This window comes from Trachypithecus francoisi, unplaced genomic scaffold (genome assembly GCF_009764315.1).
Source record: "Trachypithecus francoisi isolate TF-2019V2 unplaced genomic scaffold, Tfra_2.0 Lachesis_group2, whole genome shotgun sequence".
Taxonomy (NCBI): domain Eukaryota; kingdom Metazoa; phylum Chordata; class Mammalia; order Primates; family Cercopithecidae; genus Trachypithecus; species Trachypithecus francoisi.
This window is the reverse complement of record NW_022681465.1, coordinates 46654001-46798179: the sequence shown is the minus strand read 5'-3', so window position 1 is coordinate 46798179 and position 144179 is coordinate 46654001.

Below are 144179 nucleotides of genomic sequence, written 5' to 3'. Positions count from 1 at the left end.
TGCTATAAAGACACATGTACACGTATGTTTATTGCGGCACTATTCACAATAGCAAAGACTTGAAATCAACCCAAATGTCCATCTGTGACAGACTGGATTAAGAAAATGTGGCACATATACACCATGGAATATCATGCAGCCATAAAAAAGGATGAGTTTGTGTCCTTTGTAGGGACATGGATGCAGCTGGAAACCATCATTCTTAGCAAACTATCACAAGAAGAGAAAACCAAACACCGCATGTTCTCACTCATAGGTGGGAACTGAACAATGAGATCACTTGGACTCGGGAAGGGGAACATCACACATTGGGGCCTATCATGGGGAGGGGGGAGGGGGGAGGGATTGCATTGGGAGTTATACCTGATATAAATGATGAATTGATGGGTGCTGATGAGTTGATGGGTGCAGCACACTAACATGGCACAAGTATACATATGTAACAAACCTACATGTTATGCACATGTACCCTAGAACTTAAAGTATAATAAAAAAAAATTAAAATAAAAAAAAAAGAAATAAGCTGGGCATGATGGCACTCACCTGTAGTTCCAGCTACTCGGGAGGCTGAGATGAGGATCACTTCAGCCCAGGCATTTAAGGCTGCCGTGAGCTGTGATCGCCACTGCACTCCAGCCTGGGCAACAGAGCAAGACCCTGTCTCTAAATAAATATGTAATAAATAATAAAATATGTTTATATATCAAACAAGATCAGAAGAGATTCTAGGGTAGTATTTCAGTTAAAATTATTTTCTGTAAAGTTAAGTGTACAATAAAAAGTCAAAGATTAACAACAACAACAAAAAAAAGTGTTTAGCACCTTCCTCTTCTTTCTCTTTCTCCTGCTCCTGCCATGTAGAATGAGCCTGCTTCCCCTTTGCCTTCACCATGATAGTAAGTTTCCTGAGGCCTCTCCAGGACCTCTCCTCACACCTGTGAGCCAATTAAACCTCTTTTCTTTCTAAATTACCCAGTCTCAGGTATTTCTTTATAGCAGTGTGAGAATGGACTAATATGACTATGGTCCCATCCTTTTATTGTAAAATACAAAAATACAAATAAAGACATAAAAAACATAATGCACAACTTAATGGATTACAATAAAGCAAACATCCATGTAATTCACAAAATGGAATTTTGCCAACAGCTCTACCCAATTTTAACACCTTTTCTCCCACTCTGAGATACTATTGTTCGGACATTTACAGTAATATTTTCCTTGCTTTTCATTATAGTATTATTATGTGAAAGTGTATCATTAAATTACATAATTTAGTTTTACTTGTTTTGAACTTTATTTGAATGTAATAATATAGTATATATTTCTTTTGTGTGACTTCTTCCATTCAATGTTAGGTTTTTAAGATTTGTCCATGTTGCTAGAGATAACTGTAGTTCCTTCATTTTAATTACTGGTGAGTAATCCCCTGTATAAATACACCTTAATTTACTTTTTCATTCTATTGCTGATAAATATTGGATTGCTCACAGCTTTTGGCTATTATGAATAAGGATGCTATCACATTTGGGCATATGTATTCTAGTGTACCAAAACATGCCTTTTTGTAACATATACAATTAAAAGTGAATTTCTGGTCTGAGAGTGTGTGTGTGTGTGTGTGTGTGTGTGTGTATGCATATATATATAATATATACATATATATGCAAATAACTTTACTAGAATCAAAAACAATAAAAATAGAAGAGAATTTTGAAAATTGGTTATATCAGTTTAATTGGTTTTATTTAAGAAAGAGTATCTTAAATTCTACAGCTAAATTCCAACTAGTATTTCATATTTTACAAGAAAACAAGTGAATAGTCTGAATCAATTTTCAAAATAAAATACAAATAAAGTATGATGTCTAAAAGAGATTAGCAAATACAAGTGCCTTTTTCCTAATTAAAAATGTGTATTTTCTCACAAAATTGGCAGGAATGCATCAATCACATTTATCTAAATTCTTAATCAAGCAATAGTGCAAGAAGAAACAGGTAGAGCCTGTGAAGATTCAGAAGTAGAATATAATGATTAGATTTTCATTTTATGGAATCCACATTTCTCTTATAATTTCACAAAGTTTGGAAGCCTTGCCCAACATACAATTAAACAAATATCATATGGGCTTATTAAAGAACTGATTCTTAAAATATAACTTCTACTTTTTTTTCTATTTATAAAAGTTCGAGCATGGGAAGCTCTGCACTGAAACCAGTATATCAAATCAGTGCTCTTGGACCTGGGAACTAGCAGCTAGTTCTCTTGAAATGGAAAAAATAAAAAAGTCCCCATGCTTTGATTTACCATGAAACAAAATCCCTTTTCTTAAATTACTTCAGAATTTTTGGAACCAGTGTAGGGGAGATTTTTAAAAAAATGATTGTGAGTGTATAAGTATGAGATGTTTATAAGCATGAACTTTTCCTGTGAATAAAAAAAAAGGGAGGAGGCAAGTAACAACAACAACAAGAAATTCATTCTGGAAGTTTCCTCAGGGCCTGGGACTTCAGAAAGTATGTGACCTGGGACAAAAGATGTCACCGAGGAAAGGCTGATTGGTCTTTGCTCTCACACATCTTACAGTCTACAGGGAGATGAAAAGAAGGAAAAAAACAGAGGTACTGTATCACAGTGAAAAGCCCATAAAAAGGGCACTTGATTAAGTAGGACTCGAATGATGAGAAAGTTACGATAGAGAAAGAAGGGCGTGATTTGTTCTAGGAAGAGAACAAAAGCCCAGAAATGAGAAAGGGGGAACAGTAGGATCAGACATTAATAGAAGGATCTTTGAAGTTGGGCAGCCATGGGATAAAATCCCAAGTATACCAAGTAATAACTATGTGACTTTGGTTAAAGTCACTTACCCTCTCCCTATAGAGTGGAGATAATAATACTTAACAAATAAGATTTTTGCAAGGATCAACTAATAGAATGTTTATAAAGCATGCATAAAAATTCTTCCACAAAGGTAGGTAACTGCACTTATAGCAGAATCAGACATTTTGGGTGTGGGTGGGGGTTCACATGAGTCAAGAACATGCAGAGAGAAGCAGTTTATGTCACCCAGAGCATTTGGGCTATATAAAATAATTCAGTCCTTATGCTAAAAATAAGGGAGAGAGCCGCCAACAGATCCATGTTTCAGAAAGGGTGCTTGGGCTGTAGTAGGAATGGTTGGAAGAAGAATAGAGGCAGGAAAACTAGTGAGGATCTGAATGTGGGTAATGTCAGCGAAGAGGATTGGAATTTGGTGTATTTAAAAGATTATTTGAATGCAAGGCACCCATTTCTGGCCGTTTGACTGGCAAGAGGAATAAAACTCTTCCCCAACATACCTAAGTAATTGTGTATGTGGGTATGTATGCATATACCTATATGTTTATGTCAGTATTTGAAAACAAGTTAATTTTTAAGTAAGGAAGGGAAATGTAAATAGGGCCAGAAATAAATCATTGTATGAATTGAGGGGAGTTAGTAAGCTCTGAGGCTAATTGTTGTCATGAGTATATCTACTGCTCTTGGGTAGCCTAGAGCTTAGGTTTCAATGACAGGCAAATGTGGAGTACAAGAAACAAAGCCTTGTCCCCACAACCCCAGCACTCCACATGGATTTTGCACTTACAGAGAGTTAATCTCAAAGAAAAGGTGACCTAGAAAACAATTCTGTGCAGTATTAATATCAGATAAATAGTTCTAAAGGCAAAAATATTGTCATTGGAAATGAAGAAGGTAATAATATAATGGTAAATCTTTTAATATATCAGGAAAGTGTAGTAATTCTAAACTTGCAAGCACCAAATAATATAGCTTCAAAATATAGAAAGTGATAGTTGACATTAAAATGAGATATTTCAACATGGTGCTCTCACTATTAGAAGAGGAAGATGAATCAATAAGTAAAAATATGAAAGATTTGAACGACACAATTAACCAATTAGTTATTATTTAATAAATAAAATATACGTTTAAAGCACATATAAAAAACTGTATACCCAACTTTTGTGGTGTATGTATTCTTTTGAAACACATATTGAACTTATTGTTTCATAAAGTCTCAAAAAATTCCAAACAACCAATAACACACATACCAAAATTGCTTAGTATTAAATTACTGAACACATAAATTGCTAACATTTAGATGCACTTAGAAATCAACCAAACCAAAAATATGTTAAAATTGTTTACATTGTATGTGTAAACCATTAACGGGACAAAGCAGATTTCAAAATGGAACTTAGAAAATATTCAGACTTGACTAATAATAAACAACATTTCAAATTATGTAAGATGCAAAAACAAAAAAGAATTACTCAAAAGGAAATCTATAGTTTTTAATATCTATCTCAGAATAAAAGAAAGGTTAAAAATTATTTATCCAACTTAAGAAGTCAGCAAAAAGCATAAAACGCCTTAAAAGTACATAAAGGAAGTAAAACTAAGAAAACAATACAGTTAACATTAGAAATTGATGAAATAGAAAATAAAGCTACTGTATTAACAAAGCCAAAAATTCAGTTATTGGGGGCAACTGAGAGATGACAGAATTCTAGTAAGTTTTCACTACTTCGATTTATCTTATGCTAGATGTCTTGGACCTCTCTGTTAAACAAAAATAAATAAGCATTGGAAAGAAAGAAACCAAACTATCATTATTAGCAGATGACGTAATTATCTACATGAAAAACCTCAAAAAACTGATATTAAAATTAATAAGAAAGTTTAGGAAGTTGCATATATAAATAAAGTACATCATGATCAAGGATAGGCAGATTTGATACTGTAAAGTTTTCAACTTTGTGCAAATTGATTTATACCTTCAATACAAATTTAATCACAACCTCAACAGAATTTTTTTGTAGATTTTTTTGTAAGTGTTTTTAAAATTTATTTTTTAAAGAAAAATGAAAAATACTGTCAGGGAATTCTTAAAGAAAACCAAAGTAGGAGGAATTGCTCTACTGCATGTTCAAACTTATGATAAAGCTATAGCATTTATTGGGAAAAGAATATAAAATATACCAACAAAAGAAAGTTAAGAGGTAGACCCACCTAGATATAGAAACATGATATGAAATGGGAAAGTGACACATTGTACAATCAATGGTAACAGAATGGTTTGCAGTTTTAACAAATAATTTGTTCCTTACATCACATAATACACAAAAATCAATTCCAGATGGGTTAAAATCTTAAGTGCTGAAGATAAATTTTTATAGGAAATTGTGGGATATTTTTATGACTTCAGGGGAGTGAAATTTTTCTTAAGTCAAAACACCAAGTAAAAATATTGTTTATGTAGTTTACATTAAAATTTAGAAGTCCTATTGATCAAAAGAAAGAAACAACTTTTTTTGTTGGTTACAAATAAACACAAAATAGCCATCAACTGGCAGCAAGAAATTTGCACATGCAAAACTGAAAATTGTTATCAAGCTACATATATAAAGAACTTCTAAAATTCACTAAGAAAAGGCAAACTACCTAATGAAAAATCAACAAAAATATAAACCCATATATTTCACAGAAGAGAAAACAGATGACCAGCAACAAATAAAAATATATCTACCTACATTAAATTTCAGAGAAATTAAAACTAAACCACAACAAGATACTATTTATACCCACCATATTGACAAAAATAAACGTCTTAAAAAATCAAGTGTTGGCCAGTATACAGAGTAATGGGAACTCTTAAACACTGCAAGAAAAAGTTTAAATTTTTGTTTATATACTTGGAAATAACTTGGCATTAATAGTAAAGTTGAAAATATGCATGTATAAAAACCCAGAATCTTTACTTTTGGGTATAAACTTTAATACGACTCCTGGTCATGTGGATTGAGCACATGAACAATAATTTCATAGAAAATAGTGTAATAGTAAAAATATTCTATTTAAACAAGTGACCATTGTTAGGAAAATTTACAAATAAATTGCTATATATTCAGAAAATATTTTTCTATACAAATTTCAAGTATACTCCACCTACAAACAACATTATAAATATTAAACCATAGTGTTGAGTGAAAAAAATCAAGTTGTTGAAAGCATAGATACATTAGAATACCATTTTTACAGATTTTAAAACCAGATAAAGCTAAACATTATATTGTTTGGGAACGCATATAAAGATCAACAAGACAATGACTAACACAAAATTTAGAATATTAATTAAGTCTGGAGGAGTGAGGAGGTACTGGAATGCTTTTAGATAAGCACAAAGTGAAATTAACAGAAAGTAATAGTGAGTTTTATTTCTTAATTAGAATACTGGGTTAATGAATATTAATTTTATTATTTTGCTACAAATATACACTGTTAATAACTCAAATTTTAAATGTTGTGAAGTTGAATGCTAGTATTTGATTATTGTAAATGGTAGGGAAGAGGAAAGAATGAAAAATCAGCTCCACATAGGTATTTCTATTTAATGAGAGAACGAAGATGATCTGGTAAAAATGGTTATGGGCAGATGAGAGGGCAGATGGTAAAGAATACAGTTTCCAACTGTTCAGATTCAGATAACTGAGGTACATCTTAGTAAAATGTTGGGGAATCAATTTAATGTAGGACTGAATATGGCACAAAGGCTCTGGGCCTTAAGTTCTGGGAATCACTGACATTGTCTGAAGCCTGAGGAATGAATGAAATTGCCCGGTAATGGGGACAGAGATTGAATAGTAAAGATAAGAGAAACAGTTAGTATACACCTTTATTAATGTTACAAGTTGGATGTTCCAGTGAGCTCTCATCTCAGGAGGTTAAAGATCAATAAATGTAGGTTCTTGAACTGAAATTTATGTTCAGTAATTATGCAGGTCCTTCTTTGAGCTCCAGAATACAAGTGATGAAGAGAGATTTACTACAAGGACAGGAATCAGCAATTCCTGGTTTCAGACTGGCTGCAAGAAAACCTTTGATGGGAAAGGTTATCTTTCAGTAAATTTCTTAAAACCAGAGCCCAGAGTCTTCTGAAATGTTCCACTTTCACTCCTTTGCTGGCCTTAATGAAGCAGTCATGTTGTGAACCACCTATGGAGAGGCCCATGTGTCAAAACACTGCAGGTAGCCTGTATGAACTCTGGGCCTCAGCCATATAGCTACAGGGAAATGAATTCTGCCAAGATGTGAATGAGTTTGGAAGCCAGTTCATCTCATCTTCCAGATGAGACTCTAGACCTGTTGGCATCTTGATTGAAATTTTTGAGATCTCAAGAAGAGCAAGCTAAGCCTGGCCCCAACTCTTGTTCCATAGAAACTCTGTGATGATAAATGTGTGTTGTTTTAAGGTTCTAAACTTGTGTTTTAAGGTTCTAAATATGAAGCAATAGACAACACGTATAATATTGTGTAGGTGATATATGTATGTTGGATATATTCATCAGGATGTATCTGGTCAATGAGGAGAACAGAGGAAAATAATGGCAATTGGAGGCCCTCGTCCAGGTAAATGATTGAGTCAGAAACATCAGTTTCTTGATGGACAAAGGAAGAGTGCAGAACTTTGCTTGCATATTGATTATTCTTTGAGCTTTCAATTTGATCATTTTGGGTTTCTGCCCTTAACTTACATGTACCTCTCTTCTAAGATATGCATTCATAGGTTGTATTAACTATCGCTAAGGGCAGCACACTTCTGGTTGAAGTGTTATTTACAATGAGTAACATTTTCCTCCAGTTAAATGCTAGAAAATCCAAAGATGGACAGTTAGATAAACATAATTAGCTCACTTTTTCTGTGCATCTGGCATTATTCATTGGTTGTTTTTACAAAGTGGTTCAAATTTGCAACTTAATAAAACTCTGGAAGGCTTGGGGAAGTACATAGGGAAACAATATTATTTGGTAGTATTGTGAATTCTTTAACATTAAATTGTATTTAATAATTATTACAAAAACTATTTATATCAGGTGCAAAAGAATATAAACCTACACCTCACAAATTCTTAGTAAGATAAATTCTCTGAATGAAGTATTGGGTCTCTTAAATTCCTCTCTTTTTCATGTGTTTCATTGATACTACAAAGATCTCACTGAAGGTCATTCATTCTTTTTGAGGTCTCTATAGTAGCAGTGATCCTAGCCACATCTTTGATTTAGAACATCAAAATGTCATAATTGATATCAAACTCATGAACACCAGATCAGAGCATTGGAGCAATATTTGATGCCACATCAAATATACTTGTTTTTTCTTTGTGTGTTCTTCTTGTTCTTGGCTCTCTTTGTCTCTTTAACCACTTTCCTCATAAGGGATCAAACTTGGAAATCTTCACATATTGACAATGGAGAATGTCTCTATAGGCTGAAATATACTAGACAGAGAGAAGCAGCTGATGTTACTAAAAATGAAACCTCTACTGCTGATCTTTACAAGGTAATAGCAGCTCATTGGTTGATCCATTAGGTGAGAATAATATAAAAATTAGGAAAGCATAATGCAATGCTGAAAAGAAAACTTAAGTGGAGAGGTTAAGTTAGAGGAGTAACAGAAAGATAAGAGAATGAGAATATTTACTGAGAAAACAAGAAAGAACAACTCAGAGAAATAAATGTAGAAGGGTTATATTAGCAAATGAAGTTGGGAACTGCCCATAGCAAAGGCTGGTAAGGTCAGGAGACAGCCTCAGCTTCAACACAGCTGCTCTCTGGCATTATTAATGGCATAAGAGTGGATCTGGGAATTGGTAAAATAATAACAGCTAAAACAACAGTTTAAAAAATAGGAGTAAATCTCCAAGTCATTAAACCTATCAATGAATTATACACAAAAGGTACCTTCTTGCTAGAAATAAAGAGTGTGCAAAAACCTTTAGCTCACCTCAATCTAAAAAACTCAGTCTTTAGTTAACGTTTTAAACATTTAAAATAATATTTCCAGCTTTGTTGAGTTACAATTGATAAATAAAAATTGCGTGTATTTATGGTGTATTTTGTGATTTTTTTACGCATATGTACATTATGAAATTATTACCACAATCAAGCTAATTAGCATATCCATCACCTCACATAGTTATTTTGTTTCATTTTTTTTGTTGCAAGAACATTAAAAATCTACTCTCTTGGTAAATGTCAAGTACACAATATAGTATTATTAACTACAGTTCCCATACTGTATGTTAGAGCTCCAGAACATTTACTTAAACCCAGAGTAATCTGAATATCAAGCTTATTGTTTAGAACCACTTTGGGATTCAGCTCAATTTCCCCTAAGCCTTGTTTTCCACCTGCATAAGGGGACTCTGGAAAGATGAGAAAAGTTGTACTATGAAGCATTCAGTTGACCAAGTACTAAAAAATTCTCTCTCTTCCCAGTTATCTGTTACTTACAGTTATACCATATGAATATTTTGCCCTAAGGAAAAAAGAAGTGAGAAGAGTATGCTGCCTATTGAATGCTAAAGCTCAATCCACCATAAAACTCCTTGCATCTTTCAAAAAAGACAGGAATGGGCTACCGCAGTGCTAGGAAAATTATTCCAGAGACCAGTGCACCTAAAACCCTAGTGTGCTCAACAATCATCTTTGTTAGAACAAAGACCTGGCCCCTGTGCCCAGAGAATCTAACAAGTTCTCAGGTCGTGCTCACACCAGTTCATGGAGCACTTGCTGAGAAGCAGTGTGACAGACAATTGCTCCCCTTCAGTGGAATTCTTTCCTAGGCGAGCTGTCTGCACTTAGCTATGTATTGTCTTCTCCCAACCTTCAGTCTATACAATAATGACTTTTACTAACACAGTGGGTTGAGGAGCCACCAGTGCCATCTCCACAGGGGTTCTCTCCTATACCACTATCTCTCAAGGCTGTTACTACCTTTTTATTCAGGAAAACAACAACATCCACACAGAACTTTGAATATTCCTCTCTCCAAAAAGGACAGCAGGCACTGAGGCATTACGCTCACTTAGGTGATCTGATGGTCCCCAGCAACATTCAAGTTATTTTGCCACCACTTCAATACTTCCTCACTTGGCAGACATCCCCAGTGTTGGTTTTTTTCATAACTGTCCCACACTGTGAGGTTTCACAGTGAAACCCTCACTGTGAGACTTGGCTAGAGTTAACTCAACTGGGCTAGTGGGTGATTTTTTTTTCTCTCACTCTTTCTAAACACAACTCAGTAGACACATGGCTTCATGTTACCTTCCTAGCTGGAGATTTTTTTTTTTTTTTTTTTTTTGAGACAGAGTCTCGCTCTGTCGCCCAGGCTGGAGTGCAGTGGTACGATCTCCGCTCATTGCAACCTCCGCCCCTCCAGGTTTAAACAATTCTCTGCCTCAGCCTCCGGAGTAGCTGGGATTACAGGCGCGTGCCACCACGCCCGGCTAATTGTTTTGTATTTTTAGTAGAGACGGGGTTTCACCATCTTGGCCAGGCTGGTCTGGAACTCCTGACCTCGTGATCCACCCGCCTCGGCCTCCCAAAGTGCTGGGATTACAGGCATGAGCCACAGCGCCCAACCTCCTAGCTGGAGATTCTAAGCTGGTTTCTTTCAAAATTTCCCTACATTTCTGAGGGAATAAAAAAGGGTGCTGATACTGACAGATGCCAGGCATTGTACTACTCCCTTATTTAAGTTATCTTATTTAATTCTCACAATAGCCCTTATGAAATAGGTATTGTCATTCTCATTTTATAAATGCTGTAACTAAGATACAGAGAGATTAAGTCACTTCATGAAATTGCATGGCTCAAAAGCAAATAAACTGAGATTTGAATCTCATTTCACACTGTTTTGCTACATAATTTGTCCCATTTCCTGAATTGCCTTAACTTGCAAAGTACCCCAGGGTCATTATGGTTATATTTACAACATTTTTTCAATATTAAAAGGTAAGACATCTCCCAATTTATGTTAGATAATCATTTTATCCTATCTTAAACCCAGAGCCTGAAGAAGCCAATATTGCCTTTCTTGTTCATTATCTCTTATTGCTCAGTGGCAATCTAGAGAAATTACAGATGAAAAATGTCTGTTTCCCACAAAAGTGGGTCAACAGTTCATTTCTTCCATGCTAGAAAGAGTCATCACCATATTCTTTAATTTATTTAAAATGCTTCCTAAAAATACATAGTAAGAACTTTCTAAGACACCTTTTCATATGTTAAAGCCAAATTTATTCTATTTAGAAAAAAAATCTTCTAAAATGCTTCATAAAAATCTAGCATCTTTAGACCATAATGTAATTATAAGGGAACTATGCGTTTCCCCTCTTTTTTGTGTAAAGATTAGGATTTTTCAACCCCATTACAAATTAACGCAACCTTGCAAGAAGATTGAGACTGGCACTTTTCATATTCTCAGCAGTCTCCAGTTTCTTAATCTATTAATAAAGTCAGCAGAACTTTATTGAACTCCTACTGTGTGTTAAGCATAAAGGACACATCGGTGAACAAAACTGACCAGACATTATCTCCGCTTTTATGAAATCTGAAGGCATATGACTATCACCAAGTCTTCTTAAGTTTTTTGTATTAACTGTAATAATAAAAAAGCTAAAGCAATCTTATGAAAGATTTTAATTTAAACAGAAATGTTAATAAGGCCAATGCACTGATCCATAACAATATTGCCTTTTTAGCATCATAAATTTATATGTTAATTTTGCAATTCAATCACAAAACTAAGTTTTTCATGGCATTTTCCTTTTCTCTGAGGTAGAGTTTCAAGTGCCTCATAATAGTAATAATATTAAATCCAGTAATATTAGTAGGAAGAATGAACTGTTAAACATTTTATATACTACAATGTCGACTTTTGACTTACTAATTAGAGCAAATCTTCAGAAATCAAGGTAAATATTATCATATTGCTTATCTTTAGGTATCTTTAAATATACGGATTGTTTATAAGGAAAATTTTTGATCATTACTTCAAAGTTAACTGTCTTCCTACCCAAACTGTTTTGGTAGATTTGTTTCTGGGTTTCAAGTAGCATCCTACTTGCCTTCTTAACACACCTCCATCTTTCACCCTTGTGCAGACAGAAAAACAATCAGTGTGTCAACTTTGTTTCATGAAGACCTTATAAAGAGGCATTTAAGGTTGTAGTGACTTTCTAAACAGAGTAATCAAGGAAGAGAAGGTACAAACAGAACATCGTACAAGTCCAACAAATATCATAGGCATATGAAAAATAAAAATTGGTAAAGTAAATATGTTCATTAAAATACTTATTGAGATTATAGAGTTTAATAAGAACTATAAAGAAACACATAAAGATACTTTTGGTTCTCTTAGACAAGATAAGAATCACTCATTTCTTTAAGTCAGAAATTTATTTCTTTAGAGCAATGAAAAGAAAGAAACAAATTGAACATCTTTATAGCTATAGAATTAACCTGATTCTCCTTAAAATTTCACTGATTTCTGTCATCGGGCTTATTACAGGGATTTTGTATATGCTGGAAGTGACGGATGTGTCATCACCTATGAAGCAGGGAGGCAGGATGACATTGCCCATGTTTTAGTGGAGGAAAGTTAATTTCTGCTTCACTTCCCCAGGAAGAAAAAGTGTAAGAGGACTACCTTCTGTTTCTCTACTTGCTGTCTTCTCCCCTCTCAGTTGGAAGTGGGGTGACTTACCTGAGTGATAAGTTTGAAAGAAAAAGCTCAGTGTGCTTGACATAGGCCCTGGTGGCCTTTTTCAGGGTCAATCTGCCTGCGAGATGCATGTGTTCTTTCTTGCTCTCCACATTATGGTTAAGCCCGTGGGAGCAGCCTGTATTCCAATGCAGGCATTCGTTGCTAACTATTCAAATCTGATTAATTTAGGAGATTAATAGGTCGATCATTTGGTCACACATAAAAAGCCATTGTCTCCAATATAGTTTGTCAGAAACAAAGTCAAAATTTTGAGCTCCACTTGTCAGTTCTCAATCAGTTACAAACTCAGAAGTAAGGGGACAAAAATGGGTGCCATTTAGTGGACCCCTAAATCACTTACATTACTTAAATATTCAATTTGTTGGCACTAGAAAAGTCAATTTTTAAAAGAATTATAAGTAGATTTTAGGCAACCTAAAGCATAAAATTCAATAAATGGTCTAGGCTTAGGAAAAGGATGTAAAAATAACTATACTTATATAGATATAAGTTTAGTGTAAATATGATTAATATATAAGTGCCACTGATACAAATATAGAGAACAGAAAATGACAGTTTTTTCAATGTCCTTTTCAATGCTATTATCAAATTTTTCAAGAATGGACACATTAAACATGCAAAATTAATTAAATTTTTGAAAACTCATATTATTGCTGGAGAAACACACCAAATTTTAAGTTGTTTTACCATAATACATTTTAGTTTTTGATTATTGTTGTTTAAGTGTTTCGCTATAATCATTAGGCTCTTATAAATTATTTACCTTCCACCAGCTAAAAAATTGTGTGTGCATGTGTGTATATGTGTATAAAATGTGTGTGTATACACACATACACATGAAAGCACATATATAAATGTGAATATGAAGCATAATTTGCAATAAAATTATGTAAGGGTTATTTGCTGGTGAGAGCTTTCTCTGGACAAGCACGCTCTCTAACCTCTATATTAGTTAAATAGGGATTCCCTGGGTGGCTTTTAAGTTTAACTTCACACTGACTGGAAGCAGAACTATAAGCAAAGTAATCACCCCCACATAACAAACACTTCCTTCCTCATCCCCCTAAAACTAGTGTTCCTCTTAGCTCTTAAGAACAAAATTTTAGTGTTTCCTGATATGCATTTATTCAAAAAATTTTTACCTATCCAAACACCCATATGTATACAATATGTATAGTATGTTTTGTTGTCGTTGCACTCTCTGGCTTGCATGTGCACACACACATATACACTCAGGGTTATATTGCTCCTCTTTCCTTGGTAAGTGCATTTAAAAGCACAAACAACTATAAGAGATGTAATCCATTAAGTGCCAATCATTTGCATATAAGGCTTTTTTTTTTTTTACAAATGAGGTTTTATGTATAAAAGTAAAAAATAATCCTTAGTCTATGGCTCCTTGTTTAACTAAAGTTTTGAATTTCAAATAGGTTAAAATTAAAGTATGTTGTCTGGGTCTCCTCTCTATCTTTTCCCTGGGTAATCGACCACCTCACCAACTATGTACACACTGAGCTCTTTCATATACGTATCTTCAAAACTGCATATCTTTCTGCCTGCTGGATGTCTTCAACATGTCTAAAGTTGAATAACCAAAATCACCATGCCCTGAAGTGAATACCAGAGTTTTTCTGTTGTACACACTCACTTTCTTATGCTCTCTATCTCAGAAAGAACACCTTCACCCAAACCACAAATCTTGCTTTCATCCCAGTTACCTTCCTCTCTCTACTTCATTCCTTCCCTCACATCCTATTAGTCATCAGACTTTAATCCCCCTAAACATATTCTTTCTCCTTATAGACCATCAGTTCTCACTAGATTTTGACAGTGGTTTCCTGATTTATCTCATCTGCTCTTCCCATAGACCCTACCAATCCACCCTCCACAGAGTGTGAAAAGCATCTTTTTAACATGCAAATCTGATCATATTAACTCTCAAAGGGCTATGGGGACCATCCCTTTACTGATGTCACTGCAACATGTAGAGATTAGATAATTTAGTGACTTAAGGATGTGAAGCCTCTCACCTTCCTATCTAGTACTGTAGGTTATACCAAATGTGAAGTTCTAAAACAAAACAGGAGTGAAATGATCAGTATAGAAGGCATTCCTACAATGTGTGTTTTGGTTTTTGGATGAAAACTAGATGCCGCTTTTTCTATTTAGTGGAAGGAAACAGTTAAGGCCTCCCTGAGTCAGCAGTTGTGCAATATTATCCCGATAATTTTAGGCCCTGTTTCTACAACTTGATATAAAGCTGTAGTTTGCAAATCATCACTTCACCAATAGACTGCCAATTTATTTAGCTTCACATTGCCTAGTCACTTCAACATAATTCCTGGAGGAAGGAGGCCCAGGACCTCTTTTACCTAACATGCTGTTTTCATTGAAGAGCTGAGCATGTAAAAGGTAAATGTGCTGAGGGACAGTCCTACAAAACCTGCTTTTCTAACGCGAAGCTGTTATCAGCAACAGCACCAAGCAGAGGAAGCAAGTTTACAAGATCACAGCAACATCCCAGTCCCCAGTCAGGCCTCTGTGGTTTCAAAAAACTGCAAATTCTGCCAACAGCAAAGTCTGCATATCCTGTTCCTGTTTTACCATGGCCTTCTGGTTTATTTCCCAACTCCAGTATCCATCAATGTTTTATACCAGTGACTATCAAAAGTGAAAGTCAAATGTTCTTTACTTTCCTCTCTGGTATGTGAATTTCGATCCAACTACTTCTAATTCCTTAGACACACTTCAGTCTTGACTGCTCCTTTACTCTCACCCTTTCCCTGATCTTGCGAATTCATTTTTCTATGCCATCAAACACTTTTCAATTAATATGCCTTTATAGGAACTTCGCTCTGTGTTTTGATTTAATCATTTTCTTCATAGCTCTTCACCAAACTTATAGGCAAAGAGGACTAGACAGTACACTTTTTTCTTCTTATTGACAATTCCATACTCTTGCCTCCATTTCTGAGTCTCTTATGTTCCTCATTTGCCTTATAGTTTCACTTGCCACCTATGCCCCTGAAACCCAATAGCCAGACATGCATAATGTTAGGAATCACCTGCTAGATTCCCATGAATGACATACTTCCTGATTTGAATCTGTAAACACATTGATGCCTATATATGCTCTATATTTCTAAAGTAAATTAAGTGTAGAATATAAACATGATTGTTTTTATAAAAATTGACCTATGTAACCTTTATCTCCTTTGTTATTATTTTACCTGATCTCCAGGTATGATCTTGTTGCTGACATTCACCTCTAACCTCTAATCCCACAGTTTGCTCTGTACCTAACATTTACATTCTCCTTGGAGTAAGACTGAAATTTTAGCTAGTGGTCATTTGGGAGTGGGATAAGGCAAATGCGATGAATGGGACAGAGCCTAAGAATTGAATCTCAGAGATGGGGTGGAGATCAAAGACATAATGGGTGTCAGAATTAGTTCGAGGCTTGAGAGGTTGTTGGAGGTTAACGATGGAGTTAACTTCAAGGAGAAACTGAGGCTCAGTGATAAGGTAAATATCTGAAATGTTGAACATATTACTCAATACAAGAACTATGAAAGTTTATTTATTTTTTTATTTTTTCTAACTATGAAATGCTTATAACCTGAACATGGTCTCTTTAGTCCTTTCTACCTTAAGTACCCCACCATTATATTTCTGTAATGTCACTATTTCGATCTCCCTGGTCTTTTATTATTTTTTTAAAGTCTAATTGATATACAAAGGAATGGCATATGCTTAATGCATGTTTGATGAGTTGGGACATATTTATGTACCTGTGATACTATCACTGCAATCAAGGTAATAAACATATTCAACACTTCTAAGTTTCCTTATGCATCCCACTCCTTTTGTTGTAAGCACACTTAATATGAGATCCACCCTTTTAACAAATTTTTAAGTGCACCATATCCTGTTGTTAACTATAGGCACTATGTCATACAGCAGACCTATAGAACATATTTGTCTTGCATAACTGAAATTTTATAACAATTGACCAACAACTCCCCATTTCTGCTCCTCCAAGTCCCTTAGAAACCACCATTCTATTCTCTGCTCCCGTGTGTTGGACTATTTCAGATACCTCATATAAGTAGAATAGTACAGTATTTGTGTTTATGACACTGACTTATTTTAATTAGCTTAGTATCTTCCAGGTTTATCCTGTTGTTGCAAATGGTAAGATTTCATTTTGTTTTTGTAAAGCCAGACAATATTCCATTGAATATATATTCCACATTTACTTTATGTATTCATTTGTTACAGACATTAGGGTTGTTTCCGTATCTTGGCTATTACGAATAATGCTGCACTAAACATGGAATTACAGTATCTCTTTGAGATCCTGATTTCATCTTTTTTGGATATATATGCAGAAGTAGGATTGTTGGATTATATGGTCTCTCTATTTTTAATTTTTTGAAGAATTTCCATGCTATTTTCCATAATGGTTTTACCACTTTACATTTTCACCAAGAATCCAACATAAATATGTTGAGGTCATGAACGTGTGTGTGTATATGAATGCATGAATAAATGAATATCTTTTCTGCCCCTTGATTACTGTTTCTTTGCGGACCAGAGATATTTTGTAAATGCCACAAAAACTTGTCCTATTCCCAATTAGTTGATGCCCTTGCATTGGAACTTCGAGTTCCAGTATTACAATTGCAGAGTATGGGAGTCTGTCAGCACTATGGTGGTGGTTTTTTGGTTCTAGCCCCACCATTTACTTCTTGGTCATGTTTCTGAGCTAGACACTGGGGTCAAACTTCAACTGTAGATAGTGAGGGCTGACTTGGGAAGGATGTTGTCTCTAATTCAGAAGTTTGAGGGTTATGGATTTATCTGAAGCCTACACAGTGGCCAGGATAAAAAATGTGCAGTTTCTAGGATGAAGTTTTATCACAAGCTTTTTTGTAATTCTCAAGGCTGTTGGGACTGGAGTTGGTAAATTTCTTTTATTTTCCTTTTAATCAATCTATTATTTAAATACATGTGGCTATATTAACTATATTAATTGAAATTTTTCTCAAAAGTTGGCTGAAAAATTCTAATTCTTAATATTTTTGCTTAAGTAGGAATACATACATAGATTTTAAGAAAAAAGGATATAGAAAAATCAAGAAAACCAAAACTTGACATATTTTATATGTATATAACATCTATCCTATAGTTTAAATCTTTTCAAGAATAGGCACTGTGTTTTATATGTATTTAATTTAAACACTCATAAAATTCTGAAATTAGCTATGATACTGATTTATATTCTAACACTGGAAATAAAACAAGATTATTTTTCTTTCTTTCACAAAGAGCAAAGGGTTTCAGAATCAAGTTTGTCTTCAAGCAGCAGCAAAGGCTTGCTGACAAGATATTTTGGAACAACTTGCTATTAGGAAGGAAGTATGAGTGGGAGGATGAGAAATAGCTCATGCCCATATGACACATACAAGTTGTGAATGTGTTAGAAGTCCATGATGTAGAACATAAAAGGGTGTAACAATTTATCTCAGTGACAGAAAGGACCTTATTCTAATGTTTTGTTTTTGCAGCTCTATCCTGAATTAGATTTTTTTTTTCTCTCTCTACTTTCCTCTCATTTATTTCAATCAGGTCATAAGATGATGCTTATAAACATTACAAATCATAACATCATGAGGAAATATAGAATCTGTCAAAATATCTTAAACAAACTGCATGGACTTTCATGTTGAAGCCATTTGCCCTTGTTACTCCACGCAAACATGGCAAAATCATTGCTACATGAGAAATGTTAGTGCATATTATTCTCTTTTTTTCACCTAATAGTAATTCATGCTTTTCGAGTTACTTTATCTAAAACTGTCACAGTGGCTTTATATGTAAGCTTCTCTGCATCCCACAGAAATTTGTAGTAAAAAAGACACTGTCAAATTATTATCCTAGAACAAAAGATAATCAAGTGATTCTTTTCCAACAATATAATACACAGAAATTGGAAATCCATCCAATAATTTGTTCAACAAATAATTATTGAGCTGCTATAATTTTCAAAACTCTTTGATGGGTACTTGAGGAACTCAGACATGAAGATCACTGTATTCCTGTTCTTGAGAATTTTGAAATCCACTTTGGACTCAAAACCAATATAATCCTAGTTTCATCTTAGCCATATCTCCTACATACACTATTTGTTATAATTTGTAACAAATAAACTCTCTCCTTTGAACCCTTGTAATACTCTGAATTTTCCTTATGGAATATAATTTTGTCAATCATATATAACAATAGCATATTTATTTATACAAGTCATCAGAGTAGTTTGTAAGACTTTGAGTTATTTGAGGACACAACTAATACCTTATATATTTTTGAATCTTCTGCAGTACATTGCACTGATCATTACAATGTAATATGAAATCACTAGTACCTATTAACCAAGCAGTTTATGGGGAATGCCAGATGAATGGTACATTAAATTAAGAGTTATGGGAAGAAAGAGGAAGGGAAGGCAACTTCCAGCTCGAAGCCACAAAGAAATGCTTATTGGATGATGGCATTTGAATTCTAGATGAATTACCACCCTTTGATTCAGAACATTACGGTGTTTACTCCTCTAAGTTTTAAATTTTAAATTGCCAAACTAGCAAATGGAAAAAAGGGACATTCTCAATCTATTTTTTAAAATTTCTTTATAAAATTCGTACATATTTTTTAAAATTACAGACTGCATATTGTTTCAGTTATGTGTTGATTCCATCCGAAACTTGGTGGAATAAAGCAACAACCATTTTATTTTATTACTGATTTGTTGGGTCATAAATTCAGACAGGGTACTGCAAAGATGGGACATCCCTTCCACATGATGCCGGCACCTCACCTGGGGTGATGCAAACAGCTGGAGCTGACTGGGATGAGGGTTTGCAGGAGTCTTCGGTTGTCCCTGTCAGTTGAATTCCTTGGTTGTTCTCCATATTGGTGCAGCAGACACTGGCACGTGGGCTGGGATCCCGGCACAGCTGGGTTTTGGTCATCACCTCTGTCTTTCCACTCAGCCTGTCCATGTAGACATTGGACTTCCTTGCAGCAAAATGGTCTTGGGGTAGGTGTGGTATCAGGATAACTACAGTGAACATTTCGATTTAAAAAGGAGGAATGAAGAATGAGTAGTGCTTACTCACAGCAGTTCACAGCAGTTCTGATCCAGCCAGTGCAACAATTCCAGTTCTTTGATTAGGGTCCAGCTGTGCTCCCTGGGAGTGGTTCCCTGTGGTTCTTAACTCCTCTCTCCAGCCAGGTGGCTCTGCCCTCTGAGTCTTCCTTCCTTTCTTATAGGGAATGGCCCATGTTTGTAGGTGATTAACTTTCTCAGCCTGCTTTCTTCCCATAGAAATTTGAGAAAGCCTATGATGTTTTTGCTTTGAACTGATCCTCTCTTATTTAATACAATTTGTTAGTGCTTCCAAGGCAAATATCTTTAAAACATTGTGGATTTCTCAGAATATTATTGATGGTTACACGATTAGGCAAAAGCATAAACACAAATGTCTTTACAACAGTTCATTCTCTATCTCGACCTGAGGCTTAGGGTGCTGTGGTATAACACCCTTAAAATCCTGAGACACCCTCTAGCAGAGAAGGTCTAAAGGGCAAGTTAACAAGCTTTGTTTTTCTATCTACAAGGGATGTCATCAAGTCTATCTGTAGTCCCAATGCAGAATTAAAACTGCATTTGACTCCATTTTTAAACTGAGATGATATTTTACTAGAAGGTTCCTGAATTTGATCATTACTCTGAGGCCATTTCTTAATTTGAGAGCCTAAATCTCAGTGGAACAACTGTCCTTGACCCTTTATAACCTAAGATCTGCCAAACAGTTAAACACTTCCTTCATAGTTTATCTCTCTTTTCTCATATTTCATCACATACGGTTCGAATAAACCAATTAGTGCTTTCAATATACTATTTAGCGAGCCAGATCAATGAGTTTTCTTGCGTACACTTTCTATTTTCCACATTACCACAGATAAAGCTGATATTTCTGCCAATACTTAACTTGAACCTTCTTTCCTGCAGCTTTTTATTGCAGAAGCAATTGAGTTCTGGTTCCAATAACTATATCAGTTGGGATTCAATCAGAAATACAGAAACACTGTGCATGGTAGGAAAAAGATATTTATTATAAGAATTTGAACTTACACAGTTGTGAGAGAAGCTAGGAATGTAAATGTCCAAAAAAAGGGAGTAGTGATACTAGAGAAAAGTTAACTAGCCAGTCCTAACACAGATGGATGAGTCAGTTCTTACATGGAAATTTGGAAGCTATACACATACAGCTGCAGAACAGGAGCAACAAAGGGAAACAGGTATAGAAATACATGGAAGATTATTGGCTTTTCATGGCTGGTGTCTCTGTGACTTTGCAGCAAAGCGAACTACAGCCTAACTGTTTGAAATCACCTGCAGAGCTGCATCTGTCTCCCATAGCCTGACTGATGATGACCATTAGAGGGTAATGGTTGTGCTTTGCTTCCATCTTCTAGAACATTTGCAATATAACTTTTGGTCAGCTGGAACCTATACACACACACGGAAGTTGCTTTTAGGAAACAGTTCCCAGCTTAATCAAGTTGATGATAGAACAATTCTTAACCACATTCACTAAGGAAAATGTGGCAATTACAAACAAACATAGAATGTAGCAGAATAAAAATTACCCATGAGTTTATTACCAAGATGTAAATGGCATTAACATCTTAGCAGATTCTCACCTTTTATTCTCTGAAAACTTTTCTATTTTGTTATAGAAGATTTAGTATTAGCCATTTGCTTATGAAGTACTGCAGCATAGTGATTAAAAGCCCACATTTTGGATTGCTTAGCTATATTTAAATAACAGATTTGTCACTAAGTATATGTATGACCTTGGACAAAATAATAAACACTGCTTCTCTCTTTTTATTTCATGTAAAATGAGGATAAAACTAGTACCTACCTGTAATCGCTAGAATATGGTCTTCCAAAGATGTCCATATCTTAATTCCCAGAATATGTTAGGCTTTATGATAAAGGATAATTCAGATTGAAGGTATAATTAAGGTTGCTGATCAATTTACCTTGAGAAAGGGATTTTATCCTGGATTATTCTGGTGGTCCCAAAGTAATTTAAAGGGTTTTTAAAAGTGGAAGAGGCAGGAGAGAGAACAAGAGATATGGCAGTGTGAGAACTCAACATAACCTTAATAGCTTTGAAGATGGAGAAATGGGGTCACAGGCTGAAGAATGCCAGTTAGAAAGAAGCTGAAAAAGGGAAGAAAATAGATTATTTCCTAGAACCTCCAGAAGGAACACAGCCCTGCCAACACCTTGAGTTTAGCCTAGTGAGACCCATTTTGGATTTTTGACCCCCAAAACTGGTAAGAGAAGAAACTTTTGTTTTATTAAACCACTAAGGGTAACTAATTTGTTACAACAGAAATAAGAAGTTAATACACTACCTCATGGGATTGTTGTGAGAATTAAATGGGATAATACATATTACTATGATTAAAATAGGTACTGGCACATAGTAGTTGCTCAATACATGTGATAGTTTGCTATTTCACTATGTATATATGTATCAAAATACCATATTGGACACCTTAATTTATACAATAAAGTTATAATCATTTAATTATATGAGATACACTGTATATGTATATGTAAATATACATATTCCCTGCTATTGGATAGTTAATCTATGTTTAATTTCTTCTTATGAAAAAATGCTTAAGTGGGCAAAATCTATGGGGAATTTATCTGTCTCCACGCCTGTTGTAGACTTAGTGGCTAATAAAATATCAGCCACATAGTAAGGGCTCTATAAATAAATATTCATTAAGGAGATGAATAAATGGTCAGACTATTTGTGCCTATATATTTTTTATTCACATTTGTCTTTTGTCTGTAGGCTAGATTCCCAGAAAAGGAATTACTAGATCAAAATGAGCTGAACATTTTCATGCTCTTTATACCTACTGCCAAATGGATTTTCATAAAGGTTATGCCAATTTACACTCCCACAGCATTGTATGAATGTGACTTCGTCATCCTACCCATGCTAACATTGAGTATCCTGCGTTTTTAACATCTCTGATAGCTTTTTGCCAATTTTTATCCTTCATTTTATTACATTTTCGATTACTTTAGTGTGATAAACTTCTTAATGGTTATTTTACTTATTATTGGTCATTTTTATATTTCTTTTGTAAATTCTTTGAGGATTATTTTCAAATTACAAATTATTTTAAATGTGGGGAACATAAGAAAAGCACAGAAAATAAGTCCTTCTGAACTTATCAGAAAAATTTGACAAATAATAACAATTTCACAATATTAACTTCATTTATTGACTGCTTTGCTTTTGGAATACAATGTTATAGCTATCTTTAAAATGCCTTGTATTCTCCTTTCTCTTTCTCCCCAGAGAGCAATTCTGTTCTGCATATTCTTCTTGTTTTTTTTTTATATTCACACAAAACCCACGTGTATGCACAATTAGTACTTGCGATACTCTTTTTCAAGTTACCTCTTTGCTTTACCAAGGTGTTCGTATTTTTGATATTAATCTATGAGTTCTTCATGTTACAAGCATTTTAACTCTTTGCTTGTCATATTTGGTGTATTTCTCCAGTTAGTCATTTTAATTATATTTGTTAAACTGATTTTCAACTAACTGTATTTACTTGAAAATCAGCTAGTTCCACTGATTTTTTTTTGTTTTGTACAGACTTAAGACTAAAGTTACAAGATTTTTATTCACATATTTGAGTTAATAGTAAAACACAATAGTCATAATCATTAAATCTTTCTGATTTACAATGTCTAATCCTTTCTTACAATGAACTGTGATAAATAGAGACTGATAGCAGCTATTAAAAATCTGTTATCTGATTATCTTAAGGTGGAATTTGTAAAACTTAAGATCTCTAAAGGTCCTGTATCTTAATTAATTCTCTCTTTTACAATATTAGATTATAGTGGAGGCTGAAATGATAGTATTTTTGTTAATTAAAGCTTATCAAAAGGAAAAAAATCATAGGTAATCTAATATTCATCAAATTTCAAGGAATACTGAGAGAATACATTTCTGTGAGCTGTTAAAATGAAAAGAGTCTAACATGTGCCTTTCAGTGGTAGGTTTTTCTGATCTTCATGGAAAAATGTTAGAATTCACTCAATGTGGTTTAAGGGTGTAATATTTTCATGAAAAATAAAAAATTATTTAATCAAATAGATGTAATTTATAATAAAATGGCATCCGTGTATATACAGACAAGAGATTATGAGAAGAAAATGGATTCAGAACTTCTCATTTAAAAATCAAAGACCACAAATCAGATGAAAATATTAAATAATACATAAGTACTATCACAAAACCTGTAACATCCAATCAATGGATAAAAATCTAGGAACTGCTTTCTTTTGAATTTTCCTTACATACAAACTACCACAAAAGAGAACCAGAAATGAGCCAGTATTTGCCGTGGATGTGTGTGGAGAAAGAGATTATTTTCCTCTCACAATATCTTAAAATTATGACCATTTGTTGGCCTAAGAGAATAAGTTATAATTAAAAAAATCTGTCATAAAAATGTGGCCAATTTGGAGTAGCTATGCTTATGTATGTTTAGAGATCAACAGATAAAGCTACAAGGGATATATTTCAATATTTGAAAATGGCAATTACTTAATACAAAAGTATTTAAAATTTTTTGAACACATGCACATAAACAAAAGAAAAAATCTGATGCATCTATTGTTATCTTTTTGACCATAGATAGACATAATAAAAGCAAAATAACAATTAAAGGATTTATAGCTAAAAAGTAAGTTTAGTGGATATCACCAAGTGGAAGTGTTTTTATTTAAATATATATAAACTTAAAATATATATCAGCAAGGCAAACAACCAGTACAATTAAGTCTACAGTGTTAAGTATATAATAAAGATAAAAAATTAAAATGTGTTTTTGGTAAACTCTCCATTAAGAAAGTACAATCTCTTATCCTGTCCACCCTGATTTTAAATTAGTCCCCTTCAGCTTTCTCTCAGCTAGCTCTGCTGGAAACAAGCAAAAAGCACAAATGAAAAGTCGAATTAAATTCTATTGCTTTTCTTCAAAAACAACTCATCAATTTAAAGTACTTGGGCAAATAAAACTGACAAGTGGCTTTCTTCATTGAAGATGCCTAAGAGATGTGAAATTATAATTTGGCTTTTACTCTTCTAGACATGTAAATAAGAAAGGCCACAGTTTTAAAAGAGATAGAGTACTATTTTGGGAAATTGTTTCAGGAATGAAAACATTAGAAGATAGATTATTTATAAGCTATGGCTTTCCATACTCCAATGTACATATGTATTGGCATTGGGGTAGCCAGACTTGAATTTGAAAACCTTATACTGTTACTCAGAAAGCATTCTGCTATTTCATTACAATGTTTTTGGTCTTTTTTCCCCTGTCAGAATTAAAGTATATGGAAAGCTATCTTTAGTAAGCTGACCTAATGGTCTCTTTCATCCACTTCTTCCCAAAAGCCCACCCTAATGGAAGGAACCTTTTTAAGTGCCCTGGGAAGAAATCTCCTTGGGAAATTCTTCAGAAGGCTATTTAGAGAACACATGGTGACTGAAATAGTTTCTGAGGAGATGCATTGGCTTTTCTGAGGGAGGGACTGTCTGGGCCTCCCTTGCCAGATTCTTCCGTGGATAGTTCTTTGCTCTCTCTGGTTTTCAGCCTGTTGGAACTTATCTAAGTTGTTTACAGAAAGAAGTTTCATATTAAATGCTTATTTACGATATGACATTCAAAAGAAGATGTAAAAGGAAAAAACTGAAAAGAAAGGCCGGAGTCTCTGATTAGAATTCAAAAACTGTAGAAAATATAGGAAGTATAGATCTCAGGTGCTGCCAAACAGACACAAGATAGACACCAGACAAGGTTTCTAAGCCACCTTCAGTTAGCAGCTCTTGATTCTAGAAAAGTAAAGAAATATTTTAATTTTAACAAATAAATATTTGAGGGTGTATGCAGCCTGTCTGACTGAGATTTGCACAAGGAAATCTGAGTTTTTAATTTCCTTAGGCTTACATCATTTTATTTCTAAATATATACATTTTTGGTCTCTAGCTCATTAGCAAATAAATGCCCCTAAAAACAGAACAGTTCTAAAGATATGGGCTTACATTCCAAAAATGAGATATTTTCATTTTATTCTTTTTGCATGGCCACAGGTGGCATCCCTAACTATGGCTAGTCATTTGTGCTGCTACAGCCATGATATTTTAAAAATACACTTATTACATTTTAAAAAGAAACTTCAAAATTGCCACTCTCCTAAAGCTTTCCACAGGCATTCAGTTGCCTAGGTCTCGCAACTAATCATGAAAATAACATGTAGAAAATGAATAAAACACAGAGGATAATCTGGAAACTTCTATTACCTGTCCCATGTTAGCCTCAATTCCAGAACTGATGATGGAAAGTATCTTGTTGATTGAGACTGACAATATCTAATTCAGGTAGTTCCATCAGAGAGACAAAGACCCTCCAAGTCAAATATTATCTACATAAAGGAAAGGAGGAGAGGCTCAAACGACAAGCTCAGCTCCTGACTAATTGCCACAATAATACAATGTGCAGCTTTGCTGCTGGAGAGCTAAATTGGCACACTGTACCTTCTTGTTGGAATTAAAAGATGGCTGGGGGAAATACAAGAATACTCTTATAAAAAAAAAGTTATGAGGTAATCTCGTTATAAGTTTTCCAAACTTCCCTACTGAATGTTTGTTCCAAACTTTATTTAAATAGCATGTTACTGCGATACCTCATTTACATGGTGTGTCAAAGTGTTATAATTTCCACATTTCTAGACTCCCAGGTCCAAGACAGCATTGCATAATGAAGGGAAAGGATACAAGATTTCTAGGAATGAATTTTACTGTAAATAATAATCAGTTATTCTATCAACATTCCAAGGACAATGAGGAATCTATGATGTATTGTTTATTAGATATTGAATGTTTTTACCCTCTATGGATTGAGGCACTTTCTGTAAATATGGAAGGGGGATTCATTATACTGTGGAATATTTTCTGAAAATTCTGTTACTTTTTTTTTTAAATGCGTTCTATCACAAAATTCATCTAAGCATAGAAGTGGTTGTTTCTCATTGGGGAGTTTATCTGCCAAAATGTTATTGCTATAGGAAATGTATGTCACATTGGATTATCACTTGGCACTGTTCAAGCCAGAACAGTGTGAGCTTTAAACTTGGTTTAAAAAAATCTAATTAGTATCAACTGAAAAAGAAGATCCCTCAAAAAAAAAAAATTCTTTCTTACTTTTCCTATTATGAAAGGTGATTTGTGATAAAAAAAAATTTTTAATCTGTAATCATTTTTGCTATGCTAAATCAAATTTGACACTTTTAGAATATATTATTCTTAGTAATAGGCAAATTTCCTTAAAGCATGCTTAAAAATGGGAAAAATTAAATGAATAGAAAATATTATTCCTAGTGAAAGGCACCTGTGTGGGCAATAATGAATGAAAATATAAGAATGTGGCCGGGCGCGGTGGCTCAAGCCTGTAATCCCAGCACTTTGGGAGGCCGAGGCGGGCGGATCACGAGGTCAGGAGATCGAGACCATCCTGGCTAACACGGTGAAACCCCGTCTCTACTAAAAAAAATATATATATATATACAAAAAAACTAGCCGGGCGACGTGGCGGGCGCCTGTAGTCCCAGCTACTCGGGAGGCTGAGGCAGGAGAATGGCCTAAACCCAGGAGGCGGAGCTTGCAGTGAACTGAGATCCGGCCACTGCACTCCAGCCTGGGCGGCAGAGCGAGACTCCGTCTCAAAAAAAAAAAAAAAAAAAAAAAAAAAAAGAATGTAAGAGTTTATTACTCTATTCAGACAGTTCTCTAGGTAAATTGAGAGACGTTTTTGATATTCAATCAATAATAATTTATCGAGTAACTATTATCTCGCAGTTACTGTGTTAAATAATAAAAATGAGAAGACTATGAAGATTGGGTAAAGACTATGAATAAGACTCTATCATTTCACTTAACTGCTTTATGATCCAATCTGCAGGCAGGTATAAAAAGACTGGCTGTAATCTTCAACAAAAAGCAGTAGGAATACACACACAAACACATCCATCTCTACATATTTGCACATATATACACATTCATACATACATATGTATGTATATGTATTTGCACACACAAATTTCATGCATGTATATTTGCATACAATCATGTGGAAAAGGAGGAGATGAAAACACACACACACACACACACACACACACACACACACGAAGAGCAAGCTACTTTTTGGAATCTGACCGACCTGGATGTCACTTGAACTGTGTTGACCCTTGATTTCCTTATCAAATGGGTTGACAATATTTCCTTAGAGGGTTTCTGAGAATATTGAAGGAGATAATAGATGAAAAACATTTAGCTCAGTGCCAACCATGTAAAAGCAATAAGAAAGATATAATTATTATTATATTTCATTTTATTTTGAAAGACTTCTTGGAGGAGGGAGCATATAAACAGACATTGAGGTATGAGGATATAAAGAAGTATTATTAGGAAAAGGAAGTAACAGGAGACTAGTATACCATAAGTAGAGAAGGAGAAAGTGATTCCAGAACAGGTATGTACTTCTATTGTCATTAAATAGTATATGGCCATTTACTATTATTCCATTTGATGAAAAAGAAAATTCTAAGAGCAAAAAGAGTGTGTGTGTGTGTGTGTATAAAATTTTTTACATTGAAATAAAGATCTCAGCTTGGATCTACTTAAAAGACATTAGAGAAATAAAAAATATAATTAGTGAAAAAATATTCAGGAAAATTTACTGAAGATGATGAAACAATAGGAATTTAAGACATTAGTCATAATTTTAAATATTAAAATATATTAAAAATATATTTTTGTGATTAAAAATATTGAAAGTATTTTGATTTGAATACATCACAAAGGCAATTACGCTAATTACACACATTTTCTCTTTTTCTCTCTGTTTTACTAAAATGTTACATTTCTCCTCATTTATCTTTCTTTTTTTAATTTTTTTTCATAACACAAATCTTATCCTAATGAGAATTTAAAATTGGGAGTCTATGTGACATAGAATTTCACCTATACATTATCTTAAAGACATGGATTTGGGTGGGATCATTCTTAAAAATTTCTACGATAGTATTTCACACAGTGAGGTTTGAAGGTTTATAGATTCTGTGGTCATGTCATCAGGGCAATATTTTGAGAACAGCAAACACTGTGTGTGTGTGTGTTGTGTGTGTGTGTGTGTGTGTAATATCTACTTCGTCACTGATGAAATTAGGTAGCGGCTATTTTATAGATATATCATAATTGAAAAATAGGAATAGATAAATAAATAATAGGTGATAGAGTAGAGATAGAGATAGAATTGAAAATCCATCTTGCACAAGCTGCTTGTAGAAAAGCCCTGACTACTTGGGGTCTCTGAGTGCTTGGATAACTGAATATCACCAGTCTCTTATAGATCTTTTACCTTCTTGAGTCAAAGTAAGCTAATGGCTTTATACAGTTGTATTATAGGTAATTTTGTGAGAGTAGACTTGCATTGCCTTTCATCCTTGAATGAAGTCCCCCTTCATAGCTCTTCATGTTGAATTCTTGCCCTAACATTACCATCTCGGATGCCAGCCCTACCATGAAGTCTTTGCTGATGCTTCAGACATTTAAGACACCTGTGTATTTCCACAGCATTGTATTTGTATTTTTGAGTGATTTGTCATGTCTTTTTTCCAAAAAAAAATTTGGATGTGTTTCTTTTCTATTCCTTCCCTCCCTAGAAACATTTTGAGGGAAAAATTGCACATTAACAGACTCTTGATAAAATATTTGTTGAGTTGCATTGCATTGACTTCAATTTGTAGACAATTTTTTAAGTAGAATGGTTTAACAGAACCTTTCTAAAAGCCCATCCATCTGTTCTATTGATAGTTGTTATGTATTATTAGAAAGATTTCTAATTCTAGGTATGTGTATGCAATTATAAATGAACTAATTTTTCATGTATTAGAATTACTAACGTTTCATTAATTTTTTTAATGTCATTTATCAAACACGTTGTGGTAAAATTTTCATAATAGCAAGTGGTTAGCAGTATTCAGTTGCACTCTTTGCAACTGCCGTATTTTAAATAGTTTAATAACAGGAAGGGACAAATCTTACAAGTATTGTTTATCAGTATTCTTATTTGCTTTGAGGTGGAAACACTAAATAATATAAAAATCAATGTATAGGCAATACAAATGTTACCATCATCATTGTGACTGACCAAAGTGTATAATACTTTAAACATGATAGCAATATGCTGAAGAATTAAAACAATTTTATTGATTTTTATTTCTAGCTTTTAATGCATCACTGGTCTTCTTCCTTTCGTGAGTCAATTTCCTTTACTGCTCTTGCTCATTGAGAAGAAATGTTTACTATCCAAGTTCTGTTACCATCACTAATAATTAAAATATATGTGAGTATCCTAATGCTTAGCCGTAATGATACCACTACAGTCAATGCTCATGGAACTACCATTTATGGGAAACTGCCTTATACTTTGCTTTCCAAAAGTCATTTTTGGTACTGTCCTCTGATTGAGAGTCCATGCTTCACTCAAACAGAAGTCTATCTTGAAATTCTGGTCCATTACATAATTTTCAGGAGCTGGGAGAAAGGCATTTGCATCATTTCTGTTCCCAGATCTGTTCAATATATACTTCCAGTCTGTCATGCCTGAAATTAATTTTTTTTTACAATCTGGATCTTTACTATATGCTAAAAATTCAGTACAAAAAAGGACCTCCTTCTGCAGAGAATATGTAAGCCAGAACATCGTGTTCCATCTTTATAATGAAACACATAGTTCCAATCAAAAGGCAAATTTGTTTCAAAATGTTTGAAGAGAATAATGCTTTAAAGAATTTCAAATGGTTAGTTTGTAAAAGTGAAGATTTCTATCTTGCTATATATTTTGACCTGGATCATGTAATTTGTATGTAAACTGTACAACTTTTTATTTATTTTAAGCTATTTACCCCTTTGTGTTTCATGCTTGTGAGACTGGAAAACAAATGTGAATACTATTAGAAATAGTTTCTCTCAAAACACTCACATTCAATTGTATAACCATTAAAAATGTAAATTGTAAGTATTTATCAACAAATTCTAAGCAAATGATAATATACAATTTAGACTCTTCAGTCAAGAAGCTTATCATTACCACAATTTAAAATTTTGTTTGTCCAAAACTAGGAAATTACTCCTCTTTATTTTACAAACTTTTCAAAGTAGAATAACCCTAAAAAATAAATTTCAAATATTAGAAAAATAAAATATGATAACATTAAAAACAAAACAAAGAAAAACCCTTTGTTAGATCTTGGGAATATTACTCACTTCTGAAATTATGTTCATTCCTCTGTAAACTGGGGATAGGCACATTTGAAGACTAAATGAAGTAAAGCAAATAATGGCCATAATACAGAACCTGAATTAGATTTCTCTTCTCCTCATATGTGTCCTTTTCCTCCCCTGCGGCTTCACCTTCCCTCCACCTTCCCTTCTCCTCTATCTCTTTTTTTTCATTTTCTTAGGTTGGGGCAAAAGTAATCCCTTTCTCCTATTTCTTCTTCCTCTTTAATTCCAAAATGAAGCTTTTTAATAGCATTTTACTTAGATCCAAGGTTCAAACTGGGACCTCTATCACATAAAAACCATACTTTCCTTTAACTTTTCAATTTCCTCTGGAAGTTCTATTGATTTTTGTATAGTGAACCTATCACAGACTCATAATGAGATTAAACACATTTTCAACTTCTGACAAATACTACGTTTCTAAAAATGTTTGCCTTATGCTTTTGGATACTATATTGTTTGGTACACGGATATTTGTTAATGTTTGGCTTTTATCATTTCTAAAAACTAGGAAAAATGAACTAGTTTATGTAGTGATTAATTTCTAATTTGTTTGATATTAATAATACTCATATGATGACTTTATACAAAGTTTATTAATAATTTTTTGTCATTCTCTTTTTAACTTTCTGCATTCCCTTTGCTCTAGGTTCATGTCTTACATGTAGTTAGCATTTTTTTTCACTTCAATCAGATTTTTAACTCATTGTTTACATAGAATTTCCATCTATTTTAATATAAAGACTTCTCATTCTCATCTAATGAACACTTTTGTTAGTTAGACTTAACTGATAGTTCCATTTTTACCATAGCTTTGATGTTTACATTGTGTTGAATAATTTAAAAGGCATTGCACAAATATTCTTATACCATGCTTGTATATATTGGTCTAAACTGTCATAGAGTGTAGAAAGTAATCTGCTTTTGCCCACACCTTCTCCATTCTTTTCTAATGTTTTACTAACTTTGTCTGCATCTTCAACATTAATTTTTTTTTTCCTTTTTGTATTTTGATTACTGTTGTTGTTCCCGTTTGTTGTTGAAGGTAAGTCTGCTTGAATTGCTTAATCAATCAAAATCTACTTATCTGATATAGATAGGCATCACAAACTAATCACAAATAAAAAAACTTAAATCACTTGGCTGCCTATGACTGAAAATTAAATTCATAGTGATTTAGTTAAACAAAAAGTTTATTTTTATCACATCACAAAATTTTGCAGGTGAGAAGTCCAGGGCTTTTACAGTAGCTTTTAAAATAATATTTAAGACTTATTCTCCTTAACCTCTTCACTCAGCTGATTTTAACATGAACACTTGCCACTGCACTTGCCATTCCATGCTTGTAAGATGGTTAGCCACCAACAGCTTTGTATCTGAGTTCTGGGGAAGAAGAATACAAAAGCCAAAGACAAAGGGCATGTACCTTTGATGTCTTCCCTTTAAAAAGCTTTCTCCAAAGCCCCATCTGGAAAATCCTAGTTATGCTTCATTGTACCAGAACCTTGTCAAATGACTATTTTTATCCACAAGAAAGGATGAGGAATATTATATTTCAACTGGAAGCATTGTTACCTCATACAAAATTAGGATTCCATTATAACCACAAAGTTGTAGAGAATAGACATTGCATAGGCAAGTAGCAAAGTCTTCCAAGAAAGTTAACTCTCATGTTAGTGTTATATGATTCTAATCCCCAACCTACCCCACCTTTGGTTACTAATGATTGATTGTGTGGTGGACCCTTAACTTTGGGTCAAACAGATTTCTGTGGGTCAATCAGGAATGGTGACTCAAAGATGAAATCCGTATTGCATGTTGAAATTCAGAATGAACACGGGGAACTCAGTGTCTACCATATGCATACTGAAATAGGGATAGCCTGGGAGAGAAAAGGAAAAAGAAAGTACAATTGTGCTACAGAAGTATTAGTATTAAAATACCATGTAGCCTAAGATAGATAAAGAACAAATTCCCTTCTTGTTTCTTCAACACATTACCCTTTTGGCCCAGCTAGTTTGATAATGATTCTCTTTCTCAATTTAGGCATACAGGATAACATAGCATCTTTCTCTCTCGGTGGTTTTTGTTTAGTTTTGTTTTGTTACTTCTGTTTAGACATGATTCAAACTCTGTGGAAGCAGGTACACATATTTCTGTTCAACATTGTATTTGCTCTGCCTAGCAGATCATCTAATAGATAAGTATTTGTTTAATAAATGAGGCTCTACATAACTAAGGATCTCTAATTTTTTTTTTTTCTTATCTTTGATTTTGTCATTGGTTTCACTGGGAATTCCAGTTTTCTTTCTACAGAAGCATTCCATTTTAAGAGTTACTTTTGTTGAATGATTTCTGGACAATGCCATTAATCATCCTGTAGGAACAGTTTATCTTGGTGTGCAAATTTTCAGAAAGTAAACTCAAATGAAAAAAATCTTTCTTTTGTGTTCATATAGGTTAGGGTATGAGGAGACCAATAATTAGTATCTCTCTTCACCAGTTGAGAAATAACATGTGGAAAAAGACAGAGAAGGCAACCAAAATACCATTTTGATAGAAAACCTTTATGGAAGAATTGGCTTATATCTTATATGTGTTATAGTGTGCTTCCTAAATGTTGAATTTCAGAATTAGGCATGCTTACCCACCCAGTGGCTCTGGAACAAGAATGAAAGAGTGAATTATGTTATATTGCCCTTAGGAGTTGAAGTTCAAAGAAATTAAAGTAAGCACACTCAGTCAGAAGGACTCTCCCAATAAAAGGTTAATTTTGGCCCTATGCATTCAGCATGTGGCAGGGACTAAAATCTATTTATTCAAATTGTCTCATCTTGCAAAAAATTCAATTTGAGCCATCATTAGATTCTTCCATACATTTCTAAATTTGCCTTTATGGCATCTCCATTGTGAAGTCTTTTGTAAAGTTCTTCCTTTTCTTCATAGTCTATTCCAAACACCTGAACTCCCATTTTCTCGTTGGTTTTGTGTTTCTGCATTGTAGAATTGAATTGAGTGACTTTTGAGTTACAAAGCCCACACTCTTTTCATGATCAAGCATTTCCATGTTTCTGGCACTATGACTGTTTTCACTGACTCTTGTTACAGAATTGTTTGGGTCTAAGAAATATACCTATGAAGGAAGTTTTCCTCTTCATACATAATTAACCAATCTGGAACCAATGTGTAATTGTGTAATAGAAGACAATTCTTAAGTCTTATTCAAAAACGATATTAATTTGAGATTACTCCCCTTATTTTCTCATTCCTGGTGCTGAATGCAATATGGATTTTGAGTTAGCTGATTTAGCACTGTCTGTACAGGTATAAAGCTTATAATTTTATTAGAATCTCACTAGGGTACATGAAACTCATTTGTTTTTTTTCAGTTTAAAAGCAGTGGTATTGTTCTTAATCATTGCCATAAAGACTCTTCCAGCTCACCCTCCATGATCCTCTTTCTGTTCCCAGGAAATATTTGCTTCAGCTGCTTCTGCTTGGATGTGAGCTGGGGAATGGAGTGTTAGGCAAATAGAACTCAGCCCTGTAGAACAGAAAATAAGCTCTTCCTTACCCTCCCTCCATATATATGAATGACAATTTGACTTTGCATGACATTTGTGTACTACTGTTTTGCTTTAAGCATTCTGAGACTGGCTCCTCATCATATTCTGGCATTGATTTTATCATAACTTTAGGTTTGCTTCAGATATAAATTTAGTTGCTATGTCTCTCAAGTCTTTTAAAATCTACTCTCTACTCTACTTTTTTCCCTCACCAATTGACCTGTTGAAGAAACTGAATTACTTCTCTTGCAGAATTTCTCACAATCAGGTTTTTCTTACTGCATTCTTATGGCATATGTTCCTCTGTACCCAGCACACTAGAAATTAGATAACACAAGCCTGATATAGTTTGGCTGTGTCCCCACCCAAATCTCATCTTGAATACCCATGTGTCATGGGAGGGATCCAGTGGGAAGGACCCAGTGGGAGGCAACTGAATCATGGGGGTAGGTTTTCCCCAAGTGTTCTCAGGAGAGTGAATAAGTGTCACAAGATCTCATGGTTTTATAAATGGCGAAATTCCCCTACACTTCTTCCTGCCATCATATGAAAAAGACGTGTTTTCTTCCCCTTCCACCATGATTATAAGTTTCCCAAGACCTCCTCAGCCATACTGAACTGTGAATAAAACCTCTTTACTTTATAAATTACTCAGTCTTCTTTATCAGCAATGTGAGAAGACTAATACAGTACATTGGTATGGTGTAGTGGAGTGCTGCTGTAAAGATAGCCAATAATGTCGAAGTTACTTAGGAAGTGGGTAACAGGCAGAGTCTGGAACAGTTTGGAGGACTCAGAAGAAGATAGGAAAATGTAGGAAGGTTTGGAACTTCCTAGAGATTTGTTGAATGGCTTTGACCAAAATGCTGATAGTGATATGGATAGTAAAGTCCAGGCTGAGGTGGTCTCAGATAGAGATGAGGAACTTGCTGAGAACTGGAGTAAAAGGTCACTTTTGCTGTGCAAAGAGACTGGAACCTTTTTTCCTTGCCCTAGAGATCTGTCACACTTTGAACTTGAGAGAGATGATTTAGGGTATCTCAGGGAAGAAATTTCTAAGTGGCAAAGCATTCAAGAGGAAACAGAGCATAAAAGTTTGAAAATTTTGCAACTTCACAATGCAGTAGAAAAGAAAAAAACATTTTCTGGGGGTGGGGGGTGGGAGGCAATTTAGGGCCAGAGACCTTCACAGCAGCCCCTGCCATCACAGACCCAGAGCCCTAGGAGGAAAAAATGGTCTACTGGGCCAGGTCAAGGGCTCCCCTGCTGTGTGCAGCCTTGGGACTTGGTGACCTGTATCCCAGCCACCCGAGCCATGGCTAAAAGGGGCCAATGTACAGCTCAGGCTGTTGCTTCAGAGGGTGAAAGCCCCAAGCCTTGGCAGCTTCCACATGGTGTTGGTACTGCAGGTGCTTTGGAAGACAAGAATTAAGGTTTGGGAACCTTTGCCTAGATTTCAGAGGATGCATGGAAACACCTGGTTGTCCAGACAGAGGTATGCTACAGGGTCAGAGCCCTAGAGGAGAACCTCTGATAGGGTAGTGTAGCAGAGAAATGTGAGGTTGGAGTCCCTACAGAGAGTCCTCACTGGGGCCCTGCCTAGTAGAGCTGTGAGAAGAGGACCACTGTCCTCTGGACCCCGGAATGGTAGATCCACCGACAGCTTGTACCGTGTACCTGGAAAAGCTGCAGGCACTCAACACCAGCAGCCAGGACAGGAAACTATACCCTTTAAAGCCACAGGGTGGAGCTGTCCAAGGCCCTGGGAACTCACCTCTTGCATCAACTTGATTTGGATGTGAGACATGCAGTCAAAGGATTTCATTTTGGAACTTTAAAGTTTAATGACTGCCCTATTGGATTTTCGACTTGCATGGGACCTGTAGCCCCTTTGTTTTGACCAATTTTTCCCATTTGGAACTGGTGTACTTACCCAATGCCTGGTCCCCATTGTATCTAGGAAGTATCTAACTTTTAAAAAAATGTTTTATCGGCCGGGCGCGGTGGCTCAAGCCTGTAATCCCAGCACTTTGGGAGGCCGAGACGGGCGGATCACGAGGTCAGGAGATCGAGACCATCCTGGCTAACACAGTGAAACCCCGTCTCTACTAAAAATACAAAAAACTAGCCGGGCGAGATGGCGGGCGCCTGTAGTCCCAGCTACTTGGGAGGCTGAGGCAGGAGAATGGCGTGAACCCGGGAGGCGGAGCTTGCAGTGAGCTGAGATCCGGTCACTGCACTCCAGCCCGGGCGACAGAGCGAGACTCCGCCTCAAAAAAAAAAAAAAAAAAAAAAAAAAAAATGTTTTATCTTACAGGTTCATAAGTGGAAGGGACTTGCTTTGTACCAGATAAGACTTTGGACTGTGGACTTTTGAGTAAATGCCGAAATGAGTTAAGACTTTGAGAGATTGCTGGGAAGGCATAATAGGTTTTGAAATGTGAGGACATGAGATATGGGAGGAGCCAGTGAATCAATAATAGGGTTTGACTGTGTTCCTACCCAAATCTCATCTTGAAATGTAGTTCCCATAATCCCCAAGTGTTGTAGAAGGGACCCAGTGGGAGGTAATTGATTCATGGGGGTGGTTTTTTCCCATGGTCTTCTTGTGATAGCGAATACATTTCACAAGATCTGATGGTTTTCTAAAGGACAGTTCCCCTTCACTTCTCCTTCCTGTTGTCATGTGAAGGACATGTTTGCTTCCGCTTCCACCATGATTGTAAGTTTCCTAAGGCCTCCCCAGTCATGCTGAACTGTGAGTCAGTTAAACTCTTTTGTTTATAAATTACCCAGTCTCAGGTATGCCTTTATTAGCAGCATGAGAACAGACTAATAGGTTCAATCAGATTGAAGTTTGTTTTCGACAAGAATTCTCCATAGCTGATATTGTGTACTTCCCTCATGAGGCATACAATTTCTGGGTATCTCAATGTGTGATGTTAATTAGTACTGGTAATCATTGCCCAGTTATGTAACTTCATTAGGCATTTAAAAAATGGTGATATTCTTCCATGTCTACCATTTTTCCCTCTTTTTTTAAAACTTAGAAAATTAATGATCTCCTCTCCATTTTGAATGTTTCTTAATTTTATTTCCTGTTTCATTGAGCTATTGTTCGAGTCACTGATTTTCACTACTTAGTTATTTTCATTGATGACTTAGATTGTTCTTTAACAAGATTTAATTGGTTCAGTTTTTGTTTTGTAGCTACCATGCTTTCTTTTCTTCTATACAAAAGAATAGCAGTTGTTTTCAAAATCTACTTTTCTGTGGTTGTTCTGTATCAGGAATAGCACAGGCATATTTTTTCTCCCATTTTTTTCTGGTTCTTTAAAATTTTACTAAGTCAAGCTATTATTATTGTTTTTCCTCTCTTCTTGTGATTCTTTGGCTAATCTCTAGAGATCTAGTCTAACGGTAGACAGATTTGAGATTTTGTGACAAGTGCTCAGTTTATGGCTCAGTTTGGTGTTGGGGAAAATTCCACTGGTCCCATTCATTGTGAGAGGAAAATTTTCAAGATTCAGCTACAAACTCAAGGAATGGCTTAGTGATGTGACAAAGGAAACTGTTGTACTTCTGTGATGCTGAAACTTTCATTCTTATATGAGAGCTTTATACCAATAGCAAGATTTTCAACATGAAGTATCGCATGGAGATGGAATTAAGGAGCACGCTATCTTGGAGAGATACTTTCATTCCTCTTCTCATAATCTGTATAGTAAAGAATGCTCTATTTAATAGCAGAGTAGATCTTCTGCATTTGAAAACAATGAGTAGATCAGCTGGATATGAGCATTTCACTCCTGCCTTCTTTTTAAATCCTTTAAATTGGGTTTAGGGTTCAGGCTGATTTTTGCATCTGTTTTCTTTTTCTAGTCCTGAAATTATTAGAGATATTAGGGGCTGGAATGTTGAAGCTATCCTCAACATAACATTTCCTATACTGAACATATTAAATTGATTTTACTGAGTCAATTTCTCTGAATTCAAGTTGTAGCTGAAGTAGTACCTTTCATTCCTCCCCTTATTAGAACAACAACTTCTGGCAGCATGCCTCTCCAGAAAGACTGCCTAGGGCCGCTTGACAGAAGACACCATTCCTAGGTTTTAACATATTAGGTGACAGATTGTAGAAATTCTTGTAAGAATTGAGAATTTATTTGGTTCTGTCATTGTTTTAAGCAATAGTTGAGAATTATTTTTCTTTTTAGGGTATCTTTTCATGGATATATTACAGAGAAACAAGAAAAGATAAATTTAGTTATATTTGTATCTTCTAAAAAGACCATTATATTTATAAAAATGCATTCATTTCTTAATACACATCCATTATAACTACTTTACTTTAACATAAGTATGCAGAATGCCTAGTAGTACAATATTACCTTTTGTATTCTCCATCTTAGTTTGGTAACTTGACCCCTTTTTAGTCAATCATACAAGAAAATGACTTTGTCCTGAACCAAAGCAGGCTGCTGCTTTGAGAAGTCCTAAAGAATAGCAAGGGTTTTATAACATCAAGTTAGTTCTTTCTGTGATAAATTTTACCTCTTTTGTTCAGGGCATGCATCAGAATTATCAACAAATAGTTAATTGGAAACAGTGCCTAGAATATAATTTTGAATATCATCCTTATATTGTATAGAATATAGTTCTGTCATTTCCCACCCAGTTGAACTTGAGATTTTCATTTTGATGTTGAGAAAAAGAAAATTGCAAGTAATGAAGTGATCAAAAGGCCATCTTCAGTGTAAGATGATTAATGCTGAGAGTAGTATATTTACCACCTAATTGTATAAGTAGAAGGTTTTTTATCTTTCTTTTCCTTTCTTCCTTTTTTGTAAGAAAGGAGTTTTAACTCTACATTTTGTGTTCACTTCTCACTTAAAGTAAAATTGGGTTAGAAAAAAGAAATGTGTGAAAGCTGTATTCGGAGTTGCTTTGTGTAATTAATGAGTCATCATCTCCCTCAAGCAGAGAATCAGGAAGTTAACCTTTGCTGACTGTGATTATTAGTCTGAGAACCTCTACATTCTGACTTGCTATTTTCTTATCCTTAAGATTGCAGTCTTTACTAGTGTTCTCATCATAAATGCTGAACCCAAAGGATTTGGCCCTAACCTAAAGGATTTCAACACCAATCTCTTCCAGAACTGAAGGTCTCTAAAGAGAAATTAGAACATTCTTTTCCAAATGCTACTAACCTCTGCTGGCTGAGTTACTGGACTAACTTATTAATGTTTAACCTCTCAGTCATAAAATGTTGGTAATAACAATTTTATTTAGTCAAAGTGCCACATTGAATTTTATGGGAATGAACTTATTTTTCAGTGCCAATAAAGAAGAAGTCAAATTAGGTAAATTTCTTTATGAGTGAAGAACACGTTATATGTGATTCCTTTTTTCTTTTTTTCATAGGTTGTAGTGCAGTGGTGGGATCTCACCTCACTGCAACCTCCACCTGCTGGGTTCAAGTGATTCTCATGCCTCATCCTCCCAAGTATCTGGGATTACAGGTATGTGCTAGTATGCCTGGATAATTTTTGCATTTTTAGTAGAGATGGAGTTTCGCCATGTTGGCCAGGCTGGTCTAGAACTCTTGGCATCAAGTGATCTATATCTACCTGCCTAAGCCTCCCAAAGTGGTGATTCCTAATTTTTTTTTTTTTGAAATGGAGTCTCGCTCTTTTGCCCAGGCTGAAGTGCAGTGGCGCAATCTCTGCTCACTGTAACCTCCACCTCCTGGGTTCAAGCAATTCTCCTGCCTCAGCCTCCCAAGCCACTGGGACTATAGGTGCATGCCACCATGCCCAGCTGAGTTTTGTATTTTTAGTAGAGGCGGGGTTTCACCATGTTGGCCAGGATGGTCTTGATCTCTTGATCTTGTGATTCACCCACTTTCGTCTCCCAAAGTGCTGGGATTACAGGTGTGAGCCACCATGCCTGACTAATTTCTAATTTTTAAAACAATAATATCTCCTTGAGTATCACATCATGTATGTTGTTTACTAGTTCGAGTAACTTTTTGGTTGCCTTCTCTTTTGTGTTTTGTACTTTTTCTCAACGATTAGAATTCTCTTCTCTCACTGTTTACTTCACACATACTAATAAATGATTGATGAATACAATAATCTAATCTACAGAGTATCTCTCAAATTACTTTGTCATTTGTTTCATTGTCAAATGTGCAACATATTTAATTAGCAAAAATACTACTTCTTTACTGATATGGATGCCCTTATTTCTTTCTCTCATCTGATTGCTCTGACTAGGACTTCCAGTGGTATGCTGAATAGTAGGTGAAAGTAGGTATCCTTGTCTTGTTCCAGATCTCAGTGGGAATGCATCAACATTTCCCCATTCAGTATAATGTTGGCTTTGTGTCTGTCATAGACAGCTTTTATTACCATGAGGTATGTCCCTTCTATGCCGATCTTGCTGAGGGTTTTAATCATAAAGCGATACTGAATTTTGTCAAATGCTTTTCCTGCATCTATTGAGATAAACGTATGACTTTTGTTTTTAATCCTGTTTATGTGATGTATCACACTTATTGACTTGTATCTATTAAACCATCCCTGCATCCCTGGTATGAAACCCCCTTGATCATGGTGTACTATCTTTTTGATATGCTGTTGGATTCAGTTAGCTAGTATTTAGTTGAGAATTTTTGCATCTATGTTCATCAGAAATTGCCGATGATACAACTGTATACCTAGAAAACCATAAAGACTCATATAAAAAGCTCCTAGATTTGATAAATTAATTCAGTAAAGTTTCAAGATACAAAATCAATGCACACAAATCAGTAGCACTGCTATACACCAACAATAACTAAGCTGAGAATCAACAATAGCTGCAAAAAAATAAAATGAAATGGTTAGCAGTATACCTAACCAAGGAAATGAATGATCTCTACAAGGAAAACTATAAAACACTGCTGAAAGAAATCACAGATGACACAAATGAAAACACCATCTCATGTTCATGAAGGAGTATAATCAATATTGTGAAAGTGACCATACTGCCAAAAACAATCTACAAATTCAATGCAATTCCAATAAAAATACCATCATCATTCTTCACAGAACTAGGAAAAACAATCCTAAAATTCACGTAAACCCAAAAAAGAGCCCACATAGACCCAAAAAGAGCCCACATAGCAAAAGCAAGACTCAGTGTAAAGAAGAAATCTGGAGGCATCACATTTCAAAACTTCAAACTATACTACAAGCTCACAGTTACCAAAACAGCATGGTGCTAATACAAGAAATAAACACATAGACCAATGGAACAGAATGGAAAACCCAGAAATATAGCCAAATATTTAAGCAAACAAAAATATAAAATGAGAAAAAAATACCCTATTCAACAAATGATACTGGGATAATTGGCAAGCCACAGGTAGAAAAATGAAGCTGGAGCCTCACCTCTATATTTCACCTTGTATAAGAATCAACTCAAGATGGATCAAAGACTTATGTCTAAGACCTGAAACCATAAAAATTTTAGGTAATAACATTAGAAAAACTCTTGTAGACATTGGCTTAGACAAAGACTTCACAAGCAACAACCCAAAAGCAAATGCAAGAAAGACAAAGATAAATAAATGGGATCTAATTAAATGGAAAAGCTTCTGCACAGCAAAAGAAATAATCAGCAGAGTAATCAGACAATCCACAGAGTGGGAGAAAATATTTGCAAACTATGAGTCTGACAAAACTGACATCCAGAATCTACAAGGAATTCAAATCAGAAAGAAAACCCCAAAGAATCCTATCAAAAAATGGGCAAAGGACAGGAATAGACAATTCTCAAAAGAAGATATACAAATGACAAAAAAAAAAAAATGAAGAAATGCTTAACATCACTATTTATCAGGGAAATATATAGCAAAAGCACAATGAGATACCATCTTACTCCTGCAAGAATGGCCATAATTAAAAAATAAAAAAATTAACAGATGTTGGCATGGATGTGGTGAAAAGAGAACACTTTTACACTGCTGATGGGAATGTAAACTAGTACAACTACTATGGAAAACAGTATAAAGATTCCTTAAAGAAATAAAAATAGAACTACCATTTAATCCAACAATCCCACTACTGGATATCTACTCAGAGGAAAAGAATTCATTATATGAAAAAGACACTTGCACATGCATGTGTATAGCAGCAGAATTCATAATTGTAAAAATACGGAACCAGCTTAAATGCCCATTGACCAACAAGTGGATAAAGAAAATGTGGTATATGTGGACCATGGAATACTACTTAGCTAGAAAAAGGAATGAAACGATGGCACTTTTTACAACCTGGATGGAGTTGGAAACATTATTTAAGTGAAGTCACGCAGGAACAGAAAACCAAACATTGTATGTTCTCACTTATTAGTTGGAGCTAAGCTATGAGGACACAAAGGTATAAGAATGATATAATGAACTTTGGGGACTTAGGGGAAAGGATAGAGGTGGGTGAGGGATAAAAGGCTACACATTGGGTACAGTATACACTGCTCTGGTGAAGAGTGCACCAAAATCTCAGAAATCACCAATAAATAACTTTCCTATGCAACCAAACACATCTTTTTCACCCAAAATGATTTAAAAAATACTACTAACACTAAACTGAACTTGTTTCATTTGTTGAGATGACATCAAAAATTCCCTAACTCTTGACTCCTGTGGTCTTACTCTGTGCCGTCAGAACCTCCCACTTGCCTGAACTTTAGCATTTATAAAAGCTTCCTATCTATTTTTTCTACCACTATTTTCTTCTACCCTACTTGTTGTACCATTTTTTATTACAGTTATCCATTTCAATAGCAAAAGTGATTATGTCACTCCCTTCCTTAAAAACTTTGACTTCTTTTTGCATATTAGTTTTCCTTACTTTGATTTAGAATCAATCTGCTTCAAACTTTGATTTGGTAGATAGGCAAATAGTCTCATCTACAGTCTGAGTGATCCTCCTGTACTCAATAAGAGAGAAATACAGAATCAGGTAAAATTATGGTTTTGCATCACTGTCAGGAGCAGAGGTTAACACATTTAAATGTCAGCTGCAGTGTTATCTTTCCAGAAAAGTTGATAAAGACAGATTCAAATAGGAAGTCCAAAAACCAGATAGTTTAGGATAAAAGCCTCAGATGTCACCACATCTGAGAAAAGATGGTTCAAAGCAGTGTCAAGTCTTAAATGATTCAGTGGTCAAGATGACCAATGACAATGAGTCCAACAGGTAAATCTGTGGGAGCAAATCTGGCGATATTACCCTCTTAAGTCTGCTAGTAACATTTTTATACAGTTCAAATGTACTCAGAGGAACAGCAAGCTGACAGAGTATACTAAGTGATTAAAAGACCAATAGTGAGTGTAAAATTATCGCTTGCATTTGTGTTAAATCGAATTGTATTGCTGTAACAAGTAACCCCAATATCCTAGTGACTTATAACAGTAACCATGTATTTCTTGCTTATAAGCCTGCAAGTTAGCACTGCTTTACTCTGCACATCTTCTCATCCCAGGATCCAGGTTGAAAAAGCAGCCCCAATCTGGGATATGCTTTTCCCCTGGCAGAACAAAGAAGCACCTATCCAAACCATGCAAACACATTTAAAGCTTTTGTCCAGTGTATGTCACATCCAAGAGCGAAATAAAGTCACATGGCTCAGCATGGCAATGGAACAGAAAAGAATCTACCTATTGAGAGGCACGGTAAGAGTGGGGCTGAATTATACTCTTAGAGGGGAGAGAGTGAATAATTAGGAACAATAACATCTACCATAAATATCAAATATACTATACCTTGTGCTTATTTTCTACCCATCATTCGGAATTAATCGTTTTAGTATAGTCAGTCTTACCTTCAGGTAATTTGAATATTTGATATCATGGGAACTCAGGTTGTATGTGATATCAGGTAATCAGCTATAGGAGAATGAATTAAGACTTCTAAGCAATGCGTATTTATTTTTACAATCATTTGTGTGCATTGATTATGTCTTTACTTGGATTAGTGCAGCATGATCTAAACTTTTCAGACATTAATATACCATTATAAGGCATTTTCTTGTATCTGTTTTGACAATTGCTCTGATTCATGCTTCTTCATTTTTCTGATAGTAAAGTGTAGTTAAATACCATGCATCACTCCTCTTTCTCTATATGCAAGGTTGCCAGTGAGTAGACTTGGTGGATATAACACACAAGGACCAATATTTTATTTCTATATAATATTTTAGGAAACTAATTTAGAAAACTAATATTTAAAAAATTTCTTGTATTTCTTTGTTAAATGAATGTCATACTTTAAACATATTTTATGCGATGATCTATGTAAACATAATGATATTAATTTAGCATTAATAATATTATGAGCACAGATTTGAGGCAATGCTATTATACCATATCCGAAGTCTCAAAATAAGCACATTACATTTAGATTCAGGGTGGACTGCCAATTTAGACTTGGAGGAAACTCTAAAGATTCTGAAGAATTTAATAAAGTTTCATGGGTATCTATTAGATACTTTACTTTCAAGTCTAGGCATTCATACAGAATAAAGTAAATAGAAATTGGATGATCTGAGCTTTGGATAGTACAATTTTACATGAGACATACCTCTGAGTGGGTTAGAATAGCCTCTATAATGAGCACATCTGAGCAAAAATATTAGGGATAATTGTTCAATAAAAGACGTATAAAATCATGAGAAATGAAATCTTTCTTTTACCCTAATTTGAAATTTGTTTCCTGTTAAATTTGTCTCTCTTTTTTAGTCCTGTTATCATTGCCATGCTGATCTTAGAAATCATAAAATAATGTTAACATGTACATGAGTAAAACTGCTATAACAACATTTAGTTCATATATCAGGAAGGTGAAATTTGGAGAAGTGTTTGCTTTTCCATTTATAAAGAAGAATCTCAGGATAGAGATTTTTTTTAGTTAATTTATGTAATCATCTAGTTTGCAGATTATTCGTTTAATTTGCTAATTTCCTACAGACTGAATTAAATCTATTCAATTGGGCAGAAATATAAAAAGAAATACTTCATCTATTTATTTTGCTACAGGATAATTGTGATTATAAAATTTCACAATAAATTGATTATTGGAACTCTTGGATGAGATAATATTCCTGAAGAAAGGGAAGATTTCATTTCCCTTGATTTCCTTTTGCTGACTCTATATGCATCCTCCATGATAATTTCACTACTTTTTTTATTGTTTGTTTTCAGGATACATAATAATCTTTATATGCATAAGCCTCCAAATTTTGCACTAGTTATTACTATTTACTTATGGTATTTTTGGAATGGTGAGAAGACAAGATTTGGGATTAAGTACTAAAAAAATAGTAAATAAATATTTATGAAGTATTTAATAATCAGCAAGATGACGAGTTAAATACAGGACCTATTGATTATGTGACAAATGTAGAAAGGACACTGGCAGACAGACCACTTAAGGCTCTTTCGACTGCCACTCCCATCCCTCCCACCCTCACTCCCTAAAAAAGGCAAGTTTACTTGCTTGATCAGTAAAGTACTCTCTATACTAATGGTAAGGAGGAGAAAATTTAAGTATTTAGCTACCTAAAAAAGAAGAAAATAGTATCTAGAGAAAAAATATATATGTATATATATGTGTATGTACATATATATGTATATATACACACACACACAAAGATCTACATATATATATATAGAGAGAGAGAGAGAGAGAGAGAGTATACACATACAAGGAGTGAAGAAGTTAGAGGAGCTTGGTAGAAGAGAGAAAAGCAAACCGAGTATAAAACTCCAGAGCTTGATGGTGGCATATCAAAGGGATACAAGAGCCAAACCGAAAGATCGACAGGCCAAACCTGGAAGTTTGAGCAACAAATTATGGTATTACCTTTCACTGCTGTAACAAATTGCCACAAACCAGGAGACTTACAACAACAAAAATTTATTCACTACCAGTTCTGAAGTTTAGCAATCTGAAATCAAGGAGTTGGTTGGGTAACGTTCTCTTTCAAGGCTCTTGGGGAGAAGCTTTTGTGGCTTCTTTCTAGCTTCTGATGGTTGCCAGCCTTCCTTGGCTTGTAGACTAATCATTCCAATCTCAGCCTCTGTCTTTACATGGAATTCTCCCCTGTGAGTGTGTCAATGTCCATTTCTAAATTTTCTTCTTCTTAAAAGAAAGGACATCAGAAATATTGGATTTAGGGCCCATTGTAATCCAGTATGACCTCATTTTAACTTGATTAAATCTGCAAAGAACCTATTTCCAAATGACGTCACATTCACAGGTTCTGTGTGGACAGAAATAATATTTCTAAATAGTTGGGGGTCCTACTTAATTCAGTACAATATTAGGTTACAACCTAAAGCATAAAACAGATAGATGTGAATACATACTGATGAAGGCAAATATTTCAATAAAATAAATATATGAGGGTGAAAGGACACATCTTTCTTACAAAAGAATTCCAAATATACACATGGAGACTACCACTCTTAAAGGTGTAGCTTATTTCCTCAGCATCTCCCACCACCACAACACCTTGAGTGTTTGCTGAATTTAGTGACTTATACCCAAAGACTAGAGTATAGGAAATGAAAACACAGTAACTTTACAGTAGTAAAGCCTAGCAAATATTGCCTTATTCAAATGATTGAGGTTAACATCACCCAGTGACAAGTCGTGTGACATCACCCAGTGACAAGTCAAGTCATATGCACACCTAATATTATGTGATCAGGAAGGAAATTCACCTATGGGTTATTCTTCTTTATAACCCTTAATCCCAGTCTAAACATGAGAAGAGTATCAGACAAGCCCACAGTGAGGGATATCCTACAAAATAACTGACCTGCATTCCTCAAAACTGGTAAAACATTGAAAACAAAGAAAGACTGAAAAACAACTAAGGAAAAGACTGAGGGGGAAGACATGATGACTAAAAGCAAAGTGGTACCCTGGAATCAATCATGGAATAGAAAAAGAAAATTCATATAAAGACTGGTGAAATTCAAATGAAGCCTTGAGTTTAGTTAATAGTAAATGTACCAGTCGTGACTTCTTAGTTTCCACATGTTTACTACGGAAATGTAAGACATTAACTTCCAAGAGACTGGATGAGGGGTCAGGGAAACTGTATTATCTTTGCACATATTCAAAATCTAAAATTGTTCCAAAGTAAAAAGTTTATTTTAAAAAGCAACTGACATTGTTCTAAAATAAGAAAAATATAGATAATGATTTTACATGCGAGACTTTGGTGAACGACCTGGGCAAAGAAGAATAAAGATATCTGATAGTGTTGATACAGTGGACTGTGGCTCGTTGCCTTCTTAAGAGATTGTGGACATTAATTTATCTTTTAAATATTTTTTCTCAAATTTGTGTTCCTTTGAATGCAGTTTATTATTTTTTGAGACAGAGTTTCACTCTGTCGCCCAGGTTGGAGTGCAGTGACGTGATCTCAGCACACTGCAACCTCTGCCCCCTGGGTTCAAATGATTCTCCTGCCTCAGCCTCTTGAGTATCTGAGATTACAGGCATGTGCCACCATGCGTGGCTAAGTTTTGTATTTTTTGTAGAGAGGGGGTCTCACTATATTAGCCAGGCTGGTCTCAAACTCCTGATCTCAAGTGATCCGCCCACCTTAGCTTCCCAAAGTGCTGGGATTACAGGTGTGAGCAACTGCACCCAGTCTCAATGTAATTCTATAATGAGATTGATCTTAAGGTGGAAGACAAAAGGCTCAGTTTTACTTAGGTTGTATATATAAAATTTAAAAGCAATCCATATCTTTCATTGAAGAAATGGAAGCTCTCTTGCAAAAGAGTTTAAACTAGAAATACAATAAAAATTCAGAACACTATAAAATTTCCATCTGCCTTTCCTTTGATTAATAATATGACATTCTATCTTCTATTTAATATTCTGACCTCTCCAAGTGAAGATTGTTCCTGATTCCTCTGCATCTTTCTCCAGAACCTTGCTTTGTTTAAAAGAAGTATACAAATATTGACTATAAGATTTGTAACAATCCAATATGACTATTGCAATGACTCTCAAACTTAAAAAGTGTAACCCTAGTGAGTTCTTTATTTTGATGTTAATTAAATTCCTGTTTTTCAGTCACCTGATATTCAGTTATCTGGAATTCTTTTGATTCTCAGGCATCCAAAATTGTCAGGTAGCGTGAACTCTCTGAAACCAAATTGTAGGCAAATCCAGTCAGTATTAGTAGCTAACTACTATGAAAAGTTTTGAAGTGGAGTTTGTTTTTTTAAAAATAAAATGTACCTTTAGTTATTGAATTAAATCCTATTTTGAAAAACTGCAGAATGAATGAAAAGTAAAGCCTTCCTTTTCAACCAATTTTCCCTAGCCTTGTGGAAATCAAACTACTGCCTAATTTTAAACCTTGTTTGTGAACACATTTGTATGAATGTTAGTTAGAGATGACTGTTTTACCTAAAGTGCTTAGTTAAATATTGAAAGGGTTTTCAAAAATACACTATAAAAGTAAATTGGGAAACAAATTTAGCTTTTAGGAGGAGAAGAGAAGAATATGCGGGAACTCTTTTAATTAATACTAGTATGTTCATGGCTGAATTTTCAATGCATACTTTAATTACAACTCAATGCAAATATATTTTAAGATATATATATGTATGTATGTACATAATTTAAAGCCAATATTTGTACAGATAGATTGGATAGAAAATGTTTAAATGTTGTTATAATTTACAAAATGTTTAGATGCATAGATAAGTAATAGAAATAATAGTTATCTTCAGGAAATTTTAGTCTTGGGTATTTAAATTATCATCACACTTTTGCCATCATCATTTAGAATTTTAGTCTAGAAACAATTAAAGATCTGTGAATGAAACATGTAACCAAGCGTATAACTATGTTTGTGGTGGAATATAAATTATCACTGGAAATTTCATGTTCTGATGAATCCCTGGGTGAGGGAAACGAATGAGATAATCAATGGTAATAGAGGAAAAGGTAATCATGGTAAGGAGGTGTAAACTAATAAGTTGGTTTTCTGTACATATAAATCTCTGTGAAGGATGAGGTAGGGCCATGATTTTGGAGAGAGTTGGGGAGGCAGAAATAGATAGACATAAAAAGGTGAACATAAGAGAAATAAAAGGTACTGGGAATTTAAAAAGCAGAAAGAAGTGGAGAGCAAATTGAAGTAAGAATCATTCCATAAGAGTCAGTCTTGAGTAATCAGTTTAAAATAACATCAGTGAAATTTTATTTAACCTTTAGTTAAAAGTCATTTCGTACCACAGAACCATTTTTTGCTGGTCCCATGGGTTATCTCCTCAGACAGATTTAATGGAATTTCTGTGTGAAATGTATGTACAACCTGTAGACTAATTTCTAAGGCTATGTTTCAGTGAGGATTAAATGTTTAGTTTCATCAATAATATTTGTAACTATTTTGAGAAGAAAGATCCCATTTATTTTATTATTTCTGTTTCTCCTTTAAACAATCCATAGATCCTTCATAATAATTCATGTCTCTGTGGGGACATTACTATGGTTTTGAAATCTTCAGTGAATCATTTAGTGGTATTCTGCTAGTTGTCAGGAGAGTTCTAAAAGGTATATAATTTATTTAATCCCCATTAATTACTATAACTTCAACAGGCTTTTAAAAAATGTTATGATTTAAAATGATGCTGTGATGGAAAGAATCATCAAGATTGGCTGAGGATTGGCAAAATAAATAAGATTTTATTCTAAAAATTGTTATCATCCATTACTATTTAGCAACAAAACGGGATATTTACTAATCATTGGTTTGACTAATTTCGATATCACTGAATATTGATATTGAATAATTAACTAATGGAAATTCCTTAAAATAATGTCTATCGGAATTAGGAAATAAAATATATATAAATATATTCAATCATTAATTTTGATATGATCAAATAATTAAGTTTTCTAAATTTATTCTTAAAGAATCATCTTAAATAAGAATGAATAAAGTTGTTTGTAAATTAATAGAAACACTTTTGAAATGAATAGTCCTAAAAAGAGTAAGTTTTCCACCAAAAGCAACGGCAGCAAAAGCAAAAATTGACACATGGGATCTAATTAAACTAAAGAGCTTTTGCACAGCCAAAGAAACTACCATCAGAGTGAACAGGCAACCTACAGAATGGGAAAAAATTTTTGCAACCTACTCATCTGACAAAGGGCTAATATCCAGAATCTACAAAGAACTCAAACAAATATACAAGAAAAAAGCAAACAACCCCATCAAAAAGTGGGGAAAGGATATGAACAGACATTTCTCAAAAGAAGACATCCATACAGCCAACAGACACATGAAAAAATGCTCATCATCACTGGCCATCAGAGAAATGCAAATCAAAACCACAATGAGATACCATCTCACACCAGTTAGAATGGCAATCATTAAGAAGTCAGGAAACAACAGGTGTTGGAGAGGATGTGGAGAAATAGGAACACTTTTACACTGTTGGTGGGATTGTAAACTAGTTCAACCATTATGGAAAACAGTATGGCGATTCCTCAAGGATCTAGAACTAGATGTACCATATGACCCAGCCATCCCACTACTGGGTATATACCCAAAGGATTATAAATTACTCTACTACAAAGACACATGCACACGTTTGTTTATTGCGGCACTATTCACAATAGCAAAGACTTGGAATCAACCCAAATGTCCATCTGTGACAGACTGGATTAAGAAAATGTGGCACATATACACCATGGAATACTATGCAGCCATCAAAAAGGATGAGTTTGCGTCCTTTGTAGGGACATGGATGCAGCTGGAAACCATCATTCTTAGCAAACTATCACAAGAACAGAAAACCAAACACCGCATGTTCTCACTCATAGGTGGGAACTGAACAATGAGATCACTTGGACTCGGGAAGGGGAACATCACACACTGGGGCCTATCATGGGGAGGGGGGAGGAGGGAGGGATTGCATTGGGGAGTTATACATGATATAAACGTCATGCACATGTACCCTAGAACTTAAAGTATAATAAAAAAAAAAAAAAAAAAAAAAAAAAAAAAAAAAAAGAGTAAGTTTTCCTAGATGTTACAACTGTCTTTTATAATTTAATGATCAAATTATTAATTTACTCTAACTGTTTTTCCACCAACATTAAAGGTAAACTTAAGCTTCTAATTCAAATTGATCTAGTAAGTTCAAATCTGTCTGTATTTTCTTTGCCTCAAATTCTCCTTGAATTGACAGAAATGGTGAATTAAAATGAAAGAGAACATGACACTATGGAAAGCAAAAATAAAGTGTACCATTAGTGAATCAAAATTTTATAAACATTTGGGATTACTAGATGGGGGAGTGTGGCAAGTGAGCAGGGGTTCTCTCGGGTACCAAGCTTACCGCCTGGGTGACAGAATCATTGGGACTCCAAGCCTCAGCATCACTTAATATACCCAGGTGACAAACCTGCACATGTACCCTTTAATCTATATTTAATCTATACCATCTTTTTGGGTGTAAAAGTTGAAATTTCTGAAATAAATAAGTTAATAAATAATAAAAACCTGTGAGAATAGCACAAATGAAATTATGATTGGTAGGGAAATAAAAGAAGATGAAATTTAGCAAAAGTCACAAGAGACCTCGAAGGTGAATCAATGAATAAAGAAGGCAGGGATAGGCGAGGGGGCAATCCTGGGTCATTATTTTAAAAACTATTTTCCAAAGAGCCGAGAAGGTAGAACTCTTCCTTTCCATACAGGTGTAAATAGAGCTATGGTTTGGAAGCAAAGGCTTTTGTTCCAGGGCTTAAGCCCAAGAACTAGTCTCAAAATCAAGTGCAGTGGGTGATCTTTATAACAGTTATTTTTGTGAAGATGCCGGGGTCTGACAGACAAGTGGAGCACATCTTAACATGATTTTAGCCACACACACACACACACACACACACACACCACGCAAAATAAGTTTAAAATAAAAGGCAGACGAGCCCTTCCTTTGGCAGTAAAATGCACTGGACTATAGCCTGTAGGAGGCTCCTAATCTGAAACCTGCCATTTTTTCCAGGGGCACTTCAAAGACACTGGCTGTGAAAACATTCCCCTGACTTCTCCCACTTAAACAGAACCTTCAGTCAGGCTTCTCTTTCAGGTGAGAGGCCTCATGGGGAAATGGTAGTGAACAAAAGCAAACAGAATATGTGTCAGCTACCTGTGCTATTCAATATAGTTCATCATTTATAGATGTGACTACACATCCAAGGATCTTGAGAAAGTTGAGGTAAACCAACCATATGAAAGACAAAGTCTAACATGAACTAACAAAACAAACCTATCCATTTGTCATTAGGGCTAAGGGAAGTGGTGTAAAAGACTTTTTAGCAGCAGGGAGAGAGATTTGATATTATTTGAACTTTTTTGGAAGATTATTTGACTGCTATTGTGAAAATTAATTTCAGGGGAGCTAGACTCTAAGAAACCATTGAGAAAGTGTTTCAATGATTCAAAGGGTTTAATGATGATTGGCGAGGTGTGCTGAAAGGACATTCATGAATATAAGGGAAGTTTAAGAGGTAAACTTGGTGTGGATTAGAAGTGGAAGTGACAGTAAATCAAGAATCAAAGTGACCTACATTTTTGGCTTATCCTTTCACCATCACCATCATTCTTCTCAGTTTGGAGGTCAGTGGCTTATTTTCTGACTTCCTGAGCCAAGTTATTTAGCAGGTGGCCTTGTCCAGTATGCTTTCTGCTGAAGCAGTGAGCAATGTACTAATGTAAAGACAGCCTTAGGTGGGTTAAATTCTCAAGTATCTGGCTTTGGCACCATGTAATGTCCAGTAGACTAGTTTGCATTAAGTGTCTGGATACAATGTTCCCAGATCCCTTCATAAAGGAAGAGTAACTTTAAAGTGCAATAATAACATAAATCAAAGAAAAATTTGACTTTGTAATAGAATAATTTTGACAAGGATTGAGATTGTTAATTTTATATACATGTGCTTATAAGTATTTATATATGTATAGATCAATACATATGTAATATATAATGAATATGTATTATAAAGAAATATTTAACATCTGTTTATGATTGCTGGAGAGATCTAATGTTTTGCATTTTAGAAAGCATAAGATCCATTGTGAAATATTTGGAACATTAGTATGGATAGTTGTAATTCAGATTTTTATCAAATAGAGTTATTGTTTAGGCATATAATAGGATCCACAATATCAACCCGTCTGTAAAATTCCCGTCTATGATGAGTTGTACAGTGTTTGGTTTTGCACTATGCCATCTTTTTAGGTGTAATGCAAAACCAAATACTGTATATATGCCTCGCTGAATAGATTGCTTTGTGCCTCTCTCTCTTTTCTAAAACTTCATAGACCATTGGTGTAAAAGGACCCCAATGCCATTAATATAGAAAGCCTTACTCTTTCTTGCCTCCATTTCAATCTAATACAGGACCCGATTCCCTGAAATATTTCCTCAATTGCATCTTGACATTCCCAAAGGCTGTTTCTTGGGTTACAAAATAAAATAATATACTCTCATAAATGCTTTGTGTAATATAAAATTAAAACTATAGTTTTAATTTTAATCCAGTTTAATTTTAGTCTATCACATATGTTCAAATATCTTTGAATCCTTACCTGGAATAGCACTGATTATTTTTTCAGGGAGGAAAAAAAAAACGACTTTGCCATTGATTGTGTTTAAGGACCCTGAGAAGTATGTTGAGTTCCCTGGCATTCTTAAAGGCAAGAGGGCAAGCAGTTTTATAAAGGTATTCCAATAAATACTTTATAAAATCTGAAACTTCATGTTAATTTCAGTTTCAACAAAGTAGTTCACATTATGACTTCCCTAAATCTTAAACTAGATTTTGACAAGAAATTAGTTATAATAAAGAATTAAATAAAATATTTTAAAGCTGCATTTTGTCCCATTTCTTAATATTTGGTAATTAAAATTGTCAAATTTGCATAATATCTCTAACTTTGTCTCAGCATGCTCACATCTATTCGTCCATCATTTCTCCAACAGCACCTTTGAAAGACACAGCTAGAATCATGATCCCATTTGACTCAGGAGAGAACTGAGTCAAAAAGAGATAAAATGATTTTCCAAAAAACACGGGGCTAGTGAATACCAGCACCACAGCTAGGAAGCTAGGGTTATGGTGTATAAACCTCATTTATTTCATTTAGAAATGAACAAAATGCATTTTAAGTCACATATAAAGGATAGAAAAGGCTACACCAATGGTGTGATTTCACGAACTTAAATATTTTCTCAACAACCTTCCACAGAGCCTGAACTCCTCACAGTTTCAAGTCAGGCAGTATCCCCAGAAAGTCCCTAGTTGAATGCAAATACACAGTTTCTGATTTACCCAAAATCAATGTACACAATACCTTCTTTCCTGCCACACTTTCCCCACACACCAGTGCCTTGCAGCTGCTTAAATGGGAACCACAATGAAGACGAATGGGACTTTTTAGATTCTGTGATGCAAAAAGTTAAGAATAAGAAAGCTGTGTAAATCACAAGCATTATAGATAAAAAGATGCAGAGGCAAAAATCTAATTTGGTATGATCTTCTCATGTGCTAACTGATATAAATCTTTACATATTATCTGAATCTTTTATACATCAATGTATTATGTTATATTAAGGTTCTACAAATTCATGATTTATTTAGGTAGCAACTATTCCAACCACTCTCAACCTTTGGGAGTTTAAGGGATTAAGAGTCATTCACACTTTCATGAATTAGTGGAAATTAGTACTCTCAGATTGTTTCCTATTAACAATGTTCTAGGAGTTTGACATTTCTGACTTTGGAAAGTAGGGAAAGGGGCAGCTTGGAGGGGAGAAGGGGCACTAAACACTAAATATAGTTTGGTTTGTTTTTACTTATTTTCTGTGAACTTAGAAATACGACAACAATTTATAAGATGATTTCTACGAAAAATTCTCTAAACAAACTATTTTGATAGGATGGTTATTTGCTCACATGCTATGTAGGATGCATAAAGTATTGACATCCTTATTACATTATAGCCGACAAGACTGAGAACTCTAGCAAACTTGTAATAATAGATGAGAATGCAAAATCTAGAAATTAGACACTTTCTAAAAATCTTAAATGTTCAGGGTCACTAAACTGTGGACTCCTGGGGACTTTAGTAGTAGAACCTAGAAAAATGTACTAGAATATGTACTAGAATAATACAAAGAGGTGTGGAAAGCAATAGAGCAAAAATATATTTTTCCTTTCTATTTATATAGGCCCAGTTTTGACAAAGAATAATTTTCATGACAAAATAGACATAAAAGACATTAAGCATTATTTCTAGCCTCCATTTTCAATTTTGATTTCATGAGGAAATTCGGGACACATGCCCAACGAAAGTGCCATCTTAATTTCAAGGAAACATGTAAACAATGTGAGAAACCTAACAAACATTATACTATAAAAGAGTGAAACACAGCTCTGTCAGTTTCATTTCAAGATTCTCCTTGAGGGAAGGAGGGAGCGAGACAGAGAGTAACAAAGATAGAGAAAATGAGAGTGAGATGAGACAAGAATAAACCTCAATTTGTCTAAACATCACATGAAAACAAAACATTAAAAAGCTTGCCTGCATTTTTACAATTAAAACACGCATCTCACATTCAGTCGTCTTGATTAGCTCCAGTAAAATCTTGGTCTGATATTGCCTGTTATCCAGCATACACTTAAGCTACCTTACCTTGCTGTTTATGTGTTTAATCCTAAGTACCTTTAATTATGACTCAAATATTTAGTATAAAAAACAAGAGGGGTTGATCTTCAAAAAAAAAGTACTTCTTCCAGAAGCAAATATATGAGCTTTATCTTTACTACTATAACCTTTATATATAAAATAGTAGATGGTTGTCTATATTTAAGTGAGCTTAATAGGAAATATCTTTAACTTTTGGGGGTCATGGCTATAATATATCTATTATTTTTTAAAGAATAGACAAAGGATTAGATTATTGATGTAAGAAACATATTTTCAATCCTAAATAAAATTTCAACTGAATGTATGTCATTTGGCCACTTCCAAAGGTAACTATCTAATACAAGTTCTTGGCAGATATGTGGGTCTACAAAATCTAGAAATGCTGAGGACAAGATTTCCCATAATATTCAGTGTGCTACAACTGAATTTTCTTACTAGAAATTTTCTTAGCTTAACTGCTTGGGTTGATAGCTTAGATGTCCAAAATTACAATTGATACTAGAGACACAATATCAGAGATCCTTTCTCCACTCTGCCTTACTGTTTCCATTTTAAAAATAGTTGTATTACATTTCTAATAAAAGCCTTTCTAAGGATACTATATCATTCTTTTACAAGGCACATTTACAACCTTCAATGAAAGTTGCTATTATCAGAGCAATGTAGTCTTACTATTTACTTATTACAACAGCCCTCATGACTGCTTACCCAGGCAAACACTAGAAATATCTAACTCATTACCACCACATAAAATAGCATGGGGTATTTTCAGAATGAAAGAGATCAGAGCATGACAAATTCTAAAGCTGTTTGTCTCCCTATTTCTAAAGAAAAGGATGGCTATTAAACAAGCACTGGTAACTTTAACTGTCAAACAAAGAGGATGGATTAGACTCTCAGTGAAAATATTGCCCATCCAAAACCTTGTTGGAAATACCTGTTAGTTTATTACCGTTTTTTTTGTTTTGTTTTGTTTTTCGTTTTTTTTTGTTTGTTTGTTTTTTTCATTTAAGGTCTCAACATCGATGGATGTTTTGGGGCCATCTGATGAGTGAAAACTGACCCAGATGGAGTCAGAAATCAAAAATGCCTATTCACTTATTCAGCTGGAAGTTGATCCTGGTAGCTATTTAAATCTACTGCTTAAGTGTCAGCATATAGGCTACATTCCTTATCATGGTTCAGGGGGCAGATATTTGGGTCAAAATATTTCTACTCACTCTGTAGCTAATGCGGGCTTTACAATGTTTACAAACAGCTGTTACAATAACCCAAAGATCCGAAGAAAAATGTGACACATTCAAGAATCTGACAGTTAAAAGCCAAGCATTTGTTCAGATAGCACCTTGTGGTTTGAGGTAATAAGACCCATGATGTTAATAGTATTTGTCACATTCAAGCAGCTGTATCCATGAGAGTAGACGGGACTACCCTCTTACACACCCAGTTACTACTTTGAACCCAGGTCTATATTTTGGCTGCCTTGGCAACAGCACAGTAATAACAACTGGTGCCATAATGGCGATGTCAATCCATCTGTCAAACATTTTTGGAGAAAGCAGAAGCCCTGACTTTCAACATAGAAAGACAGAAAGAACATATAAAATAAACTGAGAAGTTGGTGTCCATAGCACTGATCATACACTGAGACTCTAGGATATTTATTGTAATAGTGATGTTTTTACAAGCCCAATAATTTTCTAATGGCTGTTCTTTTGTGAAAACAACACAACAACAATAAATAAATAAATAAATAACAGAAAACATTTCAGGGAAATGGGTCTCTGCAAGCAGGAGTCTACTTTTTTTCTATTTTTTTCTGAAATGAAACTATGAAGGATAAGCTATGCGTTACTTTTGACCATATTAATAAGTGTAGGTTTTCACACAATCATTAAGATGAAAGGGTTTGTAAACAACAATGAAAATAGACAAAATTCATTGCTTAGCCTTCCCATAGAGGGTCTCTTGTAATTGGTCACTATTCAGTCTCCTTCTGGTCACGTGGTCAAAATACATTTCCTTATCCTCAGGACATGGAACACACTTCGTGTCCTCATTACTTGCTTTGGTTAATGAAATGTTAAGAGAAGTGACAGGTGTCTCTTCAAGACGGAATCTTCAAAAGGAAATTCGGTTTGCTATTGTTCCCTGCCACTGTCAAGGCAACCAGCAGCATTCCAGATGATAGAATCTTCATCAACCTGGAGCGAGAAGATGTAGAGCAGAGTTCCCAGCTGTCCTGGGATAAGCATGTAATATGATCAAGAAATATACATTTGTTGCACTTATCTACGCAGTTTTGGAGGTGTTATCTCAGTATAACCTAGTCTATCCTAATTACACTGAGTGCATAATTTTTAAACATTCAAACAATGCCTTTCCTTAACTTTTCACAGAATCAGATGCTATAAAGAAGGTAATGCTTCAAATCTCTTCACCAGAAAGAGAAAGACTTCTTTTCTGGACTGGCTAAAGAGAAAGTGTAGAATCATGAATTTATGGTTAAACTATGTTCTTCAGACAGAAACTCACATTCCCACTTTGATTAATTCAGATGAACTGTTTTACTGCCTGAGCTACTCAGAAAAATTGCTCTAATTTATTGTCTTGTAAAACAAACCAAAGTGTTATAAAATATTCATTGTCAGACCCTTTTCACTTTCTTTTGTTAGTTTTGTTTTGGTGTGTGTGTGTGTGTGTGTGTGTGTGTGTGTGCGTGTGTGTGTGTACCTTCACATCCCTTCTCTTTTCCCTACAGTCACTTTTTCTCCACTTTACTTATGTGGTATTCTCCTGTCAGACAACAAGAGAAAGTGATTATTACTACTTTATATAACAGATTCTGGCAAAGTAATTGTGCTTCTGTTTCCACGGTAATTTAGGCTGTTTCTGCTGTAAATGGAAAGCAAAGTTACATGTCAGCCTTATGGAATCTTTGCTAGTGATGTCAGTTCCTTTAGGTATTTCTAGACTCCAAAGACCACCTGGACCATTTGTAATATAGGTGAAATAGAGAACATATAACTTTAAAGCAGTCCTACTGTGTTTCTCTGCTTTTTTTCTGAGATCAGCCCAGAACAACAATTCAAGTGGTGTTTCTGTGAGCATAAATGCATAGAAAACACGGTGTATGTGTATATGTGTGTGCATGCATGCATGATCATATGTTTAAGGTAGAAAAATACACTTTAATCAGCTAGATATGATCATTTATCCATTTAAAAATTATGATGAATAATGTAATTATATTTGTTCAAACATTCCCCAGAATTAAACACAATAAAAGTCATACACAGATGTATTTGGTAGAAGACCATGAGGACTTCCAGAAAAATCCAAGAGGCAAAGGGTGTTCTTTATATTACTAATCAGAAGTAAATTCTTTGTCTCAAGTTACAGAGTTTTTTTTTTTTTTTTAACTTTATGAAGCATTATGGTATGGTGTAATTTTTTTGAATAAAGATTTCTTTATTTGCAGAATATCTTTTTTTCTGTAAAATAATGGTTTTATACAAGATTTAATAATTTTCATTTGCTTCTATATCATATATATCAATATAGAGTGTTTCCAAAGATATTCATAAGGAAACAAACACGTATTATTCCAGAGGATTAAAATGAATGGCTAGAAATAAGCTAATATCTCCTAAAATTAAACATATATATTAATTTGAAAAGCATTTTACTTCGATAATTTATTATCTATTTATTACAAAGATTAACATAAATTTCTCAATTTAAAATAATTTAAATTCATTTTTCACTATCAAATATTGACAGAAAAAATCAGCAATGTTTTTTTTTTAATTTCCCTATTGCCCAAACCTGAATAGTTTTAAAATGTATTTGACCATAACCATATCATAAATTTAAGTATTATTTGAATGGACCACATTCTATATTCACATTTTATTCTCTGTGAATCTGTGGCTTATAATGGTATATATATGAATTAAGGAGAATTTATTAATAAAACAATAATTTTGATACCATTTTAGACCTCATGATAGTTATGGTTCTCAACAGGGGATTTTTAAAAGAAAACTCCCCTACCAGAGTTACCCACATGCCCACCTGCATCTTTTTCAGATGAAAATCCACTTCATTGTTCAGAGACTTTATTAAGAAGACTGTTGACTTCAATGCTAAAAATATCCTAAAGGATTTCTGATTGTTGCAGGAAATTCCTGAGCAATCACTTTTCTAGTGATTAAACTGGTCATGTGCCTCTAGTAGTCCAGGTCGAGGCAGGCATAGGTTGGGAATGTTACATTTTCTGAGCACCCACTATGGGTTCAAACCCCTTTTGGTACTTAACAGATCACATTTAGTATTCATAATCAGTCCATGATGAAGAAATTATCCCCTGATTTCAGAGAGGAGCTGAAGCTCAGGGAGGTGGGTAATGTGACAATGTCCACATACCTGGTAAGAAATAGAGTAAGAATTTATAATTTAAGTCTGTTTAGCTTTGATTTCGATATTATTCCATTATCTCATATTGTTTCCCAGAGGATACAATTGCTGCTTCACTAATTTAATATGTATTTTCAAAATAATTGTCTACAGGTAGTTGACCAATTATTTTCCTCCTGTGAAATTAAAATATACAGGAGATGTATGGTTCATATTATCTATCCATTTAAATTCATCAAGAATTTGACACAATAAACTAAAAAGTATCAAGGAGAATTGTATTAAGGTAGTTGAAAATGTTTAAGAAATGGCTCTACATTTTGGATAGCTGTACTTGACTTATATCCTATTTAAGGAAGTTTGAACTGATTCTCAGAACTAAATGTGTCTATTCCCTGATCTTTTTTTACACACTCTTTTCTTTTCTTACTTTTTAAAGTGGCTTGATGTATTAGAGATGAAGCAGGTCCTTGACTCCTACCCATTTATCCAATATTTGGAAAAATCTGAGTTAGAACTATAATTTGTTCTCTCCCTGTCAGCCAAAATGAAACAATAAATATAAGGGCATTTTATCTACTGTCTCTAGAGTCTGCTGCTTTGATCCTGCCTCCTTCTCAAATCAAATTCCGGAAATATTTGTAATTCTAGCCTTATGATTCTCAGAGGGTGCTGCGCTTTTTATTTTCAAACTTACATAAAATCTTTTGGTATTTTTCCTCTCATGTTTATAATTTTGACTTTGATTTTTGCATTCACATTTTCTGAATTTTACAGTAAGACCTTTTTACCATACCTTGTTCCTCTTTTAAGGTTTGTTGCAAAATTCTAATTAACAGATTGAACAACAAAAGAACCCACTGAACACCCACTAGATTTTTTTTTGAAGGAGGGGAAACATTCTATAAAAAACACTGAACACTTTAAGACACACACTGATGAACACCTACTTCTTAATGAAATTCATCACCACCTAAATTCAGTTCCTTCTTTCCCACATCATTGCTTCAAACCCCTACACACAAACACCCTTGTAAGACCAGTTTTAATAAGCATATACACCATAACATACATTTTCAAAAAAGCATTTGTAAAACTGGAAATCTTGGTTTGTATTTCAAATAGATGAGATAATAATTTCTCCAATGTTTGACTTCCATTCTGTTGTGTCAACGAGATGATTTACTCTGTTTATGCCATCATAATTCAAAGACCATTTTTAAAATTATTTTTTTCTTAAAATTGAAAAGATATAATTTATCAAAATTTTTTGTTGTAGACGTTTTCAAGAAACAGACTTTTAAAAGCAAATTAGTAATGAAGAGAGGGAAGCTGACAGCATACTAAAGAAAGATTTATGATGGTCAACAGAGAAGAGCAATGTTGAGTGGGGTTTTTTTGTCTCACACAAAATATATGACAGGTAGTGTGCAGCCATTTTGTAGCTTAAGTCCAAGAAGACATCATTTTGGGTTATACTTAGTATAGGTAGGTATAAGCATATATAGTATAGGTGAAAGAATGAAGAAACACTTGCTTATACATAATTTCTTAAGTTTCAGGGGGGAAAAAAGCCTAACAATTTTTACATATGCAAGGTTTAGTCCATAAAGAGAATAGGAATATCTTATCTTTTATTCAGCTAACAGGTTTTAGCAGTTTTCTGAATACTTATGAGTAGCTCAGAAATTCATATAAGTTCATGTAATTCACACAGCATCTGTTGTGAAAAAAATAAAGTGATAATTTACATCCAATTAAAATATTTTCATTAGATAAAATGCTTTAATAAACCAACAAATTTATATAAGAAAACATTATTCATTGAGAATAAAACAAATCTTTCTATAGAGTATGCAAAAAATCCAAGATTGGTCAACTAGAAAAGGTGTGAGTCAGTCATTTATGTGAAGTTTTAATCTGTTGAGTACTTTTTTTAAGAAACTGTGTGTCCTTATTGTCTTACAATTTGTATAAGTTATTTAAAAGCATATTTGCTCATTGGATGCATTTTTACTAAACTGCTAAAACATTGTATCTACCAAACCCTTTGTATCTACTATAGAAGTAGAAATTTCAGGAATGCTTCTTAAACATAATCACCTTTCTGTCTTTTAAAAGCTTGCTAATTGTACTACATAGGAATATATTCAAGCATGGTTTAAAAACAAGTTAAAGGATTTTTTTTTTATTTCTTTTTCTGATATAAGCCTTCTTTACCTTTAAAAATAGGCTTATATTCAATTTGGCAGGAAATTATGCAAATACATTCTGTAAGGGCAGATTCCAATGGTACAACATGAAATAAACTTAAGAAAAAGGGGGAGTCAAGTAAAGAGAAAGTTGGTGGGTCTTGCTATTTTTTTTGTACTTTAAATATTTTTAGGCCTCTTCACCACTGCTGTTGGGTCACTTCTCTTAGCTATACTAAAGAGCCTTTGTCAGTCTGGAGGAGGCAGCCATGTGTCCATGAATGCTTATTTAGTACGGTGAGGACAGATGGCCTGGAATTGCTGAAGAAGACCTTAAGATATATTTAAAAGAGGAAAGGGAAAGAAACAATAAGGGAGGAAATAAATTAGAGAAGAGGCAAATGTGTGGCACAGAAAAGTACACACACACATAAACACACACACATGCAAGCCACATGCACACAAATGCAGACAGACTATAAAGTGGTAAGTAGGACCTGCTTTTTTATAGATTTGTCTTTTCTGTAGAAATTTTGGTTTATATTATTGTTGATTTGTTGTCTTTTTAGCAGAAACCTGACAATAACCATCACCACCGTTCTGAGCTTACTCTGTTCATTGATGCGTAGTATACCTTTCACTTTTTACAGCATCCAAACTTGAAATGTGGATTTTGAATTGTAAAAGCTTGGGGGTTTTACTTAAATAAATATGAGTTAAATTGAAATCCCTGACAGTCTAAGAGTCAATGCTTTAACATAATTTATGTTAGAGTCTCTCATAATTAATTTTGCTTAGCATTTCCACCTCCCCCCCCCGCCATTTCCTGTTATTTTAAGAAAATATACACACTATTGCCCAATCAAAACCTCATAAAGGAATATGTTATGTACATTGAGAAGGGAAGAGGAAGTGAGGGTGGGGAATGGATGGGCATGGGGACATGTGTTTTCAAATATAAAATGTGAGATGTGAGATGACAAAAGTGATATTAGTGGATTTTTATTATGTATTTTTTCTTTTCAAGTTATCATATTAACATGTTCCTGTTTTCTTCAGATTTATTCCATTTCGACCATGGTCTGACTGGCAGGTAACAGAGGACTATTGCTTCAATTGGCAGGTTTTCTACTGCTCATAAAACAAATATTAGATTCCAAATTTCTTCTCTTTGTCTTCTGAGTTGTCATGGTTATCAAATGACACTTTCTCTAAATTCTCTCTTTTGTAACTGCTTTCTATGCTTTGTAAAAACAGACTGCTTGAAAAAAACACACACACACAACATCAAGTTTGGGTGCTAGAAGAAGCAAAAGCAGCAAGAAACACAAGAGTAAGAAAGAAAGAAACCTTTTGTTAACCACAACTTGAAATTAAAAAGATTTTATCCAGAAGCATTAAATGTCACTAAGTACAAGAAAGCTAAAAAATACCTGCTTTATGTAATGATTCTTTATACAAACCCTTGGTAATTTGCTGCCTGCTTAGTAAGTTACTCTTGCGTTGTGGTTAGAGCTCTTCTGCAACAACCCCCACCCCCTATATCCCCACCAACCACCACCACCACCAATGAAAAGGCAGCCAGAATGCTGGATCGTTCTGAAGTAAATATAAGAGATATATATTTTTTAATAAAACACCTTTAGAAATAGAATAGCAAGAAGATTCATAAACAGCATTTGAAAATGTACAATACTTTTGTCTTACAAAAACATCTGTTGCTCAGAGAGTATTTTGAGCATTGAGTGCTTTAGATTACCCCTCAGAAGGTGTGTTGGGTGGTGGCTCTCTGTGGACTTGGCTTCAGGGAGGTCAGCCTGACTCCTCGGCCTGTTGGCTCAGCAATTTCCCAGTGGTCAGCCAGTCTTACCATAATCACATGCTGGCGCCCCAAGCCTGTTTCTTAACTGTACTCTGTGCCTTCTAATGAAAGCATCCCAAAATATCCCCAACCACTCAAATTCTGGGGCAGCCGTGACCTCAGACTGGACTGCTGGACGTACATTTGCTCAGACAGAATGGTTGAGAAAAATCTCCCTGCAGTGATGACTGAAATGCTTGCTCTATCTTCGCTAGTTTTTGTCACTTCATAGCTTATGATTCCACATATGATTTTGAGTCTTTGACATGCAGCTGACTAGGAAGCTCTAACCCAACACACAGCACCACAGTTTCATGAAAGTTTGAGCCATTAGTGATAAAGAAACAAAGAAAAACTAACTATAAAGTAACTTTTTGTGTGGAAAGCAACAAAAACAATAACAGCAATAAATAACCTATGAAATTTAAAACAAATAAGTCATTTGAAAGTTTTTTGAAAAATGTTGTTTACTCTTTCCTGCAGATAGAAAATATTATGATTATTTTTAAGTAGCATTCCCAACTTAATTTATGGAGGACCTACACCAAAGTGGCTGTGGATAGACAGGTGATACTGGACTTTATTACAGTCTTTTTGGTGAGCCTTCAGAAGCTTTGAGAATAATGAAACCAAATGAGGAGGGGTCACTTCTCATGAAAATTTCAACTCCATTAGCAGGCAAGCGAAAAGGAGCTGTTTCTGAACTCAACAGGTGTTCCTCAGGGTACTTCTCAAGCTTTTATGTGATCAAATAAGGTAACAGTGTCTTTCCAATGTGGCTTGAACAGAAAAAATGTTTTCATAGCTTGTTAAGGAAATGAGCAAAAGATAAAACTTAAAGAAAAACCAGAGACATTTATGTTGTTATTTTGCCATGTTTTATGTGTATTTTGAAAGCTTTGAAGTCTCTTTTCAGAATAATGCTTATAGATATATAGCACAATTCATGCAACTTGATTCTTACATTAACTAGAGCATATGTTTGAACTAGCCTCTTGGTAGTAAACTTTTTATTTTCTTCAATGAAAAAGAATTAGTTGTTAAAAAAGGGTAACACAAAATATACTGACATGGTTTTGTTCAACCACAATACTTTATCGTTTATATGATAGTGACTTTCTCCCTACAAATATGCTTTGTAAATGTGATTGAATGAGAAGGGGAAAAAATATTTTATTATCTCACCCCTGGAAAGCTTCATTGCTTAAAGCTACACTTACTTGCTCCTAAGTGTTACAGTATTAAAACAGGTTAGTATGTTGTATAGCAAGTAACTAACGAGACACTAATAGGGATTCCCCCTGTACACTTAAATACAGCTTGGCAAAAATAATTATTCTATTACTTATATAAAAAATATTACAGACCCCAAATCTGATTTAGTCTTTCAATAACTAACTCATTTCCTTATAATAAGATTCAGAGTTCAAATTTATGCATCTCACTTTCCTGAGTCTGTTTTCTAAATGTAAGAAAATATATTTATATATAGTATGCAAATGTATATGATAAATACTAGTTACATATATTATACATTTACCATTACCTATATAATGATAGGCCACTTCTTATAACAAGGAAAAAATACACAAATTCAGTTTAGCCTAGGAATTCTCTGGGTCTTTGGCTACCATCTTCTTGTTTTTCTGTCTCCACTGGGGAAGAGGAATAAGACAGGCCTGATAAGACTCACAAGTAGTGTTGAAAACAAGTAAAAGTCAATGTACTTCACTAATTTTTGACATGCTGCTTTCTTTCACTGCAGAACTCTAACTCTTTTTTTCTTTTCAGAATCAGTTAATTTTTTTTTTTTTTTTTTTGGCAATCTATTTTTTCCCTTAGAAAGTAACCCCTTGTGTCCTACCTTAGGCTCCTCACTGAATGATCTCTTTTTCTTCTAATTATATTTCTTCACCTTGGGAGGCACTCACACTGCTTCAGGATAAGCAACCCAGCAGAGCCTAAGGTCAGGTGTGCCCTAGAATCTAGCTCTAGAAATTACAACCACGGAATAAGAGTAGGAGAGGGAAAGAAGAGGCAGAGTGGGGAATTTGTAATGATATTGAGGCTCATTCTAAGGAATAATTAACCGAACAACATCCTATGTTACATCATTTGCTTGAAATCTCAGAGGACAGAATAAGGAATTTAGGAAGCTGATCTGAATTTGCTTTCTAAAAGCCACAGGGTCAGCAAATTAGTTGTACCAAGAGCGAACCCTTAGAGTTTTATTTCCTAAGTATTTTTTTGCTCTGGATTCCAAAAAACAGAGTTCTATTCATGAAATGGCAAAACACAGTATGCCAATAGCATATTACGTATTTAAGATACTCAAATTAACAATTTCTAAAGAAGAAGAAATAGACTTAATTTGATAGGTGGCTTTCATTCCTCTTAAAAAAAATGGAGCTCAATGAAGCAGCCGTAGGGGCCCGCAAAAGGGATTTCCAAGATAATTCTTGAAGTGAAAGGGACTTCTATTTGAGGAGAAGTATTGGGATCTTGTGAAACATAAAATCTTCAGGTAGAGGAATTGTAGGTAGAAAAATGGAGAAACATTAGCAGAGCTTTTAAACCAAATCTTCAGCTGGGCTTTTGTTTAACACATATGCAAATTTGTGCACTGCTTCACTTGAATATTTATTTACTGCATTTGTGAAGGAAATTGGGGGATTATAGCCTCTTCCCAGCTGTGTTTTAGTTAATGACTGGTCAGCCTATTAGCCTGCTCTACTAAACGGATTCTCTGCACAAGCAACACCTTTTTTTACCCTGACTAGAAATTATTCACATAAACAACAGTGGGGGAAAACAGCAAACCAGATCCAGGGAGAGTTGTGCACCAAAGATGAAAATATTCCCCCAAAATCATTAGGAATAAGCAAGAAAGTTATTTGATGATGGTGACTTCTGCATTTTTATAATAAACAAAGCAAACATTTGCTATCAAATGTTGTGGGGGAAAGAAGGAGTTTCCCAGTCAAAATGAGTCTTTACTGAAAGGGATTCAGGATGCTGTCCCAAGGGGCCTTTTTCTTCTTTTTCTTGTACTTGCTCATTTGTTGCCCCTGTAAGCACACACACATTCATCAATGAAAGTTTCATAAATTACTTGGGCAATTACTAATATTTGACATATTCACTGGATGCCTGAATTCACTATTTTCCCCTATCTTCTTATTGCCAAAGAGACAGAAGGAAAAAGAGTAAATAACATTTCTCTAGCAACCAAACACTGTGTACTGTCATTGTTCAAACCAACTCATTTACAGGCATCAGTCCTGGTTTTGAGATAAAAGATTTGGATCATGACAAGCTCATTTCTAAAGATTACTAGTGAGCAAATCTTTAGATCAAAAAGCTCTAATATAATAACCTTTGTCTAGCATTCTAGTGTTTATTGATAAGGAAAAGTAGCATCTATTTTCTAGTAAGTTTGTATGTATCAATCAATAGGGAAGAATGTATTTTATTCCTCAAGTGTCTGTCTTCTTTAAATCCTTTCAAATTTTGTTTAATGTAGATCCATCCTTCTGGGTGAGAACATGCACTAATTCTAACACAGTCAGAGTTAATCGATGGCAACGAATGAGCCAAATTCTCACCACCAAAGTTCTGAATTTTTCTGGCTGGGTCTAAGAAAAACCTCCTTTTTGATTTGCTTTTATGAGTAAGGTGATCTCTGTAGAATAAATTTAAATGAAGTATTTATCGAAAGTATTAATACTTAAGATGATTTATATATACAACTCATTTGTGCCTGTTGAAATAGGAAGTATTTCTGCAAATAAAGAGCCAGCAGCAGAGAAATTGAGAGCTACTTGGATATGAGAAAATGTTATTGGTGCAAAATGATAATTTCTTACAGTTGGAAAATTGAATATTTTGTGTTAGACTGACAACTTAAATATTTACAGAACAACAACAAATAATACAGGGAAAGATGCTGTCAGACTTCAAGATAAATAGAAAAGTAACAATTAGGTTCATAAAAGAATATTACAATGATAAATATTTTACCTAAGAAACCTAATTTACCTATTTAATTGCTAAGATCATATCGCTATTACCCATAATACTTACAATCTCCTTTCAAGATAGCAGAAAAGTTTCAGGTATACAGTTTATGCCATACTTCTACATTGGAAGTGAATGGAATGTATATATCAATGGCATCATTTTTCCCCTTCAAACATTAATTTCTAAACCATCTCATAAGCTCATCAGGCATATTTCTTGTTCATTCCTTCTGTGGGCAGAGGCAGACAGATTGCTGGATCAGATAGTGCAATACGCTGTATACTGCATTTGAAATGTGCCTTTTTTTAAAGCAGCAGATTTATTGATTTTCTTAAGTAGAAAATATGCACCCGGACATTAGACAAACACAGACTAAACACAGACTGAGGAAAAGCTGATAATTTGATTAAACTGACTGAGCTTTTGTTGTCTGTGTTTGGGGAATTTCCAATAATGTACAAGTGCCAAGCGCCCCTCTTCTGAATTTAACAAATCTAATCCCTAAGCACAATGAAGTTTACAATTACCCTGTATTTGGAGAATTGTTTATCTTTAGAAAAATATTTTGTTGAACTAATATATTCCTTAGGTTGAAAGGAAAGTAGGGTGAATATCTTGCCTTGCTCAAGATACAGGTCTTTACTCAGAAATAGGTAATTATTAGCAAGACAGCGTTGGATATTGATGCTATAGCTGCTGATATATGCTTATACTAGTAATAACATGAATTTTATTTTGTGGATATCAATGTGTTATTTTGTTTAATTGCATCTTAACTAAAATATTTAATGTCTAAGAAATATTTTATGTCTATATATTATTTGCATAAATGGAAACAGGTATCATTATTTAGAATTTTAAAACATCATTAAGTATTTGAATAATCAAGAATACTAAGAAATAATTGATAAAATGTAATTTGCTCAGTTTGGGGGGCCAGACTGAGTATTTCAGTTTCATAATGCTTCACTGTGTAGTATCATTTCACATGTCTTAGAGAGCTGTTTGATTGTCTTGAGATGTCAAAAAGCTCGGGTTATTTAATTTACCTTTGCAGATGCCTGCAATGAAATTAGTGGCAGCAGGTATGTGTGTGGGTGTGGAGCTACAGGGATGAGGGAATAATAGCTAAAAGTATGTGAGGATTGCTGAGTTTTATGAATTAGTTGAAGGAGACCTTATGAACTTTTATTGTGAACACCTCTGAACTGTCCTTGTATCTCTTTTTTCTCATTTATACTATGATATTTAGAACAGAATCTAATTTGCTAATATTCTGCAAGCACCATGCTGTAAAATAACTATTCCCAGCTGCTTCACCATAGAGACTCTTATCTTTACTATTTCCAAAGCCTCCACTTGCTATGTTTTTAATTTTTCTTTTTGCACACTGTTCTGAACCTCCTATTAACCATTATTTCACAATGATATCTACCACTGGCTGGATCTTGAGATTTTCAGGTCTTATCATAATGATATTTCCCCTCTTTCCAATTTCTGCCAACTCGATTCATATTAGATAGTTCTTCCAGAACTCTCCACTCTAGCTCATTTGGCTGGTAAGATATTTGATTACAACTTTTCAAAAATTTCTGTGCATATATTTGGAAGTCCAGATTCTTTTCCTTAGCCTATATATACATATATGCATACATAAATATATATAGATTTATGCATATATTTATATGCATAATTTATAAATATATACATGAATGTGTATACATATACATTTATGCATACACACACACACACACACACATATTTAAGCAGATATAGACCCTAACAGGTAATCATTACGGTGACAGAGTAGAGTCACAATGCAGAAGTCATCAGTTTCATAAAAACTGCTGATCACTGGTGGGACACCTAAAGTATTAGCAAGATAATTTCAATCATGCTTCTCATTACTTATTGAAATTAAAATTCAGTTACAGAGTCTACTGTACTTTTTAAATTTCTTTCAAATCTAGAACATTTATGGCAAGTTAAGGTAACACTGAAGTTTAAAATCATTTTGCTTTTCTTGTATTAAGATAGGAATTATTGAATGATTGATTTCAGTTGTTTTGAGGATGTTTAAACCAAGCCACATAAGAGACAGATTTAAAGATAATTTAAACCTATACTCTTTCTGATTTGCCTCTCTGCCTCTTAAGTGTATGACAAAGACATTTTCCACCGACTCTTTTTCACCTGGCATGCACTCATTAAGGAAAATAACATATAAGGAAAAGCAAGCTGCCAGTTTTACAGAGGACATTTTCTTAGATGTGTGAATCTTATTCCAATAATTTCCAATGGCCATTCAAATATGTCTCATCTCATTCTGTAATTAATAGTTTTACATTTAGAATTAATATATGTATACATGCACAGATTCTTTTTAGTGTTCTAAGAACTCAATCAAATGTAACCAAATTGTAGCCTTTTAAACTCATTTTCTTGCTCTTTTAATCCACCCTTACGAAAACAATCTGGGGGAGAAAGTCATTCTCACTAACCACGTCAAATGTGACATTCTGGTGCTTAATATTGAGATGATAGTTTTCCTTACAGAAGTCAATCTATTTGGTTGAATGACTAGAACTCCGGAAATCCTGTGATTTCACCTTGGGCAATTTATGTATTTTTTCTCCATCTCTGTTTCCTCATCTGCAAAATAACAAAGTTAGACTAAATATTCCTTCCAACTTAACGTTCTAAAGTAATAATATTTATGTTCTACAGAGTTTTATTTTCTCTCTGTTAAGACTTTCTTTTATTTAAAATGATGAGACTCTTTGAACTTGATAATCAGGGCTGTCATTAGTCTCGAATCTCTGGGTATTGAGTCAAACTCCTATGACCCATACTCCATGAAACCTAATTCAAATCACAAAACAATGCTGTGGGTGGTATAGTTGTTTGCTCTAGCAGCATGTGGGAGGCTTTACTGGAAGGTATCAACTGAAAGGAAACACACATGGAAATATCCCGTCACCCATACTGAAATCTTCCGCAGTAGACTGAGGCCTTTCATGGGATCTCCCAAGCTTGACCGCCCACTACTGCCATCCTGTCATCAAACTTCTCTTCTCTCTTTCAAAAAGTATTAAGCATAGATTCTTATAATGTATTCTTTGCTGGTGATGTATCTTCCAAATACCTTGAAATAACTAACTTTTCATACAAGGTTTTAATGCATTTTTTTTTTACCCAACCATTCTACATGGTTTTTTCTTCATAGCGCTTGAAATTTCCTGGACTTTGGTAGGATGGAGAAAAAAATAAACAATTTGTAATCTCTATTATGGAAATTATTTTTAGATAATTAATATAATTATCTAAAATTAATAAGATTAATATATTAATTAATCGTTTATTATTATATATAGATTATTAATACAATCTATTAATATTATATTAATCTTATTATTAATAAGATTAATATAATATTATTATATTATTTCCTATATCTAAATAGAAAGAAATAACTTTGCCTTAAATGTAGCTTATTCAATTATTTTTAAAGTAGCAGAAGCTTTTATTAATTGGCAGTCTTCTTAAACTCTTAATTTTATCTCTTGCCAACAATATTCAGTTTAGATTTTAATTTGTATTGTTTTCATGGATATATGTTTTTTCAAAGATACAACATGCCTTAACTGGACTATAAGTCTACACAAATTAAATATGACCAAATGTTAGCCATATTCTCTTATACAAAAAAGCCATTACTTTTTTCAAAGTGTTATTTCTTCTAATGCAGATATGTACAGTCATACACACAAAATTAAAACCCATTAGGTTTTTAGAGTAGAGAAGAATGATATAACTGCCCATGTCATGTTATTCATATATTCAGAAAACTAAAGGCTGCTTCTTGGCTGGATGTGGTTGGTGGCTCACACCTGTAATCCCAGCACTTTGGGAAGCTGAGGCAGGTGGATCACTTGAGGCCAGGAATTTGAGACCAGCCTGGCAAACATGGCAAAAACCTGTCTCTACTAAAAATATATTTAAAAAAATAGCTGGGTGTGGTGGCACACACCTGTCATCCCAGCTGCTGGGGAGTCTGAGGCAAGAAAATCGCTTGAACATGGGAGGTAGATGTTGTAATGAGCCAATATCATGCCACTGCACTCCAGCCTAGGTGACAGAGCAAGACTCTCTCTCAAAAACAAAACAAAAAAAAGAAAAGAAAAAGCAAGAAAAACCAAAGGCAGCTTCCTCTAATTATTGACAGTATTATAATTATTTTAAGTACTCTCTTTTTTTTTTTTTTTTTTTTTTTTTTTTTTTTTTTTTTTTTTTTTGAGGCGGAGTCTCACTCTGTCGCCCGGACTGGAGTGCAGTGGCCGATCTCAGCTCACTGCAAGCTCCGCCTCCCGGGTTTACGCCATTCTCCTGCCTCAGCCTCCCGAGTAGCTGGGACTACAGGCGCCCGCCACCTCGCCCGGCTAGTTTTTGTATTTTTAGTAGAGACAGGGTTTCACCATGTTAGCCAGGATGGTCTCGATCTCCTGACCTCGTGATCCGCCCGTCTCGGCCTCCCAAAGTGCTGGGATTACAGGCTTGAGCCACCGCGCCCGGCCAAGTACTCTCTTAAGAAATCACACATAATATTAAAAGTACAGATTTTTTCATAGTAGTAAGTTAATGATTTTTATTCCAAAGATAGAATATTTATCAAACTTTAACCTACATTACTTTAACAAATATGTGTTGATCTAGACAATAGTGGTAGAGAAGGAGGAAGATATAAATAAGATATGGTTCTACACACAAAGTTATTCCTAATCTATTGGAAGAGATAAGAAAGGGGTAAAAGTAACTATCGTAGAAGGTAGTAAGACATTTAAGTTTAAAATGTGTGTGTGTGTGTGTGTGTGTGTGTGTGTGTGTGTGTAACCGAAAGTTTTCGCACGAAGAAACAAGGAAGACTTCAGGTGAGGTTGACATCTGTGTTGCTCTTTGAAGGAAAGACTATTTCAACATATGGAAAAAGTGGAGAAACCTCTGGACCATGTGAAGGCAGTGGCATCATCACAGTATTATTAACCAAGTTCATTCAAGAATGATAAGCAGACCAAGCACAGTGGCTCATGTCTGTAATCCCAGTGCTTTGGGAGACTGAAGCACAAAGATCACTCGAGGCCAGGAGTTTAAAACCTCTTGACCATGTGAAGGCAGCAGCATCATCACTGTGTGGTTAACCAAGCTCATTCAAGAATGATAAGCAGACCAGGCACAGTGGCTCATATCTGTAATCCAAATGCTTTGGGAGGCTGAAGCACAAGGATGCCTTGAGGCCAGGAATTTGAGACCAACCTGGGCAACATAGTGAGACCAAATCTCTAAAAAAGGAAAATGATAAGTAGGATTTGGCTGGAAAAGTGCAGGGTATTTGGAGAGGACCTGCAGGTTGTGTATCACAAAAGTTAGGCACTTCCTAACTTGTTGCAGGCCTTGAAAGCCTTAGGTTTTGTTTCACAGGAAGTAAGAACTCATTGAGGTGAATGATGATAGAAGAAAACGAGTGGCTTACAATAATGAACTGGGAGACAGAAATGAGCAGTCAAGAGAGAATCATGTAGGGAGAGAATACAATAATGTGGATAAACCAAAATAAAAGTCTGAACAAAAGAATGTCAATAGAAAGGAAATGGAGCTATTAGGTGCATGAGAAATTCTAGAAAAAATTCAGAGATTATGAAGACTATTAAATATACGTCCATGGGAGGAATGTAGGGGCACAAAAGGTATTTGAGACTGGACTACTAGAAGAGTGATAAAACTACTAACAAAAAACATACATGGGGATGTTAAGAAAGAAAGAAAAATATAAGGAAAACAACTTTACACACGTTATTTAGAGCCATCCAAATGACACTGGAAAAGTAACTCAGCTACAGCAGTGTGATTGTGATATAGCAGAGTAGGAGAAGCCTGAGCTTTTTTTATACCGGAAGAAACAGTATAAAATGAAAGTGTTAAATGAAATGAAAGACCAGGTAATAAATCAACTAAAGAATGGTAACAAAGATAATTATATTTATCATTGAAATATTATTTCTGTCACCAATTTAAAACTTCTTCATGCCTTCCTCTCCCAGCCCTGACCTTCTGCCAGGCTTGAGATCTTGGTTATGATCTGAACTGTGAAGTTAGAGTGAAGAATGAGTTGGTTGTTATCTTTATAGAGGTGAAAGTAAGATTTTCGGAAATGGATGGTATCAGGAAATGCAGAGAGAATAGGGAAAAAAAAGGAAAGAGCCTTAGAGGAATGCCTAGATTTAGGTTTGTAGTAGAAGCAAGAAAAATAGAGAAAGCAAAGGGAGACACATTGGAGGAGAATCTAGAGAGAAAATTGACTTTTCTGGAAGGAGAAAAGAAGTCGTCAAGAAATCCCATATGCTTTGGTGAGATTCATGTAGATTGTACTGAGAGGAAGCAACCAGAGAAGAAATATTATAAGAGGTTTGGCTCAAAGGCAAGATTTTCAGATGTTGCAGGGAGATGTAGGGACTGTCCTGATTAAGGCTGAGTAGGGCAAGGTAAATACTAGGTAGGGAGTGAGGCAGTGGGTAGATAGGACAAAAGTGGCAAAAGAGAGAGGGAGAAAGGAAGAAAAGGAAGAGAAAGAAGAAAAGAAAGAAAGAAAGAAAGAAGAAAGAAAGAAAGAAAGAAAGAAAGAAGAAAGAAAGAAAGAAGAAAAAGAAAGAAAAAGAAAGAAAGAAAGGAAAGAAAGAAAGAAAGAAAGAAGAAAAAGAAAGAGAAAGAAAGAAGAAGAAAGAAAGAAAGAAAGAAAGAAAGAAAGGGAGAGAGAAAGAGAAAGAAAGAAAGAGAGAGAGAGGAAGGAAGGAAGGAAGGAAGGAGGGAGAAAGAAAGAGAGAAGAGAGAAGAAAGAAAGAGAAAGAAAGAAAGGGAAAGAAAAAGAAAGAAAGAGAGAAAGAAAGAAGAAAAAGAAAGAAAGCAAAGAAAGAAAGAAGAAAGAAAAAGAAAGAAAAAGAAAGAAAGAAAGAAAAGAAAGAAAGGAGAGAAAGAAAAAGAAAGGAAGGAGAGAAAGAAAAAGAAAGGAAGGAAGGAAGGAAGGAAGGAAAGAAGGAAGGAAGGAAACAGTGGGGAGACAGGGTCAAAATTTGTGTGAAACTTGTAATCATGCATAACAGTTGATTGAAGATGTTATGTGGAAAAACTTTTTAGGAATAAAAAAAACTTTTTAGGAATATTTGGTTAAAATAATTAGTATAGAGGACCCACTGAGGTGGCTCGTGCCTGTAATCCCAGCACTTTGGGAAGCTGATGCGGGTGGATCACCTGAAGTGGGGAGTTCAAGACCAGTCTGGCCCACATGGTAAAACCCCCATCTCTACTAAAAATACAAAAATTAGCTATACATGATGGTGGGTGCCTGTAATCCCAGCTACTTGGGAGGCTGAGGCAGGAGAATCACTTGAACCCAGGAGGTGGAGGTTGCAGTGAGCTGAGATCATGCCATTGCACTCCAGCCTGGGTGACAAGAGTGAAACTGTATCTCAAAATAATAATAATAATAATAATATAATATATAGAGAGAGCTAATCAACCCCAAAGTTGCAGTTGTAGTGTCAAAATGTCTGACAACTTGAAATCTTGGTCATCAAGGTTTATTGGTTCAATTGAAAACTTTGCCATTAAGCTGATGATATCAGGTCACAGATTTTGAGACAACAGTCTGATACAGACTGAACTGTGTCCTGCCAAAAATGTATATGTTGAAGTTCTTACCTCCAATATGATTATATTTCCAGATGGGGCCATTGTAAGGTAATTAGGTGCAGATGAGGTCATAAGGGTTGAGTCCTCGTAGTGGATTACTGCCCTTATAAGAAAAGACATCAGGGAACTTACTCTCCTCTGCCATGAGGGGACATAGCAAAAAGCAGGCCAACTGCAAGCCAAGAAGTGGGCGTTCACCAGAACCTGACTATGCTGTCACCCTGATCCTGAACTTTCAGCATACAGAACTGTGAGAAATTAAGTTTCTGTTGTTCAAGTCAGTCAGTCTATGATATTTTGTTATGGCAGACCAAACTGACTAAGGCTCAGTCATTGATACTTTTTTCCCCAAATTTGTGGTATTTATAGCTGTACCATCTTATTATCATCTAATTCAAGATTGTGAAACTTGTGAAGCAAGTAAAGCAGAATCCTGCTCTTCATAAGGTTTGAATAGAAACATATTAATAAGTGATTAAAATAGAATTTAGGCTTATGAACTAATAAAAATATAGTAATAAAAATCATAAAACAGAGAAAGAAAGGAATGAAGGAGGAAAGAAATAGAGTCCTTTGGAATCGTAAAATGTCTTGCAAACGTCATCAAGTAGAATAGATTAGCAACAATACCAATTGAAATGGATTGACCTCTTACTACATTCTAGGTACCTTCACCTACCCAAGCTTTCTCATTTATCCTCAAATAACCTTCTGAGGAAGGTGAAATACCATTTCTATCCTCATTCTATACTGTAAAAATAAAGCCCAGGGAGGTAAAATGAGACTTTACCAATATTACAGTGAAATAGCAATTACAATGCAAGCCTATGAAAGAGCTAGGACCATACTTTAAAGCGTTCATATGCTCCATAAGATTTGACTCAGTAAAAACTATTTTATCCTTATTTTTTTTACTTATATATAAACCTACACCCACATAAAATACTTTTATTAGCATGTACTTACTACTTCTCAATCTTAAAATGGAGACAAACATATACGAAATGTCTAGGACAAGGTTTAAATTTTAAACTTTTGAGAATATGCTCCTGAAATGTCCACCATTTAGCTAAACTCCAGTTACTTTTCTAGCTTCACACAAACCCGCAGTAAGATCTAGAATCTTGATCAATCCAACTGAAAAGGAAAATCTTTTATTTCTCAAAGTATCTCTCTTATTTCCTAATTGCAATTAAAAAAATTGTCTAAGCTTAGTTGTAACTTTCAAACTTGGATTTTAAAATAGAAAAGGGAACTATAACACTCTTCCTAGTGTTAAGTCTGACAGTTTAGGTGTGTTGTCATTAGTGGGGTAAGTAAACAAACTCTGACTTTATCTAACCCAGGTTGTTTTACACCTAACTGGTTTTACTAATGAGATCTTGTTCAGTCCCTCTAGTGTGTTGGCTAGAACACTGATTGAGCTGGATGGCCTGTGTTTTATTTAGATCAGCACATTGTGTGGCTATAGGATGGTTACACACCTCCTTGAGGTTCTGGATGGTGGAAGCAACTAAAATTTTACTAGGTGGCCTTAGAGGGAACCTGCGGTTTTATACTACTTCCAGGAGATGAAGAGCAACAGGGAGCAACTTGATCCTGCTGGAGACATTGTCCAAGGGTCCATTAACAGGAAAGGATGTCCAAGACAGAGCTGGCCAATTCTGCTAGAGGTCAGCTGACATTCATGTGGTTTATCTAGATCATCCCTATGAATGTCACTGAGGAAACAGTGTTTAACTTCTTAAAATATCTCCTACAAAACTAAAAGGAAATTGCACCAACTATGGCATCTGGGAGTGAGGTACACAGCTGCCAAAGACAGGAAATCTAAAGTAAAGCTGCCTCCCCCAATCATTAGATTCCTTTAAAAATAATTCAGATTCTATGATAATCTAAATGAATACAGTCAGAGAGATTCTGAATTTCATTGTTTTCTAAGCAGTCTAAGCCAATGTGCCTCAGATTTTCCATTGGTGGTTGGTGTGATGATGCAAATAGAAGGAACAGGTTGGTGATTTGTAGTAAAAAAAAGACGTAGAACAACTTCCAATTGCTTACAATTTACAGTTGGCCAAGCAGTAAACACAACTTCTAGACTTGCCAGCCTTCTCAAATTGGCCATTTTTATCTCCCTTCCTGTGCTAGTTGCTCAAAGCCATACCCAAAAGTACCCTGACACAAAACCACTGAAGGGTGTGGTCTCTGCTTGTCCTGGGCAATGAACAGGGAAGCTATTTATGTCTAGGGCATCTCTGTTCAGTGACTCATGTTTCAACTGGAAAATTGGCCACAGCTTTCTAGCAGCTCTTTCCTGCCAGCTCTCCTGGCATGCTACCCAATGCTTCCACTGCCCCACCCCCTCTCTCCTTGCCCAGTCTGCTTTTATATTCCTGAAGCCCCCACTTAATAATAGTCATTGTTCCACGTTAACCTTGAGGATCTGGGAGAAAGGACAATGAAGGGCATAGCTGTATGCTATAATGAGCATTTGGCGCTATAGCAGGTGGAAAAGGCTTTGGGGATCTGGGCAGATTAGGAGGAGAGGGGGCTCTAGCAGATGTTGAAGCAAGATGATGTATTGCTGCTCACTCTGGGATTCAGACAATACCAGTGCAAAAGTAGAACAGAGAAAAGGGGAAAAAATTGATCCCTTCTGAAACAAACTGCACTAGAAACCAGACACGCTTGAAAGTGAGCGTTTAAGAGACAAATTTGTTTCCAGGCCCTGGGTTTTCTCCTGCCTTTTCTTTCTCTCTCTCTCTGTCTCTCTCTTTCTCTCTCACTCTCTCTTTTCTAATGGCAGATCAATTGCCAAATTGTCCTTTTAATTTGAATGTTAACTACATCCAGGGCTTGACATATTTCCTATCAGTTTAAGGTTCTTATTAATATGACTTTTTTGCACCAAAAAAAAAAAAAAAAGCAGTGGATGGATCAAGAATTTCATTTTCATTTTAGCCTTATTTGAGAACCAGGAAGCCATATTAAATAAAGGTAAATGCCATTTAAATAATGATTAGTTCACCATTTGAAGAAATATATATTTAACCTGTTCTTCTGCATTGAGCTAGGCAGTTAAATAATAACATAAATATTGACATTAACAAATGCTTCATTCACTTTATAAAGAATAATACAAATAAACCTTAATATTAATATGTTTGTGATATTTTCAGTTCTGATTTTTAATATTTATTGCAATATGTTTTGTAAAATTCGAAAAATAACGATAGATTAATTACCTACTATAAGATGTGGTTTGCACAATTATTCACATATATGCATTCACACACATGTATATAACACATTCTGGGTATGGAAGGAAAGACAAAATTCAAGTATTCAGCAAATGTAGACAAAAAAATCACAATCCTTACATGTTGATAACACTGAAAACAATTATGGACAAACATATTTCAGAGAATGGTATATATGAAGGTTTGGATTGTCAGAAATTAGTCCTAGGAGTTTTAGCTTCCCTTTTCCTCAGCATTCAATACATTTATTCTACTACATCAATTTGAACAAAAACCTGAGCAAAATCTATTGATATTTCACCCATAAGAAATACATCAGAAGCTAGAGATTGTAACCTATAACTTTTATCTACTTGGCTACATTGTCTATGACTAGATTTACTTAGGGACCATCTATATGATAGGAAAAAATGATAGAGCAAATAGAGAAATAATGATGAGAAGAATTTTCCTCTTTCTAGCAACAGTTAATTGACTAGAAAGCCTGCTTGTGTTCATCATATATTATTTAGATTTTATTTAAACAGTAGCAGTTAAGTCGAGTACTACTGTTTACATTGTCATAAATCTGATTTGAATCAAGTTTCATAGATTTTGTGTCTGCATTGCCATATCTACAAAGCAGTAAAAGGCACTAGCTGGGTAGGTAGTTATCAAGAATGATAAATATCCTAAAGTTGTTAAATCTCCCATTCTGAGGAGTTGAAGTGGGAAATGGAGAGATTATTCAACTCTATCAACATCTGATACAGTAATTTGACTTACTTAATCATTGTGTCTCATCTTCCGTTATTAATTTAAATAATTTTGGAATTTATGTATTCAAGAATCAGACTTGTGTGATAGTAAATATGCATTAAAATAGTATTTTGTGAAATATTTCAGAACTTGTACCTTTTACCATTTGTTCTTAGGCAGGTAGAATCAGGTAGCTCACTAAGGCTAGAGTAATAGAAGGTAAACCTCCTAGTTCTAAGATATCTGATATCTGCTCTGTAAAAAAAATAAAATAAAATCATCCAAATTTCACTACAATAAAACAAGAGCCATTTTATTATGCTCAAACAATCCATGTGTTAGAACAAGGCAGAGTAGATAGGGTTTATTCTATTATCATGCTCTATGTCTGGAGCATTAATTGAGGAAACTCAAGTGATGGAGATTACCAGTGTTGCTGGGGTGTGGAATGAGCTGGAAGCATGTTCACTCACATAAATGTTGTCTGGTTGGAATGCCTTCAAATCTGAGCTCAGCTTTGACTATCAATAGAGTACAGCTTGTGACCTCTCCGTGTAGTTTGAGCCTTTCAAAAAATGAAGTGTAGCTACCTACAACCAACTGATTTTCAAAAAGTCAACTAAAATATGCAGTGGGGAAAGGACACTCTATTCATAAATGGTACTGAGACAATTAAATGGCCAGATGCAGAAAAATGAAACTGGACCCCTGTCTTTTACCATATACAAAATTAACTCAAGATTAATAAAGACTTACATGCAAGACCTGAAATTATAAAAATCTTATAGGAAAACTGTTTCAGACTCTGGCATAAGCAAAGATTTTATGATCAAGACCTCAAAAGCAAATGCAACAAAAAGATAAATAGACAAATGGGACTTAATTAAAGAGCCTCTGCACAGCAAATAATAATAATAATAATCAATAGAGTAAACAGACAAATTACAAAATGGGAAAAAATACTTGCAAACTATGCATCTGACACAGGACTAAAATCTGGAATCCACAAGAAACTGAAAACAACTCAAGAAGAAAAAAGCAACCCCATTTAAAAGTGGGCAAAGGAAATGGACAGACACTTCTCAAAAGAAGACATACAGGTGGCCAAACAATCGTGAAAAAATGCCCAACATCACTAATCATCAGAGAAATGAAAATCAAAACCACAATGAGATACCATCTCACACCAGTTAGAATGGCTATTATTAAAAAGTTAAAAAGCCACAGATGTTGGTGAGGATGTGTAGAAAGGGAATGCTTATACACTGTTAGTGAGAATGTAAATTAGTACAACCCTCATAGAAAACAGTATGGAGATTTCTCAAAGAACTAAAAATTGAACTACCATTCCACCCAGCAATTCCACTACCATGTATCTATCCAAAGGAAATCATTATATCAAAAAGACACCTGCACTTGAATGTTTATGACAGCAGTATCTGAATAGCACAGTCAAGGAATCATCTAAGTGTTCATCGACATATGACTGGATGAAGAAAACGTAGTATATAAACCCCATGGCATACTCTTCAGCCATAACAAAAATAAAATCATGTCTTTTGCAACAACATGGTTGAAACTGAAGGTCATTGTCTTAAGTGAAATAACTCAGAAATAGAAAGTCAAATATCACATGTTCTCACCTATAAGTGAGAGCTAAACAGTGCATACACATGGACATAGAGGGTGGAATAATAGACACTGAGTATTTCAAAAGCGGGGAGTGTGGGAGGGAGGTGAAGGTTGAAAAATTATCTACTGGGTATAACGTTTACTATTTAGGTGATGGGTACACTAGAAGCCCAGGCCTATCATGCGATATATCCATGTGACAAACCTGCACATGTACCTCCTGAATCTACAAAATTAAAATTAAAATTGATGTATGAGATCTAAAAGACAATAGCTGGAAAGGAAATATCCAGAGGGTGATCTGTCCATGAGACCCAGGAAGAGGCTGCATGGCTCCTTCTGACCTGGCTTCAAAATTCATATGGCATCCTTCCAGCCTCATTTTATTGATTTCAGGAAGCCACTAAGGCCAGCACAGATTCAGGAGAGAGACTCCACAACTTGACCAGGGAGTAGCAAGGTCATATTGCAGAGGAGCCTGTAAGATGTGGTACAGGAGTTTCAGCTGTCTTTGGAAAATGCAATGTGCAACTTGTCTTTCTCACAACATGTATTTATCAGGTTTTTAATTAAATTTTTAAGCCATAATTTATGTAAAAATCTGAGGATAAAAAATGTGCATATAAATATAATAAACAAGTCTAAATATCTGTATATTTCCAAAGTACTGGTAGTTGGCTATGGTAGTAAAAAAGTGTTTTCTGAAATTTGATAAATCAGTTTAATTCCCAGTTTTGCCACTCATTAGATATAGGCATGGATAACTTTCTAAAATCACTGAAGCCTGATTTTTCATCTACAAATGGAGATGAAAATAATACACACTTCACACAGTTATTAAGATTGAGTGATATATTGCATTTAAACCATACAACTATCAGGCTATCCAAAAATGTCTGTTGTCTATATGGGTGTAGGCTTTGTCTGTGATGATGAAATAGGAATGCAGACATTTCTACAGATAAATCAATAAAAGTATTGAATTGGTATAATTCATGACATATGTTTTAAAGTAGTAAAATGCTTTATTTTAATACTTAATATTAAAATTGCGATGTCAATTTTTCTGAGATTTATTGAAGCCTTTAGTAGTATGATGAATCTTCAAATCATGTAGTTCACATATACAGACTACGTTTATTGTCCCATCCAGAGCTATTAAGTCAATATTCATCCGTTTAAGGACTATTGTTTAAGCCAGGCCCTAGTGATACACTGACAATCAAGGCAGTCTTTAAAAAAAAAAAAGCAAAAACAGAGTTTATAAATTGTGAGAAGAAGAATTAACTCTTCTATATGGGAATGGGTATTAATTCTGTTATATAGGAATGATTAGGAGGGATTAAGATGAAGGGGCTAACAGATGTAAGAAAAACTCATTCACTCATCACTAGATATTTAAGTGAGTGACCATTATAACGCAGACTCTGTGGTAGACAATAGAATATAAAGATCAAGTCACAATCCCTACTTTAAAGGAGTTCTCTGATAAGGAAAACTGACACATTAAAAGACAATTCTAAAGCAAAATTTCAGTCAATAATAACTTAATTGTACATTTTAAAATAATTTAAAGAGTGTAATTGGATTGTTTGCAAATCAAAGGATAAATGCCTGAGGGGATGGATACCTCATACCTCCATGATGTGTTAATCTCACATTCCATTCTTGTATGAAAACATCTCATGTATTCCATAAATATATATACCTACTATGTACCCACAAAAATTATAAAGAAATAAATAAGTAAAAGTAATAGTGTGCCCACGTCAGGTTATGTGGTGAAGGCTTCTTGCAAGAGGTGATGCGGAAGTTTGGTATCCAGGACAATTATGAAGTAATTTGATGAGATCAAGTAGGAGAGAGGAGTGGGGGGAAAAGGTCATAAAACATCCTTTAAAGGTTTCCTCTGAAATTGTGCTACTTATCTGCATAAAATTCATAGAGTATGTGGTGGGCATTTTGCCCAGATCATGAAATTTTACCCAGGTCAACTTCCAGAGAAGTACTCTTGTCCAGGTACTGGGTATGCTATTGACAGGTAACCTTTAGCTATCAGACCCTTCTAGAAATTGCCTCAGCAAGGCAGTCACCTCATCCAAGATCAGTCATGGAAAGGCAACATTCATGACTGACGAGGGTGTGTGTATAAAGACTTGGCCATTTTTGCCTACATGAGGGAACACTGAAGGGCCATTTCAGCTCCAGAGCTCCTATTGAGAAGGCTGACCTTGGGTCTGTGATGCAGTTCAACTTCTCTCTGCTTCTTTCTTTCTCTTTCACAGTTATTGATCTCAAGAGTTCTCCTTAATAAATATCCTCCACCTCTGCCTTTGATTCCGCTTTCTGGGAAACCCAACCTATGACAGTATGTTAAATAGAATAAATTTCAAGAAATTTAATTGTAAATTTTTCTTTGTCTACTGGATCCCTGTAATATGAGCATTTCCTTCACTTTGTGTTTTTAATAGACTACTCAAATATTAGTCACATCAGTCTGTATTGTAAAAATAATTACTCAAATTTGGTTGAAAAATATTACTTAGAAAGCACAGCAGTAAGCTGAGTTTTAGTCATGAATCTCTCATCTATTTATCATTTGATCATATTTTTGGATAACTGCTTGCCAAAGCTAAAAATTTTAATCAGAGCCATTTTTGAGTAGGAAAAGCAGAAAGGATGCCTTTGAAAGCAATAATTCTTTTTTTGTTCTTTTTACTCCTATATAATTTAAAAATAGTCAACTGGATTTTTAAATTTTAAATTGATAAATAAAATTGCATTTGATCCTTGCCAAGTTGACTCATATATTTTATGGATGAAATTAGATTAATTAAGATACTACAAATTCCATGAAGTTATTTATTTTACTCTTCAGTTGAATAGCAAATATTAACTTCGGTTACACAATGAACATGAGAGAGAATTATCTTGAGAGGTTTTACAATATTTATTATGATAATTTGTTATGTTGCATTTACATAATATTTTAAAATACTGTGTAGTCTTACAGCCCAATCTTTCCATGCATACGCACAATTAGGGCTTGTTTCTTGATGCCGGTATGTAATCATTTTTCCTTTATACTCCGGTAAAAGTACAGTGGAAGAAGCACAGCTCTTTTGCTTTGCTATGTTTCTTTTGGTTGCTGTTGATGTGGCCCTCATTTTTCCTTCCTTCATTGCATTAGTCCTTTCTAAAATAATCACAGAGTCCATGTGAAGGACAATAGCAACAATAATAATAGCTAATATTTGCTGAATTCACACTGTATGCTTATCATGGTTCTAATTCCTTCATATGTATCAATTTATTTAAGTCTCATAATAAAACTTTGGAGTTATTTTCCCCATTTTAAAGATAATAGATAACCCTTATCTAGAATGGGGGAGAACTGCTATAAAACATTGTACATCATGGTTACTTCCATTTTGGGGATTACGTATGACTTCTAGCTGCTAATCAAATGAGAAGCATAGCTTGTGCATCTGTTAGGAGAGGTAGAAAAAAAAACAGAAAGTTAACATAAATGTTTCAACCTCTTCTGAATATGGCATAAGGAATTTATGAAGGAAGAAACTGAATCACAAAGTGGCAGGTGTTTTCCTGAGATCTCTTTAATATGAAGAACAGTATAGTTATGCATGGTTATGTGTGTTTATGTTTCTGTGCTGGGAGAATGCTTAAAAATGGAGAGGGAATTCATCAAATTGTCCAAGTAGCTGCCCATGGGTACTGGAGAATGGAGTAGGTTCTCATTTCTCTAATTTTCACACTTTCCAATCTATAAAGAACATGTATTATGTATTTGAAATACTGAATTTGAAAGAATTTTAAATGTCAAAACCCTACTTCCGTAAACATTTATCTGATATTTGATGTTATTTCCCTCCTGTATGTAAATTTTTACATAGTTAAGTTTATACAATATATTTGCTTTCAAAACTCATTTTTCAATTAAACATTATGTATTTATTTATCTATGATCTATTATTGCAACAAACAACTATTGCCCTGACTCCTCATATCCAAAGAGTAACTCCCTTCTCTCACCCTATAGGATTATAGGACTGTGTATGTCCTACAAACACACTGTGTCCTACACACACAACGATGAGGAGTGACAAAATGAAGACTCCAGAATCTTCTTTATCAGATCCTGAATGTGGTAGGATATGTTAGGCTTCTAATGCATCTATATACTTTCATAGTCATTCATATTTTAATTGGGAAGTTAATATTACTAGTATTATTAATTTTATACTTTAAAGTCTCATTATAATGCAATTTTCTCATGCTTTTTTTAAGCACTTTCTGAAGTGAAGTCCGCTATGTGCTAGGCACACAGAGAATAAAGCATGAAACGAAAGCAACATGACCCTACCCTCACCGAGACTGCAGGGAGTGATGGAGCATTCAACTTTGTTTCAGAATACAATTCAGATCTTTCCTTTCACTTGGCTTTTTAAAACTTCTTTTGAGGATGGAAAAATTTTGTGTTATATTAAATTTCATGCTGTAACTGATACTCTGGGATGATGCTGGCCAATAACTAGTAAGACTTGAAATAATCAACTAGTTTAGGCATTGCTTAGCACATTCCAGCTTACTTCACAAGTAAAACCATGTGAAGAAAGGAGGTTTTCAGATAACACAGATGGAGGTAGTGATCCTTCTCATTTTGTGGAAAATATTAATTTCTCATTTTTTATTCACTGACAATTAGTAAAAATTCATTGTTCTACCTAATATGTAGATTTCTGAACTACATAACTAAAACTTTATAGTAACTGAAAAGTTTGGGTATTTTATTTTCTTGGAAAAAATGTTAGCTTCCAGTCTGTTACTTCTAAATGTTAAACTTTTAATGAATTTCATCTATGTACACTAATGGGCATAATAATCCACTCTGAAATATTTACTGTCATTTTGAATTTATTTGTGAGTCATCAAAAACATGTATACATCTCTTATACCTTCATGGATGTTATTGGTGAGATAATCTCTTGTTGTCAACACCTTGAGGATAGGGACTTATTCAGGCTCGCCTCTAGCAAGTGCTAAGTGCCTGGGAACACATAATAAATATTTCATGATAGGAAGATGTTAGAATAAGAGGAAAAAACAGATTCTTACCCAAATAAATAATATTTGTTATATTTTTATTTGTATATCATCGTAACTATAAAGACAAATTTGCCTAGGGATTTGTTTTATTTGTACAAATACTTGTTTTTGGTATGTAAGAGTGCCAAATATATACTGCATAACATTTAGAAATTGCAGAAATGTATATATATTTATATAGAGACAATAAAAATTTTCATTCTACTATACAGAAATAACTACATTTGATGTTATTTTCCTCCTATATATAAATTTTTACATAGTTAAGTTTATACAATATTTTTCAATTAAACATTATATCCATTAGAATGTTCATGACATCCTTTATTTTGCCTTTAAATTTTTTTAAATGTGGTAATATATATGTCTACAACCATTTCAGTTATCTAAAATGTGGGGCTATTATTAATAATAGTAATTGCAATCAATTCCAGAGAGAGTTTGTTCTGTGCTAAACATTGTGTACTTTTTACAACAAATTTGTTAGGCCAGTTATTACATTTAATTTCCAATGAAAGAGTTTAATGGAAGTTAAACAGGCCAGGCATGGTGGCTCACACCTGTAATCCCAGCACTTTGTGAGGCCGAGGTAGGCGGATCACTTGAGCTCAGGAGTTTGAGACCAGCCTGGCCAACATGGTGAACACCCATCTCTATTGTTAACACAAAAATTGGCAGGGCATGGTTGCACGTGCCTTTAATCCCAGCTACTCCAGAGGCTGAGGCTGGGGAATTGCTTAAACCCAGAGGTGGAGGTTGCAGTGAGCCAAGATTATGCCAGTATACTCCAGTCTGGGCAACAGGGCAAAGATTCTGTCCACCCTTGCAAAAAAAAAAAAAAAAAAAAATGTTAAACGTGTTTCATAGTGGAGTTAGAATTTGAACACAGGCTTTATCTCATTCTCAATATCAGTCTGTTAACCACTTTGCTGTTTTTGCTCCATGTTACATATATCATCATGTCAATAAAAATCTTTGTGGTATAGGCTTTGCACACATTTTTGATTATATCCTGAGGTATACTGTCAGAAATAGAATTACACATTCAAAGGTTGAATCTTTATTTGAGGCTCTTAATAATACATTTGTTGAAATTATTTTCAAAGTGTGTTCATCAAATTCACATTGCTATCCCAGTGTAGTGGATCTTAGTATTGGTTATTTTCACTGTATTTGATATTTGTTAATTAGATAGGACAACATGTATTTTATGGATTTAACTTTCAGATTTTTTAAAAAAAATTAGACATATCAAATGTCTTTATAAATTAGCTATTTGTATTGTTTTTTGTTTGGCTATTTTGTTATACTGCTTAGTTTGATTTTGCTCAGTTTATTAGTGTTAATCCTACTGACTTTTAAACTCTTGATATATTTAGGAAGTTACCTTTTGTTGATACATTTATAACAAACTTTTATATACCCATTCCTAGATGTCAAGTACGGTTCGGGCCACCTTATATTCATTCCACATAATTACCGTTACAGGTAGGTACTATCATTATCCCCATTTTTACAGATGAGGAAACTGAAGCACAGACAGAGTACATACCTTTCCTCAGGTCACAGAGCTAGTAAGCAAGAAAGTCAAACACTGCCAGGCTGGTTTGATCAATCGTGACTAAGTATGTCTTGCAAATATTTTCCAAACTTTACACTTTCTGTTCTATTTGATTTATTATTACATGTATTACAAACTAGGTCTCATATAATCAAATCCACTGATTTTAAAATACTTTCTTTTAGGTATACAAATTATTTCTCAAGGCCAGGTGTGGTGGTTCATGCCTGTAACCCCAGCACTTTGGGAGGCCAACGTGGGTGGATCACAAGGTCAGGAGATAGAGACCATCCTGGCCAACATGGTGAAACCCCGTCTCTACTAAAAATACAAAAATTAGCTGGACATGGTGGCATGTGCCTGTAGTCCCAGCTATTCAGGAGGCTGAGGCAGGAGAATCGCTTGATCCCAGGAGGTGGAGGTTGTGGTGAGCCGAGATCATACCACTGTACTCCAGCCTGGGCAACAAAGTGAGACTCTGTCTCAAAACAAAACACAAACAAACAAAAAAACTACTTCTTTATATCGGAAGGTAAGCAAACAACTACACAAAGATATTTTGTCAGGTATGGTTTATGTTGTTTATTGTTTAGAATAGCAAAACAATCAAAAGCAACTTAAATGTCCATCCACAGCATTCAAGAGCAGAGAACCGGTCTGACTAGAATTCGCCAGGCTGGAATTTCCTAATCCTAGCAAGGTGTGATTAAATATATCATGATACATTCATACACAGATCTTGCGCAGTCACAATAATGAGAAAGCTGAATATAAATTTCTATTGACACAGAATTTAGTCACCATATATTGATAAAAAAGAATGCTTTTGAAAAAGAAGCTCACCTATGTTTTAAAAACATATGTGTCGTAAATACATGTTTACCTCAATCTATTAATAGATTAGTAGAAGTTTGTGCTTGGCTGCTTATCTCTTATTGAAAACATCTTAAACTGAAAATGGATTACTAGTGAAATTTTCCAAAATTTCAAAAAATTTAAGGGCTGAATTCTAGCCCTAACTTTCACTAATGCACATGACCCGCTGATTAAAATCAAGAAACACTCTTATTTTTTTAAGAAAATGTTGTGGGAAGTCAGGGACCCCAAACGGAGAGACCAGCTGACGCCATGGCAGAAGAACATAAATTGTGAAGATTTCATGGACATTTATCACTTCCCCAATCAATACTCTTGTGATTTCCTATGCCTGCCTTTATTTTAATCTCTTAATCCTATTGTCTTTATAAGGATGTATGTCACCTCAGGACCCTGTGATGATTGCGTTAACTGCACAAATTGTTTAAACAATATGAAATCTGGGCACTTTGAGAAAAGAACAGGATAACAGCAATGTTCAGGGAACAAGGGAGATAACCTTAAAGTCTGGCTGCCTGTGGGCCGGGCGGGACAGAGACATATTTCTCTTATTACTGCAAACGGGTAAAAGAAATATCACTAAATTCTTTCCCCAGTAAGGAATATTAATAATTAACAGCCCTGGGAAAAGAATGCATTCCCAGGGCGGGCCCTCTGAAATGGCTACCCTGGGAGTGTCTGCCTTATGCAGACATAGATAGGGATGAAACATGCCCTAGTCTCCTGCAGCACCCCCAGACTTGCTAGGATTAGGAAATTCCAGCCTGGCGAATTCTAGTCAGACCGGTTCTCTGCTCTTGAATGCTGACAATGCATGCACAGCGGAACATGGAAGTTCATTAGTGATTCTAGTTTCACCCTGACCATCTGCCTTGTGATCTCTTGTCACCCTTGAAGCACCCTATTCACACACTCACTCCCCTTTTGAAAATTGCTAACAAAAACTTGCTGGTTTTATAGCTCAGGGGGCATCACGGAACCTGCTGACATGTGGTATCGCCCCCGGACACCCAGCTTTAAAAATTTCTCTCTTTGTACTCTTTCCCTGTATTTCTCAGACTGGCTGACACTTAGGGAAATAGCAAATAACCCACGTTGAGTTACTGGGGGCAGGTTCCTCCGACAAGAAAAGGGTTTCTTTACTACGAGATCACAGAAACATTCACTTTCTTACTGATAGTTTTTCTGAAATACATATGATTGATATTTTAAAAATATCTTTTTGTATCTCTTGAGATATCTCTTAATGCACTCTATAGGTGTCAAATATGAGCAATCTGTCTGTAGGTGAGAATGGCTACTTGCTTCTATAGGTAGACATCTCTAAGAATCTTCCTAAAACACTATTGTTAACTTATAAATATGCTCAGGCACATAATAGGTACTTAGTAAATATATGCTGACTCTTGAATGAAGAGTTGATTGGAGTAATGTAAACAGCCTGTGTTAGTATCCTGATGAAAGTTTAGACTTAATCCCCATATAGGATAATTTCAGAAATATATTCTTAGGGCCAGGCGTAGTGACTCACACCTGTAATCCCAGCACTTTGGGAGGCCAAGGTGGGCAGATCACGAGGTCAGGAGTTTGAGACCATCCTGGTTAACACAGTGAAATCCTGTCTATACTAAAAATACAAAAAATTAGCTGGGAGTGGTGGTGGGTGCCTGTAGTCCCAGATACTCGGAAGGCTGAGGCAGAATTGCTTGAACTCGGGAAGCGGAGGTTGCAGTGAGTCAAGATTGTGCCATTGCACTCCAGCCCAGGTAATAGTGCAAGACTCTGTCTCAAAATAACTTTTTTTAAAAAAAGAAAAAATATATATTCTTGGAATAATTATGAAACATGTATATACATGCACCAAAATGTAAGCTTGATGGTAAAGATATTTATTGATTAGTCACTGCTGATATCATTAGGACCAAGGTCAATGTCTGACAACAGATACTCAATATTGTACAAAAAAGTAAATTAGGCTGGGCGCGGTGGCTCAAGCCTGTAATCCCAGCACTTTGGGAGGCCGAAACGGGCAGATCACGAGGTCAGGAGATCGAGACCATCCTGGCTAACACGGTGAAACCCCGTCTCTACTAAAAATACAAAAAAAAAAAAAAAAACTAGCCGGGCGAGGTGGTGGGCGCCTGTAGTCCCAGCTACTCGGGAGGCTGAGGCAGGAGAATGGCGTAAACCTGGGAGGCGGAGCTTGCAGTGAGCTGAGATCGCGCCACTGCACTCCAGCGTGGGCGACAGAGCGAGACTCCGTCTCAAAAAAAAAAAAAAAAAAAGTAAATTAATAGTTTACATGCAACGTAAAATAATCCACTTATGTAAATAAACCATTTTTTTCTAATTACTAGAAAATGAGGTTAGTTTTATTATAATTATCTCACAGTTTACAAAACTAAAACTAACAGAATTTAAGTAACTTGTCCAAACTTTTACAGTTGGGAAATGCTAGATCTGGGATCTAAAGCTCCTGGATCTAAGTCTGGTCTTAGAGTTCATGTAAGCAAGCTCTACATCCTTTCTCTACATACCACTCTGGGATTCTGAGGAAAAAGAGACTATAATAAACATTTTGCACTGTTTTATTGCTACTCAAATGTCCTTTCATTCATTCATTTAGCAAATCTTTATTGAATGCTTACCATGTGTCTTTTTTAGAAACTGGGATTGGATTACAATGGTTGGAAAAAAAAAAGGTGAAGTTCCCCATCCTAATGGAGAAGGAGAGAAACAACAAATGTGCCAGCTAGGGACTAAAAAAGATAAGTTAAAAATCTGATGATTGCTCTGAGGAAGCTTTAAATGGGTTGATCAGGGATGGCTCCTCTAAGAAGGGAAAATTCTCCACTGGAAGATTTGGGACAGACGATTACAGGCAGGACCAAATAGCAAGGGCAATAAGCTCAGTGTGTTTGAGGATTTTGAAATGGCTGATGTGCCTGGAACATAGTGAACTGGGGAAGTGGGAGCCAGATGGCAAATCCTTAAAAGTCATTGTTATTTATTTGGAATACTTAAAGCTTCCAGAGAATAGGTGTTTGATTTGGGCATTTTAAACTGATTTAAGCCTACTGAGCAACAATTAAAAATCATTTAACCTCTCTACCCAAACATAAAAGTTATTTCAATTTTCAACAATGCTTTAAAATATGAAGAGGAAAAATAGAGATAATAGAAGTTAACATTATGAACCCTGGGAAAGATGAATTTAAAATAAATCACTAGGGATGATAGACTGGCTACAGAAAAGGTTGCTTAATACTGGCATTGGCTTTCAAGAGAAATCATGGAATCTCCCCTCTGGAGATAGTTTAAAATAGGATTAGATATATTCACTCAGTGCAGCCTTGCCTGAAAGCTCCACTGACCTCCCAAGGTCTTGCCAGTCCTGTGATTCTGTGATAAAATTAGACCCTTTCATTGGACAAAAACAACCCAGGGTTCACCATGCCAGCTGCAACCTGGAATAATTGGAAGGAACTGATTTTGGAGTAGTATACCTCCTACAGCTGAGACAAGATGCAATTAACAGATCCCCAAACCTCTCCTATTTCATGCTGTACTGAGTACTTTGCTGGTTCTCAGCCAATAATGGCTGGTATCAATGATACAAGCAAAGTCAAGTGGTCTGATCCATGATTAAATAGTAGATGTCTTTATTAGCTGCTGACCTTGCTTTGAGCAGTATGGCTTCAAGAATTGTGTGCTTATTAGCTAATTCTTTAATCCCTGAAAATAGAAACCAGATGAATCCAATAATGCATTTTTATTTGGCCTCTTTTCCACCATTCTCAAGATGAAATAACTCAAGTTCCTATGCCATGAGCCTTAACCTCATTAAGCAACTCAGCTCAACTGTTCAGATACTTAATCTGCAGCATTTACCCAGTGCATTTTCTCATTTAACATCACCATTTTGAAGGAAAATTCAAGTAAATATGTATATTTTTTCTGACATTCTCATGTAGAGGCAAATGGGCATAGTGACTAGAACACAACTCTGGAATGAGGCAGACCTGGGGTTAAAGCCGGCTCCTTGTGACCTAGAATGTTATTATTAACTTGAAGAAATTTCTGATCTCTGAGCCTTGCTCTATTAGGGATAATCTTATTATCCATCTCATGGACTTGATATTAGGATTAAATTAGCTAATATATAATAACATACTTATCTTTCTTTATCTTCTACATTCTTCTTTAAACCATGTCTGATGATTATGTTTTCTTGTTTACTGTTTTTTTTTTTCGCTTCCCACCTTTACCCTCTGCTAATATATATACACAAATGCACACAAATCCAGATGTGAGCTCCATGAGGACAGGGACCCTCTGACAGTGCCTATAAAGAGTTACACATAAATATTCCTTGACATATATTTGTGGGGTAAAGGAAAGCATCAACATTTTGCACACTGGTACCTGGTATATGATAAGCATTCTATAAGAGATTAACTGATTTTTTTTCTTAGAAATAATAGATTTAGCTATATCTATCAGTTTATTTTGTCATCTGAAGCAGCCTGCTGTCAAGAGGAAAGTGAGAGGAATGTGCTCAGTGGACAGAACTTGGTTCTGGCTTTGCTAACAATAACGTTGCTTTATTTTATTTATTTATTTATTGAGACAGAGTCAGTTGGTTGCTCAGGCTGGAGTGTCATCATGGCTTACTGCAGCCTCAACTTACTGAGCTCAAGTGATCCTCCCATCTCAACCCGCTGAGTATCTGAGACTACAAGCATGCACCTCCACGCCTGTCTAATTAAAAAAAATATATATTTGTAGATAGGGGGTTTCCTTTTATTGCCCAGGTTGTTCTTGAACTCCTGGACTAAAGTAACCCTCTTGCCTCAGACCACCAGAGTACTGGCATTACAGGCATGAGCCACTATGCTCAGCCACAATAATGTAATTTTGGACAAGCCATTGCATCTCTTTGGTTTCCTTCCATATGTGAGATTTCATATTCTTATTACTATTGCAACAGATTTTTATGCAACTGCATATTATAATCCTTAGTGAAAGGAGTATAAGAGACCAAAGAAAACATGTAGTTATAATGTTAAATGCTCTCAGAACGATCCCCTCACATTCCGAGTATCCTCAATTAACTTCATTGTAGAATGAGGAAATCAAGAAATAGAGAGATTGAAGGATGCATAAGTATATGAAACATTCCCAATGAGTATCTTCACTACTTCCCTATTTACCTAGTCACAATCCACAAAACACAAAAGAGGAGAACCCTCAAGCTTGGATCAGCAGGAAGAACTGAGCAGCTTGGTGTTCATTCTTGGATATATTTGTCTTTCTTGCAAGTCAAAACACCTCTGTGTTTGTGTTCTAGAGCAATGTTTCTTTTCTTTTCTTTTCCTTTTTTTGAGAAGGAGTCTCGCTCTGTTGCCCAGGCTGGAGTGGAGTGTCATGATCTTGGCTCACTGCAAGCTCTGCCTCCCAGGTTCATGCCATTCTCCTGCCTCAGCCTCCCGAGTAACTGGGACCACAGGCGCCTGCCACCATGCCCGGCGAATTTTTTGTATTTTTAGTAGAGACGGGTTTTCACCGTGTTAGCCAGGCTGGTCTCGATCTCCTGACCTTGTGATCCGCCCGCCTTGGCCTCCCAAAGTGCTGGGATCACAGGCGTGAGCTACCACGACCGGCCCAAGTTTTTAATAATTTTTTGAAACTTTTTTTTTTTTCAGGATTTAAAACTTAGATGGTGATTTGATTGGGGAGATGTTTTGAAAAGGGAAAAAAAAATGAATAGTAGAAATGTCTAAAGATGCTGATTAAGAGGAACAACAAAGCCAGATGGCATAAATGGCATCTTTAGGAATTTTGTGGCATAAGAAGCTATGCTGAAAAGTTCCCCTCTGTCCTGAATGTGGTGCAGTCACACACCGAGCATGCTCTGTGTCCTTAGTTAGCCACATGAACTCACTTAATGTGCTCGACCCTAAAACCTCTACCTTTGTCTTAGCGATTTAGACTCTTTGTTTTTTAGCTGTTTTCAGTACTTCATCAAGCTGATTTTGTTGCCCTTTTAGAAGTCTTAATCAGTAAAAGTTGTCTTCTTTGTATAACAGTTATGGCATATCTAGACTCTAGAATTTTAAGCAGCCGTTAAAAAGAATGAGTATATCTATATGTTTGATCTTAGATTAGGTTAAAATATCAACTTGCAGAATAATTGGTACAAACCTATTTTGGTTACTAACAGCAACATGTATATATTTGTATAATTATAGAGAAGTAGAAAAAAATACACATAAACTACTAGCTTTAGTTTTCTGCAAGAGAGAGAGGGGTTAGAAAGCAAAGAGATTATTAATTTTTTCTTTATATTTCTACATTGTTTATTTGTTATAATAATCATGCATTGCTTTTGTTACGATAATAATGTAGAAAACTATTTAAAGACTTCCTTACAGTTATTATGTAGGACTATACCTTTATAAGAACTAATATTTTATGTGAATTATTTGTAACATCATTCATAGTTATTCCCTAAATAATTATCATGTTAGATATTTACTCCATGCATGCTTTAAACACTGAGTCAGATGCTGCAAACTGTCTATTGAATAACCATTCTGCCGTTTTCCTTACTATATGAAAGCTTATAATAGTCTCAGAGGCAACATGGCCAGCATAAAAGTAGAACAACAGAACAGAATGAAACGTAAGAAAACAGAAACAAACAAATAGAAGCTCAAATATCCACACAACTAAAAGTGGTGATGATAATAAAATCTGGCTATGGTGACATAAATGGAAGTTGTGTGGAACGTGCAGGAGGACTCCTTCAAAATGAATATGGACAGTTAGTGCACACTTTTCCGGCCTTCTTGTCTCATTCCTTCCGACTGCCAGGAACAATGACATGAGAACTGGAGCAGCCATTCAGATCATGAGGCAACATTAAGGATGAAAACCACACACCGAGGATGATGGAGCAGAAAAAGGGAGAGAAGGAGATTTTCTGACGATCCCATGGTGTCTGACGATCCCATGGTGTCAATTGACACACCTGGACTGCCTACTTCTGACTCTCTTGTATTTGAAAGAATAAATTTTGTTGTGTTTAATCACTACTATTTTTGGATTTTCTGTTGTATGCAGCTGAATTTAGTTCTAATTGATGTAGACAAGTCTGTCTGTAACTAGATGCGTGTGGAAAATAAAACTTTTATGGGAAAAATACAGAATTATGGAATCAAATTCTATATTTTTTGCTTTTGCCACACAGGCATATTCTTTCCATGCTCCCATCTAGAGTAGCTCACTTGTTAAATCATGATAATTCTGGTTGTGTCTATTTTGCTTCCACTTCTGATGAATAATTGAATATTTAGAGCTGCTGTGAAAGTTTTGGTCTCTGTCTTTCTCCTGCTAACAATAGAAGGTCTTGATGAATTGATTAAGTAAAAATAAAAGCGCACTGAGGCAAAAGTGCTACAATCACTTAAACCTGTTTCTAAGGGGTCAAAGGGCTAATTTTTGAAATTCCAGACAACAAAAAAAAAATCTACTGTAAATAAGAAATCTGAGCTGAATTGGAACACAAGCCTAACTCAATGACATGAGAAAAGACCTGGAAGTAAAGCACCTAATGGGTTCTAATTCCGGCTCTGCCATCTAATCATCATTTGTGCCTGAATGATATCATTAGCCTATCTATGCCTCATCAGTGAAATGGGATAACTGACTCATAGGGAAAGAAAATATTCGATAGTGAAATGAAGCATGGTTGAGGGAACTTTGTGAAAGCCTTCCGTCTATGAAAGAAGGTATATTTCTGGAGCAGTTGTGCCCAGCCATCCAGATACTGGTTTATGCTGAAAGCATGATTTGATGCCTGGCAAACAACAAAGAATGTTTTGAACAAATGCTCATTGGCAAAGAACAGAGAAGGTGGCAGATCTTTTATCATATTTTACTGGTTGTGAGCAGGCAGCCCTTTTTCTTCCTCTTCTACCAGTTGTCAATGTCCACAAAAATGAGAAGAAACTGGAGTATTAGCTTCTTTTATTAAATAGAAGGTTGTTCCAGCTACATAACTAAAATTATTGCCCTGAATCTCCTATGCAATCCAATTTCCTGTTTTTAAACTTTGGTTAAGCGTACAATGGAAATTATTTTCTTCATTTTATAGATAAGATCATTCAAGTTCAGGGACAAGGAATAAACTGATTAAGGTCACTAAAGTATTGAATGGTAGAGCTAGAATCCAAAGTAGTTTTTTTTATTTTAATAATATTTATTTATTTATTTATTATACTTTAAGTTCTGGAATACATGTTCAGAATGTGCAGGTTTGTTACATAGGTATAGGTGTGCCATGATCGTTTGCTGCACCCATCAATCCATCATCTACATTAGGCATTTCTTCTGATGCTATCCCGCCCCTAGCCCCCCACCCCCTGACAGGCCCTGGTGTGTGATGTTCCCCTCCCTGTGCCTGTATGTTCTCATTGTTCAACTTCCACTTACGAGTGAGAACATGTGGTGTATGGTTTTCTGTTGCTGTGTTAGTTTGTTGAGAATGGTGGTTTCCAGCTTCATCCATGTCCCTGCAAAAAACATGAACTCGTCCTTTTTTATGGCTGCACAGAATTCCATGTTGTGTATGTGCCACATTTTCTTTATCTAGTCTAAATTGATGGGCATTTGGGTCGATTCCAAGTCGTTGCTATTGTGAATAGTGCTGCAATAAACATAGATGTGCATGTGTCTTGATAGTAGAATAATTTATAATCATTTGGGTATATACTCAAAGTAGTTTTTTAACTTTAACACTAGTGGTGTAAACCACACCATATACTGGTATGCATGAGACACGGGAGCAAGTTATAACTAATATGCAAGTCTATTAGGTCATATGTAAAGATGTGAGAAATATTCTCTCATTCCATTTCCCTCCAACCTGTATATATGCTTGACAAACCAAATAATCTCAAGTACACAACAGACACACATACACACACACACACACACTCCCTATTTATAGTTTTAAAGGAAAGAAAGAACTGGGTCCTAAGCTTCCAGGGAGAAAGATACATATGAGAATGATCATTTAAATGAAGATTAAAACTGTGGTAATAATTTAGTAGTGACCCAGGATATTAGCCATTAAGGGAATTTTCCAAGCAGAATTTAAGATAACAACGGGTCAGAAACTCCAGAGGACAACAGGCACATCTGTTTCCTTCACTCCTGGCTTCACGTGACATATAACAATTTCAGATAAATCAAATGATGCAAAAATATTTGTGGAAGAAAAAAAGATGCCTGAAACTAATTCTACTGTCTGTAGGTCAAAGGTCCTTTGGAAATTCTAATAATCTGTGAAACTTAGATTACTCCATTAAGCCATCTAATTAATGTTCTTGGATGTTTAAGATTTGAAATGTAAGATTTCTTTTTCACAGTGACACCTGCAACACTCTAAACCCCACCAGTACAAAGAAAAGACGACTTTTCTGTGTTCTTACTATTGTATTCTCAAGAACATAATAGTATCTTATCAAGGGGTTTAATGTTGCTAATTCATAAATCAATGATACTTTGATAAATAATGATCTTACCAAAAGTAAAAAATGTGACAGACTATTAATCATATGTCATTACCAAGTAAGACTATTATCTGATTAAGAAGCTGATAAGCCTTCAAATGCTAATGGCAGGTCATATAAGTCAAGCAGCCCAATCTTTCTGTGAATCAAGGCCTAGTTGCCACAATCTTTCTCTGAAATGCAGTAAATTACTTCAGTGTAAACAATGGCTTCACTACACTAACCAGAAATCTAATGGCTCTGAAGAGTTAATGCAGCTTTTATAAGGGACTAACTTTATACTTGGTGGCAATTTTGACACTAAAAAGTGTCGTCTCCAGTAGAATCATACTCTTGTAGAATTAAATAAATTTAAATAAATCTTAGCAGAAAAAATATGAATGGCTTAGGCTATCAATCACCATTTATTTGGGTTTGGATAAAAGGGGAAAAACGATGTTCTTCTTTGTAACTGTAGTTCAAACACAAATAAGAGTGAAAATTCTTACAGTAATTTGATTAAAATTCCTCTAAACACATGTAGCAAGAAATTATTTTTGCTACTCTAACTACATGATGTGCACACTTCTGAGCTATGGAATTTCCCTGAAGCAGATGGGAAGCCATTTATTTTGGTAAGGGCACAGCCCTTTTTAAGATTTAGATCTGACAGGAGAGCTGTGTCAGCACAAATGAGAGAAAGCTGGTAGCCCTGGAGCAAAGTCCCTCTGCCAAGAGGACCCAGAAGGAGTTTCTTGGGGATTCTGACAGGAAACAATCCTGCAAAAATGAATAGTAACACAGATCAGTAGACCCTTCCAGTTTCTACTAAGAAATAGGATTAAAAATCTAGGCAAATCGAAAGAAATTATAAATCTAGATTTAAAATGACCTAGAATAATTGTTTATTTTGTCTACATGAGTCTTGCTCCCCAGTGACGAGAGACAGGGATCCTTTTTGACCAGAATTTCAGACTAAGATGGATAACTAAATATGCATTAAGTCAGATATATTAGAAATATAATCAATCTGACAACCAAACCCTTAATTTACAGGTGAGGAGTGCAACAGCCAGACAAGAAAAATGAATTGCCTGAGATCACACTACTAGTTGTATGCACAGATAGAATTAAACCCAGTTCCTAAGTCCCACCAATTTTTTTTTTTTTTTTTTTTTTTTTTTTTTGAGGCGGAGTCTCGCTCTGTCGCCCGGACTGGAGTGCAGTGGCCAGATCTCAGCTCACTGCAAGCTCCGCCTCCTGGGTTTCCGCCATTCTCCTGCCTCAGCCTCCCAAGTAGCTGGGACTACAGGCGCCCGCCACCTCGCCCGGCTAGTTTTTGTATTTTTAGTAGAGACGGGGTTTCACCGTATTAGCCAGGATGGTCTCGATCTCCTGACCTCGTGATCCGCCCGTCTCGGCCTCCCAAAGTGCTGGGATTACAGGCTTGAGCCACCGCGCCCGGCCAGTCCCACCAATTTAACATTGGAAAACTTTAGTTCTGTTTTGTAAATAATTGTACCATTTTTCCTAAAGAAACTAGTAAACTATAGAAATAAACAATTTCAATTATACATTTTGGAATTCAATATTGTAAATCATGGAAATGCACATGAAATGTACATAAGAAGAAAATACAACAATGATGAAAATAAAAAATATTCATGATACTTAGCATTGGGAAGAATTTGCAGCAACTGGAATTCTACACTAGTGGGAATCTAAATTACTTCAATTACATTATAAAACTATTTGTCAGTATCTGCTAAAGCTAAACATATAGTGCTCCATCACCCAGGAATTCTATTCCAAGCCATAGACTTAAGAGAAATGAAAGCATGTATTTACCTGAAGATTTGAGCATGAATGCTTATAGCAGTCTAAATTTCCATTAACAATACACTGGAGCAATACTTTTTGTTATCTTCATGCCATAGAATCTTACATGGCCATGAAAAAATCAAATTACCGCTTTTTACAGAAATGTGGATAATTGTCACAGATATAATGATGGATAACTGTCTGTGAAGTGTGTATACCGTGTATGTGTGTGTGTAACCATTTAACCACAACCCACCCACCCACACATCCCCTCTCCCCCTACACACACACACACCACACACACACACACATACACACACACACACCATGGGTGTCAATTGAGCTGTACACTTCAGACTTACTTTCTATCCATCACTACATATATTTATTCCTCAATTAAAAGTATACATATGAAAATTTATTTTGAAAAAACAATAATATTGTTTGTATTCTTACTTAACAGTAAGGATACAGTAATCTTTTCAATCAAAGCATAGTGTTTGAACAATTAGGACTAAGTAATGACATATTAAATGGTAAGTTATTTGTTTATGCTGCAGCAGCAAAAATGCCCATTCTACTAAAACTGTGAGTTGTGATAACCCATTGAAGGGCTATAAAAATCATTCCTTAAAATATCCCATATTTTTTCTGTTTAGAAAGCATAAATCTTGAAATGAGTAATAATAGTTGAGATGACTAAGAAGAGCTGATTAAGGAAAAGATCAGATGACTAAAGGAATTTAGAGACAAGGCAATTGTGGGCAGGTGATGTTTTGTTAGTCAATATATTCGTTGTTATTCTTTATTGTGAGTCAAAACTGAGATAGCTCAAATAATTTTTTTAAAGGAAAAACTTTAGGACACGTAGCAACTCTACGGACTTAGGGGTTGGGACTGGAAACTTTCTGTCACTAATGCTGTCACATCCTCCCACCATGTCTGATAATTTTCTTAGGCACCTCTACCTAGAGAAGAACGTGTCCACAGGTCTAGGAACATGATCTTAGATCACAATCCTATCTTTTAGATATAAGTATAATGTTTCAATTTAGTTAAAAAGCCAAACACAATTTTTCTCACCCCACTTTTTCCAAAGGTTTGCTCTGCCTGTTGGAATAATGCAGTTATACGAAAATAAGAAAATAGAAACCATGTAAGTAAGAAAGTTTGGCAGTTGTCAAGGTCAAGAACTGTGGCTATTCCTTAGTGTATTTCATGTTCCCCCTATTTTATCAATAAGATTGATCCTAGTTTTCCATTTCTATTGAACTCTACTTATTTAATATTTATCTCAATATCTGGTCTGACCACATTTAACTTTTACTTTTCTACAGCACTTTGATACAGCTCTTTGGTCAACAATCCCAGTATAAGGTGTTGACTGACCCAAAACTATTTTCTTTTCATATCAAAGTATCTCCATCCTAGCATTTTGGAAGACTGAGGCGGGAGAACTGCTTAGAGCCAAGGAGTTTGAGACCAGCCTGTGCAACACAGGGAGATCCCCATCTCTACTAACTTTTTTAAAAAAAAATTAGTATGGTGTGGTGGTATGTACCTGTGGTCCCAACTACTCCGGAGGCGAAGTAGGAGGATCACTTGCGCCTGAGAAGTGAAGGATATAGTGAGCCGAGATCACAACACAGCACTTCAGTCAAGGCAACTGAGTGAGACCTCATCTCAAAAATAAATAAATAAATCAGAAGTCTCCCTCTTAAAGGTTCTGATATTCCACAACTCATGATATAACTTGCTTTATTAACCATAAAAATATTTTTATTTGAAGAGGATTCTGCTGATAATGTTGCTATTCCAGAGTCTTACAGAGGTTACTGACAAACCTGTTCCATTATTAGCCAGTGTTGCCAGTAATTCTTGCTATTTAGTCACCAACTTTTTTTCTTTTGTAGGTGCATAATGATCTTTACTCTCTGAGTCCTTATCGTTGACTGCTATCCAACAAGTCACTCCTATTGCCTTTCTAGCAAAAGGTCTAAACCACTCAAAGTTGTATCTGTAAACATTTTTTACGATAGTTCTACTATCTGTGCCTAAACAATATTGAGTTTGTCTTATGAAAATTTTCAGAAAATGTTGCCATCAGAATTCCTCCAGTGTATATTTGTGTGTTCAAGTCAAGGCAACTGAGTGAGACCTCATCTCAAAAATAAATAAATAAATCAGAAGTCTTCCTCTTAAAGGTTCTGATATTCCACAACTCATGATATAACTTGCTTTATTAACCATAAAAATATTTTTATTTGAAGAGGATTCTGCTGATAATGTTGCTATTCCAGAGTCTTACAGAGGTTACTGACAAACCTGTTCCATTATTAGCCAGTGTTTGCCAGTAATTCTTGCTATTTAGTCACCAACTTTTTTTCTTTTGTAGGTGCATAATGATCTTTACTCTCTGAGTCCTTATCGTTGACTGCTATCCAACAAGTCACTCCTATTGCCTTTCTAGCAAAAGGTCTAAACCACTCAAAGTTGTATCTGTAAACATTTTTTACGATAGTTCTACTATCTGTGCCTAAACAATATTGAGTTTGTCTTATGAAAATTTTCAGAAAATGTTGCCATCAGAATTCCTCCAGTGTATATTTGTGTGTTCAAATATTCAAACAGCTTTAATTAAGAATGGTCTGGAAGCCCTCTAATTTGATTTGCTCCTTTTGTACATAGGGCACTTATGATACAGGGAAATGAAGTGATTTGTCCAATGCCATGTGGTTTATTAACAAATAGTTGGCCGGGCGTGGTGGCTCAAGCCTGTAATCCCAGCACTTTGGGAGGCCGAGACGGGTGGATCACGAGGTCAGGAGATCGAGACCATCCTGGCTAACACGGTGAAACCCCGTCTCTACTAAAAAATACAAAAAACTAGCCGGGCGAGATGGCGGGCGCCTGTAGTCCCAGCTACTCGGGAGGCTGAGGCAGGAGAATGGCGTAAACCGGGAGGCGGAGCTTGCAGTGAGCCGAGATTGCGCCACTGCACTCCAGACTGGGCGACAGAGCGAGACTCCGTCTCAAAAAAAAAAAAAAAAAACAAATAGCAACAAGAAAACAACAATAAAAACTATAAGAGACAGTATCTATGCGATGCTTACTAAGTTTCAAGTAGCATGCTAAATACTATAAGTGAATTATCTCTTTTAATTCTTACAACAAATCTATGAGGTAGGTTCTATTACTTCCCTTGTCTGATCCCCACTCTGATAGTCTGAGAGTTCTTTACAGCAATCTATAAATCCCTTGCTGAGTTAAGGAATGATGATATCCTTAGCATTGATGTTAATCTTTTTACAAAAGTAAATGATAGAATGTTAAGGATCATAAATGTTTGTTTTTACCATTTTAAATATAAATTATGTGGAAGCCATATTATAATTTGGGCTCAGTTATTTTCTTAACTTTATCCCAATGTTATTTTGTTACAAACCTCTGACCAATGTGATTTGTTTTCTATTTTAGTCATAAATTTGTAACCTAAGCTTGACAGTAAAAACTAGTGGCTTTCATTAAATAATTCTGAGTAAATCATTGATTACATTTTTATTTTCTGAAATCTGGCTGGTATATGTTAATCCAGAGGTCTTTGCAGAATGCATAAAATGATCTGTTTCATAAGCTTATAATATAAATGAGGTCATTTCTAGTTTTAGTACTAAAATTAATCTCTAGAGCCTTCCCATGCCCATCGGCAGGAGTTCAAATATCTCTCTTGGGACTCTTGGAACTCCCTGAATATTTCCAGAACTCTGGAGACTTTATCATTCTAAGGGGGCCAGTTTTGTTTCACACTTTGGGGAAATAAATAGAAAAATATGATCAATTTAATAGAAGGATGCTCCCCAATTTCTGCTGCAATCACTGTTCTCAGCCACATTGGTCATTGTAGAATACAAGTGGACACACACATTGGGATACGAAATTCATCTGCTACTCTGATGATGCCACTACCATCCTGGCAATACTTTCTCAGGATCTAAAGGGCAGGAAGTTTATTTCCAGAATTTTTCCTTACACCACTATAATATTAAGGGCCAGTTCTCAAATCACTCCTATCTTACTGAATCTCTGTACTGGGAGTAAAATACCACTCTGTCAGTATGGTAGGAAAAAAGGGGCCTCAAGGTTGGGCTCCCACAATGTTGTAGTGCCAACATAGACAGACAGCAGAGTCAAACTGCATCAGGTAATTTATGCCTCAACTATTTAATGGCTGTGTGACCTTGGTCAAGTCATTTATCCTCTCAGTTTTCCTATGGTAAAATGTATATCTTAAAATGCCTACTTCATAGTTGTTTTGGGATGATTTTTGTAAGGTACACAGAAAAATCCTTGACACAATACTATACTATTATTATTTTATTACTATTAAATAACACTCATTTTCTTAAAGCACATCCAGTATTGGGAGTGACTAGTAGCTTGAGAAAAAATCCCCACTGCCTTTGTTCTCCAACCCAAGGGCATATAGGCTTGGGGACTGAAATCAGTCACCACTTCAGGCATTCTATGTTGCTTGTTCCTACTGAGATGCCTCTGGGGAATCTCTCCTACCTGTGGACCTCTGCTGTCTAACCATCAAAATCTGTTTAAAATGATGAGATTCTATTAAACCTCAAAAGGAACATGGTGAAGTTCTTGCTCTCTTCTCAAAAGGTTTCTTGACCCCTGTGCAAACGTTTCCATCTTCTTCCCAGTGATAAACACTACCTACTAAGCAGGCATTCAGAAGGACAATTTTTACCCAAAAAGGAAATTGTGTATACGCTTCCAGGGCAATTGAGTCATACTTGCTTCATATTTATAATAGAAGAGGAGACCGTAGAGAGACATTCTAGAATCAAAAAAGAAACTCCTCCAAGGCAATTTTCCCTTTACACCACAATAAAGAAGTGGCTAGTGACTCATACAATACAGACTCTTGCTTTTTTTCTTCAACAGTTTTATCTGAATTATGTGTCATATCCCCATACCTAATCACATAGGTTTGCTTTCTTATATGAGAACTCATGGGTGTATCTAAAGGAAATCAGATGGAGTGGACAATAGAGTATTAAAAGCAACATAAATAAATTTTTAACAATATAAGCAGAACAAGCTGTGCTTCCTTAAAATAATACATATCTTCACTAAGCCGTTGCTAATTCAGAGAAGGATTGATTAAAATTTTCCCAGCTAGTAAATAATTCCCAAAAGCTGTTTGCAAAGTTACATTACTGGTAACCTAGTCACATCCTATGAAAAAATAAAATTCCCTCAACATCACACCCTTCATCCTGCCTACATCTCCTACTAATGCACCTAATATGAGGCCTGTTCCTCTGGTAAATATTTAATCCACTCTATTTATTATATGCTTTTAATCTGCCTTTATAGTATATCCATTCATTCCCAGTGAGTTGTCTGTATTGTCTCTTAAATAAAAGGGGCCAAGGTTATAAAAACTCTATATAAATATCATATACTTCACATGATCATATTAAGAACTAGAAAGTATTGATTTGTACTTCATACCAATCTCACAAAACATCATAAATTGTAGAATGAAAAAGTATTTATAAAAACAATGTTTCTGTTTTTTTGAAGGAACTGGAGAAAAATGTATCACACTTTTTTTAGAGGAGAAAAAATAGATTAATAAGACCATTAGAATTTATATAGAGTATGCATGAGTTGAGACCTTCTGCACTTAGAATCTAGGGGTCTCTCATGTAGTTATTTGAGAAGTGATTGTTGTTGGTTTATAAAGTATGCTGTGGTCAGTACATTACTTTTAAAGGAAAAACCACATGATACTTAAGTGTGAAAAATAGATGCGCATTACTTATAGTCTTTGCTTATGACACAACAGAGCATCAACATTACTTTAACTGTCTTTGTAACATGCTACTATGATGCCATCAAGAGAACCAAACTTTGGTAGCTTAAGTTCATGGATACCCTATTATAATGCCATTATGGTAGGAAAATGATTTTAGTGCAAGTTAATGGAAACCACATTACACTGGTAAGCAATTTTATTGTAAGTCTATGAAGACCACATTATGATGGTCAAACAATTTCCCTGTAAGTCTGTGGAGACTGCATTAATAATGCCATTATAAGAGCAAAACAATTTCAAATAAACTCTATGGGGACTCATTTCACTGTCATGATGGTGGCAAAATGATTTCAGTATATGTTTATGGAGAACCCTTTACAATGCCATTATGACAGCATTACAGTAGTAAAAAGAAATTATCGGGAGCCCATTATAATGCCATTATAATTCCATTACATTGGTTAAAAGAATTCAGAGTAGTTCTACAGCAACACCACTACAATGGTAACAATTAGGTCATAGAAAATATTAGGGGCCATGACATTTAAAAAGGAAAAAACAGATCTAGGTTTAGAAAGATCAGATTAACGTCCAGAAAGAAATCACATCTATTCACAAAGTTTTACCTTACTGGGCTCATGTAATTTCTTTGCCTCTAGATTATCCAGTTTGTCACCATACCTGGAAGTATTTGTGATTTAAATTAAACATTAAATTCTTCCTCTAAAAGGTCAGTTATTTTTATTGCTTCTAATATGTTGCCATCTCAAATATGGTGCCCCTGGAGACTCTATCCTACCTGTGGACCTCTGTTGTCTAGGTCTTTGTACATCAGAGAAAAATGAATATTCATCCTCAATAGGGAAGTTGTGAAGATCTTGATCTCTTTATTTCCAAAAAGTTCCTTGACCTCTATACAAATTTGCTCTACCTCTCCTAGGTGATCAATACTACCTTTTACATGAGTATTCATTAATAAATTCATAGTTGACTAGTGTTGAAGAAGGTTTTGCTACTACCATCAGTCATTTCATTTCATGAAGATGAATCTATTATATCATTACTATAGATTTATATCCCTATATTCATCCAGCTGATTGATAAGCACAGGCTATTGATAAGAACAATATCTATAAGAATAAGTGTGTGAATAATTGCCTTACATAATAAAAGAAACTTTGCAGATGTGATTAAATTAAGGATGCTGAGATTGGGGGGATTACCCTTGATTATCTGAGTGCCCCCAATATTATCACAAGAATTCTTATTAGGGGGAGGCAGAAGAATTAAGGACAAAGAAGGCTATGTAAAGACAAGCAGAGACTGGTATGATGAAACAATAAACCAAAGAATGCTGGTAGTCTCTGGAAGTTATGAGTTGGGAAATTGATTTTTCTTCTGGAATCCTCCAGAAGGGACCAGTTCTGCTGATTTTAGTCCCATAACACTCATTCTAAATGTCTTACCTCTACTGAGATAGGAGAATAAATCTGTGTTGTTTTAGGTCACTAAGTCTGTAGTAATTTGTTAAAGCAGCAATAGTGAGCTAACACATTCAGTAAAACAGATTTTTTAATCTGCTGTGAAATAAGCAAATTCAAAAAGTTTGTTCTATTAAAAAGACTGGAGTTATCATCTATGCTCAACTTTTAAAACATAGAGAATGTAACAATATATTTTTATATCATCCATTTGTTTGCATATCTATCAGCATTGTAGAATATATTTTAAGGAGAACCATTTAATTTTTTCCACCCTTATTGTGCTGTTCCTTTTGATTCAAGTATGTAATTCTTCAAATAAGACATTTGGAAAAAGAAGAAACACCAAAAACTTTGAAAACATACAGACTGATACTGACATCAGGAAACTTATGAAACTTAGATGAATATTTTAAAGTAACGGTATCTCTAGAAATATCTGATTCTTTCTACAAATGTTTTTGTTCTTTCTTTCCTGGCAAGGCAGAGAACACATGCATATGGAGATATTTCAGGGGCTACGAAATGAAGAAAAAAAATACAGGGGGTCAGTCACCCAGTCTGGGATGAGGATAGTGCAAAATTGGCATGGTGTGCAAAAACAAATCATGCTCAGCATGGGTCACCACGTTCATTTACATTCCCTCACCTTCTTTGCAGTTAGGCTGGGGACATAGAAGTGAGTTCTGGCAGATGAAAATGTGAGTGGAAATTTTGTATCACTTCTTGTTCAGGACATTTAGGAGATAGTGTCCCTCCTACTCTCTTTCTCTGCTACAACCAATTTGAACATTATATGATGATAAAGGGACATAAAAAAAGCCTCAATCCTTTAATTGTCAAATGGAAAATAGCTTTCTGCTAAACTATGTTAGATAACTTTTATTATATTAAGCTACAGAGATTTGGGGGCTTGTATGATTTGGTAGTTAGTATTAATTAACTGAACTGATAGCATATGGGGAGTACAAAAATTTGAAAATTCCCACCCAACATTATTTTTATATTTGGAATTAACCCCATTTTTTCCAAATGTTGCAGTATCCCTTCTGCTACCCCTCACCCAAAATGCATGTAGCTTTTAGTTTTCATGCCAACATAGAAGAAAAGGCCACAGGAGACATGACTTAGAGAGATGACTCCTCAAAAGGATGTTTCAAACTCGGTAGAAAAACTGGAATCCTGGAATAGCATCATATGTAACACCCTAAGGAGGGTGAATATTGAAACATATTTTGTCACTGCTGTTGAATTTGTTTTCTTAACATAGAGTTGGAGTCAGATTTAAGAGGTAGAAGAAAGTTTCAGAGCAAGGTAAGCTTGGAAGGTCTAACATCAATGTTATTTACACAGGGAAGAGAGGTGAATCTAGTTAAATGCAATTATAGGAGCTGAATTAAGCCAAAGCAACAAGTATTCCAAAGAAATATTTATTTTAAGACACTTCAGTGAACTTCAGGCTCCAAAGTAAAGACTCAAGCTTTATCAATATTCAAGGGTGTGCTGGCATGAATGTAAGCCACTAAGCTCTCCCTTCAAGAGAATTTTCTGTGGGGTGACTTATCTAATAGTAGCCTCCACCTGTAGTACCTTGAGATCCACTGTGTCCTTTCTGTTGAGGCCCACTGTGTCCTTTCTATTGAGGCCATCTTTCTCCTAACCCACGAATGAGCATAGTGGGAATTCTTGAGCCAGGACATTCTCGCCAGTGCTAGACTCTAATAAGCAACTTTTGCTGGGGAACTTCTTATCACTCTGGCCAAGACTTTCTCAGAACTGCCCTCAGTCTACAAGTTCTCCTTTCTCCCCATTCTCCTTTCACAAACTTTATACCTGCATTGTGCTAGAATGCAAGTCTTGCCTTCTTCTACCCCTACCACTGAAGCTTCAGAGATTCACTCTTATCATCAAATGCTTCTTGAGAGACATGAACTGGCACAGGTGCTACTGGAAGTTATGGCTGGGACTGGCTCCCTTAACACCCAGAGAGCAATGAGGACACCCACCCTGAGTAGAATGTGGAGCATGGCCAGCTCTTGGCACGAACTGGTTGCCAAACTGCTAAAAAATTCACCAGTGCTGATCTTGGAAAATGTACTAAGAGGGAGAAGGCCCCTTTCTGAAGTGATTATTCAGGTATTTGAGAGGTATGGGGGAGAACAATTCTTATTAGAGGAGCAGAACTGGCCAGTTATTACCAAGTATTATTGATTCCTTTCATAGGAATAATGGGACACAGTTAAACAATGAGAACCAGAGGTACTTTTTCCATAGCTTAATAGAGTTATGGAACTCCAGAGGTGTTTAAATGTTCAGCCAAGGCAATACGACTCTTGTGCAAAATTCCTATTGGGAAAACCTGGGATCTTAAAACAACATTTAAGGACTTCTGCATATATGTCCTCCAAGGATTCTGACTGTGCAACTCCCTACCCCCTGAAATCTCAGAGCTTATAAGGCATGCCATTCCTCCCTAGTATAAGCTAAATTTTCTCCCATTAGGAAAGATCTTGCTTAGTGTATTAGTCTGTTCTCATGCTGCTAATAAAGACATATTGGAGACTTGGTAATTTATAAGGAAAAAGAGGTTTACTGGACTCACGGTTTCACATGGCTGAGGAGACTTCACAATCATGGCAGAAAGCAGAGGAGGAGCAAAGGCACGTCTTACATGGTGGCAGGCAAGAGTGTGTGCAGGAAAACTGCCCTCTATAAAACCATCAGATCTAATATGATTCATTCATGATCACGAGAATAGCATGGGAAAAACCCACTGCCATCATTCAAGTACCTCCCACTGGTCTCTCCCACTACACGTGGGAATTATGGGAGCTACAATCCAAGATGAGATACGGATGGAGACACAGACAAACTATATCACTTAGCATTCTTCCTCATAGAGTAACAGTTGACCCTCTTGGGAGCAGCCTCCATATCATCTCCTCACTGCCAATCTGATTAGCTGGGTGAAATTCTAGCATAGCTTGGCTGAGGATATGCCAAGCCTTTTAAGAAGGTAAGATACCAAACCTCAAAGAGCCTAAGAATTAGCTGGGATGTATTAGCAGGAGCCAAAGAAATACTCCTTGGGGTAGGATTTTAAGGGTTCTTGATAAAAAAGACTCAAAATGAAAGACTAGATAAGCAACAGTTCAACAGTTTAGAGCCCCTTGGGACTTGGGCTTCAACTCCCTAGGGAAAGACCCTAGGGTATGGGTGGCTTATAAAATCCTGGAGAAGAGGTGGCTATTGCTGAGCAAACTCCTGCCTGAGTTTGTCCTGATAGATGGCAGGGGAAGGATTAACAAGCTAAGGAAAGTGATCGTGCTGAAATGGATACACTTTGTGGTGTCAGAATACTTAACAGAGGATTATGCTATGGAGAGGCCTAGAGGATACACCTTCACCGCGGACAACATAAATGTACTTGTGAGAGTGTATTCTGTGATCATAATACAGTTGCATTTGATGGCAGCTCTCTCCGCAGGTCAGGGGTGATGGTAGGAGAGTATTATAAGCTGAAGTGTGTCTCACCCCACAAAAATATGCTAAATTCCTAACCCCCAGTACCTCAAAATGTGAGCTTATTTGGCAACTGGGTGTTTACAGAGGTGATCAAGTGAAAATGAGGTCATGAGGGTGGGCTCTAATACAACATGACTGCAAACTACCAGAAGCTAGAAAGAGCCAAGGTTTCAGAGGGAGCCTGACCCTGCTCCCCAGTTTGAGGTACTCTGTTATACAAGCCCCAGGGAACTAACTCAGAGAGGCATTCATAGAGCTGGGCTTAATAGCCATGGTGGTGATGGTTCCCTTAAGTAATAGAGACCATGTGGCAGGACTTATGTGCTAGAAGCTAGGGGACTGGAATTTCCATCAGTAATTACCAGTATCAAAGGGGCAGTCAAAGGAGTTCAACCTTTAGGGACTTGTAGAGCTGGTTAATGAAGCATGGCATCCTCTGAGGGAAATGGGATGTGCAGCCAATGAAGGTACTGCTTAATATCTGAAATCAGAGTAAGACGAGAGGAGTGGGAGACCTCACCAAAAAAAGTCGCAATTACATGCCCAGTTCCTAACCTAAGCCAAATTAAAGATCTGGAATTTATTGATTAAAAAGGTATCAGGCCTCCAGGATAATGCACATGCAACCCAATTGCAGGACATGTCCGCAGTCCTTCTCCAAAGGGATCTATGGCCATTAACTCAGGTGAGTATAAATTGGAGAAAGATGGCTAGCCAGGCATTTTGAAGATTATTGGATATTGACACCCATAGGTCCAAGGCATCATGATAGCCCACTGAGGTAATCAATGGAGTCCTGAACATGGACTGGCTTCAATGGATCCATTGAGGTTACAAATGCAGCTGGTAGGCATTTCCGTGCCAAGTGCCTTATCGCAAATTGGCATATTTGACAGTTGGAGTAATCCCCATATGAAGCCCTGGTCTATGGGATGAGAGCTATTATACTGGGGAAGGCTTAGTACAAACCTCTGAAACTTACCCCCACACACTCCATTCAAGCTAGTTTGTAAAAAATATCTATACTGGGCTAGGTGCTGTACTTACTGCTACTATTAAAGACCTAAAGGTATAGGGATAGTGGTTCCTAACTTACACCTTTTAATGTGCCAGTCTGGCCTCTATAGAAACTAGATGGGACCTCCAAAATCACAATGGACTTGCAGAAGATCTACCAATTTGTAGGCCTGATAATAGCTGTTGTGCTGGATATGGTATCATTGTAGAATAGATTACAAATGTATTGGATATTATGCTATAATAGATTTGACAAATGCATTTTTTTCTCACCAGAAATGAGAGTCAGAAACAGTTCACATTCACACAGAAGGGATGGCAATATTCATTTACAGTTTTGCTCCAGTGTTAACTCTCTCATTTTCTGTCCTAATATAGTCTGAGGAGGTCTACACCATCTGGACACTGGCCAACACCATACTGATCTGTTACATCAGTGAAACAGACTGACTGGGCAAAATGGGCAAATGGTGGCTAACATGAGGGAGGTACCTCGCTAACAGGAAAGTTCCGGAGGGTGGAAGGTAGGCCTTTCAATAATTAGGAGACCTGTAACTTCAGTGACATCCTTGGGGATCTCAGGGGAATGTCAAGTATCCCTTAAAAATAAAAGACAAGGCCGGGCGCGGTGGCTCAAGCCTGTAATCCCAGCACTTTGGGAGGCCGAGACGGGCGGATCACGAGGTCAGGAGATCGAGACCATCCTGGCTAACACGGTGAAACCCCGTCTCTACTAAAAATACAAAAAAACTAGCCGGGCGAGGTGGCGGGCGCCTGTAGTCCCAGCTACTCGGGAGGCTGAGGCAGGAGAATGGCGTAAACCCGGGAGGCGGAGCTTGCAGTGAGCTGAGATCCGGCCACTGCACTCCAGTCCGGGCGACAGAGCGAGACTCCGCCTCAAAAAAAAAAAAAAACAAAAACAAAAATAAAAGATAAATTACTCCATCTTATATCTCTACCACCAAAGGGAAGAATGGCTCCTGGTAGGGCTTTGTGGGTTTTGGAGGCCACACATTCCACACCTAGTTACACAGCTTGGCCCATGTACTGAATGACATAGGGGTTGCCAGCAGGAAAGGGCTCTTCAGCAGGTCCAGACTGTAGTGTAAGCTGTTTTGTCACTTGGGATTACAATCTTATAGACCTATGGTGTTGCAAGTATATGCAATGGGGAAAGATACAATTTAATGATTATGGCAAGCTGCAGTGCAAGAGTCCCAAAGCAAGCCCTTGGGATTCAGGAGCAAGGCTACACCATCAACAATAAAGAAATATACACTTTTTGGAAAATATTTTCTGATATATTATTTGTCCTTGGTATAGATCAGTTGGTTAAATATAAGGCACCAAGTGACCATGCATATCACACTGCTGGGTTCTTTTGGATTTACCAAGCTTACAGTCAAACAAGTCCAGCAGAAATTCACCATGAATTGGAAATGGTACCTCTGAGATCAAGACCAAGTAGGAGCAGAAGAGACAAGTAAGTTGTGTGAACAATTTGTCTCAATTCACATGACACCCATTACTGTTGCACCAATACCTTTCTTGAGCTCATGTGTAAGACCATATGGGGGACATGTTTGATCAATAGAAGAAGGACAAAAAACATCTAAGTTTAGTCTGTGGATGGGATAGGTTGGTATCAGGGTGCAAGTCAAGTGATCGGCAGTTGCTTTCCTGCCATAATCGTAGGTGGCCATGACAGACAGTGAAAAGGAAACATCTTCTCAATGGGTGTTTTGTGATTACCCCACAAAAGTGAAATGCACACCTCATTCAGAATTAGGTTTGAATGTAGAAACTGGTGATGTAATACACATGGAAAGTGTGTGAAAATTTTATTATTCACATAATGAAGCTTTCTAGGGAGAGCAGGAAAGGCTTCCAAGCAGGTCTGAAAATGGATGGAGAAAGCAGGGAGTGCAACAAGGATTCCTGCATTTAGACCAGGTCTTAAATGGTTTGAACTTCCCACCAGCACAAGGGAAGCACCATTTGGATCTGTTCATCAGCCTGCCCAGGTGTGAGGTGAAAGGGGAAGAGGGAGTGATGATACTTAAAAGATGTCAGCAGTAGAACATCAAAAATGGTATCAGCCTCTTTATTACAGAGTGGGAGACAAGTGGTACATTTGATTATCTACTTTGCGTGAAAAAATAAATGCCCTGTGATGGTGAGGCAATGGCCAGTGGCCTTGCCAGATGTTCAGGGATGACACAGAAGGAAAAGGACATAGAGTATAATTAATTTAAAAAACTTTTTTTAATTAAAAAAATAAATAAAATAAAAAAAGAAAAGAAAAAGAAAATTGGACAAGGAAGAAGAGATATAAACATGTGAATGGATACATGGAAGTAGACATGACTGGGAAGTTTTTGTACAAACATGAACACCTCCCCAGCAAAACAAAAACAGAAACAAGTTACAAGATAATACAAAAAAATAACCATAGAAAAGACACAGAACAACCAGGTAAACAAAACAAACCACTTAATTGACATAACTGTGGTCACGGTCACACTGAAACTGCCACAATGGATAAATGAATTTTGTCCCTATGGTAGCAAAGATAAAAGTACACATGAGCCCAACAGTACGAAATCCTGTTTACCAAGGTTGATCTAGCTGCTGGCCCTGTCCAACAGAGATCAATACTGTGTCCCGAAAATGTCAAGATTTTGTGAGGAGACTAACCAGCCACTTGGTAACAAGTCAACTACAATGACCCTATTTTATCCTACAGGAAGAGCCAGTAGTTCATTCTTACAAAGATAGAAGGCTGTTTTCAGCGTGGGTTTGCCTTTCCTGCCTGTGGAGCCTTATCATGTACCACTATTCTAATATAGAAAGACAAAAATCTCATACAATATAGCATTCAGCTGAACATCAACATAGCAAATGAGGTACAGGGGTGGGCCCAGGGCAAAAAGATCCATTGGTCATGTCACACACTATGTAATTCAGAAGCAGTATGTCTTATTCCATCTTGGAACAGACTACTGAAGACACAGTCAGAGGCAATGTTCTTTAAGGATGTGATGTAGTTCTTCATGATGCGGTATATGTATTAGATCGGACTACCCACTATGAGCATGTCTAGATGGTGCTGTGTCACTGCTAGGAAGAGCAATGGGTCTGGGATTTAAGAGACAGAAGCAGGAGTGGCCCTTATAACAATTGTTTCCAATGACCTACTTGGGGACTTTGTGTTTTCCATTCCTGCAATTCCGGACTCTTTAGAATTAGAGTTCCTGGTTCTCAAACAGGGCATATTCTTCCCAGAGAACATAGCAAGGATCTCATTAATCTACAAGCTACAGCAGCTTCCAGAACACTTTGGACTTTTTGCATCCAGAGATCAGAAGATGAGGAGTCACCATCTTGCCAGGCATAATTGACCCTGATCAGCAAGATAAGGAGGACTGCTTTTACACAATGAGGGCAGACAGAAACACAGGCATATACCAGAGTGACACTTCAGTGAACGATGGACCACATACACCAGAGTAGTCTTGTAAGCCTATAATGGAGTTGAAAAATTCCTATTACTTAGTGACATTGTAGATGGTGTAAGGCATTACGTTTCATGAGTGATGCTAGTATTAACAAATATGCTGCATTCCCAGTTGTAAAAAGCCTAGCAGATACAATTACGTATACAGTGCATAATACTTGACAATGATATTAAATGACTATTTCACTGATTTGTGTATTATACCATTAACATTATTTTAGAGTGTACTTTTTCTACTTATATTTAAAAACTTAACTGTAAAATAGCCTCAGGAAGGTCCCTCAGGAGATATTCGACAAGAAGATATTGTTATTATAGGAGATGACAACTCCATGTGTGTTATTGCTCCTTGAAGATGGAATAAGATGTGGAGCTGGAAGATAGTAACATTATTGATTCTGAACATGTGTATACCTAGGCTAATGTGTGTGTTTGTGTGTTATTTTTAAAAAATATTTCAAAAGTAAAATAAAAATTCAAAAATAGAAAAAATACTTAGAGAATAAGGATATAAAGAAATAAAATAGTTTTGTACAGCTTTATAATATGTTTGTGTTTTACACTAAGGGTTATTAAAAACAGTCAAAAACTAAAAACAAATTTAAATGTTTATAAAGTCAAAACATTATAGTAAGTTAAGGTTAATTTATTATTGAAGAAGAGAACTTTTAAAATAAATTTAGTGTAGCCTAAGTCTATAGTGTTCATAAAGCCTACAGTACTGTGTAGTAATGTCTTAGGCCTTCACCTTCACTCACCACTCCCTCACTGAGTCATCCAGAGCAATTCTCATTCCTGCAAGCTGGGTAAGTACCATATAAATGGTAAGTGCCCTATACAGGTATACTTTTTAAAAAAAATCTTTTATATCATATTTTTACACTACTTTTTCTATGTTTACATATTTTAGGTATACAAAGACCACTGTATTACAATTCACTACAGCATTCAGTAGAGTAACATGCTGTACAGGTTTAGCCTAGGACGAACAGGCTAACACCATATAGCCCAGGTGTGTATGTAGTAGCTTACACCTCTAGGTTTGTGTGAATATATTCTATGATATTCATGTAACAAAGAAATTGCCTAATAACACATTTCTCAAAATGCCCCCATCATTAAGCATTGCATGACTATATATGTAGATTCCACACGATACAAGAGGGTACTTTTTGGTACTCACTTGCCCTGTTGTAATTATAAACAGATCAAGGTTACAGACTGAGAGGTGACAATGTGCTAGCAGCCCTTACTTTGAGCGCCTCCTCGGCCTCGGCATCCACTCTGGCGGGCTTGAGGAGCCCTTCAGCCCACCACTGCACTGTGGGAACCCCTTTCTGGGCTGGCGGAGTCCGGAGGCGGCTCCCTCTGCTTGCTGAGGAGGTGTGGAGGGAGAGGCGCGGGCCGGAACCGAGGCCGCGTAGGGGGGCTCGCAGGCCAGAGTGAGTTCCGGCGGGCGCAGGGGCTGGCTCGGACTTGGCGGGACCCGCACTTTGAGCGGCCTGCCTGCCGGCACCGCCGGCCAGAGTAGTGAAAGGGCTTAGCACCCAGTCCAGCAGCTGCGGTGGGTGTGTCAGGTCCCCCAGCAGTGCCGGCCTGCCGGCGCTGCTCTCAAGTTCTCGCGGGGCCTCAGCTGCCTCCCGGCGGGGCAGGGCTCAGGACCTGCAGCCTACCATGCCCGAACTGCCCCGCCCCCCACCGCCCTACAGTGGGCTCCCGCGCCACCCGAGCCTCCCGGACAAGCGCCATCCCTGCTCCCTGGCGCCCAGTCCCATCAGCCACCCAGGGGCTGAGGAGTGCGGGTGCATGGCGCAGGACTGGCAGTCAGCTCAGCCCGCGGCCCTGGTGCGGGATCCACTAGGTGAAGCCAGCTGGGCTCCTGAGTCTAGTGGGGACTTGGAGAACTTTTATGTCTAGATAAGGGAATGTAAATACACCAATCAGCACCTCAGCACCCTATGTCTAGGTCAAGGTTTATAAATACACCAATTGGTACTCTGTATCTAGCTAACCTAGTGGGGACTTGGAGAACTTTTCTGTCTAGCTAAAGGATCATAAACGCACCAGTCAGCACTCTTGTCTCTAGCTCAGGGTTTGTAAATACACCAATCAGTACTCTGTATCTAGCTAACCTAGTGGGGATTTGGAGAACTTTTCTGTCTAGCACTCTGTGTCTAGCTCAGGGATTGTAAACGCACCAATCAGCACCCTGTCAGAGCAGTCTAATCAGTGCTCAGTAAAACAGACCAATCAGTTCTCTGTAAAATGGACCAATCAGCAGGATGTGGGTGGGGTCAGATAAGGGAATAAAAGCAGGCTGCCCCAGCCCGCAGTGGAATCGGCTCAGGTACCCTTCCACACTGTGGAAGGTTCATTCTTTCGCTCTTTACAATAAATCTTGCTGCTGCTCACTCTTTGGGTCCAGGCTGCCTTTACGAGCTGTAACACCCACCACGAAGGTCTGCAGCTTCACTCCTGACAGTGAGACCACGAACTCACCAGAAGGAAGAAGCTCCAGACACATCTGAATGTCCGAAGGAACAAATTCCGGACACACCGTCTTTAAGAACTGTGACACTCACCGCGAGGGTCCATGGTTTCATTCTTGAAGTCAGTGAGACCAAGAACCCATGAATTCCAGACACAAGACCTCCGAGGATTGAAGGTTTATGTAAGTGTACCAGATTGACCACTAAAACCTGCTAAGTTGATGGCTGAAGGTGAAGGAATTTTAGAATGGATGAAAAGAGAGGAAGAATGACTACTAGTTGTGTCCCTTAGACCAACTACAGCAGAGGACTGTAGTTTGTCTCATTGCCCTTCCTCATCTAAGTTTCCCTTCAGAAGCTGAGAACCATGTACTGGAGAAGGTCCTTGCCCAACATAAATAGAAAATTAGATCTTCCCAGGGCAAAGGGTAAACTGTATGAACATGGAGTTGTGTCTTTTAGATTTCCCTTTAAGATAAGTTGCTGTGGAAGCATAGTTGATTGACAGTCTGTAGCAGCCATGGGTTCAAATCCACCCTGGCACTTATCCCAAACCATGCTTTCTCTGGGCTTCTCTAAGACGATGATTGGGCATAGCAGTGGTGTTATATCTAGACTTTCCCTGTATGACCCTCTAATGGGCAACTTTTGCTTGAGAATTCTCCATTGATCTGGAAGTCTCTGAACTGCATTGCAATTTGAACCTTTTCGCATTTAATCTTCTTTCCTTTCCCTTCTTCACTCATAGACTTCAAACCCACAGCATGGTATGATCTGAAGATATCAGTAAAGAAACTATTAAGAAAACTGGCTGATAACTCAAACCCATATTATTTGTGAAGCTGAGCTAGAGCTGAGTGATGCTAACTCATATTTCCATCAATGTTTTAGTTGGTTTATAGTTGATGTCCTGGGATTTTCTGGAGCTGTAATTGAACACTGGAAACAGTATTTGGGTTTGAATGGATGTGCTGGGGTAGAAAGTACCTCAGGAGAAATTCTTAGAGGGAATTAATTTGAAGAAAACTGATTTCAAAATGGAGGTTATGGAAAGTACTAACAATCTCTTGTTGAGGTTACATTGCATAGGAAAATGTCTCATGTGAAATTTTAAAAATATTTTGCATAGCTATGAAATGATGAGAACTTTAATACTGAATTTATTACTGTGCCCAGCTTTTCCTGTTGCCTACACCCAAATGTTGAATTTAAAATATTATAATCCTAAACCACAAAATATATGTAAAAAAGTTCCCTTTATAGTGCTGATTTCTCCAAGATGATTGCTACTTTTTAAAATATCAACATTTTTGTTTAAAATTAATTTTCTTGTTGCTCTATTCATAGGCTTAGCCTGGCTGTTGGACAGTCCAGAATTGCTGTGTGCTGGTGAAGACTGAAACCACATCAGTAAGGTACAGTGAGAGTTTAGCACTGATACGTTCATACTCAACCTACTTTGTTTTATATTCATTTCTACCCAAAAAAAAGCAAACAAAAACAAAACAAAACAGAGAAATCAGGCTTTCTCACACCGCATCCCAAAGTTGTCTAGTAAATCACCGCATGCAAGTAAAGCATTGTATGCAGGTAATATGCAGTATATGCAGATCTTTCTTTAACCTTCAAGTTTTTTATCTTTCAGATATTGATTCTGGGAGACAGTTAAAAGAATTGGTCTCATGATCCTCTCATGCACAAGGGGAGCAGAGCAGACTGGTGTTTAGGTCAATAAAGATGTCCTGGGTGTCCTTACCTGTAACAAGTTTTGAACTTATAAGCTGGTGAAGTATAGCACTGTTTCTTATAGAGAGACACGGAATTGTTAAGGAAGGCATCTCTCCCTGGCCTCCCATGTTGTATTTGACTGCAATGTGTAATTAATCAAAATATTTGTAGGAAATTTTATGAAATATGACAAGTGGTGAGTTAGGGGTTAGGGAAATGGGAGAAGGTAAAAAAAGGTACAGTAAATTTGCTTTTGAATAGAATTTATTTTTGAATTTAAAATTCTATATGAAAAGCCCCCATAGGCAACTGCTCAACAAATACAAAGCTCTTGCAGATTTGGTGTTCAGAAGGCAATAAATAAATGTTGATTATTTCTTAATGAAATAATAAATGTTGATTATTTCTTAACAAAAATAATAAAAACAGCATTATAACTAATGGTGTGTCTTCTAAAACTGTTTCTTAAAAATAACTGATAAACAAACTTCTAGGAGAAAAATGAAATGCCAGAATAAATGCCTGATTGCCTATATTTAATTTTAAAGGTAAAAAAAATTGCTAAAAGATAGATTGGAAGATCACACCAGGCTTTTCATGTAAATGAATCAGCCTGAAATCAAAGCATGGAAGTGTTCAATATCACTGGTATGGGACTATTAAAAGTAACTAGTAATGTTTCAGGATTGTTTAGACTTTTAACCAATCTTAATCCAACAAAGGTTGTAGGCAGTCTAAGTTAAAAACCACACTCATCCCTGGAATTAAGTTAGGACCAAAGCAGTGTTTCCTATCAGCATTTAATGGTTCTCCTGACAATACATTTGGTTAGAAGAATAAAAATATATTAGCATAAAGCAGAACAGGAAAGAAAAAAAATCCCTCTGGAAATAGAATAAATCAGATTTGAGGTTGTCACCACAAATATTCAAGACAAATTTCTCCTTAATTCTATTTTATATATAAAAAATAAGGCATCATACAGCATTTATGCTCCTCTCTCCCCTGCCAAATTTTTCAAAAGCGTACTTTGGATATTTATGGTTTGATGAAGTCTAAAAGAAATTGTTTTAATCTTTTTCCTTTTGGTATTAGCAACTACGTGCAATTTCAGAGATACTTAATTCGTATGTTTCTAATCCATTTGCAATTAAAATTATTTTAAAAAATAACTTTTGAAGCTTTTAGAATTTTTTCCCATGAAGAAAATGAGGTCATGCTTTGCGAAGAAGGTATGAAGTTGAATATTCAAAAGTTTAAGTTAGGTTTAAAGTTTCAACAACAAGAACATTCACTGGGCTTTCAACTCAGTATATAAATAAGTTCTCAGGTTTTCTGTTTCTCACCTGCTAAACTTCCCAGGGTTATGATGTGAGTCTTAATCAATTGATTCAAGCCTCTCTCAAGGTACAAAATGATTGGATTTTGTGAAAGGGGGAAGCTATGTTTTAAATAAGTCTGTGTGTAATCTTTGGGATATAGGGGAGGGCAGAGTTGCACTTCTGAACAACAGAGCTGGGCACAAAAATGTAGCCTCTTGAAACCCACTGGCACCACTTATACTCTGTCATCAGTTCTGACAGATACTAAGATCTAAGTTCAGATGCATTCCCAAGCCATGGGCACTTCCACCAGTGTGTCCTGGGAAGACAACTCTCTCCCAGACAGTGGAGATTCCACAGAAAGTTATCAAAAGCTAGATTCAGATACACTTTGCCCAACAAAGTGCTTGTGTTTGATTCTATTGAAGCCAGTATTAAATTGGTCTTAGACTATTTGAATAAAAATGAAGCTCAAGTTTATCTCCAGTAAGGTTCTGACTCTATTATTATTATTATTATTATTTTAATCAGAGAAACTATTAGTACATTTCTGGAGAGTCATCTCATAGGCTTCTGACATTGAGGTGGACCTGCACCTGGGTCCAGAGCTGAGCTACACCAAGGAGAGTCCTCAGGCATCTACACCTCGTTCTTCTGCATGGCCCATATTTCCCTGATTTTTCCAGAGTAGCAGAAGATACAACAATGGTCTGTTGCCCTGGAAACACTTCACCGTGGCCAGCCACAGGACTTTCTTGGCTTACGCTGGGGAGTTGGACAAGCCCTACTTGACTGCTGTCATTATTAAATACAGGAGGAGAAAATAGTAACCATTAAGTGCCTCACAAAATGCCCTACTGTTTAGACCCATGTCTACCCTCCTAGTTGCCTTTAAGGCCCAGGGTTGGGACAAAGTCTATCTTTATTTTATGCATTACTGACAGACTAAAGAGAGGGCAAGGAGTGTGCTGGAGAGGACACTGGATTAAAAGTCATAAGATTTGGTTTTAGCCACAAACCAGTTGTGTAACCTTTAGCAAGCTACATAAATTAAGCAGTTCTCAGTGTTTTCATTTGGAAAAAAAAAAAAATGACCTGGTGATCTTTTGGTTTCCTTATGTCTGTATAAAAGTACAGTTCTGTGTTTCTAAGTGGTGGAAGTGGGGTCAGATGGAGTGACAGAATGTCCCTTACTAATACGTATATCATTTTTCAGGGAAAGGTTAGGCTGTGTTCATGTCATGCTAAAATTAAAATTTCATCAAATTTCCTGGTGTTTTAATTTCATGAAGGGCAGAACTGGTGCTCCCATGTATATAGATGGATGAGCTGTGGTAGGTCAGTCTGGAAAAATACTCTGGTTCCATCTGACAGTGGCCATAAGAGATGGGGAAACAGAGGCCAGTCAGTTCATCTCGTGTCAGACTTGAAAGACCGTTTGTGCATTTATGCTTAAAAGAGCTGACTCAGGAGTGCTGTGACAGCCTTTAACTCAGAATTCTCTTATTTTTCTGGATTTCTGTCTCCTTCTTAATGGTGTTTTAATGCAGTTTTTGTGTTCAATTATAATAGTGTTGCTAAATACAGTAGGTCTGATTCCACAGAAGAAGAATAGTTTTTTCAAAATCAGCATTTTCCTGCTGATTTGCCAGCTGTTTCAATAAATACTCATCTCCCAACTTCAAACGAGTATATTGCACTCTTACTAAATATAAATGCCATCCACAGCTACTGTATTCTAGCTTTTGAGTTCTCCACAAAATCTGCACTATGAGGGACCCCTTTCTCAACTATGTGCAGGTGATTTTGCTGACTCAGGTGTCCTGAAGAGTAATCAGTGTTTGTTTTTCTCCTCATTTCTTCCCAAGGTAAATGTCTAAGTTTGGGCAGGTGAATTAGAACCTTCTGCTATGGTTTTGTCATCTCTACTAGTTCTATCTCTGAACCACAAAAAGATGATTAGTCAGGGCTGCCTAAAATTACAATAATAATATCGTATCTATTTTACAACTGTTTTTTAAAATTACTTTGACCTGCCTGATGAGATAGGATAAAATATGAAATAAGCTGCAAGCATTTTTTTTTTTGATTAATGGAAAAGTGAGCTATATGGATTCAGTATAAGGAACAGGCATTGTTAAACTAAACTAAACTGATAGCATGTATTACATGCAATATAAATTTTGTACTATTATACACTAACATAGTACTAACCCTGGTTAAGGACCAGCAGGAACATAAGACTATATTTTCAGCCGCACGTTGTTTTTCTCACAGTCCTCACTGAATTGTATGTGTGCAGTTTCCTTATTTTTAATCAGCATTACAAGAAATACAAGCAATTAAGCCTTTCAATATCTCCTAACAATAGTAAAAAGGCGGCTATAGTAATTGCAGTAAGCATATTTGTTGTTGTTTGTATTTAGAAAAATACTAGTTGGTCTTTTATTTGACAGAAACTAAAGCTGGAGAATTGTTACAGAAACAAATGCAATTCAGAAACAAAGTTGCTTCACTTAATTTTTTTTTTTTTTTTTTTTTTTTTTTTGCAATTCTACATTTTTGAGTAAACATTTCTGTCCAATAGACCAGTCAGATTAATTAAAGGAAAGTAGGAATTGCTGAGTTCTTAGTTACCAGCCCCCCACTGTTTGAGCCTTGGATTGATAACAAGTCTGTGGTAACTATGTGTCCACAACCACCAGGCTGACTACTTTCCACTCAAACTGTGTTTCCCATATCCTCAGACAATGAAGAAAATGTGAGGCCCTAAGGTACTGAGCCAGTGCTACTGCACTAGCAGACACATGGGTGGCCAAGAGCAAATGGCCAGAAAACACTCTTACTTGGTAATATGTTGTTTTCACAAAATGACATTAGTAGCCCACCCTGAATTCTTGATCCACAGACTATCTACCCATAAAAACCAATTTAAGAGGGCAAGTAGCCTGAATGCAAACAACCAGGTATTGACTAGATTTGGCCACTTTTGCTCATTGGTTTTTGTCAAAATAACTGACCATTTAAATGAATTCAATCATTTTCAAAATCAGTTTGTGGATGCTAACGCAGCCACAGTCTAACATAGTTGACATTCTTTTCCTTGCAGCTGGAATTAGAAATTAGACACTTTTTTAGACTCTCATCCATTCATAGCCCATTTTCTTTGCATACTTTATGGTTTGAGATTTCTGAAATAAATTTTATATGCAAAGTTTGATTTTAAATATTTTAAATCAATGTAAATGGAATTGTTTACACTATTTTCTACAACGTTTATCAGATGATCATCATACTTACATTAAAGCATACACATTTAGAAACATTTTTAGGTTTAATATGAAGTTTATAGATAAAACTTCTACTTTAGTATAATTGTTATGCTTTATCTGGAAATTTTGGTGTTATGATTTGAAATTTAAAGAAGAGTTACATTTCTGATTGTTTAAATAATAATCTTGATTAGAAATTTTGAAATGACTCTACTTTTTAACACTTTAGGATTTATTTATTTTTTATTTTTATTTACTCCTTCAACTGGAATGTAGACTTAAAACTCTAATAGACTTAAAAGAGTATAATTAAAAGAATAGTATCTGTGAGTAAGCGGAAGGTGATGGAACCCAGGCCACAAGAGATGTTATCAGCACTGAGTGGAAGAGAGGCAATGTTTCTGTGAGATGTTAGGGAAAGAGTGAAGTGTATGTGGTTGAAGGTTAGGTGGTTGTTGGTGGCCTCATGGTTTTCATTTTATCTTCGATGTCAGGCTGATGACAGGGGAGAAGGCTTTAGTAAGCTAGTAAGTTTTTGAAATAAATTTTGTATAGATCATGAGAATATCATTCTGGGGAGCATTTTTCAATACAGCAGCATAGGTTTAACCCTACGCAAATTTAGATATCCTCAATTTTATATGTAGTGATTGTTTGTTAATGTCTGCAGTCAAGCTCAGTCTTCTCCAGACATATTATCTCGATTGAAGTTTATTCCCACTGGCCACCTACCTGTACAGTACCCTTGGGCAGGAGATGAATGGTGAGATAGTAAGGGTAGGGGAAAAGACTGTGGAATAGGTAGTCAACTGACTCCGCCTTTGAAACTTGCTTTTCTATTGCATTCTGGGTGAATATGCCACCACCAGTCTGAGCCTGAAATTCCTCATTCTGTGAAATTGGGACCTGCTATATTCACAGAATATTTAGGATGATGAAGAGGGGTCATGCATTTAAAATTCCTACACAACATAAGATATTCTTTTCAAGAGTAGTGTGTATTTCATGGTAGAACCATCTAGGTCAACTATGGTTGATGGTTCAGCTATGGCTCATTCAATTGATCTTTTAGAATCTATTTAGAGCCAAATCAATATTTATTCTTGCTGGATAATCCTGTATTGTGAAAACAACTTTTAACTAAGGTCTATTTTTATTAAAATAAACATTTTTAACCAAGGTGCTCTAAAATTTGTAGCAGAACAAATTCAGAAATGATAGCCAATTGACTAAAAACCTTTCATTTTATCAACTTTAATTTACCATTAGCTAAAGTGCATGATTAAAGTTATGGTCAGAGTTAAGTAATTAATGACTCAGCTGTGGCCAAGCACTGTACTAAACACAGTGATACTTATAATAATCTATGAGACTGGACATTCACATTTTTAAAAAATGAGAAATCTGAGCTTCAGAGAGATTAAGTAACTTTTATTCCAAAGTGATATCTAAGTGGATTTGCGCTCAGATCTTTTTGATTCTAATATTCATTCTCCCAATCATGGCACTCTCTTTCCCAACAGCACACTGTACTGGGATCAATCTATATTTATAGGTGTGAGTGTGTGTGTGTGTGTGTGTGTTTATTTTATATATATATATATATGTATATATATATATATGAATGACATAGCAGCATGAGGGAAGCAAGGTTGGGGAGCAAAAAAGGCTAAATGCAGACTGGCCATTATTAAAACATCAAAAAACAATAGATCAAGTGGGCTTCATTCCTGGGAAGCAAGGCTCGTTCAACATTCGCAAATCAATAAACGTAATCCAGCATATAAACAGAACCAAAGACAAGAACCACATGATTATCTCAATAGATGCAGAAAAGGCTTTTGACAAAATTCAACAGCCCTTCATGCTAAAAATGCTCAATAAATTCGGTATTGATGGAACGTACCTCAAAATAATAAGAGCTATTTATGACAAACCCACAGCCAACATCATACTGAATGGGCAAAAACTGGAAGCATTCCCTTTGAAAACTGGCACAAGACAGGGATGCCGTCTCTCACCACTCCTATTCAACATAGTGTTGGAAGTTCTGGCTAGGGCAATCAGACAAGAGAAAGAAATAAAGCGTATCCAGTTAGGAAAAGAAGAAGTCAAATTGTCCCTGTTTGCAGATGACATGATTCTATATTTAGAAAACCCCATTGTCTCAGCCCAAAATCTCCTTAAGCTGATAAGCAACTTCAGCAGAGTCTCAGGATACAAAATCAATGTGCAAAAATCACAAGCATTCTTATACACCAGTAACAGACAAACAGAGAGCCAAATCATGAATGAACTTCCATTCACAATTGCTTCAAAGAGAATAAAATACCTAGGAATCCAACTTACAAGGGATGTAAAGGACCTCTTCAAGGAGAACTACAAACCACTGCTCAGTGAAATCAAAGAGGACACAAACAAATGGAAGAACATACCATGCTCATGGATAGGAAGAATCAATATCGTGAAAATGGCCATACTACCCAAGGTTATTTATAGATTCAATGCCATCCCCATCAAGCTACCAATGAGTTTCTTCACAGAATTGGAAAAAACTGCTTTAAAGTTCATATGGAACCAAAAAAGAGCCCGCATTGCAAAGACAATCCTAAGTCAAAAGAACAAAGCTGGAGGCGTCACGCTACCTGACTTCAAACTATACTACAGGCTACAGTAACCAAAACAGCATGGTACTGGTACCAAAACAGAGATATAGACCAATGGAATAGAACAGAGTCCTCAGAAATAATACCACACATCTACAGCCATCTGATCTTTGACAAACCTGAGAGAAACAAGAAATGGGGAAAGGATTCCCTATTTAATAAATGGTGCTGGGAAAATTGGCTAGCCATAAGTAGAAAGCTGAAACTGGATCCTTTCCTTACTCCTTATACGAAAATTAATTCAAGATGGATTAGAGACTTAAATGTTAGACCTAATACCATAAAAACCCTAGAAGAAAACCTAGGTAGTACCATTCAGGACATAGGCATGGGCAAGGACTTCATGTTTAAAACACCAAAAACAACGGCAACAAAAGCCAAAATTGACAAATGGGATGTAATTAAACTAAAGAGCTTCTGCACAGCAAAAGAAACTACCGTCAGAGTGAACAGGCAACCTACAGAATGGGAGAAAATTTTTGCGATCTACTCATCTGACAAAGGGCTAATATCCAGAACCTACAAAGAACTCAAACAAATTTACAAGAAAAAAAAAAACAACCCCATCAAAAAGTGGGCAAAGGATATGAACAGACATTTCTCAAAAGAAGACATTCATACAGCCAACAGACACATGAAAAAATGCTCATCATCACTGGCCATCAGAGAAATGCAAATCAAAACCACAATGAGATACCATCTCACACCAGTTAGAATGGCAATCATTAAAAAGTCAGGAAACAACAGGTGCTGGAGAGGATATGGAGAAATAGGAACACTTTTACACTGTTGGTGGGATTGTAAACTAGTTCAACCATTATGGAAAACAGTATGGCGATTCCTCAAGGATCTAGAACTAGATGTACCATATGACCCAACCATCCCACTACTGGGTATATACCCAAAGGATTATAAATCATGCTGCTATAAAGACACATGTACACGTATGTTTATTGCGGCACTATTCACAATAGCAAAGACTTGAAATCAACCCAAATGTCCATCTGTGACAGACTGGATTAAGAAAATGTGGCACATATACACCATGGAATATTATGCAGCCATAAAAAAGGATGAGTTTGCATCCTTTGTAGGGCCATGGATGCAGCTGGAAACCATCATTCTTAGCAAACTATCACAAGAAGAGAAAACCAAACACCGCATGTTCTCACTCATAGGTGGGAACTGAACAATGAGATCACTTGGACTCAGGAAGGGGAACATCACACATCGGGGCCTATCATGGGGAGGGGGGAGGGGGGAGGGATTGCATTGGGAGTTATACCTGATATAAATGATGAATTGATGGGTGTTGACAAGTTGATGGGTGCAGCACACCAACATGGCACAAGTATACATATGTAACAAACCTGCACGTTATGCACATGTACCCTAGAACTTAAAGTATAATGAAAAAAAAAAAAGATATTGGCATGGATGTGGTGAAAAGGGAATGCTTATACGCTGCTGGTGGGAATGTGAATTAGTAAAACCTCTATGGAAGATAGTCTGGAGATTTCTCAAGAATCTAAAAGTAGATCTCCCATTTGATCTAGCATTCCCACTACTGGTTATCTACCCAGAGGAAAATAAGTCTATATAAAAAAGACATCTGCATGCATATGCTTACCACAGCACAATTCACAACTGTAAAGATATAGAATAAACTTAAGTGCATGTCAATCGATGACTGGATAAAAAAATGTGGTATATATACACCATGAAATACTACGTAGTCATTAAAAAAGAATGGAGTAATATCTGTTGCCGCAAGTTGGATGGAGCTGGAGACCATTAGTCTAAGTGAAGTAACTCAGGAATGCAAAACCAAATACCATATGTTCTCACCTTTAAGTGGGACCTGAGGTACGGGTACACAAAGAGATATAGAGTGGTATAATGAACACTGGAGTCTCCAAAACATGGAGGGAGGAAGGAGGCTGAGAGATGAAAAACTACCTATTGGAAGCAATGTACACTACTCAGGTAATGGGTGCACTAAAATCGCACCACTATACAATTCATGCATGCAACAAAAATATAGTTATACCCCAAAAGACATTGAAATAAAAAATATATAAAATAAATCTAAAAAAAAACTATGGGAACTGGGAAAAAATTACACAGCTATAGGATATCCAGCAACTACTACTATCAGGTTGGAGATACTGAATATTCATTCATGAGCTGGATTTAAATATATTTACAATCTAACTATGTCAGTTCAGGCCCATATCCCAGACCTTTAGGACCATATAGCTAAGTACTTCCTGAACGCCTGTATATTCCCAGATGTATGACCTTCAAGAACAATGTGCCAAAAATCTAAACTCCTATATGCCCAACCACCTTCCTCTTCACACCGAATTATTCTTCTATATAGTCTGTTTGCAAGAAATGTTGTAGTATGTAGGTTATACACTAGGTATTTGCTGACAATAGCTTGTTTCTTCATTATCATCTAATGAGTCATAAATTCCTATAGTCTAACTTCTTAAAATCTATATTTTCCAGCTTTAATAATATTGCTTTCATTTACACTTTCATTTTCTTTACCTAAGCTATTGAAATTTCAATTTATTCACTAACTACTTATTGAATATCTACCAGCTGCCAGGAACTGCTCTTGATGCTGAGGATACAGATGAAAGTCTTGTCTTCCTCAAGCTTACATTCTAGTAGGAAGAAATGGAAAGTGAAAATAAATATGATAGATAAGTAAATTACATACATATTAAAATATGATAAATGCTGTTTGATCTCATCATGTTGATCTATCACCTGCTACATCACTGGATTTAACTTCCCAAAATGTATCTCACTATATCAGGTCCCTACTGTTTCCAAGTTCAGATTTCTTGGCATAGCACTTAATGTGCCAAAAGATAAAGCTTGTTATTTGAGCAGAGTCAATTCATGTCACCTTAGGTTTCATTTTTATAACACTATTTTCATTTTGAAAGTTCATCATAGGCCATATGCAGAGGAATATAAAACATTCTACCATAAAGACAGGTGCATGTGAATGTTCACTGCAGCACTGTTCACGATAGCAAAAACATGGAATCAACCTAGATTTCCATCAGTGGCAGATGGGACTAAGTAAATGTGGTACATATACACCGTGGAACATTATGCAGCCACAAAAAGAAAGAGATTGTGTCTTTTGCGGAGCATGGATGGAGCTGGAGGCTATCATCCTCAGCAAACTAATGCACAAACAGAGATTCAAATACCAGATGTTCTCACTTATAAGTGGGAGCTAAATAGTAAGAACTTATGATACTAAGAATGGAACAACAGACACTAGGGTCTACTTGATGGGGGAGGGTGGAAAGAGGGAGAATACAAGAAAAGATAACTATTGGGTACTGAGTTTTAATACCTGGGTGATGTAATAATATGTACAACAAACTCGCATGACACGTGTTTATCTAACAAACCTTCACAGGTACCCCCAAACCTAAAACAAAATTTTTTTTAAAGGAAGAAAATAATCTTTCTAAATATTGCTTCGTTTGCCTCACAGAATATAATCATCATAGCTTACACTCACAGCCACATTTTATATGTCAGCCAATGTCCTGAGCACTTCTTATGTATTATTCTATTTAATTCCCACAAGGACCTTTAAAAGTAGGTGTTATCATTATTGTTTTTCATAGATGAGGAAACAGACACAGAAGTTAAGCAGTTTCTTGAAGTCTGACTTCCAGACCAAGTCTCTAGAACCCTACATGTACTGTCTTCCCTACATAATTATCCATTATATTTATTCATGGATGGTCCCCCAAATTAAAGATGAACTGAGAACTTCTAAAATAACTGATTTATCTGATTGATGGAGATTATCATATTGGATATGATATGACTGCTCCCAATCCTCATCTGAGCCTCACTTCAAATTTACATGGAAGGTTAAAACAGTCACATTTTCAATTCCTTTTACAAAAACTCTCATTTACATATAATTTACACATGGTTTGACTAGAACTATTTATTCTTTTAAAACCAGGGTAGGCAATAATTTTTACATAAAATAATTTTACATAAGCCCACATTTTAAGAAAAGTATATATTTCTTGTTACACAGAGAAATTGCCTGGCAGATATAAAATTATTACTAAGTCTATATACATGTGTTTGAATATGAAAGTACTTAGCTGCATGGTTTCAAATATATAGAACACTCCTCTTTAAATGTAATCAAATGATTGCACATATACACAAACCTGTTATATTCTATTTATACTTCTATTGAGGAATCTAGAAACAGGCCTAATCACTTTTTACAGTGAAAACACCATATTTGTGAAAACATTAATTCAGCTTTTACTTCCCTTGACCCATGCTTGGGCCTTAGGTAGGTATAGTCCTAGATATAAAAAGGAGAGAAAAAAATCCTCTTTTTTATTCTACTTTTTCTTAGCCATGTGAAGCCCTGAGCAAAACTGTGGAAAAAATGTGAATATTGTTTGTGTCATCACCAGACCAGTCATTCATTTCAGGGACTGCAGGTAGGATGCCACAACAGGGGGAATTTTAGGCACCAGAAAACTGTTGGTAGTCATGCTATGAAAATCAGAGGGGGATTCAGGAGGACAATTAAATCTATTGTGAAAATGAAGGCCTTTCATTCAAAAAAGTAAAAATGGCATGAGTGAAACAGAGTGAAGCAGGAAACATACAGCATGTGAATGCATGAACACAGACACAGATGACAAGAGGCAGGCCCTGCTATGCTTGTTTTAATTATGGATCCTGTGCAATCCCTGGTTGCACTGAACTTAGAATAAGATGAATACACAAAACTTACATTCTATTCTCCTTAAATTCACTGCTTAGTATCTTTAGTTGTTCTTGTTATTGAAGACTTTTATGGTTAATTATTTTTACTTCCTGCCTGTTTCATCTCTTTTGTTAAAACCATACACTCTTAAAATCTAAGCTTATATTTTAGTCATCTTTGTATCCTAATTTTATAGCATAGTGTTTATTTTATAATGCATGCTCTATGTATAAATAAATTAATCACTGGATAAACAAATGAGTATCTTTAGCAGTGGGGTCACTGACTTTGCTATACTTGTCTGTTTAGTAATTTATGCTCTGAGCATGGTAATTTTGAACATCAGCCTTAAATGTATGAATATTGTGATAGCAGCTTTTAAAATGATGGACCTGACACCATACTTAGCCTTCCTCTGGGAATTGTCTCCAACGCAGACAGGAGAGGTTCCTTTCAGTGGTTTTGTTCATCCTTCCTGAACTTATGAATTGGTCACAGATAACTGATGCAGGATTATTCACCAGATTTGAACTGATCCAATCAGCCTCTCTCTTTCTGGATGTTTGGTAAATGAAAACCCAAAGCTGAATGTCATTGAAGTAAATTCTCATTACCTTAAAAGCATTGCTGTTATAGTTTATCTCCCTGATTCTTAAGTCCTGGTTGCTTAGTTATTTTCTTAAATTTCATAAACAATGTTCCTATTCCTTGCCCAACTTTTCTCTTAAACTAGTCAGAGGGTTTTTATGCTTTAAGAACAGAAAGAACATAGCTGTTAGCTATACTAGTGAGGAACAAGTCTCCACCCTTTCTTTTGCTCTTCTCATTTTCTATAGAAAGCTGACTGTTGTGCTTTAAATGTCATATTCTGTCTTCATGAGACCTCAAATTTTCAGCTCTGTTTAAATTTTCAGGCCCAATTTCTAGTCCATGAATGGCACAGGTGTATTCTTTCAAGAGATTCTAAAATATTGGGAAGGGTGATAAGGTCAAAGATTTAAAAAGAGTATCGAGGCTGTCATTCACCAAGAGAAATTCTTTGACAAGGAAGCCTAAGTTTTATTATGATTTCTATGGTTACCATTTTCATCCCAGAGATTAAAAAAAGAGACCAGTTCTTTTGCAAATTTTTTTTTGCTTTTCCCTCAGGGAGAACAATCTGTTTCCTTCTGAATTTCTGTTATCCTGTTCTTTACCCTTCTCTTATACCGTTCTCTGAAGTTATAAAGTCCTAGTTCGCTCACACAAGACCATTTAGTTAGAGGTAATGTGAGATAGACCTTCAGCTTGAAGCACTAGTACAAGTAGAACAAAAAGATACAGGTAGCAGGCAAAAAATAATTTCAGATATTCTGCTTGAATTAAAAAATAAAATTCCTTGTTACAGAATTTAAAATAAAGAAATGTTGTTTAACAAAATGACTAAGAAGTAACAAATAGTATTCAATACTACTATTGGGGTGATAGTAAAGATAAGCAAACAGTATTCAGTATAAAGATATTACAGGAATTTTTTTCATTTTATAATGTTTATTGAAGAAATAATACACCCAGAAAATCAGAGACTCTAAATGTATTGAACTATATTAACTAGACTTCAATTTTCCTGTGAATTGAGCATTTAATTTTGACAGGGTGATAATTTAGGGAAAAAAAAGAAAACTTGAGTGTTGATACACAACTAGGACTGTATTTTTCCCAATTTGTTCTATTCACCCTTCTCAAAGTACTACCAATCCCTTCACGTTAGAACCAGTAACACATGCTTTGAAATTAAAACTAAGCACCCACCTAATTTATGATTAGTGCTATGAAGACCAGATTACCTAATTCAAAATCTCCAGTTTCAAATGTTATCTTTCTTTATAACCCAGGAAAGTACAAAGATGGCAGCTAAATCCTTTATATTTGGGAAAATACTGCCTTGAAAATTGTATATTCAAATTCCTTTCAAAATTTATTGTAATTGTGAAATATTTGAAACAAAAAAATTAAAATGTCAGGCCCTATTTATTAAAATATAGGTTACATTGGAATCAAATGTATATAATTCCACAGATTACCCTTCAAGTATAAATGTAAGAATGGTGATTTCCAAAGTTTATACTGCTTTTTGAATTTTATGAGGTACTTTACTCACAAGTCTAAGCAGTTAAATTGGTAAAAACAAACAACAGAAAAAATCTTCAGTTTGTTTCTATTAATGTTGTAGCCATTAATAAATATGGTGCTCATCTCTTCGTGTGGATCAGGACATTTTTGAAATGTAACAGTGACTATAAAGGTAAATATTTCATGGACCTTGGACCCTATCCTCACAACACTTACCACCCAGTGGGAAGAGATTATAGTGTAATATATGCCAGTATTTGGGAAATGCCACAATACTAGTACAGACACCATGCTCTCAGAGTTCAATGAAAATAAAAAACGTGTTACAACTGATGTTTAAGTCTAAACGTTTTCAGCAGCTATTAAATTCTTCAGATTCACTTTGCTGTTTAAATCCCTCATTTTTCATTACTGTTGGTTACTTTGAAGCCAGAAAAAATCTTTCAATTAGCTTCTGATCAAATGTGAAATCTTGCTCTTTGGTAACTTCACCACCCTCTGTGGAAACTGCAAGAATGCCAGTTAATGTTCTTGCAGTGATTATCTTAGCTACCATAGCTCATTAACACTTGCTTCACTAAACACAAAGTTCAAAGTTAAATGTCATCTGTGACTTCAGGTTCTTAAGGATTGATAACCTGGAGGCATATGAAGAGGAATGTCAACTCCAGGAAAGTATTGCATTGATTCAGGGTATGCTCCCAGAGACAATGAGACTCTGGCCATATTTACAATTCTTCACCCTCCTACCCACCTGCCTACCCAAAGCAAGACTTTTTAGACCTATTGCTTTAACTCTCCCACAGCTGAGGGTGTTCCTGGGTTGTAATGTTGCCAGCCTTCCGAAGCTGCCTCTCTCAGGCAACTTGGGAACTGTTGAATTTAGGTCACTCGCAAGCAAGACATACGAAACAGTACATAATACCATAATTCAGCTTCCTAATGTGCCTCATGTACTTCTAAGGCGTAGTTCAGACACCAAAAAATTCTAATTTTATGTACCTTTGAATTTGCCAATATGCTGTGCAGCCTCTCTTTAAATTTATTTGTAATTTTAAAAATACTTGTCCTTACTTTTAGTCAGGTAATTATAACATTATGTAATAATCTTATGTAACAGCTAACTACTCTCTACAGGAGGTTAAATACAGATTAGATATGTAATATTTCAGGAATGACTAGCCACCTATAAGTGGTTGTGTGTGTGTTTGTGTGTGTGTGTGTATTTGATTCTCTAATTGTTAACCAGAGTAGTCCTCTAAGCTGATACTTGCTTTTTGTTGCAGATATTTTTAGCATGCTCCAACAGAAAGACTGGGCAAATGGCATTGAGTTCATTCACTAAAGGAGCTTTACCAATATACACTAAACTTATGAAAAATTTCCAATCATATTAGTAACAAAATATTTTACAGTGGAGCAACAGTATTTTTGTCTGCCAGATATTTTTTAATATGCATTGCCAACAAGAGTACACAAATAGGCCCTCTTGCATGTTCCTAATGGAATTGAATCAATTTTTCTGGAAGAGTACCATTTTGTATCAAGAGCCTTGATAGTAACATAAAAAATGGGGGAAGCTGCAAAAAAATTATTTCTCTTTTCTTCTCTTTGTTCCTTGCCTTTCGTAGTTTTTAATCGATTTTTGTAGTTTCTTCCTTTACCATTTAATTAAAGAGTTTCCAGCAGCATATTGCAAGAAAACTGCGTTGATGATGGAGTCAGAAAGTTGACTTTATAACACGTGGATATAGAAGTAGACTATGATTTGGTGTTATCTATTTCTAAGGAGAGAGTTAAGGTATGGAATGACTGATTATATCACTTGTATGCTGGAGAAGGGACACATATATTCAACTCATATACTTGAATGTAATTGACTGACATTTTGATTATAGTTGTTGAATATAACTGATATTTTTTATCTGACCAGCATCATTTATTTGGGAGAAATACCCCTCACTCTATAGTCTAAGATTTTGAAAAATATTCTACCAATTGCAGAGAACATAATCTAACGTAGGCCAAATACAGTCTCTTTTCTAAGAACGTGGATCTTAAATGGAGGCACATAGGGATAGGAAGCAGTTAGGACCAAATCTTTCAATGGCCATCCAGTAAGAAACACTTCATTTATTTCTGCCACCGAGGTCACAGGGATTTTTTTCTGATTATCATGTCCTGGAGATAACACTCTTATTCTGTGAACTACACAATATTCTTTCAAGAAATCTCTTTCTTACTTAAATAAAGAAATGAAGAAAGAAAATAAAAGAAAGGAAAGAGAAAGAAAGAGAAAAGAAAGAAGAAAGAAGGAAAGAAAGGAAGGAGAAAGAAAGAAAGAGAGAGAGAGAAAGAAAGAGAAAGAAAAAGAAAGAAAGAAGAAGAAGAAGAAGGAGGAGGAGGAGGAGGAGAAGGAAGGAAGAAGGAAGGAAGGAGTGAAGGAAAGGAAGGAAGGAAGGAAGGAAGGAAGGAAGGAAGGGAAGGAAAAAGAGAGCAAAAGAGAAAGAAAAGAAAGAAAAAGAAAGAGAAAGAAAGGAAAGAAAGGAAGGAAGGAAGAGAAACAAAGGGAAAAGAAAGAAAAAAGAAAGAAAGAGAAAGAAAGAAAGAGAAAGGAAGGAAGGAAGGAAGTAAAGAAAGAGAAACAAAGATAGAAAGAGATGGATAAGGGAGTGAGGGTGGAATGGAGAAAATAATTTGGTCATAATTTTGACCTAGTAATTCCATTTCTAGGATTTTTAAAAATAAAATTATAAGACATTAATGGGAACATTTACATACAAGGTAATTACTACTAGCATTATCTATAAAGGTGAAAAATAAAAACACAGGAAGAGGACATTATGGAACACTATGTTATTAAAACAATAGTTTTAAATTATATTTTAACATTGGAAATGATTGTGTTACCCAACCACAACAAAACAAGGCAAAAACTAAAATACAAACTATATATTATAATCCCAATGAAACATACACATACATATACAATGAACATAATCTGATGTCCTGAAAGAAAATCTACCAAATGTCTGCAGTGATAAACTATGGGGTATAGAAATGTTTGACTTACTAATTTTAATAAAATGCCATTATCAGTTGAATTATGCCAAAGTACTTATAATTTTTCTTTGTTTCTATATTATATCTCAATAAAAAATGGCAATTTTTACTCAGTAACGAAAAATAGGACAGTGATTTAGATTTCATTCACAGCTTTCATAATGAGACTATGAACTTTTCCCACTTTATAATTTATTTCATCTAATTCAAAACTAAAAAATAATTTTCTCTTCTAAGTATCTGAGTCAAAGATAGAGAAGTTGGTGGGGCATGACTATATATCAGAGTTAAGTCTCTCTCTCTGATCTATCTTTCTAGCTGACTGTATCCGTGCCTCTCTGATCACTTACTGCAAATTTATTCCTATCCTACCCTTCCTCTTCTATATCATATTCCCTTATCACCTCTCTCCATCAACTCCCACATGGGACCTGTCCATATATACACTATTATTCTTTCTAGCTATCTTAATATCCTTTACCTCACACATTCAAAATAGTAATATTAGTATGAAATTGTTGCTTCTTATCTGAATTTTAAAAATTTTAATGTCATGGTCATAATATTTTCTCTTTTTGCATTTCCATGACTTGTTAAAGAGAGCTTTCCTGAAAAACTACTATTTAGGACACCAATTCTAAAAATTAGAAGGTTTTTGCATTAAAAACAATCAACTGAGAAAAATAATCTTTGGGGAAAATAAAGGTGAAGCCTTTTTGTGTTTCACTCAGCTTATATAACAAAATTTTCACATAAATTCTAAGTGGTCTTATGCTGTTTGGACACATTATCTCATCAACTGAAGGATTCTATTCTTTGTTCTTTTAAAGCAAGGACTATTATTCTATCCCTGGTGTTTCCTCTGCACAGTGCTTTTCAGGATGTCTTATCTAAAGTAGTAGCTTAAAATATGCTTTCTAATCTTCTTTATTATCATTGTATACCATGATTCAGAATTGTATAACAACTTATGTTCAAAGCCATTAACAGCAGTATCTGTGGAAACAGTGAATACTGAAGCAAACCACAGAGTAAATTTTACCTATTCCCAGTATGAAAACCTACTGATCTCATATGTGGGTCATTTTTTGCCTAGTCTGTCAAATAATGAGTTTATCTGGACCTCAAAGTTTTTCTCTTTAAAAAATAGAATATTTTACCATTTAAAAGTAAAAATGGGGTCTAAATTATATAAGGAGAAGTGGGCTTCAAAAACCCTCTTTATCTCTTATTTAAAATAGGAGTTGTCACTTTATATGCACCAGCCTAAGATGTAATTGTGTGAAACAATTCATTTCAGTAAAAAGAAAACAAAAATTATTTTTTAAAGAATCTCCAAATTTGTACTTACAAGACTTCTACTGCTATTCTACTATTTAAGAATGAGATGGGAATACACCCTCTCTCTCTTCTTCTTTCTCTTTCTAAATATCTATCTACCTATCTATATCTATACACACATATACACAAATATACGTATGATTTTCTTATCTTAAAAAATTAAAGAGTCAACTTAAAAAAAAAGGTGTTACCTTACAGAGGAGAACAACAACAAATTGAAGGAGACAGAACTAAAGATAGACTTATCAAAAATATGCCTTCTTGTAAATATTGGATTTTGGATTCATTAAAATGTTCAAACATAATTTATAAAAACAAGTTAAGTTGAAATAAACAGAATCAATACCTAAAATCTAAAGCAAAATGAAACAAACGTAACCAAAAGGTATGCTGTATTGGCAAAACCACACAGGGAGCAATTATTTTCTGTGGCTTTAAACCCATAACTAAGCTCTTGACAAAATTTCCCTGTAGTATATGTCTTAAAGACAAAAAATAAAAGGGTACTGGGGAAAAATCATAAGCAGCTTTCATTAATTGTATTGTTTGTAAGAATGCTAATAGTGTTACTCAGAGACTGTTATGTGCAATGATGAGATAAAGTGAATCAATCATTATGTGGTGTCATTTACATCTTGAGTTTTCTGTGAGGAGAAAGGAGATACAAATAAAAATGGAAGTTAATTAAAACACAAGTAATTTTGAATTTGAGTTGAAAGTATCAAGAAGATCATGACTTTTTTCCTAGATTAAAAAAAGACTGCAGACATGATCAAGTGAGTAGCAGTGAGCATCACTTACACCATTATTATGTCTCTAAATACCATTTCCCTACATGGAAAACTAGCTGGTTACAGGATACAGGGCCCAGAAGTATGAAGAGATGCCCTTAGGAAGACATTGGGTTTGAAACTATTCTTATCTACCTTTACTGCATAATAGCAACCCTAAGTGCATGAAGGTGAGTTACCTGTGCCAATATAGAATATACTTTATCTGCCTTTCAGAATTCATACAAACCAGGTGGTAGTCAGAGCTTCAGGGTTAACAGAGCCTGAAGTGTGTACCCTGGCAGAAGAATCCACTGCTCGAAACATGTAAAACAGAATCTCAAATCTAGCAGAACATGACTATGCAAATTTGAATAAATAGTTTCATAGTTGGGTTATAAGGTATGATGATGAGAGAGGCTGTTCGCACTTAACTCCTTTTTTGGAGCCCATACGTTCCACTACTGAGGGCACAGCATCTGATGATGGTCCTTAATTCAGCACATATACCAACTTATGGAGGACAGAGCCCAAATCCCAGGGTGGTACCTTAGATGACCCTCCAATAGTCTATTAATCCAGTTGCTTCTAAATGAGGAACATATGTTAAGACCAGTAAATATATTCTGGGGCTATTGTAACAGCTTCTTTATCATAAAAATAAAGTTTACTGGTTTGAAGCAACAGTGTGTGGGTTCCACGTTGATAACTAAGACATCCTGTTGAGCCCTGAAGTAATGAGGATGGTAGCAGCATTTCAGAATTGAAAGGCAAATAAATATTAAGTGCAGAATAAAGATCCACCTGGTAAGAATTTATCATTGTTCATATAGGGTGGAAGGGACTGACATAGCAAAACTGCCAAAGTGGCTGACAGTCACCTTGAGGAATGCTGCCATATTGAGTGATCAGAATCTGTTTCTGCTGATGACAAGTAAGTTAAAGGCCTTTAGCAATGGCAGTAGCATGATCAGGCTTATTGAGAAGGAGCACATACATATTCTTCATGAGCTCACAGTACTAGGATGAGAATATCCGTCTAACTTTTAAGAACATCTCTGCCATATGCATTCACATGAAGCACAAATATTTGCCTCCATTATGCCCAATGCTATAGGTTGATGCATCACCTCTCCCTCAGTCTTCCATGGATGTGCTCCTCTAATTTTGTTTCTTTAAGGCTCCTGACTGAACTATTTACCACTAGGCAGGAGTTTGAGAATATCTGTATTTCAGTTCACTTTTCCTTGTATTCAGAGTAAATATAAAGTTTCTGATCACAGCTCTAGGCAGCGGATGGTTTCTTTTTGCCACTATTATTTGTGAACAGGCTCAGTGGGCCCAAAATGTGATAACTGTCCACTTTGGGCTAGTATTATCCACTTAAGTTTAGTACCAACATCCTGAAGAATTTACAAATGAAATTATGTGATATTTTCAATTTGCTTTCAAATAACCAGAGAGGTAGTGGAAGGGTAGCTAGTACCTGGGCAAGATATAGATGCAACAAGGTTGGTCATGAGTTGATAATTCTTAAAGCTGAGTGACGCCTATAAGAGCATGCCATATATGATTCTCTCTACTTTCATAGGTACTTGTACTATTTCGTAATAAAACGTTACAAAATAACCAACTACCACTACTAAGTTCTGGCAAATGTACTGTGAAGCTGCTACATTCATATGCAATGTCATGGGGGGAAAATCGTCATTTTGGCAGTTGGTACAAGAATTCCATTGTAGGGAAAGAGCCTGTAAATAAAATATGAATCAATTATATAAAATGTTGTGTGCTTAGTGATATGGTCACTTATATCACCACAAACCTTCAGTAGAGTTATTCTAAAAAGCTGCAAAATTTCTTGGTATGTCAGATTTTCTGGGATTTCTGATGAATGGGTTCCATTGTGAGTTAAGGCTAGGGAGGGAGCAAAATTCAGTCAACCAAAGCAGACAAGGATGATCTCTGGCAAATGGATAGTATGAATGTAGCAGATAATCTTCAAAGATGGACATCATCAGCTCATTCTTTCTGTGTATATACTTGCTAGTTCACCATGGAGAAGGGAAATCTATTTCACCTGTCCTTGAATCTGGGATGGCCTTGTCCAATACAATGTGGCAGAAGCAACACTGTACCAGTTCTAGTCCTACTCTTCAGCATGTATGACAGCTTCTTCTGGGAGAAAATCAGCCACATTGTAAGAAATCTGAAGCTTCTGAAACCACCATGATGAAAGGGAGCCCCAGCTAGGAGGAGAATCCACATAGAGGAGAACCAAGGAATTAGACATATGACCCCAGTCACCCTCAGCCATTTGAGTAATACCAACAGAGGCCCAACCCATTTTAGGAGCAGAGGTAAGATGTCCCTGCAGTATCTTATCTGAATTCCTGTCCCGTATATTTGTGATACAAACAACTGTGTTTTAAGCTACTATTTGGGGGGATAGTTTTCTATTTAAAAAATAGATAACTACATATCAAAAATGAGAAAAGTAAATTATGATCCATTAGTTAGACAGAACTTTATGCATTCTTTATGAGTGATGCAGTGAAACACAACATTGCAAATACTTACAAAGTAATGTTACATGAAAAATTGGCATGCAAAATTATGTTTGCCCTCTGATTAAAATTGGATAAAGACATATATAAACATAATGAAAAGAGATACAGAAAAAATGCATCAATGACCTAATTATTTGTGTTTACAGTTGATATTGATTAAATGTAATAAATATATAATAAAACTTAAAAAAATTCATAAATGCTAACTCAGTAGTTTCAGGTCTAGAATTTTAGAAATATTTAGGGATTGTGTGGTATCAGTATAAGATATCAGAAAAAAGCTGACTTAGAAAGTCAACAGAAAAATGATTTACATTCTGTTTCTAAATCAAGCCTGGGGTATCTGACATCTTCTACAATACAGTGACTGACCTAAGGTGGAATTTAAATAAATACTAATTGAAAGAAGGGAGGAAGGGAGGAGATGAAGAGTGAATGAAAAATGACAAATTTCCATCTTAGATTTCAAGGAAAAGCACCCTAATAAAAAATATGCACCTTGAGTGGGACACCATAAGACTCAATATAATAGTAGCTAATGCAAAATTACAGGGTTTAAATGAATATGAAATATTCTCTTTTTATTCATGGTTGCATTACCAACATTTGTTTTAAAATTAGTTGGTTGAACAGCAGAACACATTTTCCCATAGAAATGACCAAACTATGGTACTGTGCCAAAATGAGGTTTGGCTTTATTCATGACCCTTGAGTTTTGCTACGGGTAACAAAACTTGCCAAGGACCAAATAGTCAGCCAATCAAACTAACAAAAGAGACTTTAGTATATTTTCTGGCTTCTCAATGAGATAAAGTTGGAGAGCTGTTGGGAGTTATAACAGTAAGTAACTTCAGAAACATTTTGACACTGGTAGGATCTCACAGATTTACAATTACACTAGTTGACAAGTTATAATTGAAAAAGGTATTTTCTTTATTGATAAAGATATGAGGAGGCCTTCCTCTAAAGAGCAACATAGTATATAACATTTAATTTCCATTTGATCAAACACTTATTTACAAATATTGTTTTAGTAACATGGCTATTTAATCACAAATAACATAAGTATTCGATATGAATGGTCATTAGTGTGTTTATAGCTCTGAAAACAAATAGATATAAGTAAAAGAGTGACCTTTACTCCAGTTCGCAACAATTTCCTCATCTCCATCTGAGACCACCTCAGCCAGGACTTCATTGTCCATATCATTATCAGCATTTTCGTCAAAGTCATTCAACAAGCCTCTAGGCAGTTCCAAACCTTCCCACATCTTCCTGTCTTCTGAGCCCTCCAAGTCTCTACAAAGTTCCAAACTTTCCCATATTTTCCTCTCTTCTTCTGAGCCATACAAACTGTTCTAACCTCTGACTGT